The 144,179-nt window shown below is 37.9% G+C and overlaps 1 pseudogene; it reads right to left on the bottom strand.

Moving 5' to 3' along the window:
- Positions 1-44,628: 44,628 nt before the first annotated feature.
- On the bottom strand, positions 44,629-135,390 carry LOC131507997 (tigger transposable element-derived protein 1-like; annotated as a pseudogene).
- Between the last annotated feature and the right edge of the window lie 8,789 nt (positions 135,391-144,179).

The following is a 144,179-nucleotide window of genomic DNA, read 5'->3' as shown; positions in this document are numbered from 1 at the left end:
TTCACAAGATCAGGGCAGGGTCTGGAAGCAACTAGCTTCATTTTTATCATCATATTTTACTATATTTTTTTTATTACATCATATCATCATATTTTATTTTATTATTTACTAGTTGAAGTCCTGAGGGAACTATCAGATATTTTTTCCATAGCAGAAGAGTGCCGTGGGTTTACTCTTCAGGTCTTTACTGGACAAAGTCAGTATCCAGATGGTAGTGGTCCTGTAGGTAATAATCCTTCTCCTCCTCTAAGGGTTCTCTGTTTATCCTTTCATTTCTTACATAGATGGCCTCAGTCCGACTTATAACTATAATAATAGAAATGGATACAATTATGCTCTCTGTAAACAAAAAATCCTTTGGATAAACTGTTATTTAATATATCTTAAAAAGAACTTATTATTTGTTATTTCTACATCTTTTAAATTAATATATATTTATATTTCTAAAAATTCCTGGTTATTAAAGAAAACTTTTACAACAGATAAGTACTAAAGGCAAAATCAAATCTTACTGGATTTGTAAACTAGTTGAGATTAACTGTTTTTTTTTTTTACTGTACATACACATACTTCTCTCTATAAAAATTCTTTTTTGCATACTGCTTTATAGGCTATCCTATTCACACTCAACATGTCCTGTATTGTGAATATTTTTTATCTACTTCTATAACACCATTTTTGGTGACTGTATGATATCCCACTGTGTGGGTAAACAGTTATTTATTTAAGTAATATTCTTGCTAGATACCTAGTTGGCTCCTGATATTTTTGGTATTATCAGTAATCTTCTGATAAACATCCTTGTGGATAACTCTTTAAATGCAATCTCAATTATTTTCTTAGAATAAATACCTCTGATGATCTTGGAATTCTCAGCATTGACAGTCTGAATTTTAATTTATATAGCATTACAGAGATCAAAGTTTCTGGATTCTTGACTATGTAGATTAACATTGGTCAGAACTGCTAGTTAGTGTTATAACTAAATCTCATAGAAGCCTGTCTCATTGTCATATATCTTTTTTTGTTGTTGTTCTGAGAAAGACGGAATAGGGGAAGACTCATTGGCTGCAATTTTATGAAAGTTACATGTATAAAATAACCACTGTGCAAATGTTGTATAACAGAGCAAAAGCACAGTACTTATGCCTTTTGTCACTAACGCAGCATATGATAGAACTCACTGAAGTAAGGTCCGTTTCTCTGATGGTAAATCAGTCTTGAAGAGATGGCTCTTCCTACTGGGTGGACTACATTTTTGTTTGTTTGTTTGTTTGTTTAATTTTTTTAAGTTTATTTACTTTGAGAGGGAGACAGAGAGAGCAAGCAGGGGAGGGGCAGAGAAAGAGCAAGAGAGAGCATCCCAAACAGGCTCCACACTGTCACCATGAAGCCCAATGCAGGGCTAGAACTCATGAACCATGAGATCATGGCCTGGGCTGAAACCAAGAGTCAGACACTTAATCGACTGAGTCACCCAGGTGCCCCTGGGTGGACTAGTTTTTAAGAATTATTCTTAGCATGATATTTAAGCCTACGTTGAGCATATTATCAATAGTGTTTCTTCTTAAAGTTCTCTCTGATATGTTGTCTGACTTTTGTGATCTTGAGTTCTCCCATTTTTAATGAGCTCTCCTGACTCTCTCTTTCTACCTACCTACCACCCAGTATCCTTTCTTTCTGTTTCACAGTTCTTAAAAGTTTATTCTATACTCAAAATTTTCACTTACTTTTCAACTCAAAGCTCCTTGACTACTGCTCCTGCCTCTCAGCTGAAGCTATTTTCTTAATGTCATGATTGACTGCCTTGGGATCATACATCATCATGTATAGGTTTAGTTCTACATAATTTGGAGGTGATTTACAACACTTTGAGTTCTGCGGAGGACAATTTCTACAACTGGACCTCGTTAAATGGTCTACTCAATTGCCAAGGTAGAACAGTCTTTGTAGCCTGGCTCTTACTATCCACTTACTATTTCCATGGCTTTGTTGTTCAACTGTCTCCTTCCATCCATCCCTCATTGTTGGTGCTCTTAGGGATTTTATCCCTGGCCCATTTCTCTTCTCATTCCACCTGTCCTCCCTGGAATAGCTATTTTGTATGCTACCTACACCTTTAGGTACCCTTTTCCTTAGCTACCTATCACTTTAGGAATAGGTGGCATATAGCCTATGGATAAGATGTCCCATGGTACAAAGCTGGAGTGAGAGGTGGGCTGTGTTAGTCAGCTTGGGCTGCCATAATAAAATACCATAGACTTGATGGCTTAAGAAGCAGAAATTTATCTTCTCACAGTTTGGAGGCTGGGTAGTCCAAAGTCAAAGCACTGGCCAATTCAGTTCCTGGTGAAAGCTCTCTTCCTGGTTGTAGATGGCCAACTTCTTGGTGTCCTTGCATTGCAAAGAGAGAGAGCAAAACTTTTGGTGTCTCTTCTTTTTTATTTTTAATTTTTTGTTTAATGTTTATTTATTTTTGAGACACAGAGAGAGTAAGAGCAAATGGGGTAGGGGCAGAGAGAAAGGGAGAAAGAAAATTCAAAGCAGGATCTGCACTGCCAGCACAGACCCCAATGCAGGGTTCGAACTCATGAAATGTGAGATCATGACCTGAGCTGAAATCAAGAGTCTGATGCTCAACTGACTGAGCCATTTGGGTGCCCCCGGGTCTTTTCTTATAAGGACACTAATCTAATCATATCAGGTCCCTACCATGATGGCCTCATTTAACTAACTCCTTATAGGTCCTGTCTCCAAATAAAGACACATAGGGCTTCAACATGTGAATTTTGGGGGGATGCAATTCAGTTCATAGCATGGACCAATGACCAAATTCTGGAGGATACCTTCATGATGCTCCAATTTGAAACTCAACTACCTGCTGGTCACCTACACCTGGAAATCCCACAGGCTTCTCATAGTCAATATATCCTAAACTGAAAACAAGTCCTCATTATTCTTTCAAGGGATAAATACTGGCAGAATCTCTGACCTGTTTGTCTCCCTCAACTTTTCATCAAGGCTTGCTGATTTTGCCTCCTACATTATTTTGGATATGTCTTCTTTGAATATGTCTTTGTTGGTGCCCTTATCATTTTTTCCCTGGCCCAATGAGGAAATTATCTCATTGGTTTTGCTTCCCCCATCTCTCCTCTGCCAGACTGATACATAAAATGGTGATTTTCCCTCACTTATATTATAAAACTCAAACTCTGTCATGTTTCATAAAAGGTTTCCATTATCTTACATCTCCACCCTGTCTGGTCCAATGGTTCTCAAGATTTTATGTGCATAATAAACACTACTTGGAGCTTGTTAAAATACAGACTCTCATTACCAATCCCCCAGATCCTAATGTGATGGGGCTAGATCAGGACCTAAGAGTCTGTAATTTTATCAAGATCCTCCAGTGATTCTGATATATGTGGCTCCTTCACATTTGAAAAAACCATTTAAGCCTCATAGATCACCTCTTTTTTTTTTTCACACTTTTTGTTCTAGGAACACATTCCCCATTACATTTACAACCTTGTAATTATCTCTTATATGTCAATTTCCGTATAATGAGCCATGATGAGACTTGATTTTGTGCCCAAAGACAAAGTGAGAAATGAAATGCAGAGTTGTCTGACTGACATAGCAAGAGTAACCTCCCACAGAAGTGGGTACACCCTTGAATGATGACTAGTATCCCCTCCAGTATAATGGCATAAAGGCCACTGTGCTTCTCAGAGTCCAGTCAGAAAAAATACAAAACATTCTGGGTATTCCAAATACAAGGGGTTCCAGCAGAGAATGGATTATACAGATGTTGAAAGGCTGAAAGAGAAAAAAAAAAAAAGACCCTAGGAAGCAGCTACCAGTCCTAGGATTGAGGTAACCTAGAAATTAGAATGGCAAAAAAAAAAAAAAAAAAAAAAAAAAAGTGGCTACAATCCTTGTATCTGGGGTGGGGGGTGGGGTGGGGGGGGAGACACAAAAGTTAACAGAAACTGAGAAGGAAAGCAGGCAGGAGCAGATAAAAAATGGCCAGCCAGATGTCCGAGGCCAGATACTCCCCTTGCATGTTTTTGGCTTCTGTAATGTTGTTTGCCTCTTGCATCAGCCAACTGCCTGTGTAACATAACTGATAGTGCCCCCCTCCCCCGTGCAGCCAATAGAATGTTTCCAAGTACCTAAGCTAACCAGGTAAAAGAAGGCCCACACCAGGGCTCAGGGCTCAGGCCTTGGAGGGGACTCCGCTGGGCTGGCACCGATGTGAAATAAACAGTCTTTGCTGATTCCCCGAGTGTGTGTCACTTGTCTCTTCCTGGGTGCCGAATATTTGCTGTAACAAAACTATAAGGCTGACAGAGATGCATAGAAGGTACTCAGACTTCCAAGGAGGGCCCTCAGGTGCCCGATGCCAGATGCTGAGGATGTGAAAAGATGCTAGGGTCTGGATTTTATTGCTGAAGTGAAGCTACCAGGAACCGGAACAAAGGAAGCAAGTTTCTTCCTAATCCTTCCCAATAAAACCAACTTCCAAGGGAGTCTAAGAAATGTGGGTGGCAAACCCAAACCCCACATTATAGAGCAGGAGGGGGAGGGGGTTGGGGCTGAGGACCAAACACAGGTAAAAACTAGTGCAGTCAGCTAACCAGTGAGTGTTTTGTCCCCTCATCTAGAGGTTTCTCCATGACAACCAAATGTCAGGAGCATCTCCCTGAGAAACATGGGAGTCTTCTGGGAGCTACAGTCTTTCACGCATGTCCTTGATATCTCCTGGCTTTTGCACTGCATGTTTATTGACCAAGTGGTTCCAAAGTGAAAGCTATCTTAAACCTCATCCTTGTGTCAGTTTTGCCAAGTTTGGCATCTGGGTCACCTTTGTGGTCTGACTAGCTCATTCTCTCACTAAACTCTGAGGACTTTGAGAACAGTCCCTTGGTCCTTATGGTCTTTGTATCCTTTGTATCCTAGCACAGTGCCTGATGCATAGCGGCCCCTTAGGACCCCCTTTTTAAGTATGAAAAAGCTTATTATGTAGAAAAACAAAGTAGATTTATGTGATTTTATGTAATAGCTTTATATCTTATGACTCTGGGAAAGTCATTTGCCTGACCAAAATGTTGTTTGCTCCAGGTAGAACTGGGTGCACCTACCTATATAACTCACAGCAGACAAGATTCAGCAACAAGGAGAAAGGAGGTCAAGGAATGGGGAGGAGAATCAATGAGAGACAGACACCATGACAGTGAGAGACAGGAGTGCTGCCCCCCGACACTGAAATAGACAGGATGTCTAGTAACAGGGACAGGATTCTCTAACTGTATGAAATCCTCTACTCTGTTACTACCCTGCAAATGTCATGTTCAATTACATTTCTCTACTCTATTGCTTCCCTTCCTTGGAATGCCCTTCATCGGAATGCCTAGTTGCATTCTCAGGTGGGGAATTGTGGATGGTAGGTGGAGTGGATGGAGAAGAGGAAGTACATACAAAAGGAGCCATCTTTGACTATCTTCTTTTCTAGTTTCGCGGTTTCCATGTTGCTTCCTCTGATTTAAAGAAAATACACAAGCACACATATGCCATCTTAAAAAAAAAAGTATAATCAGTGGGCACGACCATTTCTGCACTCGTGTGCATGCCTGCCCTCCATCTAGTCATGTTTCTGCTTCAGGGTCCAGCTCAATGCCTGTTTTGTTGAGAGTCTGTATGGAAGTTCTACAAGTGGCACAGCTATCGTATACCCTTGATCAAAGAGGTTCCTCCTCTATCAGGATGGTTGTCTTCTTCCACCAAGGATGCAGCTTCAGTAACAATGAAGAGGATACCAGCCTAGCCACCTCGATTAGCCAACTCAACCCTGACAATGAATTGGGCAACAGCAGTCGCAACTAGATAGCCTTTATATTGCCAGTGCCTGTTTTCTATAAGAACCTTCCATGACTTCTCTGCCTTTTATTAATGACGATGTTTGGCTATAAAAGGGCTGATAGTTTAAGACTCATGGTAATGGTACCCAATATTTACTGAGCAGGTTCATCAACATGAGTCCTGGCAAGAAACAGCACATTTAGCTAGGATTTTTGAAGGCATTTTCTTATTTAAGAACTGTTTACAGCAGTGTGGGCAGAGTAAAAGGAGCCATCAAGAAATAAATACTGGAGGATCCCAGAACCAGCACAATAGAAACTCATTATCAGCCCTCTGATAATGGCAGATTCCTGGCAAATTCAGATCTGGAGATGTTATGAGAGGGTATTGAACGTGAGCTGTAGTGAGGGAAGGTCCCTGCAAGGGGAGAGAATAGGAGAAATAACTTCCCCAAAATTTCACTTCTTTCTTCCTGTCTCCTGACTACCTCCCATTGTCTGGGACCAGACAGAATATAGGCTTACAAGCCTGGGTGATACAGTTCTCACAAGTCAGGAGAGAATGTGCAGAAGTACAGAGAATGAATTGGGACAAAAGGAGATTATGTCAGACACTGTGGGAAGTGGGTATTATTGCCAATTTACAGATTAGGAAACTGAGGCACAGAGAGGTAAAGATCACATGATAGGCTCACTGGTCTTAACTGGGATTCACACCTGGATCTCTAGGCTCCTGAAGACCAAGCATTCCATCTTGGTCAGCTGCCTTGTCTTGCACAAGTTACCTTCCTCCTACAGTGCTTTCCTGCAGGGTAACATTCAGTGAAACACATAGTGGGGTTTTCAACACAGTATAGACTTGCAGTGTCACTTTTTTAATGCCGTAATTCCAAAAAAGAGTCTTTTTTTTAGTACTTGTGTTATTATTATTTCAAAAAAAAATTTATTGAGGTATAACTGACACCCAACATACCAGTTTCAGGTGCACAACGTAATCAATCGATATCTATCTACATCACAGAATGATCACCACTGTAAGTCTAGTCAACATTTATCACCACACAGGGTTATACATTTGTCTTCCTTGTGATGAGGTCTTTTAAAATCTACTCTCTTAGCAACCTTCAAATGTGCACTACAGTATTATTAATTCTAGTCACCATGCTGTATGTTCCATCCCCACGACATTTACTTTATAACTGGAAATGTGTACCCTTTGACTCGTTTCACCTAAACAAGAGTCCTTAATCTAAATGTGTTTAATGCCAAAATAAAAATTTTCCTTTTCGGTCTGAACATTTTTCGCCACACTTCCTTGCCTCATTCCTATAATCATTTGCTATTGGATTTTGGAGCAAGATAGAAGAACAAAGACCTTCCTTTAAAAGAGAACACAAATTTGTTTTCTGTGGGCATACAAAAGTGTAATGTTTTAAGAAAGAATAATGATATTCACAGTTTAGAGGAATAAAATTTTCTAGAAAATTCTGATTTTTAAGAAAATTCTAAGGGAAATATCAAATTTGCTAGGAGGTACCAATGAGTGGAGTGGCAGCATGGTGAGTTTAGAACAAGCACGGGACCAGACCAGATTTCAGAAGCCTGGTATTGGTTCTAAGTCTCTCACTTTTCAACTCTATCTACAAAGTGCGTAAACATCTCCGTGCTCCCCTTCTCAACTACAATATGGAAATCATACTTATATGAAAACTACATAGGATTGTTGTAAGAATCAAAGGAGATTATGAGATTGGTTTAAGTAATTTTTAAGATGCCTTTCCAGCTCTCGGAGTCTCCAAGGTGTACCTAAAGTACTTTCTATTATAATCGTAAAGAACTATTCAAATGTAAAGGCTAGTAGGATGAAATGAGACACTGCAGTATTTAAATAATTACAGTGTTCTGTCTGGGACTTTCTTTTTTTATATTGACATAACATATTAATTTTCAGTTGCATAAGGTAATGATTTGATATTTTTATATACTGCAAAATGTTCTGTCTGGGACTTTTTATGAAGAAAACTTTGTTTTAATTTTAAGACCAAATTATAAGGATTAGGTGCACCAGAGTCAAGTTAGTAACAATTATTTAAGAGGAAGTTGTAACTTATTTGAAAAGGACTTTTGTCATTGCATGCTCCCCACTCCCTCTTATATTAGCTTCATTTGAAATTACTTTTTGGATTTGGTACACTTGACACATTGAATAAAGATGAGAAAGGCAGAAAGAATGCCTTGTCCCCATGGTGCTAATGTGCTTTCAAGCAGGTAATGACTAACTGGCACACGGTGTCTGGAGGAGACCATGCGCTTGTAGCCATATTCCCAAACTCCACTCAGGAAGTGGGCAAGTGGTTCTTCAGTCATCAAAGGATGCACAAAAGATGCTGTTCCTGTTGCATTAGCTAGTAAAAGAAGGGAAGAAAAGGGATTTCAAAGACTGGATTCTAATGTTATGTTTAGAATTTATAAATTAAAATTGTATTTTAAATATATTGCATATATTGCATTTTATTTTATTATTATTTCTTAATTTTTTGTTTATTTTTGAGAGAGACAGAGAGGCAGAGCATGAGCGAGGGAGGGGCAGAGAGAGAGAAAGACACAGAATCTGAAACAGGCTCCAGGCTCTAAGCTGTCAGCACAGAGCTCCCTGCGGGAGTAAACTCGTGAACCACGAGATCATGACTTGAGCTGAAGTTGGAAGTTTAACCAACTGAGCCACCCAGGCGCCCCTATTGTATTTTAAATGTATATATGTATTAAAAAAATATATATATATATATAATATCCCATAGGTTTACCTAAAGTATGAGGCACAGAAGAGTTTGAGTGGATCTGTCAGATGCACAGGAGATGATCTGGGCTCTTGTTCAGCTTTGTCAGATGATTCTGTCATCAGGGAGAAAGCTGGAGATGAAAAGTAAACGGTGGGGACTGGGACCTTCCACAAAACTTTTATGTCACTACCCAGTAAAAAGAATTCTGAAGACTAACCACTTGCAAGTTGGGGGCCTAACCAATAAACAGGTTCACTATTTGACTTTATTTAGGATGTTAAATGTACACAATCCACAAGCCCTGACAGTGGGCATTGGAGCCAGCAGACGTTGACGGAGCATCAGGTATTGAAGCGAGAATGACTACACTGGAGAGAAGAGATGATCCCTGTGTGTGTGAGAAAGAGAGGGCAGGGTAGCCGTGAAGGGAAAAAGATTAGAGGACAATGAGGTGAGGAGGGTCACAGTTGGAACCATTGGTTGGGCTTTAATGAGGAAGAGGAGGCCCACCATAGAGTGAGGAGCACAGGCACCAACGTTTGCATCTGATTTACTGGAGTTCATAGCCAACACCAAGTGGCAGTGTGATGCTGGCACACTTCCTTTTCGATGCTCAACTTCCCCCTTTGTAAATGGGAATCATTAGGAGATGTGTTTAAATGAAATAATGTATGTAAAGCCTTCTTTTAGAACATAGACAACTGTTCATAAAAGATGAAATAGTTTCATTTATTGCTTTTGTTCACAATAAAAGGCAGAATTAGGTCAACAGATTGAATTTACAGGGAGATTTTGGTTCAATATAAAGACTATTGTAATGATTAACTTTATCTAAATAGACCTACCCAACTACATCAACTTCCCAAATGAAACAAACAAGCAAACAAGGTGTGCACGTTTGCTTCTCTCTCTCTGTGTAAATATCCATCAAAAAATATTTTTTGAGGGCCTATTATGTCAAAGAACTATAGGGAATGTAATACCAAGCATTAAAAGTTATGGTTTATGCTATGAAAAATTTACTAATCCCAGAGCATCCCAAACATAGCAGCATCTATACAGACTCAACAAATTAAAATGATTTTATAAAGAACATATCTTTGTGGCACTTGGGTGGCTCAGTTGGTTAAGTATCTGACTTGGGCTTAGGTCATGATATCACGGTTCATGGGTTAGAGCCCCACATTGGGCTTTGTGCTGACAGCTCAGAGCATGGAGTCTGCTTTGGATTCTGGGTCTCCCTCTTTCTCTGTTCCTCCTCCACTCACTCTCTCTCTCTCTCTCTCTCAAAAATAAAATAAAACATTAAACAAATTTTTTAAACAACATATCTTCTAGGACACTGGGGCTTGAGTTGAGCCATCAGGATCAATAACATTTTAATTTACATTTTAAAAACGTAAAGTTCCTATTTCAACCACACAACCTTAAAACCCCTTTCTATATTTTGTATATTTCAGGGTTCTCACCAGCTGGGACTCTGGAATTTGATCCTTTATCTATCTGTTCAAATATTTAAAGATAAAAAGAAACCCATAGAAATTTTTTTTTGCAATTGAAATTATCTTGAATAATCAGTATCAGTGTTATATTATTTATTTTCTTCTTAAATATGTTTTCCTTACGGTGGACTCAAATGTCAATGAACCCTACTCAAAAGGGTAGTTTATAACTTTTTCTAAATTATGTATCTGATACTATCTCTTTTGTTTTTTTGAGATGATTGCATTTTTTTTTTTTTGAAAATGAAAAAGTTCTCTTGCCTTTTTCAAGTCTTTCCTCAAATGTCTCTATCTTCAATGAGGATTACTCTGGCCATGCTATTTAAAGTTACATGTACTCTGCTTCTGCCTTCCTGGTCACTCTCATTTAGCTTTCCTTTTACTTTCCATTTTTATCTTCTCTATGTGGTACAGTTTTCTGGTTTATTATATTTATTGCTTCTTGTTTATCTCCCCTGGAGAAAATAAGTTTCTTGGCATTGATCTGGGCCATGATTTGTTGGATATGACAACAAATACACAGGCCATAAATTAAAAATAAGCAAATGGGATTGCATCAAACTAATAAGCTTCTGCACAGCAAAGAAAGCAATCAACAATCAACAGAGAGAAAAAGCAACTGATGTGATAAGAGAAAATATTTGCAAACCATATATATGATAAGAGGTTAATATCCAAGTTAAATAAGGACCTCCTATAGCTCAGTAGCAAAACAAAAACAAAAACACAAAGCAAAAACATAAAACAAATAAACTAAATGAAAAATGAGCAAAGGACCCGAATGGACATTTTTCCAAAGAATACATACAAATGACCAACAGGTACAGGAAAAGGTGCTCAGCATCACTTACCATCAGGGAAGTGTAAATTAAAACCCTAACAAGATATCACCTCATACTGTTAGCATGGCTTTTATCCTAAAATCAAGAGATTACAAGTATTGGCAAGGCTATGGAGAAAAAGGAACAATTGTGCATCATTGGTGGGAATGTAAATTGGTCCACCTATTATAGAAAAAAAGTAAGGAGATCCTTCAAAAAATTAAAAACCAAAGGATCCAGCAATTCTACTTCTGAGTATATATGCAAAGGAAATGAAATCAGGATCTTGGAGAGATAGCTGCACTCCCATGTTCATTGTAGCATTATTCACAGTATCCAAGACATGGAAACAACCTGTCTGTCAATGGATGAATGGATAAAGAAAATGTGGGATACACACACACACACACACACACACACACACACACACACACTGGAATATTATTCAGCCTTAAAAACAAGGGAATCCTGCCACTTGTGACAACTTGGATGAATCTGGAGGATATTATGCTAAGTAAAATAAGTCAGACACAGAAAGGCAAATACTGCATGATGTCACTTATATGTGACATCTAAAATAATCAAACTCATAGAAGCAGAGAGTAGAATGGTGGTTTTCAGGGGCTGGAGGGAGGGGAAAATGGAGAGAAGCTGGTCAAAGTGTACCAAGTTTTGATTGTACAAGGTGGTAAGTTCTGGAGATTTAATGTATAGCAACATGACTGTAGTTAACAATACTATATTGTATATTTGAAATTTGCTAAGAGAGTAGATCCTTAGTGTTCTCACCACACACACAAAAAGAAAGAAAATGGTAATTTTGAGAGGTGATAAATATGTTAATTTGCTTAATTGTGATGATTATTTTATAATGTATAAATAGACCAAAACATCAAGTTTACACTTTAAATATACAGGTGTTTTTTTTTTGCAAAAAAAGAAAAAATAGAATTAAAAGCCTGATTAAAAGTCTAGTTGGTCCAAATGAGTTTCCATTGTGTAGCCTAACATGATGCTAATCACATAGAATGTTGGTTTAATAGCTAGGGAGGTTCTTGGCTAAACATTTGATCCTTTGGAGATCAGGCTTTTCTAAAGATTTAGGCCAATTAAAAACCAATTCCTGGGAGACAATTAGGAACACTTTCTTAGTGCCCTCATGCTTTCTGATTTTATGTCCTATTATATTGAATTAAAATTTCTGCTCTACGTGTCTGTTTTCTCCACTTCTCTTTAAGCACCTTTAAGAAAGAAACTTTTTTTCTCTATTATATCTGCTGTGGTTTAACACAACTAAGTATTGATAAATATTTTTGTATATGTTAATGTTTTATAGACAGTGCTAATGAAGGGATTAAATTTTTATACTGAGTAATGATTTTTCTTTAAGGCTACCACCAGGGGGGTATTTGTTGGCTAATAACTATTTGAGCAGCACTGGCTTACATCAGTAGCTTTTAAACTCTTCTAACTGTAACTCACAGGAAGAATTACTTTGTATGTTGTATAATCATGCACATGCAAGTTCACACAATCATGGACACACAAATAAAAATTTTTTAAGTTCTATTTAAGACTACAGTTAATAGTACTGTATCGTATATTTAGAAGTTATTGAGAAAGCTGTTCTAAAACGTTCTTATCAGGAGAAGTCAAAATCAAAATGTACTCTGGATAGTGATGGATGTTAACTAGACTTATTGCAGTGATAACTTTGCAATATCTACAGACATGGAATCATTATGTTATACGCTTGAAACTAATGCAATGTTCTATGTCAATTATATCTCAATACAAAACATAAAAAATATAAATTTCCATGAAATAACTCATATACTTACTACCGATTTTGCACTCTGATACTTCCTATTTTATTTAATTTCCTTTAAACAGTCTTGGTTTGCTCCATTAAATTGGTATCATCCCTTACAATGGGCATCATGACCTGCAGCTTGAAAAATGCTGCCCTGGTGGTAGGCATCCCTTGCTATCCTGCGGAACCTGAGGGTTAGACAACAAAACATACCTGTATAAGGTAAAAACATACAGAAAGCAACAGGCTGGTGAAATTTGGAGCAAAAAGGGGGCAAGAAATAGTCTGGGAGAGGTCTATGAAAACACTTGAGGAAGTGAGTTTTAAACTGGATGTGGAGAAGGTAGATCGTAATGAATTGGCAGAAATGAAAGAGAATAGGGCCTCGTCAAAATTTTCGGACTCTGATGTCTCTTGCTATCAAAAAGGTATCTGTGAGCAAGCTACAACATATTTGAGAGCAGAATAATAATAAAAAAGGATTCTCAGATTGTCTCATCTCCATCTTTTAAGTTCTCACTAGTATTTGAAGAAAAATGAAGCTTGACATGGTAGACTAGATGTTATTGGTGTGAAAACAAGAAGAAACTTGGCCTAATGTCAAAAGAGCAGTGAATGAGTATACATTTGTATCTTTAGGGTTTGCATATATAGTCATGCTTAAAAATCATTTTCTGCTTTAACAGACTTTTATGTTACATAAAAAGCTATCTCTGTAATGGTTAAGGGTCCAAGACAGATGAAATAAAAAGAGGTTTCAAAGAGGAACTTTAATTAGAATCACGAGGCTGGCAGGTTTCTGAGTCCCAGACATGTTTGTACAACCGAGTTCCTTTCACATGGGCCACTCTGGATCATTGGGTCCTACTTGTGCACCACTGGGGACTGATTGACTTGTTTAAGGTGGTGAATGATTCTCTCAGGCTCTGCTGGTGATGGTGGAGAGTCTGAGCCACTGTCAGAGACGTCTGTGAACCAGAGGATGGAGGAAAGATAGTTAGTACAAGGTCCTCAGTCTGAGTGTATTAAGAAACAGAAGGAGATAAGAAAAACCTTGCTAAGACAGTGTTTTGTAGAAGGTAGCTTGCCTTCTTCATTCACTTTGGAAAAAACACCTTCACAATTGTCAGTTTTCTTTATCGATGCTTGGAAAGGCTCCTGACTTGGATTTGTATAAAGAAAACCCAAAGGTTAACTTGAAAATAGGAACCCACATTTTCGAATCAGAATTTGGAACAGTTAATGAAACAGCTAAATGCATTATGATGGTTGTATCAATGTTCTATGGTTCTGACATTCATCACCAATTTCATTTTGGTAGAGAATGGTTGAGTCTTTACCAGGTGAAATTGATAGAATCTCTCTTTCCTGGTCTCTCTCTGTTCTAGTCTGCTTTGGCTATTCTGCTTTTCTGATAATTTTCTTCTTTGCCTGTGGTGCTCTGGTTCCATGCCTGTTAGCACTGGGAATGTTTGCTGCCTGGTGTTAGAGCTTGTCGTACCAATTTCAGAGAATTTGAATTCTCAGTACCTATCTGCAACTGTTTAAAGGGTAGGGTTTAGAGTCATTGCAACCACTTGTTCCTATGGAACAGTTTTTGAAGAGTGTAAGAGTTTTTTTTTGTCCATTTGGCTAAAAGATTTCAAACCTTGAAAAATATTTAAGACACTAAGAAAATCATTTTAAAAATAGGAAACAAGAACTGCAGTATCAAAATTGATAGTAATTGAGAAAACAAAATTATAAACATCTTTTCACATTTTAAGGCACATAATTACATTTCATGTGGGATATGGGTATAACACGTCCGATATGATCACGTTAGACAAGATACTCTGGTTCTCTGCCTCAGAGCTTTCTCCAAGCTAAGAGAAATGGATCATTTCTCATCTGCAAACGGGGCAGGAAGTGCAGGGGAGTTGAATTCCTCAGGGCCTTTGACCAATTGGAGTGGTAGCCAAGGCAAGAAGGTCCAGACTCCTGCCCTAGGTGAACAATGCTGAAAACATTCTTATGCTTCTCTGAGGTTTTGTAGAAACAGACCCCATTGCCCACGGCAGCACCTTGATAACGCAGCCTTGTACTGGCTCTTCCTCCTTAACTGTGCCGCTCTTTGCACCCCCTCAGCGCTGCTTCCTCAGACTCCTCCTCAAGTAAATACCTGCATCCAAGTCTTTGCCTCAGGCTTGGCTTCCAGAGGAATCTAAATTGAGACTCCTAGAAATCCATCCTTCTACTTAAAGAATTGTAGCCCTTTTCTTTTTCTTTTCCTGAAGCCTCAAATATCTGTGCAGGGAAAAGTCTAGAACCTGTTTTGACATCTTTTCTGTAAAGAGAAGAATGGTTTTCGTGTTGGTATCCAAATGGAGACCTAAATGTCCATCTGGGCAGAAGTCCTTCAATTCTAAGATCTTTCCTGAAGTCCTTCAATTCTAAGATCTTTTCTGGATGTCACTGTCCTATGTCCCCTTACTGGCTTGACTAATAGACTTTGATGATATATGAAGTTAGGTATTATATATTCTTCAGGCATATTTAAACTAATAACATAGCTGTGGGAAGCAAGGTTTGCTGTATAAAAACTGGAGGTAAGAAGAGTTGTTAAGATACTACTTTCAGAATATATATTATAAATGAGGAAGCTTTGTACCAGGGTGATGATGGCTGGGGAACACTGAACCTGGGGGGCATTGCAGATCAAAATTGTTCAGTATTTAATATATAATGACATATGTAACGCAAACCAGAAAGAAAGAATGCAAAGTAACTAAAGGCTAATGGCAGTGGAGAAGTTGGTAGCAGGAGTGGCACAGACCACATGTGGAAGCTCCAGACTGTGAGACGACATTCACAGTGTGAACTGGTTTTTGCTAGAGTGCAATGTGCAAAAGATTTTGAAACTTTTGTTGTAGCTTCTCCAAAAGATATAAAACTGGATTGGCAGAAACGTAGATCATCATTGTGTTAGACAAGGCTGTGCTAAATCAATTAGGACAACACACTTCTCTTTTTTCACACTATGGATTATTTGCTGTGTATTCATTGGCTATATTCATTAGGTAAAACTACTGATATTAGGGAATTTAACACTGACAGATAATGTAGTTTGGGAAAAGAATGATAAATAAAAGAACACACATTTTTTTTTCACTAAACGTATATTCTAACTTTGGCAAAATATTAGTATTAATGTGCAACTCAATGATTTTTGTAATTTTTGTTTATGAGGTATATTTATATGAAGAGATGTTTGTAAAAATCAAGATACGTAAATTACGCTTTACATGGAGGCAGACAGAATTTATTGACATAGAGAAAGTCAGGATTATAGTGTGATAGCAAAATGGGAAAGAAATGAGCCTTTAACAGAAATAGTACAAAAGTATGTTTTTAATAATTAGAGGAATATGAGATTTATCATCTAAGCAAGACTGTTCAAATAGTAATTTTCTTGATTTAAGTTTAACATTTTATTCTTAGACTATTTAAATTTCAGCTTCACTTTTTGAGAGTAGGGAACTTACTGTTTTCCTTTTTATATATTTAGGTGGTGAATCTAATTTGACTAAAAAAATTTCAGATTTTAGTATATGTAAGATATTATGGGGGTACAGTTATGTACAAGACGTAGGAGCACGTGGAACATCATTGTGTCAAGCTGTGTGTATGTGGCAAAATGTAAACATACAAGGGAAGTAGACACTGAAAAGGCGGAGGGAGAGATTCCTAATGGCTAGACCCTAACCCTGCCAAGCTAAGTGGTGAGTTGATCTTCCAGCAGAGGGCAGTGCAACAAACTTTTTGGTGGAGAGGGACTTGAGTGGAGAGCATAGAGATTTAAAGAAAATTCCTCATCAAGGGAAATTGGTATTACTAATTGAAGGGCACGAAGGGGCTATGGAAAGTTGAGGGACTTGGTGTTACTTCCGCTTTTCTGGGTTGTGTGGAAAGATGAAGTAATTTATCCCCTTTCACCTTTTTGTGTCTTCTCTTCCTCATGGTTGATCGAAAGGGGACACTAAGTATAATTATGTATTGAGGTGATTATGGATGACAGTATCAGTAAAAGGAGCTTTTTTCTTCGCTGACTGAGACTTTGGAACATGGTTCCTTGTGGACTGGAATGTGACCCTGTAAAAACAGTAAAAAATAGTATTTTGCACCCCTCATGTTCATGGTTAGCTACTGTTTTCATCTGATAATGCATTGTACCCGTCCACCATGTTCAGATGTTGCAGTTCGTTAGGGAAACGTTAAAGAATATTCCTTCCCTTCCCTTCCCTTCCCTTCCCTTCCCTTCCCTTCCCTTCCCTTCCCTTCCCTTCCCTTCCCTTCCCTTCCCTTCCCACCTCTGCCACATTGTATTTTGCATTCTAAGGAATGGGTATCTGTGTCCTGGGATATCTAATGGGGGAATTTTTCTGCAGTTGGAAACAGAAATGGTAATAAAAAGAATTGTGATGTTCATGAAAAATTCATGTCTTTTGTGTCATGACTATTTCTGGCATGATGGCTACAGAAATTAAGATATGTTTTAATAATACTGTTTAAACATGAAAAGAAATGCTTTGCAGCACACAAAATGCAGGTACAAAGGCAGTCAGCCCTTGAACAGTGTGGGGGTTAGGCATGCTGACTCCTATGTAGTTGAAAATCCATGTATAACTTTTGTCTCCCCCAAAACTTAACTACTAATAGCCTACTCTTGATAGCCTTACTAATAACATAAACAGATGAGTAACACACATTTTGTATGTTATATGTATTATATACTGTACTACAATAAAATAATCTAGAGAAAAGAAAATGTTATGAAGAAAATCATCAGGAAGAGAATATACATTTACAGTACTCTACAGTATTTCTAAAAAAAAATCTGCATATTAGTGGACTCGTGCAGTTCCAACCCATGTTGTTTAAGGGTCACCTGTGTAGCACATTTCAAGTTAATAACCTCACACTTTCAAAGTCATATTTTAACAAGCCTTTTGCTCAGTTGAAATTTTTACCTATTCCTAGAATTAGGACTGGTCTCACATACATTTTCAAATGTAATCCATTACCCTCCTAGATAAGTCCATTCCCTCCTACTGCACCTAAGAATTATTTTGAGTATCTTCTTCGTGTGTCTGGTTTTAATGAATCATTATGTTATTTACTGTCCATTCTGCTGTGAGAGGGCTCCAGAGAGGAGAAGTACTGAGCACTCCACATGGGCACACAGTGTCTCCACAGAGAAGACTCTGAAATAACATCTGTGATTGTTGACTGGTACTCATTGCTACTTAGCTTTACCCCCCTGCAGTCATTCCCTGGAAACAGAGCCACCTGATGTGTCGTGTTATACATTAGTCTTCGAAGGGTACCTGAAGTGGTTCCATAATACTAGTTGTTTTTTTTTTTTTTAAATAAAGGTCCTTTGACAAATGGGAGCAAAGCTGTACCCTGTTTTCCAGAACTGAGATTTGGAAGAAGTGGCTGATTAGGGGGCCTAATATTTCCTCTCACGTGTCCTTTCCATGATTCTTGAAGATGCTCTGACCTCAGTCTTTCTGTCCACTTCAGGGGAAAAATATGGTGTGGTTTCTTTTGTTCCTCAGGATTACACCAAACAGTGACAGGGATTTGTTTGGCCACTCTGCCCTAATCCGTGGTCCCATGGCTTGGTGGTTAAGCATTCACCAAAGTGGTTATTGAATTCAGGCTGCTTGGGTCTATTTCCTACTTTTACAACTCAAATAACTATATCGCCCTGTGACGTACTGAATATTTCTCATCCCAGAGCTAACATCAGGTTGATGATAATAGACCTCCTCTTTATTGTTGTGAGGATTACATAGAATAAATTTTCTAAGTGTCTGATCCACATAATAAAAAAGTTTCTACTTTTGGGGTTTGGTGTTTTGTTTTTTTTTTTGATACTTCTCATGGGTGTACGTTTTCTTTCTTTCCTCCTCCTCCTTCTTGCAATCTGTTTAAGGTAGTTGTAAGATCATTATAGACAAGGCTCAGACAGCCCTAAACAAAAAGGTACAGACAGGTTGAAGAAGAGTGAAGAAGAGTAATCTGGAGAACTTAAGTTCTCTTTACATAAGATCTGGAATTTCTCTACAGTCCTCCATTATGGTGTGGGCCCTTAGAAAGTACTCCAGGAGGGAAGCTTGCCATATGAATTTCCAAGGCACCAGAGTTAACATGCCACTGCAGTGGTTCCAAGTCTGTGTAAGGATCAGAATCACCTGGGAAACTTTATAAACTGTTCCCTGAGATTGGGTTATTAGATCGGGGATAAACATAGGAATCTCTATTTCTAAAATGTTGATCACGAATCCTGTTTAAAAATCCTTGTCTGGTGGTTTTATTTATTTATTTGTTTGTTTGTTTATTTAACTTGTTTTGTTTTTTATTATTTTTTTTAAATTTACATCCAAATTAGTTAACATATAGTGCAACAATGATTTCAGGAGTAGATTCCTTAGTGCTCCTTACCCATTTAGCCCATCCCCCCTCCCGCAATGCCTCCCGCAACCCTCAGTTTGTTCTCCATATTTATGGGTCTTTTCTGTTTTGTCCCCCTCCCTGTTTTTATATTATTTTTGTTTCCCTTCCCTTATGTTCATCTGTTTTGTCTCTTAAAGTTCTCATATGAGTGAAGTCATATGATTTTTGTCTTTCTGACTAATTTCGCTTAGCATAATACATTCAGTCCCATCCACATAGTTACAAATGGCAAGATTTCATTCCTTTTGATTGCCAAGTAATGTTCCATTGTATATATATACCACATCTTCTTTATCCATTCATCCATCAATGGGCATTTGGGCTCTTTCCATACTTTGGCTATTGTCGATAGTGCTGCTATAAACATGGGGGTGCGTGTGTCCCTTCGAAACACACCTGTATCCCGTGGATAAATACCTAGTAGTGCAATTGCTGGGTCGTAGGGTAGTTCTATTTTTAGTTTTTTGAGGAACCTTAAAAACTCTGTTTTCCAGAGTGGCTGCACCAGCTTGCGTTCCCACCAAAATGCAAAAGAGATCCTCTTTCTCTGCATCCTCACCAACATCTGTTGTTGCCTGAGTTGTTAATGTTAGCCATTCTCACAGGTGTAAGGTGGTATCTCATTGTGGTTTTGATTTATATTTCCCTGATGATGAATGATGTTGAGCATTTTTTCATGTGTCGGTTGGCCATCTAGATGTCTTCTTTGGAGAAGTGTCTATTCATGTCTTTTGCCCATTTCTTCACTGGATGATTTGTTTTTTGGGTGCTGAGTTTGATAAGCTCTTTATAGATTTTGGATACTAACCCTTTATCTGATATGTAATTTGCAAATATCTTCTCCCATTCTTTCGGTTGCCTTTTAGTTTTGCTGATTGTTTCCTTCACTGTGCAGACGCTTTTTATTCTGATGAGGTCTCAGTAGTTCATTTTTGCTTTTGTTTCCCTTGCCTCTGGAGACGTGTTGAGTAAGAAGTTGCTGCGGCAAAGATCAAAGAGGTTTTTGCCTGCTTTCTCTTTGAGGATTTTGATGGCTTCCTGTCTTACATTGAGGTCTTTCATCCATTTTGAGTTTATTTTTGTGTATGGTGTAAGAAAGTGGTCCAAGTTCATTCTTCTTCATGTCGCTGTCCGGTTTTCCCAGCACCACTTGCTGAAGACACTGTCTTTCTTCCATTGGATGTTCTTTCCTGCTTTGTCAAAGATTAGTTGGCCATACGTTTGTGGGTCCCTTTCTGGGTTCTCTGTTCTATTCCATTGATCTGAGTGTCTGTTCTTGTGTCAGTACCATATGGTCCTGATGATTACAGTTTTGTAGTGTAGCTTGAAGTCTGGGATTGTGATGCCTCCTGCTTTGGTTTTCTTTTTCAAGATTGCTTTGGCTATTTGGGGTCTTTTCTGGTTCCATACAAATTTTAGGATTACTTGTTCTAGCTCTGTGAAGAATGGTGGTGTTATTTTGATAGGTATTGCATTGAATATGTAGATTGCTTTGGGTAGTATTGATGTTTTAACAATATTTGTTCTTCTTACCCAGGAGCATGGAATCTCTTTCCATTTTTTTGTGTCTTCTTCAATTTCTTTCACAAGCTTTCTATAGTGTTCAGTGTATAGATTTTTCACTTCTTTGGTTAGATTTATTCGTAGGTATTTTACATTTTTTTTGTGCGACTGTAAATGGGATTGATTCCTTGATTTCTCTTTCTGTTGCTTCATTGTTGGTGTATAGGAATGCAACCGATTTCTGTGGATTGATTTAATATCCTGCAACTTTGCTGAATTCATGGATCAGTTCTAGGAGTTTTTTGGTGGAATCTTTTGGGTTTTCCATGTAGAATATCATGTCATCTGCGAAGAGTGAAAGTTTGACCTCCTCCTGGCCGATTTAGATGCCTTTTATTTCTTTGTGTTGTCTGATTGCAGAGGCTAAGACTTCCAATACTATGTTGAATAACAGTGGCAAGAGTGGATATCCCTATCTTGTTCCTGACCTTAGGGGGAGAGCTCTCAGTTTTTTCCCATTGAGGATGATATTAGCGTTGGGTCGTTCATATTTGGCTTTTATGATCTCGAGGTATGCTCCTTCCATCCCTACCTTCTTGAGAGTTTTTATAAAGAAAGGGTGTTGTATTTTGTCAAATGCTTTCTCCGCATCTATTGAGAGGATCATATGGTTCTTGTCCTTTCTTTTATTGATGTGATGAATCACGTTAATTGTTTTGCAGATATTGAACCAGTCCTGCATCCCAGGTATAAATCCCACTTGGTTGTGGTGAATAATTTTTTTAATGTATTATTGGATCCGTTTGGCTAATATCTTGTTGAGGATTTTTGCATCCATGTTCATCAGGGAAATTGGTCTATAGTTCTCCTTTTTAGTGGAGTCTCTGTCTGGTTTGGAATCAAGGTAATGCTGGCTTCATAGAAAGAATTTGGAAGTTTTCCTTCCATTTCTATTTTTTGGAACAGCTTCAAGAGAATAGGTGTTAACTCTTCCTTGAATGTTTGGTAGAAATCCCCTGGAAAGCCATCTGGCCTTGGACTCTTATTTTTTGGGAGATTTTTGATTACTACTTCGATTTCCTTACTGGTTATGGGTCTGTTAAAATTTTCTATTTTTTCCTGTTTCAGTTTTGGTAGTGTATCTGTTTCTAGGAATTTGTCCATTTCTTCCAGATTGCCCATTTTATTGGCACATAATTGCTCATAATATTCTCTTATTACTGTTTTTATTTCTGCTGTGTTGGTTGTGATCTTTCCTCTTTCATTCTTGATTTTATTTATTCGGGTCCTTTCCTTTTTCTTTTTGATCAAACTGTCTAGTGGTTTATCAATTTTGTTAATTCTTTCAAAGAACCAGCTTCTGGTTTCATTGATCTGTTCTACTGTTTTTTTGGTTTCAATAGCATTAATTTCTGCTCTAATCTTTATTATTTCCTGTCTTCTGCTGGTTTGGGGGTTTGTTTGCTGTTCTTTTTCCAGCTCTTTAAGGTGCAAGGTTAGATTGTATATCTGAGATGTTTCTTCCTTCTTTAGGAAGGCCTGGATTGCTATATACTTTCCTCTTATGACCTTCTTTGTTGTATCCCAGAGGTTTTGGGTTGTGGTGTTATCATTTTCATTGACTTCCATATACTTTTTAATTTCCTCTTTAACTTCTTGGTTAGCCCATTCATTCTTTAGTAGGATGTTCTTCAGTCTCCAAGTATTTGTTACCTTTCCAATTTTTTTCCTGTGGTTGATTTTGAGTTTCATAGCGTTGTGGTCTGAAAATATGCACAGTATGATCTCGATCTTTTTGTACTTACCTAGGGCTGATTTATGTCCCAGTATATGGTCTATTCTGGAGAACATTCCATGTGCACTGGACAAGAATGTATATCCTGCTACTTTAGGATGAAATGTTCTGAATATATCTGTTAAGTCCATCTGGTCCAGTGTGTCATTCAAAGCCATTGTTTCCTTATTGATTTTTTGATTAGATGATCTGCCCATTGCTGTGAGTGGGGTGTTGAAGTCTCCTACTATCATGGTATTACTATCAATGAGTTTCTTTATGTTTGTGATTAATTGATTTATATATTTGTGTGCTTTCACATTTGGCACATAAATGTTTATAATTGTTAAGTCTTCTTGGTGGAGAGACCCCTTGATTATGATATAATGCCCCTCTGCATCTCTTGATACAGTCTATATTGTAACGTCTAGATTGGCTGATATAAGTATGGCTACTCCAGATCTCTTTTGTTGACAATTAGCATGATAGAAGATTCTCCAACTCCTTATTTTCAATCTGAAGGTGCCTTTAGGTGTAAAGTGGGTCTCTTGTAAACAGCATATAGATGGATCTTGTTTTCTTATCCATTCTGTTACCCTATGTCTTTTGATTGGAGCACTGAGTCCATTGACATTTAGTGTGAGTACTGAAAGATATGAATTTATTGCCATTATGATGGCTGTAGAGTTGGAGTTTCTGGTGGTGTTCTCTGGTCCTTTCTAATCTTTGTTGCTTTTGGTATATATATATATATATATATATATATATATATATGTGTGTGTGTGTGTGTGTATCTATATCTATCTATCTCTATCTCTATCTCTATATCTATATCTATATCTATATCTATCTTCATCTTTTCTCCCCTCAGAGAGTCCCCCTTAAAATTTCTTGCAGGGTAGGGTTAGTGGTCACAAACTCCTTTAATTTTTGTTTGTCTGGGTAACTTTTTTATCTCTCCTTCTATGTTTAATGACAGCCTTTCTGGATAAAGAATTCTTGGCTGCATATTTTTCTGATTCAGCACATTGAATATATCCTGTCACTCCTTTCTGGCCTGCTAAGTGGATAGGTCTGGTGCAAACCTGATCTGTCTTCCCTTGTAGGTTAGGGACTTTTTTTCCCTTGCTGCTTTTATGATTCTCTCCTTGCCTGAGAATTTTGTGAATTTGACCATGATATGCCTTGTTGATGGTTGGTTTTTGTTGAATCTAATGGGGGTCTTTTGTACTTCCTGGATTTTGATGTCTGTATCTTTCTTCAGGTTAGGGAAGTTTCCTGCTATGATTTTCTCACATAACCCTGCTACCCCTATTTCTCTCTCTTCCTCTTCTGGGACCCCTATGATTCTGATGCTGTTCCTTTTTAATGAGTCACTGATTTCTCTAATTCTTAAATTTTGCTCTTTTGCCTTAATCTCCCTCTTTTTTTTCCAGTTCATTATTCTCTATAAGTTTATCCTCTATATCGCTGATTCTCTGTTCTGCCTCATCCATCCTTGCCGCTGCTGCATCCTTCCATGATTGCAGCTCAATTATAGCTTTTTAAATTTCATTCTGACTAGTTTTTACTTCTGTTATCTCTGCAGAAAGGGATTCTAATCTATTTTCAACTCCAGCTAGTATTCTTATCCTGATTCTAAATTCTTGTTCAGACATCTTGCTTGTATTTGTGTTGGTTAAATCCCTGGCTGTCGTTTCTTCGTGCTCTTTCTTTTGGGATGAATTCCTTTGTTTTGTCATTTTGAAGGGAGAAAGGAATTAATGAGGTAGAAGAATTAAAATTAAAAAAATTAAAATAAAAAATATTAAATTAAAAAATTAAACACAGACACACACACACACACACACACACACACACACACAAATCTTATAAATGATTCTAGATCCTAGGTGTGTTTTGGTCTGGGTGTTGAAAGTGGTTTGACAGATTAGAGAAAAAAAAGCAGGCGGAAGGAAATCTTTTGAGAATTTGAAAAAATAAATACACTGAAGTAGACTAAAATGACATGATGGGAGTAAAATAGAATTTGAAAAAATTTACAGAAAAGTAAAGGATATAGTAGAAAAAATTGAAGAAAAATATTTTTAATAAAAATGAAAAATAAAAATGAATTTTTCTCTTTCTGTATTCAAGAAAAAGAAAAAAAACAAAAAAGAGAAAAAAGAGAAAAAAAGAAATCATTTGAAAATTTGAAAAAGTGAATACACTGTAGTAGACTAAAATGATGAAAGTAAAATAGAATTTGAAAAAATTTACGTAAAAGCAAAAAATGTAGTAAAAAAATTAAAGAAAAATATTTTTAATAGAAATTTAAAGTAAAAATGAAGTTTTTCTCTTTCTGCATTCAAGAAAAAGAAAAGAAACAAAAAAGAGAAAAAATAAAAACAAAAAAGAAAAAAGAAATCATTTGAAAATTTGAAAAGGTGAAAACACTGTAGTAGACTAAAATAAAATGATGGAAGTAAGATAGAATTTGAAAAAATTTTCACAAAAGGAAAAAATATAGTAAAAAAATTAAAGAATATTTTTAATAAAAATTGAAAATAAAAGTGAATTTTTTCTCTTCCTGTATTCAAGAAAAAGAAAAGTAGTGTAAAAGAGAAAAAAAAATGAAAATTGAATAGATGGTCCTGCTAACAGATTGAAATAGGACTGAAATTACTTCGTTTTCCCCTAGAAGTCTGAGTATGAAGCACTTTATAGTCCATAAACTAAGCAGGCAGTGAGAGTTGTGTTCTTGAAGAGCGAGGTTGGCCCAGTTGGGAGGGTCTTAGTGTAATGGCTCCATTATCCACTAGATGGCGCTGCTAGCCTCCTGGGGTGGAGTGTTGAAGCACTCTAGGTGCGTATGGGCATGCGCGGGAGCAGTGAAAATGGCGCCAGCCAGCTACCCAGTCTCTAGTATCAGAACTCTGTTCTCCCTGATCAGCAAACGCACACCCATCCTCCATCTTCAGCTTTCATCCACTACCCGGTTTTTCACTGCCCGTGACCAGGCCCCAGGCAGTACTTCTCTCCCGAGTTTTGTCTCAGATGCGGCTGTTTTCTCCGGCCCCTTACTTCTGAAGGACTGCAACTTTGACCCATTCAGCCCCTCTGTAGGAGGGTCTCACTGAGCAATGGCTGAATGTCGGCCATACCCAGGAACACTTGCTGGACCCTGCTACTGCCCCGAGACTGTGGCCAGGTGCCAGCCGCCCCAGAAAAAGTTTGCGAGATAGTGTAGCAGCAGTGTTTCAGGGATTATGGAAAATCGCAACACACATCTGGCACCAGGCTTCACCTTCAACAACCTTGCCCCAGCACCAGCAAATGTGGCTGCCTTCCGGGGTCTGCTGGAACCAGGTGGCTTCAACAGTCTCTACCAAATGTCCTTCCAGCAGTGGAACTGCTTTTCCTCGTGTGGCCTGAGGACCCCCCGGACCCCACTCTGTTCCTGGGGATTCGCCCTTCCCACCAGAGCACTGCCAGGTATCGAGCTATGGAGTTGCAGACTGCACTCCCCTTGTTTACAGTCTTAATAGAATTTAAACCCTGTCCTTTCTCCTTTCTCCCTTTTTAGTTTAGTCCCTGCAGCTGTTTCCAATTTTCCACTTTCTCTCCAGCTGCTTTTGGGGAGGGGTGCTTTTCCCGTATTCTCCCCCCTCCCCAGTCTCCATTCTCTCTCTGCTCACAAAAGCACCTCCCTTCCCACTCTCCAAGTTCTCCTCTCTGCGCCATGTACCTGCTGAATTCTGTGGTTCAGTTGTGCAGATTGTTGTGTTAATCCTCCAATCAGTTTTCTAGGTGTGTAGAATGGTTTAGTGTTGGCCTGGCTGTATTTCATGGACGTGAGACACTCAAAAGACTTCTATGCTGTTCCGTCATCTTGGCTCCGTTCTATTGATTTATTTTAATGTTTATTTATTTTTGAAGGAGAAAGAGACAGAGTGTGAGTAAGGGAGGTGCAGAGAGAGAGGGAGACACAGAATCCAAAGCACGCTCCAGGCTCTGAGCTGTCAGCACAGAGTCCGATGTGGGGCTCAAACTTGTGAACCGTGAGTGATATCATGACCTGAGCCACCATCGGATGCTTAACTGACTGAGCCACCCAGGCACCTCCTTGTCTGGTGGTATTAACAACAGATTTTGGGAATGGAAATTAGAATGAAGATAAGTACTACATGAGAATTATGCACAAAAAAGATGCCAATGATATTTCCTATTACTATTCTTTTGCAGAGAAAAGTCTGATCATGATCTTTGTTCAATTCGACTTTGTTCAATTAGCCTATACAGCCATATCTGAGGGAAGTCCCTTGTACGGGGGACTGAAAGGTGGGAAGGGAGGACAAATGTTAGATATAGCATTACCTCTTTAATTTCTGCAATGTTGGTCTCAAATTTACATTATTTTATTGGCTTGATGCACTTTGCAGAAGAAATTACAAATCTGAATGAGCAGTGAGAGGTATGCTTTTTTGGAACATGCTCGATTTCAGTTGAGGCCCTCCGTTATCCACCAGCAATAGTTACTGCTCTGAGAATGTTGTTTCTACCTGCTTGCCTTCTGGCCAAGGGGGAAGGTAGAGGGTTCAAACAGCCAAACCAGACTCAATGTGAACAGGCAGCTTTATTTTCTTTGTTGTCATTGGGCAGGCAAACAGAGCACATTGAAAGTTTGGGGTTATGAAAATTGAAGAGATTTAGGGAAAATTTACCTTCATCCTCCCTTTTACTACATGTTGAAAAAGGTGTCTAAGCTGAGATATTTGGGGAAGTTAGTTAATGGCTCTTTTATGGAGTGAAAAAGACTAATGAGTTGTTTTCATTGATAAGATCCCCAAATAATTGCTCAAGTCTTCTATCAGCCTAGCTAATAATAAAAGGGGCAGTATATAACTCAAATAATTCTTGACTATCTTGAAATCTATTTCCATCTGTCAGCTCATCTCCCAAACATTAGTTTGGTTAGTTTAGTGATGGGGGAACCCGTCTCTGTACCTTCCCTTCCACTGTGGGAGCAGCACAGCAAACCACATGGCTCAGCCTCCACCAATTCTCTTTACACATCTCCCTCCACACAGTCCCCCAGAGTAACTGCTGAAAGCTCTCTTCTTTTCCTCTGTGGACCTTCATTGCCATACTGCCCTTTCTCTCACCTCTTCTTGCTCTTCCTTCCAAAATTCAGATCCCCTGCACATGGCAATTACTTTTGCATAGCTCATTAGTAACTGGTCTCTGCTCTTGACTTGACTGTTCTTCTTTATCCCAGCAAATGAATAAAATGATCTTTACACACTTTAACACAACTGTTATTGCTATTATTACCATTATCACTAATCTTTGCTATTACTCCTCTCATTACCCTCACCAGTGATGAAGATGATAGTGAAACAATTCTGACTTTTTTTCGAGCACTTGTACCAGTATAGAAATACCTTGCACGCAGGTGAGAAAATGAACTCAGTGGTTAGCTGATGGCCACCAGTTACTCAATGGAGGCAGAACTGTAGAGCATATGGGTTTGTAGCTTATACCTTTTGTGTTATAATGACATTTAAACATTTAAATTTATCAATAGAATGCATTGGTTTCAGTTTATCTTCTAGTTTACTAACTTGAGTGAATTTTTAGCCATTTTTGTTGTGTTTTTCGGGGCGACTTCCACTTGAAAGCATGCGCAGGATAACTTATTTCATTGTCTCTGGCAGAAAGAAATGAAATGAGAGCCCAGTAAGAAATTAGAAGGGAATTGAAAGGATGAACCTATGTTTAGGGTCAGTGGGCTGGAACTGAGCTCGTAGTGGCTCAGAGCTATCAACTGCGTGCATCTCTTTCTAACACTGGCCAGTGACTGTAGATTGGTAGCTGAGAATCAGCCATGGTGAGATTATTTACACCAGAGAAGTCACCAAATGCTGCTGTATTTATTTCTTGTGGCTGCTGTGACAGGGTTCTATAGTCAAGGTGTTGGTAGGGTCGTGCTCCCTCTGAAGGCTCTAGGGGAGAATCTGTTGCTTGCCTTTTCCAGCTTCTGGTGGCTCCAGGTGTTCCTTGACCTGTGGCCACAGCATTCTACTCTCTGCCTCTGTGGTCCCATTACCTCCCACTGCCTCTCTCTTATAAGGGTACATGGGACTATGTTTAGGGACAACCCAGCTAACCCAAGGTATATCCAGGACAAGCTCCTCCTCTTAAGATTCTCTTCTTTTTTGAGAGAGAGAGAGAGAGAGAGAGAGAGAGAGAGAGATCACATGCATGTGTGCTCAAGCAGGGGAGAAGCAGAGAGAGAGAGAGAAAGAGAATCTTTAGGAGGCTCTACACCTAGCTCAGAGCCCGGCACAGGGCTTGATCATGACCTGAGACCATGGAATCATGACCTGAGCCGAAATCAACAGTCAGATGCGCAACCTACTGAGCCACCAAGTCAGTGCCCCATTAAGATTCTTAATTACTTCATTTGCCACATATAGTAACATTCATTCTTTTGCAACATAAGGTAATAATACAGGTTCTGGGGATTAGGACATGGGCTTTGGGGGCCCACCATTTAGCCACTACAGATACAAAGCAGTCTCTTCCCCCACTGGACTGCTGCTTTACCTGCATACCACCAGTCCTGTGTTCAATAAAAATGGTTACCTGGTATGACATAGGGCTTCAGAGCAAATGCCACCATGAATTACTGGTGCAGTAAGAGCAGTGTGTCCTAGTTCAGTGTCAGCCCTGTCGAGGAAATACCTTCCTCACTTTGAAGGGTCAGCATGATTGATTAAATTATCAGCACATTAAAGTTAAAATTAAAATCTGCCATTCATTACAATGGATGGCACTGGGGGCACCTGGGGGACTTGGTCGATTAAGCTTCCGACTCTTGGTTTCAGATCAGGTCCTGATCTCATCGTTCGTGAGTTCAAACCCCACGTTGGGCTCTGCACTGACAGTGCAAAGCCTGCTTGGGATTCTCTGTCTCCCTCTCCCTCTGCCCTGTTCTCTCTCTCTCAAATAAATAAATAAATAAATAAACAAACAAACAAAAAAACAATGGATGGCACTGATGTTTTCAAAATTGTAAAATGATATGGAATGGCCATGATACAAACAACTTTATTCAACAAAGTCCTGAGTTCATGACTGGATTGTTTCAGATTTCCTGTGTTTCTAAGCTTCCCCTTACATCACACATATGGTCTTCTGTCTTTCAAAAATATCCCAATGATAACTTTTTGTGACCATAATCACATTATTGGATGAAAAATCTATTTATAGAGCATGGATCAGGGGATGTTTATTGACAGTTTTTGGTAGGTACTTAACTAAAGAAATGAAATTCTGGGGATGACACCCAATCTCTCAGATATTTGATCAAGGATTTGTGATAGCTTACCTTGCACTGCCAAGATAGTCTGGAACTTAAAGTTGTTCTTATTCATTACTTTGGCATATTTAAATGAATTTTTAAAAAGAAAGTGTAACTATACTTATCCATATTATCATCATCAGTAATTTCCAGTAGAACTGGAATGCCACCAAGTTCCATCAGTTTTATGGCTATTCTCCATCAGATAGTTATTTGGCTAACACAAGTTGTTGCCTTGAAGATGGATAGACTCTTAAAAGCAAAATCCTTCTGCATGAAGCCTACATTGATCCAGGAAAGTGATCAAGCTTTAAATTGTTTTTCAGATGTAGTTGGTCCTGAGGCAGGCCATTAAACATCTGCTTCCTCTAGGACAGTGGTTCTCTATCTCGGCTGTACATTAGAATCACCCAGGAGCTGATACAAATCCTAAAGTGCAAGACCAGTTACAGAGGACTCTGTAAAACTGGTGCTTCGTCTTCAGTAGTCTTTAAACTACCCAGGTGATGGTACTGTATTAACAAATTTGGGAACCAAGTCATTGCTCTAGGAAGAAATAATCCTTTCTCTTCTCCCAGGTAAAGTGAATCCTCAGAAATAATCTTTGACCAGAGATGCTAAGTGTCCCCAGTATCATCGTTTTACTATAAGACTGGGATTATAAGCTTTAAAAAAATTAGCTGTTTAGGTGTTTATGGTACTTGTTACTAATAACCAGGTTTTTTGTTCACCCTATGTGGGAAAGAGCATGGTACTTTTGAGAACCATAGAATTTATTGTACTAGGTGCAAGTAATCTGAACTATTAATTACTCAAAAAAGAAAAGTGTATTCATTTTATAAGTTAATCGTGCTCTATTTCCACTCTAACCTCAGATATCTTACTATACCATTTTACTGCTTATTAGCATATGCAGATAATGATGGGGGGTAGATATCAGAGATGTTGAACAAACAGGAGAGGAATAAAGTTAAATGGAATTCCAGATGTAAATTTTTTTAAATGTTAAAAATTTTAAACTATGAATTCTACACATTTTATAGAAATGGCACATGCTCATTGTAAAAAAAATCAAGAAATGTAGAAAATTTGAAAGCAACATATAAAGAAAAAAATCTCATATTTAGAAATAACTAGTATTAATATTTCCTAAAAATAAGCCAAATATGTCTCTGTTTATATAAACTGATAAAAGAGTTATGCAGATAAATAGACATTTTTAAGAGACTGGGATTCTGCTATACATCATGTTTTTAATATTAAAATTATTACATTTAATTTTGCTTGAATTAACAGAAGAAAAACATATTTAAATATAATAAAGAAATTGTTGAACTTCAGAGGTATATTGGACTCAAAAATTCAGAAAATTTAATATGAAAATCATTAAGATCCTGGAGTCATCATATTCCAGTTTTACAGAGTAAGAACTGATGACTTCTTGATATGGAATATGAAGGATTAATAGTTAAAAAATTTCTCCCACTTCCTTGCCACAACCCGCTGATAATTTGTACTTACAGTTTTACATTGTTAGTTTAGAATATTTACATTTATTTTATTTTTAAAAATTTTTTATGTTAAAATTTTTTTTATGTTTATTTATATTCGAGAGAGAGAGAGCATGAGCAGAGGAAGGGCAGAGAGAGAGGGAGACACAGAATCTGAAGGAGGCTCCAGGCTCTGAGCTGTCAGCGCAGAGACTGACCTGGGGCTGGAACCCACAAACTGAGAGATCATGACCTGAACCGAAGTCAGAGGCTTAAACAACCGAGCCACCCAGGCACCCTAAGAGTATTTACACTTCTAATGTGCAACACAATATCTACGGTTGTTTACAATTAGTTCCCCTTTTCCATAGTTTCTTCATCACTTATGACCAAAGTTCCATAGTGTATATATTGTTTACCACTAAATTTTCAACTCCCAAGGATTGTTCTAGCACAGCAGATTTGTTAAATAAATAGCATTCCTGGGGTATTTGTAATGATTAATATCTTAGTTGGTTGGGCTTATAATTGAGTAGTTTTTGTTTTTGTTTTTGTTTTTTATTTTTAAAGAGGGCTATTGGTTCTATATTCTTTGATTCCTTTCAATTTAAAACTCTCATTTTTGTTTATAATTATGATTTTCACTTTCCTTCAAATATAAATATAAATACCATCGCATTTTGCAATGGAGAAGCCTGAGACTCTCTGGCATTTACTCCCCTTACAGATAGTTTGTTTTCTCTCTCTGCAGTATTCTTCATTCTAAAAGTTTAATCACTAGGACTTTTTTTTTCTGGAGAGTTGGTTGTTCTGTATCATAGTTTCATTAAACATAGTTTACTCTTTTGATCTGTAGATTCAGATCTTCCTTGATTTTCTGTGTTGTTTAACTTGTTTTTCTCTTTTGGGGATTCTTTTCTTCAAGGCTCTCATGTTTGCTTATGTTTGATCATTTTGCCTGATCTTAATATGCACATTTTCTTTAACTGCATTTTTATAATTCATTAGGATTATTGTAATTCTTTATTCTATGCTGTTAATATGGTTTTCAGCAATACATTTGTGGTAGCTGTTTTTTTCAAATTAAGTATCTAGCAAACTATAAAAATTTCAGATAATATGAGAATAATATGAAGGAGAACAACAGGGAAATAACAGACAATAGAAACAGATTCATAGGGACTCCAGAAATGGAAATTAAGACACAAGTTCTAAAATTAGCATGTTTATTATGAGGAAATAAAGACAATCTTGAGAAATTTGGCAGATACTAGAAAGTATAAAGAACCACAAAAATATGAAAACAAAACCAATAAAGTGTCTAGAATTTCAAAACATAGTAACTAAAGCTATAAACCCACTGGATTGTATTCTTAGCAGGGATGAGACATAATGAACCAGAAAATACATCGGAAGAAAAGAATCAGAATGAAACACTAATAGACAAAAAGATGGAAAATGCATAAAGAGTAAAAAATGTAGAGGATATAGTGAAAATATCCAAAAAGGGGAAGGCAGCACAAAATGAGGTGGAAGCAATATTTGAAGAGATAAGAGCTGGGAATCTTCTAAAAAGGATGAATGCCTGAAATTGCACATCATGAGGCCCTCCAAAACACCAACCAGGTAATTAAAGCAATTCTACATTTAGCACATGAAAATAGAAGAGCTGGCAGCAGAGGAAAGGAAAATATCAAAAGCAGCCAGGGACTGGGGAGCTGAGGAGGGGATTCATATTTCTTCCACAAAAGTGACAATGTAACTGATAGCTTACTTCTCAAAATCAGAAACAATGAATGCCGTAAGGAAATGCAGTAACATTTTTGTAGTGCAGAAATAAAGTAACCGCTAGTCTAGCATTATCTGCTTTAAGGTGAAGTGAAGACATTTAAAGAAGAACAAAACAGAAACTATGTCATCAATGGATCATTATCAAAGAAAAATCTAAAGAGTGTTTCTTGTGAGATGGGTAGATAATTTAGAGATATGGGGAAAAATGAAAAGCTGTGAAAGTATAAATGTGTAGATAAATTGAAATTAACATTGACTATATAAAATTATATAAGAATAAATAGTAACAAATTATATAATAAATTTTGTTGATATTAAAAATTAAAAATTATTTTTTATGTGTTTACAACACTTGTTATATATATATATATATATATATATATATATATATATATAATTTTTATATATGTAGCAAGTGTATCACAAATATCCAATATGTAGGAATCAATCTAACAGAGGGCTATGAGAGTACTTTACACAGAAAACCAGAAAAAAAAATTGAGAAAAATACGTATGTATAATATTAGACATTTGGAAGTAATCACCAGCAGAACTAAGGACAGAAAGATTAAATGAGCTAAAAATTGTTTTCCTGGAGGAATGAGAAGGGGTACAAAGAATATGATTGGGGACTGCTTCTTTTGGTAAAAGCCCTTCTGTACCATTGGAGTTTCTAAACATGTGAATGTATTTTTTTTTTGTTAAAAATACTTATGTATTTTTTAAACCCCAAATTTAAAGTTTTAAAGTTTAAAGTTCCCCAAGAACTGCATCATTTAACTTATCAACTCAACCTTTGAACTGACCCCTTTCTTCAAAGTCCTTTCTTATTTATAATATTTCTGTTTTATCATTATCTATTTTATTTTCTTTTTTAATTCAAACTCATTGACAGCAGAGATTCTTCCTTATTTTCCTTACATACTCCAAGGGCCCAGTGTGGGTTATAAGTGCATTGTATAAGAGCTGTTTCTAGATCAACACTAGTATAATCTTGAATGCCAAAAATATGAAAGGACAAGGATACCATTATGCCTACACAAAATCTGGACAAAAATAAGCTGTTCTGAGTGAGAATCTTGTCTGGATTTGAGTTTTAGACAGAGAAAATCTGAATTTGAGAGGTTTTCTGGGAATAGGAAAAATACAGTTTTTTGGAAATATTTGGTAGCTTTTCAGGATCCATAAGCTCTATGAACAGTATAATTTTGGTGAAAAAAAAAAAAAGTAAATTCAAACTTCTTCCCTCCATCCCTAAGCTCATTTCTAACCTGTGGTATGAGGACTTCTATTTGGAGAGGGGGCTATTTGGAGGCCTTCTATTGGAGTCCTCTATTTGGAGGACTTCTCAAGTTCTCTCATCTGTCTCTTTCTCCCCCTGTCCCTCTCTTTATTCCCTTTGTTGGTCCTCCAGAGTCAAAGATGAAGAGGGGAGACTAGTGAGGGAAGTGTAAATGTCTCTAACGTAATCAGTGCTGTAGGTAACTGGTTGTTGGTGCCTCTGTGGTACTTATCAATGCTGGCCCTCTCTTCCTTTCTGATACTCTGAGACTTTGTCTTTAATCTTTTCTCTATTTGAAGAAGTTCCTTCACTTAATCTTTAAGGGTTTGTCTGCTAGTGACAGATTATTTTAGATTTTCTCATTTGAGAATGTCTTTATTTTCTCTTCATTTTTAAACTTTATTTTTGAGAGAGAGACAGAGTGTGAGCAGGGGAGGAGCAGAGAGAGAGAGAGAGAGAGAGAGAGAGAGAGAGAGAATCTGAAGCAAGCTCCAGGCCCCAAGCTGTCAGCACAGAGCCTGCCGCAGGGCTTGAACCCATAAACCGCGAGATCATGACCTTAGCCGAAGTTGGACGCTCAACTGACTGAGCCACCCAGGTGCCCCAATTTTCTCTTCATTTTTAAAGGATGCTTTCCCTGTATAGAATTGGCAGTTACCAGATCTTTTCCTTCAGTATTTGGAAAGATAATATACCACTCTGGCCTCCATGGTTTCAAATGAGAAATCTGCTGTCATTTTTTTTCCCCAATTTTTTATTTTTATAAGCAATGTATAGTTTCTCTCTGGATGCTTTTAATGTTTTGTTTTGTTTCTAGTTTCTAGAAATTTAATTATGTCTTTCCTGGCATGGATGTCTTTGGATTTACCCTGTTAATAGATTGTTCAACTTCTTCAATCAGTAGGCTTCTGTCTTTCACCAAATTTGGTAAGTTTTCAGCCACTATTTCTTAGAATACTCTTTCAGTCTTCTTCTCTTTTACTGGGACTGCAATGATGCAAATGTTAGGAATTCGTGTTATTGTTACACAGATACCTGACGCTCAGTTTCTTTTTCTCAGTGTGTTTGCCCTTTGTTGTTGAGATTGAGTGGTCTACTGATCTGTCCTCAAGTTCACTAATTCCATCTTCTGTCATCTCCATTCTACTTTTTAAATTTTTTTAAGGTAATTTATTTATTTTTGAGAGAAAGAGAGAGCATGAACATGAGTGGGAGAGGGGCAGAGAAAGAGAGAGAGAGAGAGAGAGAGAGAGAGAGAATCCCAAGCAGACTCTGCACTCTCAGCACAAAGTCCAATGTGGGGCTCGAACCACATTATGACCTGAGCCGAAGTAGGACGCTTGACTGACTGAGCCACCCAGGTGCCCCAAGCAAGCTTTTATTTCTATTATTTATCTTTCGTATCTACATTTTAAAAAATTCTTTAAAAATAACTTCTATTTTTTTGAGATATTCCAGCTTTTTCAATTTTCTCAAGAGAATTGCTTGTTGAAGTGTTTTTATGACTGCTCCTTTACAGTCCTTGTCAGATAATTCCAACATCTGATTCATGTTGGTGCTGACGTTAAGTGATTGTATCTTCTCATTTAAGTTCTGTTTTTCCTGGTTCTTGGTATAATGGGTGATTTCCAGTTGCATCCTGGACACTTTGTTCATTATGTCAGGAGACCTGGTTTCTATTTCAGTCCTTTATTTTTTGTCAGTCAACCCTATTTAGGTCTTCACTCAAGTTCTGGACTACTATTGTGGACTGTCGTTCCAATGACAGTTTAATTTTCACAGTGTCATTGTTCTTGTCTTTGTCTGGTGATGCAGTGACTCCTACTGGTCCCTGTGAGTGCTGCCTGAGGGGGTGAAAGGAGTTTCTTTAGACTGGGCACTCAGTGTCACTGGGTGGAGGAGAGCATATTTAGCTTCATGAATACAAAAAGGCTTCCTAGGCCAGGAACCTATTGTGGCTAAATTCCTTTTTCCAGAACAAAGAGAAACAGGGAAAGATATTTTCTCACAAGGTGATACGTGCAGAAGAAGCTGTGAGAGCTCTTTATCTCTTGGCAAGGAAATATTCCAGGCCCAAGGACTATTCTTATGTAGTCTAGTGAGGAGCAGAAAACTGCACCTCCCAACAGTAGGAAACACAGCACCACATTAAAATACCATGACTAGTAAGTTCCAGAGAAACTGTACTGAAAGAGTGTGAGGGCTTAAGTCCACCTCATATGGTTATTAAGATTTTAAGGGGCACCTGGGTGGCTCAGTCAGATAAGCATCTGACTCTTGATTTTCACTCAGGTCATGATCTCACAGTTCATGGGATCGAGCCCTATGTTAGGCTCTGCACTGAAAGCATGGGGACTGCTTGGGATTCTCTCCCTCTCTCTCTGCCCCTTACCCACTCATGCTCTCTCTGTCTCTCTCAAATTAAATAAAATTAAAAAAAGATTTTAAGTAGTTGAAAGTTTCCCTAAAGAATGAAGAAGTACTTTCCTTTGGCAACGTTCTTGGATTTTTATTAAGAACATCTTATATTTCATGTTTAATTTTAAAAACTAGTAATAAGAAAAAAATTTCTGAAAATTTTTAAAACAAAAATGAAAAAATTACTTATGGCTGCTTGCAAATATAACTACATTTATATTTGTATATCCTCTGACATTTATTGTTTTCAGAAGAATTTTGAAATCCACAATCATTTTTAAGGTGGATTGTAGATTTATTTATTTTTTTCCAGCTTTATTGAGGTATAATTGACAAATAAAAATTGTATTTGTATTAAGGTATATATTGTATTGTGGTATATATAAGGTGTATATAAGGTATTGTATTAAGGTATATAATGGGATGACTTGATATATGCATACACAGTGAAATAAATACCACAATAAAATTAACACGTCTATCACATAATTATTCTTTGTGTGTGGTGAGAACAGTTAAGATTTACTCTCTTAGGAAATTTCAAGTCTATAATTTGGTATCATTAACTATAGTCATCATGCTGTACATTAGATCCCTAGAACTTATTCATCTTATAACTAAAATGTTTGAACACTTTGGGGACCCTGGGTGACTCAGTCAGTTGAGAATCTGACTTCGGCTCAGGTCATGATGTCACAGTTTGCAAGTTGGAGCCCCGCGTCAGGCTCTGGGCCTGCCAGCTCGGAGCCTGGAGCCTGTTTCGGATTCTGTGTCTTCCTCTCTCTCTCTCTGCCGCTCCTCCACTCGTGCTCTCTCTCTCTCAAAAATAAACATTGAAAAAATTAAAATGTTTGAACACTTTGAACAACATCTCTCCAAATTCCTAAGCCCCTAGCCCCTGGCAACTACCATTTTACTGTCTACTTCTATAGGTTCAACTTTTTTAGATTCCATATATAAGTGAGATCACATAGTGTTTGTCTGTCTGTATATGGTTTATTGCACTTAGCAAAATATCCTCCAGATTTACCTACGTTGTCACAAATGTCAAGATTTCCTTTTTCTATGGCTAATTGCTATACTATTGTGTGTGCATGTGTGTGTGTGTGTGTGTGTGTGTGTGTGTGTGTGTGTGTGTGTTTACCACAGCTTCAGTGTCCATTCACCCGTCCATGGCGAGCCTGTTACCAGGTACTCAGGTGTGTGTAGATTCTATCTGATCCCTGGGCTGACAACACTGCCTCCAGGACCCTTGTCAGTAGGGCTGGTGCTGGGACAAGGGCCCCATTGAGGGCTCACAGTTGGATCTGCACATAGCAGGGATGCTATCAGGTGTGTGGATAATGGGACTCCTGCCAGATCCCTGGGAGAGTTCCTGCCGGGCCACTGGGAGGGTCCCTGGGCAGGTCGGACTAACCTCAGACTGCAGCTGTGAGGAACTAGAACTGAATCAAAGGACTGTTTCAGGGTCTGAAACAGACAGATGGTACTGCTGACGGGATGAAGCCCAAACAGGTCTATTGCCCAGTCTACAGGGGGTTGGGACTGTTTCTGAGTCTGAAATTGGGATCGCAGTTGGTGAGCCCGCCACCGAGACATGGATCTGCCTTCTCAAAATTGTCCTCCTTGGTTGTGTGCTCCTGTGGAGTTTTGTAACCTCTTGTCTGGAAACCAAGGCTCCCATAAATTCACTTTTATCCATGGAGGCCATGGGGGAATATGAGGGAGGGACTTCCTATTCAGCCATCTTGTGGACATCATTCTCAAAGTATATAGTCATTAGCTATAACCTTTTATAGAACTTTGTCCTTGAATTTACATATGCACATGTATTCTTACAAAAACATAAACATGCTTATGCTATGTTTATTATTCAACTACTATGGGGATGGGGTCAAGTGGAAAAGAGAGGTAGACTTCCAAACGTCATTCTTGCTTAGGGGGTCGTAGAAGAAGCAGTGTGTTAGTGGAATTGGCAGTTGTAGCATAGCTTCCAATTCATACAGCTTCTTGGCTGTTGTAGGAGCAGCAACTGTCTTGGTGGTGTGGCTCCCAGAAGCAGTGAGGTTTCATGGACATACCCTGCAGTCCTCCCACCGGTCCTAGAAGTGATTCCATAAACTGTTAATTCCCTGCAACCATTTTCCTTCATTAAACTGATTAGATTGTTTCCTACTCTTCTGTTGTGGTTGAACTCAGACTTATATACTTCTCTTCTTGCTGACATCCCTCATGTCTTTGAGTGATTTTATTTTCTTGGACCCGTCACCTTATTTTGGAGTAGGGCAAGAAGAATCCTTTTTTCTCCTTTGGTAAGGAGGAGGAAAAAGCCACACTACTTCCCCAAAGGTTGCTCTCTATGAAGGGCTCTCTTCTCTTCCTCTTCCCTAGTCTTTTGCTTACAAGGATAAGGATAATGTTTGGGTGTGGCAGAATCAGTTCAGATGTCACTAAATAACTGGAGGGGCTGTCTGGCCCTCAATTATTTGTGGCCCCTTCTATCATAGGAGTACTTTACACCCTCAAGTTTTCATCTTTGGGCCCCCGTTTGCAGTGATAAGGCAATGACGAAACCCATCCACACAACATCTGTTCCAGAGGCTATTGAAGAAATATTGGTCAGGAAGTATTGTTAGCTGGGGCTCCTTTTTTTGCAGTAGAGATGGAGAGACTGCACTGGTTTGAACTAAGTTCACAGGACAAGGTGAGAATTTGAGTGTGGAAGTCTTAAAGAGAGGGCTGTGGCAAACAAACAAACAAACAAAAACAAACAAAAAACCCCACAAAACAAACAAGCTTTTCAGGCCCATAGCTTGAATGTGGCATCATTTCCTGAGATGGCGACTGTGGGAGGAATTGTAGTGGGACAAAGGTCACCATATGGTTTTGGACAAGTGTGAGATGTCTCTTGGGATGTGCAGATAGAGGTAACAATAGGAGAGCTGGTGCAGGAAGAGAGGCTGTGCAGGAAGAGATGTAATGTTGCAGTTGTAGGGTTTGAAACTCGGTAGACAAGATTGTCCAGAGAGAAGAATAGAAGAAAGTGAAGGGAGAAAGTAGTTCCTTTTATTGCTGTTTTTATTTTATTAAATTTTAAAAAAATGTTTATTTATTTTTGAGAGAGAGACAGAGAGACAGAGAGACAGAGACAGCGCATGAGTGGGGAGGGGTAGAGAGAGAGGGAGACACAGAATCTGAGCTGTCAGCACAGAGCCTGATGCAGGGCTCGAACCCATGAACCGTGAGATCATGACCTGAGCCAAAGTTGGACACTTAGCCAACTGAGCCACCCAGGGTCAGTAAAAAAAAAAAAAAAAAAAAAAAAAAAAAAAAAGTTTTTTCCTTTAAATAGTGTAAGTTTATCATGTTAGCATAGTGATGGGAAGCAGTAGTGAGGGAGAGGTCGAAGAAGTGTTGGCCCCTTGATTGGCCAAAGGGCACTTTAAAAAAATTATTTATTTTATTATTATTATTGTTTTATTTTAAGCAGAAGGGAAGAAAGAAGCTTGGCTATAGATGCAGATAAATTTGTAGCCACAATTATAGAAAGTTGAAGGGGTTCCCATCTTAAGACTCAGGAGGAGTCAAATGCCTTTTTGGTGCCTAAGAATAATCAGTGTCACTGGTTTCTGCAGCTATGACACAAGCAAAGTTCATATTTGTATGACTTTATGAGCAGAAATTTTATCAATTGTCCATTTTTTCTTTCTTTTTATTTTTAAAATATTTTTATTTATTTTGAGAAAGAGAGAGACAGACAAGAGAGTGAGCAGGGGAGGGACAGAGAGAGAGAGAGACACAGAATCTGAAGCAGGCTCCAGGCTCTGAGCTGTCAGCACAGAGCTCACAGACTGGGAGATCATGACCTGAACTGAAATTGATGCTTAACTGACTGAGCCACTCAGGCTCCCCAATTGTCCTTTTTTTCCCCCTAAATTATCCCTTAGCTGTCTATATTTCCTGGGGGAGGTGAGGAGGACTAGTATAAGTGAATCAAAGGGAAAAAAAAAATCAAAGGTTGAAAAGCCTTGTAGGACATAACACTTTGAAACTAAACTTTCAGGATCAACAATGTACATTTTCTGAAGGAGACAAAATGATACACCCAATAGTAGTAACCAGCAGGTTTTATTTTAAATAGGACCTAACACTCATTGAAGGAAAACTTAACCTTTCACAACCCTTTATTAATTTTTTTTCTAAAGCCACGCATTCTAAGAATACTTAGAATACTGAGTATAATACTTATAATACTTATATATATATAATATATATATATATATAATACTTATATATATATATAATACTTATATATATATAATACTTATATATATATATAATACTTATATATATATAATACTTATATATATATATAATACTTATATATATATAATACTTATATATATATAATACTTATATATATATAATACTTATATATATATAATACTTATATATATATATATAATACTTATATATATATAATACTTATATATATAATACTTATATATATATTATAATACTTATAATACTAAGAATACTATTGATATTTTCTAGGCAGCTAACTACTGCACTTCTTCTACTGTAGAGCCCACGCCTAAGATTGAGATACAAAAGATCCGCTCCTCTGAAATTGTTAGAAGCCACAGCAAAAGGACTGGGGCACTGACCAAAAGGAGATGAGTCATTCGTAGGAAAGCATTTTTCTCAGTGATGTAGGGCCCAGAGGCCGAAGGCGCACAGGCAAGACTGGCGATGTACTTGCAAATTAACTGCATGAAAGCCTCAGTCACTGTCATCATTCTCTGCACGTTCAGGACCATGAAGTAAAACAGCATTTCAGTACTGATGTATCTGCTGCCATTTGAGCCACTTTGCAATAGATTTAAAAAGATGAGGGATGCAATATTAACGGTAAAGAGAAGGGGAGGGGTGGGCAGGAACAAGGAAGATGACTTCACATTTCGCTGTGTATTTCCAAACCGCATTTCCTCTAAAGAGATTCTTGTTCATATTCTTATCCAGCAGTCAAATGAGCCCCATCCAAACACTCAGGCAGCATCTGGCTATGGGGGTCTAATCCCAACGAGTGTGCAATGCTTTCAAGAAAAGAAGACTTAAATAAGTGAAATGACTCAAGAAAAGTTCCAGGCAATAGCTGAGTAAGTATTAAATTGTGAGGAAGTGACAAATGCTGCTGGAATTCAGTAAAAACAATGAAGCACAGTGGGTTTGGGCAAGAAGGAGAGATTGTGGAAAGGATATGTCTTGAAGAAGGTGGCAGGGGTGAGAGGATTAGAAAGGAGGAGAGAAGCATATAGGAGGAGTGTTGTGACCAGGGTTCCCGGAGCAGGCTTCGGGAAGCATCGATGGTCATGATGCTGATGGAGATGTGATGTGGAGAAAGAGAATGAGGGGTGAGTAGGATCTGAGGCAACACTGAAATGAGCGCCAGCCCAGGGGAGCCAGCTCCCTGGTCTAACCATGCCCTTTATGGTGGATTAGTTCAGTAATTAACAAGTATAATTCAGTTCCTTCTTACTGGTTCGTCGTTACTTTGTTTCCTTTATTAACGAAAAATAGAGAAATTCTAGAATGCTGTCTGGTTCAATGCACCCGCCTGCTAAGGCAGGCTGTTGATCAGGCCCTTTCTCTGAAAGCAGGTAACACAGACAAAGAGGAAAAAAGGTGAGACAAAAGATGTGCCCTTGTGAGCGATGGGGTGGCTGATATGCCCAGGGCTGACTGAGCTGGGGACCTGGGGTCACGGTGGGCGATGCGAGCCTCTCAGTTTACTCATTAGTTCTTAGACCAAACAGGAGAATTATGTCTCAGGGCTTTGATAAGTCATGTTCTTTCGGGGCACTGTAGTTCTGAGGATTTAATCAGCGATAGGTGGGGAGTGAGACAGCGCTCTCCAGAGAGCTGCTGATAGTTTGCCCGCATTTACTAATGTCTCAGGGACACTCCACTGCAATGAACTCAGCACCGCAAATTGATCAGCTCCATCTGCTGGCATGATCTGCCCTCCTAGCAAAGCCAAGCCAACCTATTTCCTTACTTTAAAAAATTTTTTTTTTCCATGCACTTGCTTGAACATTTCTTTCACTATAATTGCTACGTATTCTTATTTTTGTAGTATTATATACATGGCTATAAGTCATCTCAAATCTTTTTTTGAAGGAAATAAAATATAATAATAGTTTTTTCTTTGGCTTACATAAGAAATTATGGGGGGCGAAAACCCCTCAGAGAAGCCATCTAGGATATTTACCTGTTATGAGGTAGGATTAAACTAACCCTTACAGTCTGTTTTTAAAGACTTTCTGAGAGAAGTAACTTGTGATCTTTGTGATCCATTTTAATATTTGCCATGGCTCAATGTCAGGAATTCCTTTATGTTTAACCTAAATTCATAGGTTACATTTTTTTTAAGTTTTTAAAATTTATTTATTGAGAGAGAGAGAGAGAGAGAGAGAGGGAGGGAGTGCAAGTGGGGGAGGGGCAGAGAGAGGGAGAGAGAGAATCCCAAGCAGGCTCCGGCCTGTCAGCATAGAACCTGATGTAGGTCTTGAACCCACAAACCTTGGGATCATGACCTGAACTGCAATCAAGAGTCAGATGCTCAATAGACTGAGATACCCAGGTGCCACCATAGGTTACATTTTAATAAGAGTTTCTCTTTTACTCACCTTAGGGGTGTTCGCTCCTTCTTGTTTCAGCTCTTAGTTGTCCCTTCCAACCTCAAAGTCATGCATGGGAGATGCGCCCACCCCATCTGGTAGGTCCCTGGGGGCCTAGGCCCTGGGTGTGGTAGGCACAAGCCTTCAAGAGAAGGTTCAGTGATTGGTGTGTGTGTGTGTGTGTGTGTGTGTGTGTGTGTGGACTCATACCTGAGGACCAGGAGTTCTGCTCACCAGATGCTTGGCAGCTGGCCAGGAGGGGTCCTGACATTTGGGCGGGTAGGCAGTTTGAGGCCAGTGGGCCTCTGTTGAGGTGTCACCAGGCCACCACAGTACTAGAGTTAGCTCCATAGGACTTTTGGATCTTGGCGGGTTTCCCTTTCAGGGTCATGTGTTCCAGCCCTGGCATCTGCTATGAGATCAGTCAGGGAGGGTGTCAGGACATGCTCCCACCTCCTACTCTTTCCCTCCAGCCCCCTTGGTGTTTTCACACCATTCCCCTCTGGACTTTTATCCTCAATCATGCAAAGCACACAAGACATGGCGACCCTCGTCTACAGTAGAGCAGGACTGCTTCTTAGAAACACAGGACTAATTTCTTAGAAACTCTCCAGTAGGTGAGAAGAACAGCTTTCATTATGTGTTGGTGAGTCACTCCTTCTCAAGGAAGAAGAGAATAATTTTTCCGGAGAAGCAAAATGACAACAGATACCTCCCCCAAATAGGGCTTTTATATTTTGACTCCCAAGGAAAATGAGCGGAACTGAATAGCATTCTGATTTATTTATTTATTTATTTATTTATTTATTTATTTATTTAATAGCATTCTGATTTAGTTGTCACAGCACATCATAAGCTTGGTGATGATTATTAAAATCATAAAATGGCCTCCTTCTATTTTCTGGCCACAATAAGAACAATCCTTTTATTCTTTCAAAAATTAATTATTTTCCAAAGCTTGTCATCTTTATTATTTTTCTTGTGTCTTTCCCCAAATCTTCATATCTTTCTTTAAAATCAGGCCCTACTACTACTCAGTGCTCATGAAGGCTCTGTTTGATGCAAAGTCATATCAGGGTCTTAAGTGACACTTTGGTAGCCACTTGTCCCGTGCAGATTTTAGTTTTGGAATTGTTATAATTGTACTGCTTTGCTAAGGCATGCTCGCTTTGCTCCATGTTATCTGGATAGCCAACCTTTGGCAAAGCAGCTTCTGGCGAACCCTGAGATAGAGGTAGTGGAACAGTTCACGTCTTAGAGAAACTACCTCCCAGATGCCTGGCCTCTATGCTGCTGCCTTGGGTCAGTTTGATGGCTTTTTAGTTTCTATCCTGGGCCTCCACCTGTTTTAGTCCAAATATATATTAGGTGTAAGTTACATTAACTCTGTCTTGAAGATGGCATAGTCAGACAGAGGTTCATCTGTCTCCCATGACAAGAAGTCTGAGGTTGTTGCCTGGTAGCATTGGTTCAGCTGCTCATCAGCATCACCGGGGTCCTAGCTCTGCCCTTCTTACTTCTGCTACCTTTCATTCTCATATTTTTGGTCTCATGATGCCAAATGGGATCTACAGCTCCACACATGGTACCAGTGATATATGTGCGTGGGGTGGAGGAAGAGCTGAAAGCCCTCAGCACCCTCTTCTCTTGCCTAGAAATCTGAAGCTATACTTCATTGGCCACATCTTTGGCCACCCCTACCGGCACAGGAGAGTAGGAAAGAGATGAGGTTTTCTGGCCTTGATGGCAGAGAGGAGCACAAGAGAAAAGGGCTGGAAATGGCTGTTTGATCACCTAACCACCAGTGCTGCAAATCACACAAGAAAGAGGCATTCCAAAGTTGTTATTTAGGGTGGTCCCTGTACAGGAGCTTTGCCAACTTGTTGTTGGGGAATTCCTCAAATTAGGGGAGGTAAGTTCTGTCTTCACTACTGCAAGATGAAAATACCAGAAACCCACTTTCCCAGCCTTCCTTGAACTAAGGTGGGAATCTGAGAGGGAGAGGTGGGGTGGGGGAGAAGCCCATGTCCAGTTGTACTTGAAGCCAGTCTTACCCCCATCCCTCTCCAAAACCATTCAGTTGTATGGGTCGGTATACATAGGTCATCACACTTTTTTCCCGAAGACAATTTGGGTTGAGGTTTCTGTCGCTTGAAAGCAAAAGCATCCGAGTTAACACATACTTAGAGTAAAATTCTTCTGGTATAAAATAATAAAACTACTTTACTGGTATAATTTTTGTTTCTAAAAACTTCATCAGCTTGCTTAGACCAGTTAAAGCCACAAATCCTTGTTCTTTCTTCTTCTCATTACCCCCTCTTCCCACTCCACTGTAGCATGGTGTCTGTGTTGTCTTAAGGATCTTTATTCCATAAGATAAATCATAATGGACATAAATTCCACTTGCAATAAAGCTATTCAAAACTCTTCTTTCCCCATCCCCCATACAACATATATTCCCATGGGAATATATATTCCCATATATTTACATTGTTTCAGAGAATATTTGGAGGTTGTAGTAGCCAGCTTCTAAGACAGCCCCCACTCATCTTACCTCCTGATATTCATACCCTTCTGTGCTTCTGTCTCACATTGAACCAGTTTGGTCTGGTACAGCATATACCCTGGTACGTTGCTAGTGGTGATCCACTGATTTGTCCTAAAGATTTTGGCAGTCAGTTCACAAAGAAGGAGACACAATTAGTATGATCCAGAAAGAGACTACTTCAATAGTCCTTAAAAAGAACATTGTGCAATATCATGAACAGATGTTTCAAAAACAATGTTTTCAGTAGAAATAAATTTGCTCCTATTTAGACTTATAGTGTCTAATAATCATATCAGTTGTAAGAAATAGAATGTTTTCCTTCAAAAATGGAATAGGCTTAATTCTAGACCCAGCAAAGATGGGTTCAAGTATAAAGAACTCACCAGTATGAAGAAATTAATGAGAGTTGGAGCTCACAATTCAGATTCGTCTTCAATGAGCACTTTTTAAAAAATGGATTTTTTAAAGTTTATGTATTTATTTATTTTGAGAGAGACAGAGAGAAAGGAGGGGCCAGGGGAGGGGCAGAGACAGAGGGGGACAGAAGATCCGAAGTGGGCTTTGTGCTGACAGCAGAGAGCCCAACATGGGGTTTGAACTCATGAACTGTGAGATCATGACCTGAGCTGAAGTTAGATGCTTAACTGACTGAACCACCCAGGCTCCCTTAAAAACTGAATTTTTAATTAATTGTTTTACATGAGAGTGCATTTAAAAGACTCACTGAGAAGTAGGATCTATGATCATTAAACAGTTGGATTTGGCTTATAAATCCCTGGAAAATAAACCTCCCAAATGTTCTTGAATCTGCTTTCATTTATATATAAGACAGCTAGAAAAATACAACAATATCATGGTGTAAAAAAGACAACTAACTAATCACATCCTGTGTGGATTTCTTAGATCTAAGTCTTTTTAAGGATAATATACATTAGCACATAACTTTGGGGCACTATAATCAGGAGAATGAACCCACAACAATGTGGATAAATTAATTCAGTGTTGTGCTGCAGTTGGCTTGTACCAGCTACCTTCCCGACTCTGTGATCAGTGACTGCATGCTGGGAGCTTGAAATCAGTCAGTTGTTATAACTTCTCCAGCACACTGCTGGATGAATTTCTCAAATAGAGTGTTGAGCAAATGAAGCAAAACAGTATATATGGTGTGATCCATTTATAAATAAACTACAAAAATTGGCCAAACTAATCTACACTTGTAGCGGCCAGGAGAGAGAAAGGGTGGTGAATGAAAGGGGCATGAGGTGGGCCCTGGAGGTGTTTGTGAGATTTTATTGCTTGATTTGGGTGCTGGGATCATGGATGTATTCACTTTTTGAAAATTCATAAATATGTACCCTTCTGAATTGTACATGTTTCCATATGTACATTATCCTTCAATAAAAAGTTAAAAATAACAAAAAAGTAAGCAAGCCATTAGATTAAAAATGAGTCTTTAAACAAGATAAAGAGTTATAAAACAAAAACAAAAGACAAAGATGTATAATAGAAGGCAACAAAATCTGCAAAAAGCAAAACTCTTCTGTAGGAATTGGGTGTCCTGGTATTTGACACATTGTATGTGTCATTGCATAGGCGTGGAATCAATGAACCAATGGACAGTTCTCTTGAACCAATGGACATTTCTCTTAAAATCCTCCTCCAGTCAACTCTGCAAATACATTATTTCAAACATTGTTATAGAAAATCTTTTTTAATTAAAAAAAATTTTTTTTGATGTTTATTTATTTTTGAAAGAGAGAGGCAGGCAGAGCATAGGCAGGAGAGGGTCAGAGAGAGAGGGAGACACAGAATCCAAAGTGGGCTTCAGGCTCTGAGCTGTCAGCACAGAGCCTGACGTGGGGCTCGAACTCATGAGCTGTGAGATCATGACCTGAGCCGAAGTCAGACGCTTAACTGACTGAGCCACCCAGGAGCCCCATTAATTGTTTTTATCAACATAAAAATGTTTCCTAGTTAAGTATTTAAAAAGTATCAATTCTTGGGATGCCTGGGTGGCTCAGTCAGTTAAGTGTCCGACTTTGGCTCATGTCATGATCTCATGGTTTGTGAGTTTGAGCCCCACATCGGGCTGTGTGCTGAGAGCTCAGAGCCTGGACCCTGCTTCCATTTCTGTGTCTCCCTCTATCTCTGCCCCTCCCTGCTCAAGCTCTGTCTCTCCTTCAAAAATCAATAAACATTAAAAAAATTGTTTTTTAAAGTATCAATTCTCTTTGTGCATACATTTTTTTTGCAATCATACTTAACTTTGCAGCAAATAACATGAGATAGGCAACAGGAATGATGAGATATCTGGAAATAATTTTATACAATGCATCAAGGAATGAAAGAGAAATTCCCTATTTACAAGTGAAAAAGGCTCAAAGAGCCTCTTCTTGTAGATTTACTTAGTCCATAGTGATACTTCTGCAAGTGACTGCTTATAGTGGGTGTTGCTGATGGGCAGATTCGACTTTTTATTCCCACCAAGCATCTCTTATTTGGTTCTATGAAAGTTTGATAATTCAGTTCCATTGCAAGAGTAGCTTTTGTGGTTTACTTGCAGAAAACCCTCTAGAATTCATCTGTTAACATCAGTAGCAGCTCTTCTATTATTAGACAAACAAAACAAAATAAAACTTTTTTATTTATGCCATAAAATATCATGTAATAGCATATTATACAATATGATAAAATATATTCTTTTTCATCTATTTCTCTAAACTTCCTAAGATCTTACTACAATGAAAAAGGTGGTATCAGTAAGGAGTGGGTTGGACTCTATTAAATATCTTCAGGAAACCCTCTGTAAATGTTTCTTTCAACTAAGCTTCTCATAAATACTTGGATAGCAGCTCATGTCTATTGCTCTTTATTTGGATACCATAGGATTTTTTTTTTTTTTTACAATTGTAACTACGTATTAAGGACTTTTAAGTGGATAACTAAAAGGAGTTAATAGCTGAAAATACCTTTGAGGGCATCTGAACCTACTCACTTATTTATTTATTTTATTGAAGTATAAATAGACATAAAAATCCGATTAGATTCAGGTGTACATCACAGTGAGTCAATATTTTTATACATTACAAAATGATCCCCATATTTAGTCGTTATGATCTATTGCTATATGAAATTATTTTAATATTTTTTACTATATTCCCTATGCTGTACATTACATACCTAAGATTTATTTACAGTTGACCCTTGAAAAACACAGGTATGAACTACAGAAGTCCAATAAACACAGCATGGAACTCTAAATGTATTTTCTGTTCCTTATGATTTTCTTAATAAGATTTTCTTTTCTTTAGCTTACTTTATTGTAAGAATAGAATATATAGGGGCACTTAGGTGGCTCAGTTGATTAAACGGCTGACTCTTGATTTCGGCTCAGGTCATGATCTTGTGGTTCATGAGGCTGAGTCCTGCTTTGGGCTCTGCGCTGATGGAACAGAGTTTGCTTAGGATTCTGTCTCCTTCTCTCTGTCTCTCCCTTGCTTGCTCTCTCTCTCTCTCTCTCTCTCTCTCTCTCTCTCTCAAAATAAATAAATAAACATTAAAACAAATGATAGAGTATATAATACATGTAACACATACAAAAATATGTGTTTTTTAATGCTTATTTACTTTTGAGAGAGAGAAAGAGAGAGAGCGAGTGGGGGAGGGACAGAGAGAGACAGAGACACAGAATCCGAAGCAGTCTCCAGGCTCGGACACTTAACCGACGGAGCCACCCAGGCACCCCTACAAAATATGTGTTAATCAACTGTTTATGTTATCAGTAAGCCTTCTGGTTAGCAGTAGGCTGTGAGTAGTTAAATTTTGGGGGACTCAAAAGTTACAAGCAGATTTCTGATTGCATGGAGGGGTCAGAGCTCCTTACTCCCACATTGTTCAAAGGTCAACTATGTTTTATAAGTAGAGGTTTATAGCTCTTAGCCCCATTCACTTATGTCCCCAGCCCCTCTACCCTCTGGCAGCCCCCAGTTTGCTTCCTGTGTCTCTGAGTCTGTTTCTGTTGTGTTTTGTTTGTTCATCTGTTTTGTTTCTATTAGATTCCACATATAAGTGGAATCATATGGCATTTGTCTTTCTCTGTCTGACTTATTTCACTTATCATGATGCCCTCTAGGTTCATCTATGCTGTTGCAAATGACAAGATCTCATTCTTTTTTATGGCTGAGTAGGAAGCCATCTGATTTAACACTGAGAAACACTGGAGGTCAGATTGGCATCTAACTGGGAATGTTAAAGCACATGACAAAGCTCAAAATCTTATCTTAATAGGAAAGTGGCCCCTAAGTGCTGTGATAATAAAGCTAAATTCATGTACTCTCCATTTGAGAGTTCCAATATTTTCTCTATTGCTTGACTGATTTAAGTGATATGTGAGGAATATACAATACAAAAACAACCCTTTATTAGGCAAGATTTAATTTCTTTCTAGGCTCAATATCCGTAAAGTGGAGATAATAATGAAAGCAAAGAAAAATTATGAGCTTAAATTAAAATATATCAGTAATGTGTGTTTGTATCTTGCAAGAGAGAGACTATCACCTCAAGGAAATGTCATTGTATTTTCATTGCTCCTGACTGGCATTTATTTGAATTTCATTCAGTTAAAAAATGTGTACAGAGTCTCTACTCTATTAAGCCCTCACATACTAAGGAGGGTATAAGAATAGTTGAGATATAATTCCTGTGGCCAATAAGTTTCCAACAATTTGTGGGAGACAAGTGCACACATGAGAAATGAACATATATGCCATACAATGGGTCTCCTGGAACAAGTGTACTATTGGAATTTAGCTGGTACAGGCGTACCTCAGAGGTATTGTGGGTTTGGTTCCAGGCAACTGCAATAAATTGAATATCACAATAAAGCAAGTAAAATGAACTTTTTGGTTTTCCAGGGCATATAAAAGTTGTTTACGCTATACCACAGTCTATTAAGTGTACAATAGCATTATATCTAAAAGGTAATAATGTACTTACCTTAATTTAAAAAAATAATTTATTGCTAAAAAATGCCAACCATCATCTGAGCTTTCAAGGAGCCCTAATCTTTTTGCTGGTGAATGATCTAACATTGATGTTGATGGCTGCTGACTGATTAGGGTGGTGGTGGCTGAAATCTGGGGTGGCAATTTCTTAAAATAAGACAATGATAAAGTTTTCCATATCAATTGACTCATCTTTTCATGAACAATTTCTCTGTAGCATGTGACACTATTTGATAGCATTTCACCCACAGGAGAACTTTCAAAATTGGATTCAATCCTCTCACACCCTGCTGCTGCTTTATCAACCAAGCTTATATAATATTCTATATCCTTTGTTGTCATTTCAATAATATTAGCAGTATCTTCACCAGGAATAGATCCCATTTCAAGAAATCACTTTCTTTGCTCATCTGTAAGAAGCAACTCCTCATCTGTTAAAATTTTATCCTGAAATTGTAGCAATTCAATCACATCTCCAGGTTCCACTCCTGATTTTAATTTTCTTGCTATTTTCACCACATTGGCAGCTATTTCCTCCACTGAAGTCTTCAACCCCTCAACGTTATCCGTGAAGGTTGGAATAAACTTTTTCCAAACACCTGTTAATATTGGTATTTTGACTTCTTCCCATGAATCATAAATGTTCTTAATGTGATATAGAATGATGAATTCTTTCCTGAAGGTTTTCAATTTATTTTGCCTAGATCCATCAAAAGAGTCACTGTCTTTGGCAGCTATAGCCTTATGGAATGAATTTCTTAAATAATAAGACCTGAAAGTTGAAATTACTTCTTTTATTTTTTATTTTTTTTTTGAGAGAGAGAGAGAGATAGAGAATGAGTGGGGGAGGGGCAGAGAGAGAGGGAGACAGAATCCCAGGCAGGCTTCCTGCAATCAGCACAGAGCCCAATGCGGGGCTTGAACTCACAAACCGTGAGATCATGACCTGAGCTGAAACCAAGAGTCAGATGCTTAACTGACTGAGCCACCCAGGTACTGCAAAATCTTGATCCATGTGCTGCAGAATGGAGGTTGTGTTAGCAGGTATGAAAACAACATGAATCTCATCCATTTCCACCAGAGCTCTTGGGTGACCAGGTGCATTGTCAATGAGCAGGAATATTTTGAAAGGAATCTTTTTTTCTGAGTAGTAAGTCTCAACAGCTTAGAATATACAATAAACCATGTTGTAAACAGATGGACTGCCATCTGGACTTTGTTGTTCCATTTATAGAGCACAGGCAGAATAGATTTTAGCATAATTCTCAAGCCCCTAGGATTCCTGGAACGGCCAATAAGCAGAGGCTTCAGCTTAAAGTCACCAGCTGTTATTTGCCCCTAACAAGAGAGTCAACCTGTCCTTTGAATCTTTGAAGTCAGGCATTGACTTCTCTGTAGCTATGACAATCCTAGATGACCTTTCCTTCCAGTAGAAGGCTGTTTCATCTACACTGGAAATCTGTTGGTTGGTGTAGCCACCTTCATGAATTATCTCAGCTGGACCTTCTGGAGAACTTGCTGCAGCTTCTCCATCAGCACTTGCTGCTTCCTCTTGAACTTTGATGTGATGGAGACGGCGTCTTTCCTTAAACCTCATGAACCATCCTTTCCTAGCTTCAAACTTTTCTTCTGCAGCTTCTTGTCTCAGCCTTCATAGAAATGGAGAGAATTAGGGCCATGCTCTGGATTAGGCTTTTGTTTAAGGGAATGTTGTGGCTGGTTTGATCTTCTATTCAAACCACTCAAACTTTCTCCATATCAGCGATAAGGCTGATTTGCTTTCTTAGCATTCATGTGCTCACTGGCACAGCCCCTTTAATTTCTTTCAAGAACTTTTCCTTTGCACTGAAAACTTGACTAACTGGTACAAAAGCTTTCCACCTATCTTGGCTTTTGACATGTTTTCCTTGCCAAGCTTAATTATTTTTAGCTTTTGCTTTAAAGTGAGAGGTATACAACTCCTTCTTTTACTTGAACACTGAGAAGGCTTTAAAGAGTTACTAATTGGCCTAACTTCAATATTGTTGTCTCTTGGGGAATAGGGTGGTTCGAAGAGAGAGAGAGAGAGAGAGAGAGAGAGAGAGAGAGAGAGAGATGGGGGAACAGGCAGTTGGCAGAGCAGTTGGAACACATACAACATTTATCAGTTAAGTTCACTGTTTTATATGGGTGTGGTCCCTGGCATCCCCAAAACAATTACAACAGTAACATCAAAGATCACTGATCACAGATCACCATAACACAGATAATAATGATGAAAAAGTTTGAAATATTGTGCGAATTACCAAAATGTGACACAGAGACGCGAAGTGAGCAAATGCTGTTGGAAAAATGGCTCTGATAGTCTTGCTTGACAGAGGGTTGCCACAAACCTTCAATTAGTAAAAACAAAACTAACAAAACAAACAAACACACAAAACCCAGTTTCTGTGAAATGCAGTAAAATGAAGCACAAGCAAACAAGGTATACCTGTACCATAAAAAGATGAGGAAGAGGCTCCTGGTCAGATATTTTTGGAAACACTGCACTGATTAAGTTAAAATTAACTAGATGCTTACATCAAGGATTTTCATAACATATAACATGCTAATGTTAATCATGAATTTCCAAGAAGGAGAGAGGGAATGTTGTATCCCAGACTTTTGTATCTTAGAAACCTTTGGTCAGAGAACATCTTGGTGGAAAATGTCGTTGATAAATGTCACAACTCAGGCTACAGAAGCAAAATGCAGAGAAGATAACATAGAATTTGGATTTAGAAGACCTCTATTGAAATACTGGCTTTTCTGCTTTCTAGCTTTCTGAATTTGAAAAACATTATTGCTGGGATTTAGTAAAAGAATAAAGCTATTTTTGGTTTTATTTTTTCAGTAGTGCATTGGAGCTGGCTCAAAAGTTTTCAAGAATTTTTTACCTAGTTACTCAACATAGACATAATTAAAAGTAGTATATATGATATGTGTGTATATAAACTTAAATTAAATAAATGATATGATTATAAAATGTATATAAAATTATAAAAGGTAATAAATATTCAAAACTCATCACTTTCTGGTTATTTTATTATATCTATTATATTTTACTATTTATTATATTTACATTTATTACCATATTAATGAAATGAAAATCCTATATAATTATGTGCTTCTGTACATCTCTTCCCAGCTCCATGTTCACTGATATCACAGCTTGAAATTAGCCAGGGTGGGCTATTTATACAAAGATACAAATGCTACAAATCGGCCCCCTTTCCTCTCTAGTTGTTAGACAATGGCCAGCCCACCACTAGTTTAGTGACAATTAAATACGATATTGTGTCTTAACCTCCTTAAAAAATGCCTTAGTTGTGGGATAATTGGAAATAGTGTAACAGGATGCTGTGAGGTACCTCGGTATACAGTATAGGGTACGCGGAAAACAGCTAAATTAAGGCCCTGTTGAGAATAAAATTATAAATCTTCAAAGTCAGCTTGGAAAAGAACAAGATCTTGACTGACATGCCAACTCTGCATGAGGTGTTAAAGAGGCTCTGACCCAGGAGGGTGCCTGGGAATTAGGGGAGAGCCCCTTTTGTGAGGAGAGAAGAGCTCTTAAAGAAAAGCTATCTGTCCCTCTTACCACTCTCTGGGGCAAGAAGATACTTGGTCAATAGACACCTTTGGTGGACTTGCAAATTTTGTGCGTGTAGAAAGAAGGTGCTGTTGCTGTCTGTATTAATTTCCTATTGCTGCTGTTACAAATTAAGACACAAATTCTGTGTCTTAAAGCAATACAAATTTATCATCTTACGGTTTTGGAGGTCAGAAGTCCAAATGGATCTTTGAGACTAAAATCAAGAGTTCAACAGAACTATATTCCTTCTTGAGAATTTAGAGGAGAATTCATTTCCTTACCTTTCTCCTTACCATTCCTTACCTCTCCAGAATGTAGAAACTATCTACCTGCCTTGAGTTCTGCTCTTTCTTTCATCCTCAGAGTGTGTAACTCCAGCCCCTGCTTTCATTGTCATACTTCATCTCACAGCTTTGACCCTCTTGCCTCCATCTTATAGGAGTCCTTGTGATTCACTGTATCTACTGCGATAATTCAGGATAAACTTCTCATCTTAAAATCTTTAACTTAATCACATCTGCTAAGTCCCTTTTGCCGTGAAGACTGACATATTCACAGATTCTGAAGGTAAAGATGTGAACATCCTTTGGGGATGCATTATTCTCTCTACAACAAAATTATACTATGAAGTGGATGTTCTCTTAGCCACCAGTCTTGTCTACTTGTTCATGTGGTCTCAGAATTGCAGAAAGGGCAGCATGGTCAGGCAGAGATTACCCTTTCAAATTCCTAGTTCTCAAACAATGCAGATTACAGAGCCTACTTGCTCCAGCAGCTCCAGATTTGGGGTGATAAGGAATGAATGAGACCAAACTGTAGGTTCACTGGAACCAACACATGTGAGGCAATGTAGTTCAAATGCTAGAGGAATGTGGCATGGGGGTGCTGGCAAGGATAGCTTGGAAATGTAGCTGATTCTTGCAAGGGCCCATTGATTCTATGGGATTGCATACCATGTCAGCAAGGTTTTGTTGGGCTTCCACTGATCCACATAAGTCTGGAGATAATAAGCCAGGTCAGTGGTGATTATCAACAGAATGAGAACCCCTAACAACCACTGACATAAAGTTGTTTATGACCCATAAAGAGAAGCATAGTCAATCCAAGAATCAAATGACCATGAAAGGAAAAGGCTTTTCCCACTCCCCTCCCCAAAACCAGAGTAACACACGTGAGAAAGAAAGGAGTATGAAAAAGTAGATCATTTTATACTCCTTCTCACTCTACTCCAAATTTGATCCTCCATAGGTGAGGTGAAGGAGGAGGGGATTTGCAGTCAGATTGACTTAGATATGGGATTAAAGCTTAAAAATGATCAGTACTGAGTCTTAGTAACTAAAATGCAATAGCCAGTACTAAACAGAAAGTGAAAAGTTGTAGAAGCAGGGGCGCCTGTGTGGCTCAGTTGGTTAAGTGTCCGACTTCAGTTTAGGTCATGATCTCACAGTTCATTTCCTTCCTGAGGGAAGGACCCTTCCTCCCCCCCATTAGGTTCTGTGCTGACAGCTCAGAGCCTGGAGCCTGCTTCAGATTCTGTGTCTCTGTCTCTCTCTGCCCCTCCCCCACTCATGCTCTGTCTTCCTCTCTCTCAAAGAATAAATAAACATTAAAGAAAAGTTATAGAGGCCGACTGGGATCTCATAAATAGAGTTCGGTATTTGGCAGAAGTCGAGGGGTAGGCAGAGCACAATTGCTGTCAGTTGTTTGAAAAATAACATCTTAAACATATACCCCAATGTGGTGAGATTCCTCAATTAAACTGGTCACGGAAGAAGTCATTGTTATTGCTGTGCTCAACTGCCAGTGGGGTCATGTAGCTAGTAGACGCCGCTCAGAGTGGAGAAGCAATAAACAGACCGAAAAGCAGAGCAGTATCTGGGGAAATAGCACTGAAAGGAAGAGGCCCAGGGGAATGGGCAGGATTTGGTTGGACAGAGCATTTATCTGCTTTTACTCTCCTAAAATATGAAACATTTGAAAGGATAGAGGAAAATATGAAAATTTTTTGAACTGAGAAAATGAAATGGGTTAGTGTTAGAACTGGGCTAATTGTCCCACAGCCTAGGAATCATACAAGGAACAGCCTTCCAAACGTTCTGTGACCGCTGACAGCTGGGCTGTTCACCCTGGTACTAACTGATGCATCTTGGCACCACGTGAGCCATTAGGCTGTTGATAGTGAGCAGGCTGAGCTCATGCATTCTCATCACTCATGCAACAACCTGTCACAGTGTAGGGATGAACAGATAGTGTGCACAAGAAAATGGCCTTTTTTCTTTCCTAAGATGCGTATTCCAGCCGGAAATGCCAAAATTGAGAATAAGGAATAGCTATGGTTCATAAAGAAAAATAAATGAGTCCTGAAAAAGTCATACTTTAATATTTTACCGGTAGTCGTCTATTTTTCTAAATCGGCTCTGCATAGTATAACTCATCTCAGAGCAAATGACAGGGTGGAGAGATAAGCAGATGTCCACTCTGCAGTACCTTCGCCAGGACGTGGAGGTTTGGTTGGCAGTTTCCTCCTTGTGAGTCCAGGCAGGAATATTCCCTCTACAAACAGGAGACATTTTGAAGCATTTTGATCAATTTCAGTATCTGACCAACTGAAATAGCACTTTGGTGAACTGATGGTATGTAAACGGTGACCGGGAAGAACCCTCAAGAGTGGCAAGGGGCTCTCAGGTTGCTCTAGGGTCATGTGTTGCCCAGAGAAACTCGGGCAATCAGGATGCTGGCCTCTGTAAGCAGTGGAGGATTGTATCATTCAGCTGGTCATGACTGTTACTGGATGGTTTTCAAATTTCAGACACTTCAAAATGGTAAGACAAGGAATTTTAGAATTTACATTTCACATTCTTTTCCTTGGGAAGATGAGGGTAAAATTATAAAAATTAGAGAACACAAATCACTATTTTCATACTGACAAAAAATCCTACTAGCTAAAAATCTCTCATATATGGGAGTGCCTGCGTCTCTCAGGTGGTTAAGCATTGGAATTTGGATTTCGGCTCAGGTCATGATCTCACAGTTCATGAGAACGAACCCTATGCTGGGCTCTGCACTGACAGATCTCTGTTTGGAATCTCTCTCTGCCACTTCCCTGTTCTCTCTCTCAAAATAAATAAATAAACTTTAATAAAATAAAATAAAATTCTCTCATATATGACATTTAACACTAATTTAACAATGCATTTTTAATAAATTCCAGGTCTTAAATTTCCAGCCATCTGTTGTTCATTTCTACCTCCAAAGTCTACAGACACATCAGACTAAATGTATCTAGAATTAAACTAGCTCCCTTCTCAAGACTACTCTTGGCTTTTTATGTTCTGTAGTTCAACTAGAATTAGTCTCTCCTCTCTCTCTCCCCCATGTCTTTCTCTCTCTCCCTCTCTTTCTCTTTCTATGATACACACACATGCACATACATGTACACACCTATTCAAACTCATGCACACACACCAAGGTAGGTTAAATGATGTAATTTCAATAGCTGACCCCAGAATTTATCTTAGGACTGAAACTGTTTCTGTTTATGTTAATGTAATGATAGGCTTCCTCGTGTCTGGGGAAAATTGTTCTTCAAGGGAATGATTCACAAGACCATGAAACAGAAAAGAACTAAACTTCTCTGCACACAAAGTGGAAGGAATTTGGAAATAGTGTATATCAGAGAAGATAGGAAAGCCAAGGAACACAGCAAAACTTTTATCTTTGGAGAAAGTTGGTGAGAAGTTTCTGGTGGTGTGAGTGGTGACTATTAAGAACAGGGATTTTAAAAAGTAAGATCATGTTTCTCATATAAATATATCAGTTTATATGAAGCATTTTATTTTACTTCTTTTTAAACTTGTATGTTATTGTGGAGAGAATATTTAACATGACATTTACCTTCTTAACAAATTTTTAATTGCACAGTAGGTTATTGTTGACTGTAAGTACAAAGTTGTACAGCAGATCTCTAGAGCAAGATTGAAGCTTTATGCCCACTGATTAGTAACTCTCCACGTCCCCTTCCCCCCAGTTCCTGCCAACCACCATTCTGCTCTTTGAATTTATGAATTTGACTATTTTAAATATCTCATGTAAATGGATCATGCAGTGTTTGTCTTTCCGTGATGGGCTTATTTCACTTAGCACAATATCCTCAAGGTTTATCCATGTTGTCATATATCATAGAACTTTCTTTTTTTTTTAATTTTTTTTTAACATTTATTTATTTTTGAGACAGAGAGAGACAGAGCATGAACGGGGGAGGGGCAGAGAGAGAGGGAGACACAGAATCTGAAACAGGCTCCAGGCTCTGAGCGGTCAGCACAGAGCCCGACGCGGGGCTCGAACCCACGGACCGTGAAATCATGACCTGAGCCGAAGTCGGCCGCTTAACTGACTGAGCCACCCAGGCACCCCAGAACTTTCTTTTTAAATGCTGAATAGTATTTATTTATGTTTTTTGTGTGTGTGTGTGGTTCGATACAAATTTTAGGATTGTTTCTTTCTCTTTGTAAAAACATATCATTGGGATTTTGATAAGGATTGTACTGTATCTGTGGATTGCTTAAGTAGTATGGGCATTTTAACAATATTACATCTTCCAATCCTTGAACATGGAATGTCTTTTCATTTATTTATGACTTGTTTAATTTCTTTCATTAATGTTTTGTGGTTTTCAGTATACAAGCCTTTCATCTCTTTAAGTTTATTCCTACATATTTTATTCCTTTTTACTGCTATTGTGAATAAGATTGTGTTCCTAATTTTTATTTTTTTATTTTTTAGATAGTTTGGTGTTAGTGTTTAGAAACTCAGCTGGATTTTTTAATGTTGATTTTGTATCATGCACCTTTACTGAATTAATTTATTCTTTTTTTTTTTTTTAAGAATTAAGTACTCTTTTTTTTTAAATTTTTTTTTTTAACGTTTATTTATTTTTGAGACAGAGACAGAGCATGAACGGGGGAGGGTCAGAGAGAGAGGGAGACACAGAATCTGAAACAGGCTCCAGGCTCTGAGCGGTCAGCACAGAGCCCGACGCGGGGCTCGAACTCACGGACTGTGAGATCGTGACCTGAGCCGAAGTCGGCCGCTCAACCGACTGAGCCACCCAGGCGCCCCTGAATTAATTTATTCTAACTTTTTTTTTAAATGGAGACTTGAGAGTTTTCTATATATGAGATCGTGTCGTCTGTAGACAGGGACAATTTTACTTCCTTTTCAGTTTATGCATTTCTTCCTTCCTTCCATCCTTCCTTCCTTCCCTCCCTCCCTGCCTGCCTGCCTGCCTATTTGCTCTGGCTAGGACTTCCTGTACAGCTGCGAATGGGCACCGTTGTCTTGTTCCTGATCTTAGAGGAAAAGCTTTCAATTTTTCTCCATTGACATGGTGTTATCTGTGGGTTTGTCATATATGGCCTTAATTATGTTTGAGTACACTCCTTTTATATCTAGTTTGTTGAGCATTTTTACCATGAAAGGGTGTTGAATTTTGTCAAATTCTTTTTCTGAATCTATTGAGATAATCACATAGATTTTATCCTTCATTCTGTTAATGTAATGTGTTATATTAATTGATTTTTGTATACTGAATCATCCTTGCATTCCAGGGATGAATCAGACTTGGTCATGGTGTCTGACCTTTTAATCTACTGTTAAATTCAGTTTGCTAATATTTTGTTGAGGGTTTTAGCATATGTGTTCATTAGGGATATTGGACTGTAGTTCCCTTATTTTTGTGATGTCTATGTGTGGCTTTGGTATAGGATAATGATGGTCACATCAAATAAGTTTGGAACTATTCCTTCTCTCCAATATTTTGGAAGAGTTTGAGAATGATTAGCATTAATTTTTCTTTAAACTTTGGTAGAATTTGCCAGTGAAGTGTTCTAGTCCCAAGCTTTTCTTTCTTGGGAGGATTTTCAGTACTGAGTCAATCTCCACGCTGGTTATAGATCTGCTCAGATCTATATTTCTGTTTCCTCAGATGTAAATTAATATGTTACATACTTCTACATATTTACCTATTTCTTACAGTTTGTTAGCGTAAAATTGTTTTTATAGTCTTTTATGATCCTTCTTATTTATGTGTAATCAATTATAATTATATTTATTTCATTTCTGATTTATTTACTTGCGTCTTCTCTTTTTCTTAGTCTTTTCTTTTTCTTAGTCTGGCTTTAATTTGCTATTTTTTCTAGTTCCTTGAAGTGTGAAGTTGTGTTATTTACTTGAGATCTTTCTTCTTTTTTGAATGTACATTTTTATTGCTATGAACTTCCTACTTTCTACAGCTTTTGCTACATTCCATAAGTTTTGGTAAGTTGTGCTATTATTTTTCTTGAGATATTTTTTAATTTTTATTTTGATTTCTTTTAACCCAATGTTTATTCAAATTTATGTCCTTTAATTTTCACATATTTATGAAATTACGTTTTCTTTCTGTTGTTGATTTCTAGTTTCATTCTTGTGAAAAATACTTTTTAATGTTTATTTTTGCGTGCGCGAGAGAAAGAGAGAGACAGAGTGCAAGTGGGGGAGGGGCAGAGAGAGGGAGACACAAGATCTGAAGTAGGCTCCAGGCTCTGAGCTGTCAGCACAGAGCCGGACTCAGGTCTTGAACTCACAAACTGTGAGATCATGACCTGAGCCAAAGTCAGACGCTCAACCGACTGAGCCATCCAGGCACCCTACTAGTTTCATTCTTGTGATCAGAAAATATAGTTAGTATAATATCAGTGTTCTTAAGTTTGTTAAGACTTGTTTCGTGACCTAATTTTTCTACCTTAAGAGTTACCCGGGGTGCCTGGGTGGCTCAGTTGGTTAAGCGTCCAACCTCGGCTCAGGTCATGATATCATGGTGTGTGAGTTTGAGCCTTGCATTGGTCTTCGTGTTGACAGTGCTGAGTCTGCTTGGGATTCTCTCTCTCTCTCTCTCACTCTCTAAAAATAAATAAATAAACTAAAAAAAAAAAAAAAAAAAGAGTTACCAAAAAAAAAAAAAAAAAAGGAGAGAGAGAGTAACAATATCAAAAAATAATTAACCAAAAATTCATCCTTTTTCCTCTTATAAAACAAGAATCTAATTATACCTTTAATTTACTTGCAGTCTTTTATTTTCTGGCATGATTTTTTTTTTTTTGGTAAAAAATTCTTTCTTCATACTATTTTTTTTAATTATTATTATTTTCTTTAACGTTTATTTATTTTTGAGACAGAGACAGAGCATGAACGGGGGAGGGTCAGAGAGAGGGAGACACAGAATCCGAAACAGGCTCCAGGCTCTGAGCTGTCAGCACAGAGCTGGCCGCGGGGCTTGAACTCACTGACTGCGAGATCATGACCTGAGCCAAAGTCGGCCACTTAACCGACTGCGCCACCCAGGTGCACCTCTTCATACTATTATTTTGATCCTTTTTCAGTAACTCTTAAAGTAGAAAAGTCTGTCTGCACAGGTATTTCCCAAGACCAGGGAGCTTCTTCAGCCTCAGCTTCTATCGTCACTCCCAACCACCTATCCCTGCACTTCCACTCTGGCTTCCAGTTATGCAGAGTGACTTTTAGCATACTGAACCCTTCAAAGCTTACTGTCACAGAACTTCTCCAATACCCTCTATCCCTTCATTCTGGCTAAATTTTCTTTCCTTTTATTTCTTTCTTTTTTGGTCTAAATTGCCTTTATGACATTTATGAACCTCTGATATTGAATATATATATATATATATAATATTGATATAATATTGAATATATATAATATAATATATATATAATATTGCACATATTGTGTCTATGTATGTGTATATATATAGTCTTCCTTAACTATAAAGCGGCTCCAAGAGATCAGTGACTTTGTTTTATTTACTGCTGTGTCTTCAGAACATAGAACAGCATCTGATAAATAACAATGCCCAGTTAATATTTATTGAATGAGGGGTGCCTGGGTGGCTCAGTTGGTTGAGCATCTGACTCTTGATTTTGGCTCAGGTTGTGATCCCAGGTTCATGGGATGGAGTCCCACATTTGGCTCTGTGCTGAGTGTGGGGCCTGCTAGAGATTCTCTCTCTCTCTCCCTCTGCCCCTCTCCCTGACTTTATGCTCTCTTTCTCTCTAAAATAAAATAAAATAAAATAAAATAAAATAAAACAATAAATATTTATTGAATGAATGAATAATTGAATGGAACTTTGGAGCTCTCTATGTTTTATTCCATATGTCTGAAATATCCTCCTCAGACCCTCCTTCACCTGGTTTACTACTATGAATCTTTAAGGTGTACTTTTCAACATCACTTATTCATAAATCCTTTTCTGCTTTTTTTCTTCCAGCTTTACCTTTATTCCACAATTGATTGTTTGCTTGTATCTTCTTTTATTCCATGAAGACAGTGATAATGTCAACCCTGTTCACCTTAGTGTCCCCATTGCTAAACAGCATCTGGCACATAGTAGGTATTATATACATCTTTGTTCTTTTTGTTAGTTACTTTCTATTCTTCAAACATCACATGCATTTTTAACCTAAATTTCTATGTATGCTACTTCTTAGGTATAAAATACTGTTTCTTCAATTGATTTCTGTCACGTATTTCTAAGAATAATTTTTTGCCCATGATTCTCAAACTGTGCACCAAGGTACCTCGAGACACCATAGATTGTTCACAGGGAACACTGCAGGATACTTAAATTAAAAAAAAATTAATTTTATTCACTTTTGAGAGAGAGAGAGAGAGTGAGAGAGAGCAAGCATGAGTGGGGGAGGGGTAGAGCAAGAGGGAGACACAGAATCCGAAGCAGGCTCCAGGTTCCCACCTGTTAGCACAGAGCCCAAAACAGAGCTCAACCCCACAGATGATGAGATCATGACCTGAGCCAAAGTCGGACGCTCAACTGACTGAGCCACCCAGGCGCCCAAAGATATTTTAAATTTTTGACGGAAATACAGCAGCATCGGTAGATGCCACATGAACTACTAGCGTAAGGTAGTCCATAGTTCCACGTTACATTGTGCTACATTCCTTTCAGTGACACCATGTCTTTGTGGAGCCATGATTTAGTGGTTTCTGTGATAAAAAGCAAATACCATGTGAAATTTAAGGTGGAACAAAAAACGTGAATGTTAGTGTCTATTGCTATTCCAAGTGTTTTGAGAAGTTGCACAGCACCCATCAGGCTCACTAATCTCCTAATAGGTAATGATGGCTGAGACTGAAACAAAAAAACTACTTTCCCCTTTCAAATTGTACATATTATATTTTACACAGCTGCTAAGCTTTAGGACGCAAAATCTTATTAAGCTGTTTGGATCTAAGTAACTCATATATATATATTTTGGCCTGGGTAGGGAGGGTATAAGAAATTACTGGGATACTAAGGGCACTGTGAACCAAGAAAATTTGAAAACCTCTGTATTATCTGAAATCAGTATTCCAATTTCAACCTTTTAAGACAAACTCACAAAATCGAGTTCATTTGAATCTACAGACATCTGTAGAGTTCATCTTATTTTAAGTCTATAGCAATGCATGATGAGGTCTCTTTTCCTCTCATCCCTTTTCTAGGGCAACCCTGCTCCCCCCAGCTCTATCTCCTGCATTTCCCCTTCTCTCTTTGGTCTACATGAGTTTCCTTCTATACTGATTAGTGTGGCTGAGTAAAACAAATGCCGAGTCTGAGTCATTTCCCATTTACTAGTGAAGGGATTAATTGAGATGCATTTTCCCATGTGTTGATTAGAGCTGAGGCCACTATTAAATTAAGGAAAGGGTGCGTTTATCGCCTCCTCCTGGTGAGCTCTACCCTTTTATCTGCCATATTTCTGATGAATATATAATCACTGAATACTTCATTTTGATACAAAATGAAGAACAGGTCTTCAAATAATTAGCTTGTTAGGGTCAATGAACAGAAATTTTAGTTCTTGCTTGACAGAAATTATTTCATTGAACTTAATCATTTGATCGCAATCATCCTTTTGGCACATTTCCAACTAGAGAACAATCGCCGTGTGTTTTCTTTTCTCTATATTCAAAGTGATACTTAGTTAAGGTAAAGAAAACACTTCCCAGGGCACTCCTTACCATTTTTAGCTGCCTTTTTCCTCAAAGAACTCTAATTTGGATCCCTTTGTTTCTTCTATCCCTTCAAAATCTATAGTAGAAGCATCATCCACAGTCTTTGCCTGAACCCACCGGTCATCTGCACGCTTGTGTTATACCTAAATGCACCACAACACACTCACACATCATTCTCTCTTTGCCCATTGTGGTTGCCACCACATCCTCTAAATCTCTTAGAAAAAGAAAATAAAATAATAGGATACATTGAATAAAAAAGTTTTCTTTTTTCCACAAGACACCAGAGCGTCCTGGTAGACCAGTTTAGGAAGGAATCAAGAAGGGAACATGGGATTGTGTGGGAAACAGTCCAGGGAAGATACAGATAGGAACACTTCATAGGAAGCTAGTTTCACCATCATTCCACTCTGAGATTGGATTGAAAGGGGTTGGTTGTATTGTATGTTTCCAAATGGAAATGGTCTCTGGTTTTGTATAATGGCATCTTTTCTCTAGCTTGCAATGGTCTATTATTCTCCAAAAGTTCAGATTTTCATTGTTCCCTTGTGTTTTTTTTTGGTTTTTTTGTTTTTTTGTTTTTGGCAGCCAGCCATTTGTTTACCTGACATATCTGGTCAGCAACTTATAATGACCATATCATCTTACTCATATTGAGAAACTTAAAAAATCATAAGATTAAGAAATTGTTGCCCTTCCAGGAAAGTTGTATAGTGGATTTCAGAAGAGTTTTTGCAAGTTAACTATTGCTCTTTTGGTCTGCTGAGTATTCATTTCCCCCAATGGCTGAGATGCAAAATGAATTGGCATTACATGTATTTGTTATACAGTTGACCCTTGAATAACACAGGTTTGAACTGCGTGGATCTACTTATACACAGATTTTTTTTTTTTGATGAATACAGTATAGTACTGTAAATGTTTTTTCTATTCCTTATGATTTTCTTTTGTGTGTGTTCCTTATGATTTTCTTAATAACATTTGCTTTTCTTTAGCTTACTTTCTTGTAAGAGTACAGTGTATATATGCATAACATATGAGATATGTGTTAATGTGACTGTTTATGTTACCAGTAAAACTTTCGGTCAGAAGTAGGCTATTAGTTTTGGGGGAGTTAAAAGTTATACACTTAAATGTACATCCTTGACTGTGTGTGTGTGAGGGGGGTGTCAGTGTCCCTAACCCCCTCATTGTTCAAGGTTCAATTGCAATTTTGTTTTAACAAATAACTCGAAATTTACAGTTGGATGAGTAGTCCCAAATGTTAATGTGGTTATGTTTTTGTGGCATATATTGGCTTTTCTTCTTATCTATTTTTTTTTGTCCATAGCATTCATCTTATTCTATGCCCATTATTCAAGAAGACTTTATCTCAACAGACCTGGTGTATAGGTCTTTTGTTTGCCTATCTGTAGAAACACAAGTGAGCAGTATATCTTGAAGAGACACTGATGTGTTGTTGGAGTTTTTCTCCTCTCCCTCTCTCTCAACCTTTTCTTGTCTGTACCTTCGGGCTTATTTGCATCTGGCTCTCTGGTAATGTTAAATAACATTATTCTTATGGCCAATACATGAGAAGAGAATTGATCAGTGTTGACTTCTGTTACTTTCATTTTTTTCCATTCCAAAATAATTATTGGCTCAGTGGTCTCCAAATTTCTTACCTTCTTTCTTTCCTTTCTTTCCTTCTTTCTTCAGGTTTTGCATGCCTTTCTTCTCCTTGATATCCTTTCTTTCCTTCTCCTCTTCTCCCTCCTTCCAGCCCTCCCTCTCCCCTTCTTTCTCTTTTGTTTCTCTTTTTTTTCTTCAGACTTGACTATCACACTGAGCAACATTGTAATATTATTACTTTATAGTCATGATACACTTAAAAGCAATTCTCAGTTCTGTGTAACCAATTACTCAATTCTTCCTAATTGTTAGCCTTTTAATTTCTGGCATGGAATACTAGTAATGTGTTTGGAACTGAGGAAATCAGAGAGATTTTGGAGATTTTAGGTAATCTACACTAACGTATAAACTCATTCTTATGCTGATCCAGAAGTTTGGAGGTAATATATCTTTCATGTCAAACAACAAAGTTAAGAGAATAATACCAACATTGCAATTAAGTTTCACAATAGATTTTGATATAAATTATTTTGTTTTGGTTTAATTATTGTTTAATATTTTATGTAATTATGTGAACTTATTTTAGACTAAGACTTTTCTAGTTTTGTTTCATGAATATGTATCAGGTACCTTTTCTTAGCATTGAACATTTGCAGAAAATAAGTGTGTAATTTGTTCCTGTGCTGCCACAGTTGCAAAATTCCTGTCATAAAAGAGACAATATTAGCACTTTTGCCAAAATCTTAGCCATTTAGAAGTCAAAAGGGTGTGGAAATTGATAGCAGCTGACAGGCATGGTTTATGTAATGGAAGTTTTTACAAATAAGTTTTTTTTTTTTTAACGTTTATTTATTTTTGAAACACAGAGAGACAGAGCATGAACAGGGGAGGGGCAGAGAGAGAGGGAGACACAGAATCTGAAACAGGCTCCAGGCTCTGAGCTGTCAGCACAGAGCCCAACACGGGGCTTGAACTCATGGACCGTGAGATCATGACCTGAGCCGAAGCCGGATGCCCAACCGACTGAGCCACCCAGGCGCCCCAAGTTTTGTTTTTTTAATGACAGTTCTTCACAGAATAGAGACAGTATAAATCTAACTTATTTTTAATTTAAATGTGAGTTATTAAGAAATGGTTGGGATAGAAAGGTGAAAGTGATACTTGTTATTTATGCTTTGAAATTTAGCTTCATTTTTTACTTACTTAATTTTTTCTTTTTAGACTGCATTCTCTCAATAATATCTCAAAATGTCCATGGCCCTTGGACATATACTTTAGGGCAAGCATCATATTTGAGAGCTAGTTAAGAGAGATATATTTAAAAGCAAGACCCAACAAAGGGCACTGTGCCAGATATTGAGGACCTGTAAATCAAGGCTGTGGGGTTTGATGTTGTTAAGATGTGGTCAGGAAAATATGAGAGGTGAAATAGCTCTGGGCGAGGTAAGGTGAGGACATGAGTGTTTATTTCTGTAAGTTTGGGCTACTTTAATATGATATTACCTTGGACTGGATGAAATCTGGTGAACTGCTCCATAAAACACCCTGGTTATGCTCTGCCTGCTTACAACTTTTGATTTTAGCTTTCCCCTTCCTAATCAAGAATCCATTTCCATAGAAACACAAATAGGAAGAGCATCATGAAAGCAATTTGTCTGCTTCTGCTTCCATTTAAATGGAAATGGAATTTGCAGGAGTTAAAAAAAAAGAGCTTTAATAAGTAATATTTTCAAATGCATCCTTCCAACTTAACCCTCTCAACTTATAAGGTAGTTACTGATGGCTGAAAATTTGAAGCATAATAAGGCAATTTTATACCTGGAGGAAATTAAGGCCTGCACTTAAGCTAACAAAGTCTTCTGATCTTGACATGCATGCAGGTGTCAACTGTTACTCCAAAATCTGTGCTACTTTTTCTATCCCAGGAGTATTTCTTATCGCTTCCTTCTTAGAAAGACCATAATGGTGGGAGAGTTACCATGGGAGGAAACAGCTTTGGGTTCTGAGTTTTTGTTGTTTGTTTTTTTAGTTTATTTATTTGTTTTGAAAGAGAATGAGAGAGAGAGTGATAGCATGAACGAGGAGGGGGCAGAGAAAGAAGGAGAGAGAGAGAAATCTCAAGCAGACCCTGTGCTAAGCCTGACTCAGGGCTTGATCCTATGACTGTGAGATTATGACCTGAGCTGAAATGGAGAGTCAGACGCTTAACTGACTGAGCCACCCAGGTGTCCCTGGGTTCTGAGTTTTAATTTTGTCTATTTCTAAGTGTCCATAGAACTTTTCTACTATTTCTGCCCTGGGCAGAAATATATTTTTAAATATTATATTACGGATAATAATTATTGAATTATAAACTATTAGTATAAAATTACTTATTAATAGTAAATACTATATATTTTAAATATTAACTCAGCACAAGCCATAGGCAAGATAGACATAAGGTGAGAATGTAAGAATTTCATATTTTATGAGGAAATTTTCACATTCTGGTTTGCACAGTGCTGAATAAACAAAATATTTGTTGCTAATCCATACGGTAAAAAAAAATGATTTGCAATATGAATTAAGATCAGTTCTTGTTAAAAATCATTTAGTTCATTTTTTGTTTTTAAAAACATACCTTCTAAGCATTTGAAATTATTTCCAAGCTTTTATTTGAAAAGTGCCTGGTGTATATTTTTAAGCTACAGAATTATAAGAAATTAATTTATGGAAAAAATAGGCAAAAATCAATATTGACCATGACTTATCCCAGTAGTTCTTTTGACTTTAGTTGGATGAATCAAATAGATTGCTGACTATAGTCATTTGAAGTGTCAGCATTTCCAAAAAGCCAGAATCCTATTTCATAGATGATGTGGGAGCGGTGGTGTGGGGAGGGAGAGACGACAGGGTTTGGGGGAAAACAAATAGAATTATAGCTTTCTAAGGTAATGGAGAAAGCTATTTGAGGAACAGTCAGTCAAAAAACATTCTTTTCTTCTTAAAAGGCACAGTGAAAGTAAAAGGCCCTGTTCCCCTGTTGCCCACAACACTGAGGTAGAGAGGAGAAAGCATTTGAGAAGAAAACTGCCACCAGGCACTTGGGAGGACACACAGTGAAGGGTGAAGGAGCTGCCTCACCTTGAACCTCACACTGCAGTCACCTGGGCGGTTGCTGGAACAAAGAGCTGAATTCAGTGTAAGGTTGTTGTCGTAAAGTCTCTACGTTATGAAGGTGTAGTCTGAGCCTGCAAGGTGTTTGAGATTTGGATTTCTCTCCTAACCCAAAGGAAGGATCTGATTCTACACACTGAAAAGTACATTGTTTTTTGTGTTTTTTTTTTTCAAAAATTTTAAAATGTTTTCATTTATTTTTGAGGGAGAGACAGAGAGAGTCAGAGAGAGAGAGAGAGAGAGACTGAGCACAAGCAGCGGAGAGGAAGAGAGAGAGGGAGACACAGAATCTGAAGCAGGCTTCAAGCTCTGAGCTGTCAGCACAGAGCCCGACATGGGGCTCGAACTCGTGAACCACGAGATCATGTCCTGAGCCCAAATCAGACGTTAAACCGACTGAGCCATCCAGGTGCCCCTGAAAAGTACATTGTTAAAGGATACAAAGCACAAGAAGCCCAGAGAAGAAAAGGACAATGGCATTTCTATTAACTAAAGGATACATTTTAATAATATCTTAGAAATTTAAATTATTATTTATTACTTCATATATCAATAGCCATGTTTTATTTATGGTTGTCTATATTTATTTATGCTTCTGTTAGCATTTTTACCTCAGGGTAACATGACAAAATTTCAACATAAGTATTTGCACCCCATTCATTAAATTCCATGTCAAGAAATTCTTTCTGGATTTTGCCCCAGTATTCATTTATTCCCCACAAGAAGGTGTATGAAGAGAGCGAGAGAGCACTGCATTGGTCATGGCTCTGTCCCAGAGCATACAGTAGTGCCTGGCACATGACAAGAACCTTTTATCTGTGGAATGAATGAACAGGGTAGGTATTGTTAAGGAGACAATCTCAAACCAGGTATCCAGTATTTATGGACAACATGTTGGTTTCCATAGTGGGCGTAATAGATGAGCATGAATCCCTTAATGCTGTCTGCATAAGCTTTTTTAGATTAGCTCTATAGCACCTAGAAGATTCAGGGTGTAAAAGACATGGGCTTCAATATCACATAGACATGCCCATTAATTGTGTAACTTTGGTAAAATTATTTAATCTCCTTGAGCCACATGTTTTTAATTTGAAAATATGGAACCAACTTCAGTGACTTCCTGTAAGGATTACATGGCATGGTACATTGATTGACCCAGGCCGGCAGCTGATATTCAACACAGACTAGCTGGAGCAAAAAGTTGCTAAATCATTCTCATCTTAAGTTGTGTTAATTTCCAATGTCACCATTTTCACTGATGTTGCTTCATTATCAAGTGATTTAATAATACAGCTCCAGGGGCACCTTGGGTGGCTGTCGGTTAAGCATCCAGATCTTGATTTCAGCTTAGGTCATGATCTCACTGTTCTTGAGTTCGAGCCCACATCAGGCTCTGTACTGACAACGTGGAGCCTGCTTGGGATTCTCTTTCTCCCTCCCTCTCTCTCTCTCTCTCTCTCTGCCCCTCCCCTGCTCTCTCTCTCTCCCTTAAAATAAATAAATAAAATAATACAACTTCATTCTTCCTCTGCCATCTTAGTCCCTAAATTCCCCTTCTGAAGCTTTGTCTGACCAGGCTCATTCCTTCCTTAGACCCACAATGCTTGTTTGTGTTTACTTCCATGCCCTGCTCAAGCTACTTCTCTAGCTGTAATGCATTCCTTCTCTTCTACACCTACTCACTCATTATGTGTGATAGTTCATTTTATGCACCAACGTGACTGGCCACTGAGGCCCAGAGTAGACGTTATTTCTGGGCAGGTCTGTGAGGGTGTTTCTGGATGAGATTACCAATTGAATCAGTGAATTTGGCAAAATAGATTGCTCTGCCCATTGTGGGTGGGCATCATCCAATCCACTGAAGGCCTGAATAGAATAAATGGCAGAAGAAGGAGGTATTAGCCCCTTTTCTCTGATCTCATTGCTTGAGCTGGGACATCTCATCTCATCTTGTCTGACTCTCAGGCTGGGATTTAAACCATCAGCTTCTCTGGTTCTCAGGGCTTTCGGGTTCTGACTGACTTATACCACTGGTTTTCCTGCGTCTCTGGCTTGCAGACAGAAGATCATGGGACTTCTCAGCCTCCATAATTATGTGAGCCAATCCCTCATAACCTCTCTATTTATTAATAAATAAATAGACAAATAAATAAATAAAATTTTATATAAAATATATAAAATACCCCACTGGTTCTGCTTCCTTAGAGAACCCTGATTAATACAGTATCTTTAAGATTTACCTTGTCCATGAAGATTCTTTAACTGCTTGTTTCACAATAATCTCTTCTGACTCTGGCTTCCTATGTAGTCTTTCCTTTGCTCTGACACTTAGCCCTCTGCTCTTTTTCACTGTTCTCTATTTACTGAGTGGGTAAATATCTTGGCTCTGAGGGTGCAAACACTTTGGGTGCGAGGGCCATGACTAACATTCAGCACAGTGTCTGGCACATAGTACGTGCATAATAGATGAATATTTGAATTTATGAGCTTGAATCTATTGGATATTTTTCTCCCTCAATAACAAGAACTGTTCGGGTCACATAGCAGGTGATCAGAGGCTGAAGAGCATACAAGAACCTTACCTTGGTTGGCCTGGTTACATGAGTTGGCTGGAGCAGGTCGTGCATTTATGACCTCTCAAACAACTTCTCTATTTTCCTTTGAACTGGAATTGGAATGCAATGTGATTTTCCTCTACTATTTCCAGCGGACTTTGGAGTGCCTTATTTCAGTGAGTGGATGAATTGCTCCACTCCCAAAGAGAGCCGAAGCCCCCAGGAGCAGCCATTTTTCTTCCAAAGCATTTATCTGCCCTCAGTCATCATGGGATTAACAGAACACAGTGAAAAGATTATTTTTTATTCACACCCTGTGATGTCTCTGTTGAGACTACCACACATAGTTTGATAAATGACAATGGAAAATATGAAATGCTGCCCTTTTGGACAGAGACTTTTTACAGAAAGGCAGTGGGAGGATCTGACATGGTAGGCAGCTATCTGCTGTGGTGACAAGTGTTTGGTCAACCCCCCACAGGAATGCCCCAAAGCATGGAGGCATCCATCCAGAAAAGCTAAAGTCATCATCTTTGGAAAAACATTTTCTTTTTATATGGATAGTTTTTATCTGATTATAGCCTTACAGTTTGATGCCATCATATTTCACTATGTTTTGTGCCTCCCTTTTTTGCCTTCTGTCCTCGTTGGGCCCTATTTCTCCAGCTTTTAACTTAGATACGTTAGTGTTAAGTTGCCATTCAAAGAGAACTGTCAGTGCATTAAATTATCCATTCAGAGGGTGTATATGTTTCGTATCCCAAGTTACCTCCAGTCAATTCGTAAGAACTGCCAGGTATGTTGGGTTGGGAACAGGAAAGGATGTCATGATTAATCAGAAGTATCTGCCTTGAAAGAGGGAGAGGCATCTTGATCCTCTGGAAAAGCATTTTTCTCTCATGCCAAAGACTAGTCACTAACTTTACTGAAACTCTCAAAACCCATTATTTTTCCCTTGCATCTTACAACATAGGTAAATGCACCAAATAAATAGAAACTAAAAGTGAGCATATTGTTCTAAAAACATTTATATATCCTTAACGGCAAAGAACAATTCTAACAGTATTGGAACTATAGAATGAAAAGTGAAATTCTCTCTTCGCTGTCCTTTCACATACTGACTTCTGGAACCTCTCTTTAAAGCACATGTTAACCACTCTTTATATATTCTTCCAGAAAAATGCTGAAGTAAGATTGAACTAGAAAATTATTTTTTAAACCTCTTACAAGTTGCCAGAAGCTATGAAAACAAATAATTTGGTTTCAACCCTCAGGAAGCATACAATCTAGCTGATAAAAACAACATGTTGAATGGGTTTGGAGGGAAACCTATAGAGAGTAGGGAAGCAGCATTTGAACTGACAGGAGTCTGAAGTCACTCCAGTGACCAAATTGCTATGGTAACTCTGCCTTCACCCATGGATGTACTGACTTCCACGAGGAAACTTCCTGGTTTCTACCAGAGGTGAATGAGGAGAAGCCAAGGCCGCCTGGCACAGGAGGCTGGAAGCCTGGGAACACAGGGGCAGCTGGGAGGATGGGAAGCCATGTTACTCTGCTCTTGGACTAAAGGGAAAGACTTGATTCCTCAGAGGTTTCTGAGAAGTCTGTTTGGGAACAATTAGCTGAGATATGAGGCCCTCAGATTTGAAATACATTTGTGGAGCCCCTGGAATATTCATGGAAAACATCCTTTTAACTTTGGCAGGTTAGCAGGCTCTGCAGGAGCCCCCTTCTCCCATCATGTGAAATTGGCACCCTCCTTCCAGAGTCCAGTGGCCAAGATTTCTGCTGGTTTCTGGTGATGGCTGGTAGTTGTGCTCTGATTTTGTATTATTCTGAGAAGCTTTTAGGTGTTGGCATGCCCAACTTTGTTCTGTTTTAGGCCAAGACACCTCCAGTCTTTACTTCCTCAGAGAAGCTACCTTATAGTGGAGGAGACAGTTTGCCCGTTTGACACGCAGTCACCACTAGGATCTTCACTGACTTTGTAAAGCTCAGAGGTATCATCACATATGAATACCAGCAATGATAAGAGCACTGATCTTAGCCCTTTATCAGGGATTTTTCCTCTTTCCTTTTATTTCCACTTAATCACTGGACAGGTCTAAAATTCTACCTCCTAAGAACAGTCTTTTTAGAATTAAGGAAGAGAAAGCACCTTCTGTAAGCACTTGTACAAGCCTGGTGTTGGCACGTCCTCATGTTCTGAGAAGAGCTACCTTTAATGCCAGCTCAGCAAAGCCCACCGGAGGAGTTTAACCTTACCTGGACTGCAGGCAAAATCTTCAGAAGTTCCTCAAGGGTGGTTATGTGGGGGCGACTTGACTTGGTGGAGACCAGGGGTGCAGGCAGTGAAAGGACTCACCTAAGACAGAACACAGGAGATAGAAGCTTGAATACACTACAAGGGAGCAATGGGCAGGACAGTAGAGGAGAGACTGTCTACCAGGAGGTGGTGGGTGGGGGGCTATAGTTAAGGTGGGGAGTGAGGAGGTAGGGGAATGCATGGAATTTTACTTTTTTGGTCCCTGTGCCCAGTTGGAAGTTGCCCATTGGTCAGCTAGGGTCTGTGGCTATTTTGAGGCTGGTGGCTTCATAAGCCTGTTTGCATTTGGCCTGGTGGTCACTCTAGGCCCTTTTACCTTAATCTGGTTTCCATTGCTCAAGCCTTCTGCCTAAAAGTGGCCTCTACAGTTTAGTATAAATAAAATTTACAGTGTCCTCATGTTAAATTCTATTTGCTTAGATATTTTGTTAGCAGAAATGTATGTTGAAGTCCTACTATGAAAATTAGTCAATATTGAAATAGGAACATTTGTTTATCTTATAGATCTCCTACTCTGAAGCACCCTCCTAAAGCCCCATTACTAGGAAGTTCTAGCTCTGCTCAGTAAGGTCCTGTCACCTTCCTAAGTGGATGCTTTGAAAGTAGAATACTTACTATCTCTTCAGAGTGGAGCTGGGATCCAATGGAGGTGAAAAAGAGGGACGCCTAAAAGATCAAATTTTCCTGGGTACCCATTAGAGAACACTCTATGCCTAGAGAGAGGGCCACAGATATAAAAGCTTAAAAAATGTTTTGCACTATCTTCTGGGTCTTTGTGTATTCACAACCATCTAGGGGCAAGTTGGTATTATTTATGTTAGTGTGGCATTCCACAGGTGTTGTACATAAATACAGTTTCAGGATCATGACCTATGTGTATATCTAACCACCTTCTTGTTTTATAGGCATTTCCATTTCATATATTCAAAACTGAACTCAGGATCTTTCCTACGTCCTCAAATACACTGTACTCCTACCTGCCTCTGGGCCTTTGCACATGACATTTTACCTCTTTATTTTGCCCCTAGCCAATTCTGAGAAATTCTTCAGATCTCAGATCAAAGGTCATTTCCTAAGGAAGTCTCTCTCTGACATTGCTGACTAAGCCAGATCATCTTGCTAAAGCTCTCATAGCTCCATGTACATTTCCTACATAGTCCTCATCACAGTTTTTTACATATATTCATAGTGTGATTATTTGATTAATGTCTGCGTGTATCAAGAAAAAAAATATGGTAAATACTTTGGGGGGTAGGATCGTGTCTGCTCTAGTCCAACAAAAAATATTGGCTATACCACTCATTAATTGCTACAGTTCTTTCAGATCATGGCTTCTCTATAGGCTTGATCCTGTGCTATGCCTCTTTCTGCTAGTGCCTAGGTGGATGTTGCTGCATAGGATGATATAAGAAGCTGAATTAAATGAATTTCTATTCAAGTAAATTAATCTTTGTCATTCCTTGCAAATTTATAAAAACAAAAGGGTAAAACTTTGTTTAGATGGATTGAAAACTCTGTTAGTTTTTCTGTGATTTTCCCAATGACCTCCATAGGCTTATAGTCACTTTGTCTGATCTAGACGCATGTAAAATGTCTCATCCCATGATGAACCAAATTGTTCTTTATTATATTCTCCATCCTCTGCCTCACTGAGCCATCCTGCAAGCATGTAACACTGTTCAGAAGTGCAGTTGAGTGGAAATGCTTCTGAAGATCGATAAAAATTTACAACCATGACTATGACATGATTTGAAAAGAGTATATTACTGTTCGAAGGTCACTGTATTATTTTGGTCAATGTCATTTCTATGAAATTCAGGTTTTCACAGCATTACAAATTTCAGAAAACAATAATCTGCTTAGTTTCTTTTGTAAGCTGGGGGCACAAGAAAGTAGTCATGAGCCCTCAGCTTACTCAAATTATTTATTATTACTTCTGAGTCTAGCAAAAAAGACTGTCAATTCTTATATATTTCATTTTGATTAATTATATTAATTATATTGCTGGCGATCACTTACCTAAGGCTATGCCATTTTAAAAAAATTACACTTCGGCTACCTGTGTAATGAGGGAGAAGAACACTTAACATTTTTCAGGCTTGTCTGATTGTTGTTTGTTGAATATATAAATATGTGGTTGGTCTTTCTTTGAGTAGAAAGACTTCTGGTAGGATTATTCACCTAGTTTATGATATCTACTCCCTGATGCTGATAGTAGCTTGATTATCAAGTCAGAGTATAATGCTTAGATTATTTGTGAAATAGTTTTAGAAGGCATTCAGTGGAACAATTCTTGATAAAGAAGGATCTTGACAGAGGCCTGAGTTGTCAGAGAAGGGCAGACATGAAACAGCTCTAATGATTATTCATGTGCATCTTCTGAGCAACATTTATTAAGTTTGGTTTTATGTGGTTCAAAGTAGTTTGACAGTTTGACCTCTCATTATTGTTTTGTTTTCTATTCCCAGAGTATGTCTGTGTGCAGGGAAATCATAATGCTGGGCTGTCTGTCTAAGGGTAATCACATGCACCAGAAGAACAAGAACACTGAATCAATAGAAGTCTTGATAATGGTTTCTCACCATTCCATCTCCTCTGCAGAGCTATGTGATTCTTTTGACGTACTATTCAAGGTATGTGATTTTCTCAGGTCCCTTTAAGATGACTTCATAGTGTGAAGCTATAATGCACTAAGAAGTAAGGGAACAATTGATTTCCATGACTTTAAGAGTTCAACATTGGGAGGAAATAAATGAAATAAAAGATAGTTTGCTTAAACTTTCCCTCCCCAGATTCAATTTTAGCCTCAATCTGAAAATAAAGTCCAGATCAATAAACTTTAGGTCAGTAGCATTCTTGATGGCGTCCTGGGACTATGCTCTGAGTCTTAAAAATCCTGATGAGAATCATTTATTCTCATTAAGGTTCATAATATAACTAAAATATCAGGGTTCTAAAAAATGTGCCAGGATTCTGAGCTTTGGGCTAATGTAGCATTGGTGATCTCTTGTTCATTTCATGTACTTTTATGTATTTTTATTTTATTCTTTGGTCAACAAAAATTGCAAAATGATTTTTTCTTGAAATGTATTTGATGGGCATATATTTCACATATGCAGGGTCCACATGAAGAAATAGGGTCCATATGCAGAAATTTATTTAAAGGAGTCCTTCATCCTTCATGAGTAGTTGTTGAATCTTTGAGATACATTTGCTATAGTGTTGAATGATATGAATTGTTTTTGATATCTGGCCAATCGAAAGGGCCACAGAGTTCTGGGCAGATTCAATTTATTGAGGGTTAGCTGCAGAGAGCTGATTGTATTTCAGGATGGACTTTGAACTTGGCCTGTCAAGAGGAAGCAAACCAGGGTATAGCATCATCACGTCTGCATACCCTGAAAGGATTGAAGAGCAAAACTTAGTGGGAAATGTTGAGAAGCATTTCGGAGCCAGTGTGATGGCTCTAAGGCAGCTTGTCTTCTCTTATCTGGAGCTCCTACAACCACTGCAGGCCTCTCCCAGCTGAGCCCAGCCTCTGCACACACACACACACACACACACACACACACACACACACACACGCACTTCCCCACTCCCATGGGCATTGTTCTGAGAAACCTGCCCAGTGCTTTGTGTGGCCAATTCCTAACCCTCAGACTGCAGCCACAGCCAGAGGTTATCAAAGGTGCCTCTGACATACAGTCAAGCTTACATTTTATTTTAGTTGATTGAAGTAAAGAATACTGTGTCTTAGGTTACATAAAACTAATCCAAGTATTAGACACTTGGTTGTTAAACTGACAGTGATGCCAGTTGGAAGTTCTGTCCTGGTGAAATTACACCGAGAACCATTATATACCACCTGCAGCTTCTGAAATTTGGAGTAGTAAAGCCCACCATATGTAAATGATGACTCAGGATAGCTTTCTCACTTAGGCTCCTTTTATTTTAACTTAAATATACAGAGAAGTAACAGAATTTTAAAAGAAAAATTTTGCAATGTTACTTTTGACTTTTTACATAAAAAAATACCCAGAGATAAACTGAAGTCCTGTTTTCCTTCCCAGACCCATTATAATCATTTTATTCTCAAAGATAATCATTTTCAGGAATTTATAATACGTTCTTCCAGTCCATTTTAAAGTCTTTTAACTATTTTTTATGTAGAAATGTTGCTGGAATTTTTACCTCAATATCCGAGATTTGTTGTCTCACCACTTTAAAGAATAAAAGGTGGACACAAAATGAGCAGCAGGCAAAATTTTATTAGATTCACAGGTGTAGGGCTGTAGTGGGTGCTCTGGTGCGTGGCCCAGAGTCTATTTCAAGCATTGTCTTCTGAAAGCTGGCAACATAGTGTGTCCCTCAAATTAGACAAAGAGACCTGTTTTGTTCAAGATTCAGCTCCCTCTTCAGAGATAGCCCTGTGTTCAATTACAAGTTCCTGCGGAAGGACAAAAGCTGGGCTCCTGGATTCAGTTTGGGACTTCTGTAAAGGGCCAGTCCAACTTGCAGTCTCTCCATGGGATTGATTAAGGTCCCTGTTGCAATGCGTTACCATTTAGCTTCTCTCTCTGCCCAAGTTTGCTTCCTTTCCTCCTTTACCTAAATTACTTACCAATAAAGCAGCTTCATGCCCATCTCCCTCTCAGAGTCTGTTTTCTAGAGACAACCTGGGACAATTGGCCCAAGTAACAGTGCTACAAAACATTCAAAAATGGGTTTTGGAGCTGAATCATCTACCACTTGGCTGGCTATGGCGAATTAGGCCATAGATGAAATAATGATAAACCCTGGCATGTGGTAGCTCAGTGACTTTTAAAACTTTCACTGAGGCTGGAAGAAAATACACTGGTGAGTACAACATCTCAAGTGATTGAGAGGTTCAGGAGAAGCAGTATGGATTTATAAGGATATTGAACTTGGATGGTGTTGAGTTTAGCTAAACTGCTCCATAATGTTGTTGCTCTGGCATCTGTTTCGTGTTAGCCAAGCAGCCTGCAGGGGCCTTGAACTTGAACTGACACCAGCACCTGCTGTGAGCTCATGCTCTAGATAATAGCCACAGAGTCACACATAATGTAAATCTGTGATTTGGCTACATCAGCTGTCCTTTGTGATAAGCATTCTTTCCTCCTGCCTAGGGCTTTTCCCCTTTGTGGCCCTTAGATAAGACCCCTATGAAGCTTACCAAACTCCTGCTCTTTTTGGTTTGAATTAGTGAATCTACCTTTAGCCCAGGAACCCCAAAACACTCCACTAGCAGGCCCTAAGAAAGCCATGTGCCCAGATTCTGCCACCAGGGTCTTTCTGCCTGCCCCCTGTCTTGACCTCCCATATGCTGAGTACCTCCTCTAGGACCTGTGAATAATAAACTTCTCTATTTCATTTTTCTTTGTAGTCTTTTGTTGAAGGGTTGCTCAACATCACACATACCCTCCAGACTCTACTTATCAAATGTTAATTTTAAAAAAATCAGGATAGATGGCTGTTGCTGAGGACTATTGATAAATTAGAAAAAGAAAAGAAAAGCTGAAGACTTTTAATCATCAGTTCAGGCTTTGTGATAACCAGAGGATGTCCTTGGCAGCATATAAGACATTCAGCTTTTGCAGCTGGAGGGCAGAAAATGCTGGTCTTATGCTGCTGGTTTCATGATAGTGGAATTCCAAAGAAACTGAATTCTCAGTGCTGGGAAGTCTACTACACCAAGTTCAGGGTAGCATTTGAAGAGTAAGATTCCAAGATTTGAGTTAATGCATTCAAAAATCTTGAATTCCCATATTCTCTTAAATGTTCTAAGCCTGAATAAGTGACCCACTCCTTGAGTCTAGTGCTCCTTGTTTATATTAAGATTATGCAGAGTCCTCTTCACTGTGTGAGAACAGTTGCCCTCCTTAAAATCTCTCTGGTTCCCCACCCTTTGAACATCCTATCAGTTACTAGGGTTAAGTTGTAGGAGAACCTAGCCAAGGGGAGTACTGAGCCTGCTAAGGGGAGAACAGGGCTACACCTCAGAAGAGCTACAGGATCTACCCAATTTATTCGTTTTCTTTCTTTCTTTCTTTCTTTCTTTCTTTCTTTCTTTCTTTCTTTCTTTCTTTCTTTTTCTTTCTTTTGAAAGAGACAGAGAGTGTGAGCAGGGGAGGGGAAGAGAAAGAGGAGAGATAATCCTAAGCAGGCTCTGCACAGAGCTGACAGCACAGAGCCCAACATGGGGCTCGACCCCACAAACCGTGAGATCATGGCCTGAGCTGAAACCAAGACTTGAACACTTAACTGACGGAGCCACCCAGGCAGCCTCAAACCAATATATTCTTACAGGAGATGGGGAGTGTGTTTTGGACTATAATATCCTGAGAGTTCTAGATTAAAGGAGTTGGAATACAAAGTTGGACAAGGGAGTCTTTAGTGATATGGGACCAGTTATCCATGATAAAACTTTAACACTCTGACAAGGGCGTCAGGAGTCAGTACTAACAGACTGTTTAGGTTAAAAGCAGAAAGAGTTAAGGACCCCCAAAAAAGAAGACAGGCATAGCTTTCTTAACATAAGGAAAGTCATTTTGGGCTCCCAGTCATCTTATGAAAGAGTATAAGAGCAAACAGCTACTATCAGTCCAGGAAATAACCTAATCATATTTAAAAGTGAAGATTGACCTGATGCATATTCATGAATTATCTTTGCAGAATCTAAATCATTTTGAGAACTCAGATACCCTACCAACTGGAGCCAGAGAATTGAGGATGGTGACTTTTGCCAGCCCTCATGACTCTGACCTGGACTCAGCCACCGTAACATGACTTATGTCCCAATTCCCTACTATATTCCCCTATGCACAAACTTCTTCATGAATATGCATGAACCCTTAGCTTAAAACTTGCCCAATTTTGTTGTTTGGGGAGATGCTGCTTTGGGAAAGATACCTGCTGTTCCCCTTTATTTGTTGCAAGTAAAACCCTTCCTTTTCCTGTTCTTTGGCTTGGTTGTGTATTTTGGCTCAGCACCCACCAAGAAGGGAACACAGTTTCAGATACTAGGATGACTTAAAAACTTGGAAAACGTGAGGTACCACATCATGTGAAGCAGAAATGCCAGAGCCGTTGCGGAGAGTGGAAGACCAGATTAAAAGAAAGAGAAGTGAGTGTGCTAGAGAGAATGTACTATACAAGGTTGGAAAAATAATGCATATAGCTGGAAACCTATCAGCAACTATGTTCTATAGTAGGGTCCAGTGTATACTCCTTTATTAAAGCAATAAAGAATAAACTTATAGGAGGGGCCAAAGTAATATTGAGAAGCCCAATGGAAACTGTCCTTTCTAGACCACGGCTGATGGTAAGATTGGGCTCCTTGATAGCAAAGAAGATGATATGATTCTAAAATAATTACAGGTCAGGTGCTCAAGCCTTGGAAGAAAGATGGAAACAATTGTATAACGAATGAGAGTGTTATAATATTTGTATCGTATCATTATGACCACCAAAGAATATCCCTCATGTAATAGTCACTAGACAACCAAGTGGAAAGATGTAGTCAGTTGACATTAACCTTTTTTTTTTGTTGTTGTTAGACCATACCTGAGAGCTAGCACAATGGATACAAAACTGGAGTTATCATTATCATAGGGATAGATAATAACCATAGGCCCAAAAATATGGACTCTCACCTACCCGGGTTGATTTAACTATGGCTGCTTTCAAGTGTCCAACTTGTCAATAGTGGAAATCAACAAAAGATGAGCTCTCAATGTGGTACCATCTTTCTAGGAAACCAAGCAGATTTTGTAATAGGTTGATTATATTAGACCTTTTCCATCCTGAAGGCATAGTGGTTTCTTTTAAAGGGAATTGAGTTGTTTTGCCTTTCTTGCTTATAGCACTTCAGGCACCATTACTGAAAGACTTACAGACTGTCTCAACCACTGCCAGGGATTACAATTGCTTCAAACTAAGGGACTAATTTTATAGCAAAGGAGGTACAGCAGTAGGCATGTAACCATAAGATCCAGTGGTCCTATCACATACTATACTACCCAGAAGCTTACAGCCAGATGAAGGGATAATATAGCTTTTAGAAAGTATAACAGATAAGCCAGCGTAAAGATGTTATCATTTAAGAATGGGCATGATCCTCCGGGACATAGTATATTAACTAAATCAGTGAATAGAATATGGTGCTATATACTTAAAAAAATCTTTTTGATGTTTATTTGTTTTTGAGAGAGAGGGACAGCGTGAGTGGGGGAGGGGCAGAGAGAGAGAGGGAAACACAGAAGCTGAAGCAGGCTCCAGGCAGCAGTCAGCACAGAGCCCGATGCGGGGCGCAAACTCACGAATTGTGAGATCATGACCTGACCTGAAGACAGATGCTTAACTGATGGAGCCACCCAGGTGCCCCTGGTACTATATATTTAATAAAGAAAAATACGCTGTCTAGGAATTAAGGAGTGGAAGTACGAATGGTCCCAATGCCTTTCTTCTGCTAGGCCCACTTGGAAAATTTAGATTTTTGGTTCCTGAAGTTTTAGGCTCTTCATGCTAAAGATCTTATTTTCCAAAAGGATAATACTTCCACCAGAGGATACAGCAAAAGAACATTAAACATTAAGCTATGGCTATGGCTATCACCTAATCATTTTGGGCTCCTTATGCCACAAGATTAGTAGCCAAAGAGAAGAGTCATCATTCTGACAGAGTTTGATTGACCCTAACTATCAGAGTAAGCATGCAAAAGCCATAGTCTGAAGAGGGCATGATCGCCCTTGGCGCAGAACCCTGGGAAATGAAGGTCTAGATTACTCCACCAGGTGATGCTAGCTGAGAGTGAAGGGAATAAAGAATGAGTACTAGAATTAGAGTAGGCAATTAGCTAGGTTCAAAAAGGATACCTGGAAGCCAGCAAGGAGGAGGTCATGGCCAACTATTAGGGAAGTCAGAGACCTATCTGGGCAGCATTCCACAAAAAGCCAGATCAAAGCAGACAGACCCAAGATGGCAGGTGCCATGGCAGGAAACCCCTAACCAAATAAGGAAGGCACAAAACCCTGTTTCCCCACCCCAAGTAGTGAATATTCTATCCCCTACTTAAAAATTATGGACAAAAGATAAAAACCCAAACCCCAGGGTTGTAGCTCTTTTTCTCTCTTGAGCTCACCTGCTCTCGCATCTCAAGAGTGTATTTTTGCCTTAATAAACTTTCATGCTTATGTTGCTTGTCCCCTGTGTTGCCTGTCTTTCCTTAAATTCTTTCTCATGACAAGACCAAGATGGTTTGATGACTCCTTTGGTATAGGCTGGGTCAAGGCCCCAGGGTCCAGGGTCTTCTCAACTCACTCAGCAACAGAAGAGGGAGATAACTGTTTGGCAATTACACTAGTTACAGATAGGAGGGCTGTCTTATCAGTGTCCCCCAAAAAAGAGACCAACAAGAATCCTAAAGGAGTTCTTCCCAACTGGGTGAGTGTGTACAAAGCAATTAGAACTGAGCAGTGCAAGGACTAGACTATAGTGAATGCTACACTTCACTTCTCAGATCTCGCCTTAAAAAACATGACACTTATTTCTCAAGCTACTGGGAGTTTTGCCTGATGAGGTTTCATAGCTGGATCCTTCCATAGGCCAAAGGGTGCTGCGCCTCAGAAGTTTCCTCCTCTTCCTGGGGGCAGACTGCTTTTCAGTTCAGGATGTCTGTGAAGAGCCTTCATATGTCCAAAGCTCCCTATGTGGTCAGCTGAAACCTGTTGCAACTGAATTATAAAGTTTAACTTCTCCTTTTGTCTGATTCTGTTTTTCTCACTCCCATGAACACTCCCCAGTGACCCAGTGGCATATAAATTTTGGAGTTGTTTCCTGGGGAAACTGACCTACAAGAAGATCTTCATTTAGCATTTATTTTTGTGTGACGTGTTATAAGGATCTAATATTTTGTTCCATACAGAACACGTAGTGTTCCCAAGGTATTTGTTGAAAAATTAGTCAAAAGATGGAAAGGCCCATTGATATGTAATACTAGCACTTTACATATCAATTCTATATACATTCCTTTCCCTTGTTTTTTTATTCTATTGATCTATTTGTTTATTCCTGCATTAATACCACATTGCTTTAATTCCTACATAATTATAATAAATATTATCTGTTAGTGCAAATCTTCTGCCTTTGTTCACTTATTTTAGGTTTATTTTGGATATTCTTAAACCATTATTATGCCATATGAAGTTTTAAATCCTAGTTTCAAGTTAATAAACACATTGTTTGTATTTAAATTATGAATGAATGGAATTTGCAAACTAATATGGTAAAAATTGACAGCTTTTAATATTGAGCTCTCATCTATTAACATATTATAAATATATAGATAGAGAGCTTCCTTTCATGTTTTCCCTTTGGTTCTTCATAACGGTTTTGATATTCCTACTTACTTTAGTATTGCTATTAATTATTAGTGCTGTTCCTTTTTTTTTTCTTTCTGGATTTTTCATCCTCCCTTGAGAATTCTGTACAAGATCTTCACCCTGGCTGTTTACCTTCTTAAAGTACGCATATGGACTTACCTGACATTTCTATATTTCCAGATATCCTCTTTCTCGTCCTAGTGAAGAGCAGTCAAATTCTGGAGGACAGTCAGGTTCATCACAGGCTGGCAGAGTGGTGGGATATAAAAGGCACTATGAGTTAGATTCACAGAGCATGAAATGCCACATCACTCAGCATTTTTCAGCAGCTGTACTGAATGTAAAAAGATTACATTACCTTGCATCCATCTTGGTTCTTGAATATTTTGCTGTATTGATTTGATAGTTGCCCATTTTTGATTCTGCAAAAAGAAATTACTGAGCAAAGAAAACTTACATAAAACCAGAGAGGTGTCACCTGCAGTGAAATATAAAAGACTTCTTCAGAGATCCTAGGTTCCATGCAATTTTAGAGAAGCTGACATTGTTTAGAATTGATATGCATGGAGAAAGCCACTCACTACCACTCTTTTTGATTTGGTATTAAAATCCTTCAAAGGAGTGAAGATTAGCATGTAAAACTGCCAGGCCAGGATTTAGTGGTGGATGTTGCAAGAAGTGAAAAGATTTTTTTTTCCTATGCCATTATGGAATTAACACATATGGTGTTTAAATTCAGACCTAAAGTATCATATGTTGAAGTAAATCTTGAGTCATCACTGATGTGCTGACTCAGAAAATATTGTTGTCTTCCTTGAGATGAGGAAAAAGCCTGAGGTTTTGAAATACATACATGGCTATGTGAATCCTGTCTTAAAAGTTATTTGGAGGGGCGCCTGGGTGGCTCAGTCGGTTAAGCATCCGACTTTGGCTCAGGTCATGATCTCGCAGTCTGTGAGTTTGAGCCCCGCGTCAGGCTCTGTGCTGACAGCTCAGAGCCTGGGGTCTGCTTCAGATTCTGTGTCTCCCTCTCTTTCTGACCCTCCCCTGTTCATGCTGTCTCTGTCTCAAAAATAAATAAATATTAAAAAAAAAAGTTATTTGGAATTTTACTTCTTGTTATTATGGAGTATAAGGGTTTGTACTTTTATCAAAAATGACTAAAAAACTGGGCACTATAAGTAACAACTTATTTATATCCAAATAAGCATACAGTGCAATAATGATTTTAAGAGTAGATTCCAGTGATTCATCCCCTATGTATAACACCCAGTGCTCATCCCAACCAGTTTCCTGCTTAATGCCCCTTACCCCTTTAGCCCATCTCCCCACCACGACCCCTCCAGCAACCCTCAGTTTGTTCTCTGTATTTAAGAGTCTCTTATGTTTTGTTCCCCTCCTTGTTTTTATATTATTTTTGCTTCCCTTCCCTTATGCTCATCTATTTCATATCTTAAATTCCACATGAGTAAGGTCTTAAGATATTTATCTTTCGGGGCACCTGGGTGGCTCAGTCGGTTAAGCGTCCGACTTCAGCCCAGGTCACGATCTCACGGTCCGTGAGTTCGAGCCCCGCATCGGGCTCTGGGCTGACGGCTCAGAGCCTGGAGCCTGCTTCCAATTCTGTGTCTCCCGCTCTCTGACCCTCCCCCGTTCATGCTCTGTCTCTGTCTCAAAAGTACAATAAACGTTAAAAAAAAAAAAAGATATTTATCTTTCTCTGACTAATTTTGCTTAGCATAATATCCTCTAGTCCTATCCACTTAGTTGCAAATGACAAGATTTCATTCTTTTTGATTGCCAAGTAATACTCCATTGTATACATACACCACATCTTTATCCATTCATCTGTCGATGGACATTGGAGCTTTTTCTGTATTTTGGCTACTGTCCATAGCATTGCTATAAACATCATAGTGCATGTGCCCCTTCAAAACAACACACCTATATCCCTTGGATAAATACCTAGTAGTGCAATTGCCGGGGTTCCATCCAAATTAGGATTGTTTTCTAGCTCTGTGAAGAATACTGTGTTATTTTGATAGGGATTGCTTTGAAGATGTAGATTGCTTTGGGTAGTATTGACTAAGTAACAACTCTTTTAAGACAGGAGACAAATGCCAGTTCAAGACTGTGCTCTCAGAAAAGGGGAAAAAAAGGTTAACCTTATCATTTTATTTTCCCAGATTTCTTCTTGGAAGTAGCACAAAGAGGAAACCAATAGTCTTGCTGAATTAAATAGACAAGTATAGGAATTAAAGGACTTTGAGGCAGCTAGAATTTTCAGGGATGAGTGCTGTAAAGGAACAAACTATGCAGAGAAATAGCTCCAGAAATGTACAAAGACATCTCATTGAGTCTTTGGATTGATACCATTTTGCACATGCATAGGGCATGAAACCAGGTAAAGCAAAGCTTCTAAAAAAAGAATAATTACTGAGGAAATGTGAGTTAATCTATTTCCAGAGTTTATACATAATTGGAAATTAAATTTCTATTCTGCAGAATAGAGAAACCTGATTGAATATACAAGGAATTCAGTAAACTCCAGATGGTCTTACCTTAGTCATGGGCTAACCTGAATTCTAAAATGTGATTAATAGCAAGCTTCAAAAGACCAAAATGATATTTAAATAACCGCCTTCTAGAACAAAGCCCAACACTTTTTAAGGAAATATGATTTTATCAAGCATTCAACAATGTAAAAAAAAATACAGTGTCTACAATACTAACAAAAATTTCTAGATATGCAAAGAACTAAGAAAATATGATCAGGGGCGCCTGGGTGGCGCAGTCGGTTAAGCGTCCGACTTCAGCCAGGTCACGATCTCGCGGTCCGTGAGTTCGAGCCCCGCATCAGGCTCTGGGCTGATGGCTCGGAGCCTGGAGCCTGTTTCCGATTCTGTGTCTCCCTCTCTCTCTGCCCCTCCCCCGTTCATGCTCTGTCTCTCTCTGTCCCAAAAATAAATAAAAAATGTTGAAAAAAAAATTTAAAAAAAAAAAAGAAAATATGATCAGTAAAAAATGAAAAAAAATCTTTCAATAGGTATGGTATTTAAGTGGCAAAGATGATGGAATTAGCAAATACTTCCAAACAGCAATTATAAATATGTTCTATGTACTTAAGAATTTAAAGGAAAATAATATGATGAAAGGAGATATGAAAGATATATAAAAAATTTCAAATATAGCTCTAGAGATTAAAAAATGCCCTATCTAAAATGAAAATTTTTAGATGGCTTAATCACAGATTTAGAGGTTGTAACAGAAAAGACTACATACTTGAAAACAATAAAAAGAAATATAATGTACAAAACATTATACATTTTGTATTGTAACAAAAGCAATATGATGTATCAACAATGAAAGATGGAGACAAAAAAGATGTAAAAATTAAAAAAAAAATACAGCTTCAGTGATCTGTGGGAAAATATCAAGAAGTCTGAAGAGCAGGAAAAATATATTTGAAAACATAATGGCCTCAATTTTTCAAATTTGATGAAAACTATAACACAAGGACAAAATTCAAAGAATCCCAATGAACCTCAAGTAGGTAAAGCAAAGAAGAATCACAAAAAAGTGCATTGCAATCACATTGTTTAAAATGAATAATAAAGAGAACATCTTAAAACCAGCCAGAGGAAGAAAGAGAAAATTGAAAAGTTACAGAATACAAATAACTGCAGAATTGTCATAGGAAATTACATATCAGAAGACAATGAAATTAATCCTTTGAAATGTTAAAAAGAAATAAAAAGACCTATCTAAAAATTTTATTAATCAAAACTATCATTCAAAAGTCAAGATGACAGGACAACAGGATTAAGTAAGATCATTATGTTGCTATGCTCTGCAAATTTGTTACCCCCCAAATGCAATGGAGAGAAACAGAACCCAGCAACAGTGATTTATATTTGAATTTTGAGCCCTTCTGCAAAATGTATCCCCTTTGGCTTGCATTTGTATACTAATGGCAATAAAAATGTCTGTCTTCCCCATTCTAGTTGACTGTTGAAAAGAGAACATTAGATTATGTATGGTAAAGCATCTCACAAAGATAAGATAATCTGATGTAGTAACAATAATATTAAAAATAACTATAGTAAACACAGAGCACTTGTTATTTGCCAGGCACTGTCCTAAACATTTATATTTATTTTTTCACTTAGTTCGCATGATAATCTTACAGGTAGAATCTGTTCTCTCATTTTATAGATAGGAAAACAGAGTCACAGAGGCCTGGAGTAACTTGCTCAAGGCTAACCAATAAGGCTTGGTGCTAGGATTTGAACCTATGTAGTCTGGCTCCAGAAGTTCATGCTTTTAAACACTAGGGTTAAAAAAAAAAAAAAAAAAGAAAAAAAGAGAAGAGAAGAGAAGAGAAGAGAAGAAGAACGAAAAGAAAAGAAAAAAGGCATAGACTCTTAACTAAATGAGAAGACCAGCATTTGAATCCTGGCTTCATGGGCTGTGTTACTGTGGTCAGGCCTCTTAAGCAGTCTCAACTTCAGTTTGCTCACCATAAAATAATACCTACTTTTAAAGTTTATTCATTTATTTATTTTGAGAAAGAAAGAGGGGGTGAGAGCAGGACAGGGATAGATAAGAGGAGAGCGAGAATCCCAAGCAGGCTCTGGGCTGTCAGTGCAGAACCCGACGCAGGGCTCGAACCCACGGACTGAGATCATAACCTGATCCAAAGTCCGACACTCAACCAACTGAGTCACCCAAGCACCCCAGAAGCAAAGATGTATTTTTAAACATTAAAAAATTAATTTAAAAATTAATAGTTTAAAATATTTTTAAAGAAATAATTACTCAGTGCAAAAATAACATTTTACTGTGGAGTTCATAACAAGCATACATGTATACAAATAAAATATATGGCTATGATAGTGGATGAGGGAAATGAAAGTTTATGACTGTAAAGGCATTACACATTATTAGTTTAAAATTATTATTATTTTTTTTTAATTTCTTAATGTTTATTTATTTTTGAGAGAGAGAGAGTGTGAGTAGGGGAGGGTTAAGAGAGAAAGGGAGACACAGAATCTGAAGTAGGCTCCAGGCTCTGAGCTGTCAGCACAGAGCTTGACGTGGGGCTCGAACTCACAGACTACGAGATCATGACCTGAGCTGAAGTCAGACACTTAACCGACTGAGCCATCCAGGCACCCCAACTTTAAGATTATTTAATGGTAGTCTATGATAAGTTAAGTCTTTGTATTGTAACCCTACACCAAGAATTTAAATAGAAAAAAAAAGAGGGAGAGCACATAAGTTGAAAATTGTAATAAAATGGTAGGAAAGGGGTGCCTGGGTGGATCGGTCAGTTAAGCAACTGACCCTTGGTTTTGGCTCAGGTCATGATCTCAGGGTTCATGAGTTCGATGGAGCCCCACGTTGGGCTCCACACTGCCTGCTTCGGATTCTCTATCTCCTTCTCTCTGTCCCTTGCCCGCTCTCTTTCTCTCTCATTCAAAATAAATAAGTAAATAAATATTCAAAAAATGGTATAGGAAAAAATATGCAATTAATTTTAAAAATACAAAAAAAGAGTAAAGAAGGCACAAAGAAGAGATGAAATAGAGTATGCACATATATGGAGAGAAAGAGGGAGAGAAAAAAGAGGGGGGTGGGAGAGAAAGAGAGAGGTTTGTTTTAAGAAAGTGGCTCACATGACTATAGGGCCTGGGATGTCCAAAGTCTGCACAGCTGGCTGGCAGTCTAGAGACTCAGAGGAGTTGCTATGGCAGCTTGAATCCAAAGGCAGTCTGGGGCACAGTTCCCTCTTCTTCAGGAGACCTCAGTTTTTGTTTTGTTTTGTTTTGTTTTTTTCTCCTAAGGCCTTCAATTGATTGGATGAGGCCCATTCTCATTATAGAAAGTAATCTGCTTTATTCAAAATTTACTGATTTAAATGCTAATCTCATTAAAAAAATACCTCTACGGAGACACCTAGACTGAGGTCTAGTGCTTGTGTTGTCAGTACATATACTAGACTGATGACTAGACTAGTTATCTGGATATCGTGGCCAAGCCAAGGCGACACATACATTAGTTATCCCAGACACATTTATACCCAAACAAAGTGATAATTACATAAAATTTAAATTGGCTAAATACCTCAAGTAAAAAGGAAAACTGTCAGATTGGATAAAAAAAAAGCACAACCCAACTAAATGGTATTTATAAGACACACTTTAAATATAAAGAAACAGTCTAAAAGTAAAAGGATGAAAAAAGGTATGCCATACAAATACTTTTTATAAGAGAGTGCAAGTGACAATAGTAATATCAGATAAAGTCAACATTAGAATAGTAAATGTAAATATTTCCAGGGATAAAGCACATTTTATAATGACACTTTATCAAGAAGACAGAATAATCGCAAGTGCATTTGTACCTAAAACAAAACATCAACATACGTGAGGCAAAAAATTGAAGGGAGAAATAGACAAATGCACAAATATCATTAGAAATATTAATACTTGTTTATCAGTAACTGACAGAGCAAGTGGACGGAAAATCAGATATCTAAGACTCGAATAACACTATAAATCAGCCTAAACTGAAGTATCGATGAACACTTCTGGTAACATACATAATCTTGACCTATTGAACCACAGTGCTTATGCCTTAATCCTATATTTTGTGATTATCAGATGTATGGCATTAGCAGTACCATGATTACAGTACCATGATTACAGGGCAGAGTTGTCTACTAAGAAGTTAGAATTTAAACCAACGAAGTGGGAAGAAATGGGTAAGAAGATTTAAAAAATGCAAAGAAGTGCATCATAGTAAATGGCTCCCACCATTCAGCAGGGGGCGTCTTATTTCAGTGGTCTTGGGCAGAGGTAGTTTTCCCCTGGTATTAGAAATTCAGAGCTAGCCATTTACTAGGTCTTAAATTCTGTGGCCTCTGCTTCTGGAGATTCTCTGAGAATTTCAGCTTATGGCTTTGAATAGTGCCATCTTCCTCGTTTTTAGAGTTGGGAAAAAGATAATGTTTTTCCCGAGAAGCATGATTCCAAGGGTCAATCCCTTGCTAGGTCTTGTCCAACAAACATATGCAGTCTTTCTCCCATGCTGTTTTCAAGATACCCACTCTTTTGGTCAAAAATCATGTAGAAACTAATTAGATGGTTTCTTGGGATGGCAGTTTGCCTGTATGGATAATACCAGATAAGCACTGGCTAATTATTATAACATAATTATGAGAGCAGAGGAGAGTGAGATCCTTTGCTGAGTTATAGCATATAATTAATTTGTTATCAATTAATGACTTTTGTGAGAATAAGAGGATGTTATGAAAACTAAGAGCATTAATAAAACTTTTGGACTTTTAACTGTTTTATGTTAGGTATATTCTGGTTGTCCTTGATTGATTGATTGATTGATTGATAAGAGTATTATACTGGAAAACAAATCTGTTTATAGACAGATATTTCATCATTCTTGAGTATGAGTATGATTTTTTTTTTTAATCTGAAAAGTACACAATCATTGGAACATATTTTATTAACACATTTTATTTATGGCTAAGCTAGGAAGGCTGAACCCTTTTAATTTTTCAGATTAGTATTTTTTAATAAAGTTTATTTATTTATTTTTGAGAGAGAGCACGATCAAAGGAAAGGCAGAGAGACAGGGAGAGAGAGAATCCCAAGGAAGCTCCGCACAGTCAGTGTGGAGCCTAACACAGAGTCTAACTGCGAGATCATGACCTGAGCCAAAATCAAGAGTCAGACACTCAACCAAGCTCCCCAGGAGCCCCCAGATTAATTTTAATCCTAAATTTCATAAATAAAAGAAGACTCACAATAGTGTTTGAAATAAGCAAAATTTGGACAGATCAAGCAAACCTAATTATTCCTTTTGTGTTCTTTTTATAAAATGAAGATGCAAACGTTTTGGTTAATAACAGCCATTTAGGAAAATGAAAGATATTTTGTGTATTAAAAAAATCTTTACTTTTTGCTTTAATTTTAATTTGGGGTCTGAATTAGATAGTGGCAAAACCGATAAGAATTTTTAGAGGCAACCAGGGATGACCACAAGTAACAAGGATCTGAAGGTAAGAAATAGGTCTAAGGGCGCCTGGGTGGCTCAGTCGGTTAAGCGGCCGACTTCGGCTCAGGTCATGATCTCGCGGTCTGTGAGTTCAAGCCCCGCGTCGGGCTCTGTGCTGACAGCTCAGAGCCTGGAGCCTGCTTCAGATTCTGTGTTTCCCTCTCTTTGACCCTCCCCTGTTCATGCTCTGTCTCTCTCTGTCTCAAAAATAAATAAAACGTTATGGGGCGCCTGGGTGGCGCAGTCGGTTGGGCGTCCGACTTCAGCCAGGTCACGATCTCGCGGTCCGTGAGTTCGAGCCCTGCGTCAGGCTCCGGGCTGATGGCTCGGAGCCTGGAGCCTGTTTCCGATTCTGTGTCTCCCTCTCTCTCTGCCCTTCCCCCGTTCATGCTCTGTCTCTCTCTGTCCCAAAAATAAATTAAAAATGTTGAAAAAAAAAAATTTAAAAATAAATAAAACGTTAAAAAAAAAAAAAAAAGAAATAGGTCTAGGAAATACCTTTTAAAAAATAAGTTACAAAGATTAGAAGGAAATTTTATAAAAATTATGCAAGAATATGTCAAAAGCACAGAGCATAACACAATATTTTAATAATAAAAAGAACCTTTGTTCTCTGAGTACAAAAAAACCTACAGTTTTGACAGAAAGAAAGCACAAATTCTAGTTTGGGTCTCTTTGTATATCATCTATGTAACAATTTACAGTAAAAGATCCACAACCCTCTTTGCTTCATGAATAAGCCCATCATATTTATTCACCTTTGCCAAAAATTTCAATACATTTTGTTCATTTAAAAATGATTATCTGTTGGGGTGCCTGGTGGTTCAGTCAAACATCTGACTCTTGATTTTGGCTCAGGTCATGATCTCACCATTCATGAGATCTAACCCCACATTGGGCTCTGAGCTGACAGCAGAGAGCTGGCTTGGGATCCTCTCTCCCTCCCTCTCTCTCTCTGCCCCTTCCTTGTTCATGTGCTCTCTCCCTCTCTCTCAAAATGAATAAGTAAACATGAAAAAATTTATCATTTGTAGGTGTTACATTGCCAGGAAAAATCATGTTTACTTCCCTCCAGACCTTAAGCCATTGAAATCATACAAAAAAAAAAAAAAAAAAAAGTTTTCCAAACACAATGGAATAAAATTAGAAATCGGCAACAGAAGGTAATTTGGAAAATTTACAAGTGTATGGAATTTGAACAACAATTCCAAAATAGTCAGTGGGTCAAAGAAAAAAAATCATAATGGCAATTAAAAAGTACTTTATGATGAATGAAAATGAAAACACACATAGCAAAATTTATTGGATGCAGTTATAGCAGTACTTAGAGCACATTTGTAGCTGCAAATGCCTGTATTAAAAAAAGAATAAAGATCTCAAATCAATAACTTAACTCTCCACCTCAAGAACCTAGAAAAAGGAGAGACAACTAACCCCAAATGTTCATCTACTGATTGATAAACAAAAGGTCGTGTACATCCTTATAATGGAATATTGTTAAGCAATAAAAAGGAATAAACTATTGATACATGAGATAACATGGTTGAATCTTTAGAGCATTACAGTAAGCGAAAGAGGCTAGTCACAAAAAGCCACATATTAGATGTATCCACTTGCAGGAAAGGTTGAGAATTAGATACATCTATAAAGGCAAAAAGTAGATCAGTGAGAGGAGGAGACAACTACTGATGGATATGGAGTTTCCTCCGGGGGTGATGAAATGTTCTGAAATTAGATTATTGTGATGATTACACAATTCACTGGAATAGTGTACTTTAAGAGGGTAAATAGAGAGGTATGTGAATTAGATCTCAACATTATTAAACACTATTAAAAACAACAACAACAACAAAAACCAGACTCTGCCCAAGGAAATTCTGCTTCAGGTTCGGGATAGGCTCAGATGATTCATTTTCTGTGGGAGGTGTGTGAGCTACGAGGTGTGCAGTTGTGCCTTCAGAAGACTGTTGTCAAAATGCGAATATGGTATCTGGGAAAGGTAAGATAATAAACACCTGCTATTCCATAGATACTAGTTCAATTATGAGCTTACTATCTTTCCTGTGGGCTCTGACCCATTGAACCCAACGGTGAGAATTTTAGGGGCAAGAAAATAAAATATGGTTAGGATAAGTGACTAATTATGGGGAGGTGGGTAGGAGGGTCCTAGGAGAGACACTCTGTGGGGAAAAGGATTCTGGGCAGATAGAGGTACCCAGAGCCCACTATTCCTAATCTAACCTGGCTCCATCTACCTCTCAATTTAAGAATTGGAGAAAAATGATATCTAACATGTATTAAGCACTTATTTTGTAACAGGAAATATTCTAATTGGTTTTTGTGTGCTAATTTGACTTCTTACAAAACCCATGAGATTGATACAATTTTTATTCCAGTACTACAAAAGAGAAAACTGAGGCACAGAACGATTATCATGTCCCAAATCACATAGTTAATGCATGAAAGAGCCAGGATCCAGACTTTACAGTTTTGCTCTAGAGCCTTATAACCACCACATTATGTTACTATTTTAATGCTAGCTAGCAATCACCAGACAAGCCAATGGTAGAAGGAGAGGCTGTTAGTTACTTTACCCGTGGCTTCTAGAGGCCTTGACAAAGCTGCAGGTAACTTAGAGAGGTTGGGTAACACAATGTGGCAGTGGAAACAAGCATTAAATTTGATTTGGATCATCTTGAGTTTGAGTTCTAACTCTGCTATTATTGTCTGGGAGATTGGGGGCATTTGACATCTGTAGGTCAGAATTTCTTCATATATGAAAGAGGAAAATAGTATCTTCTCTGCCTTCTCCACAGCCTTGTGGTGAGATTCAAACTCAGACAATGTATCTCAAAAAGCTCTGTGAACTTCAGTGTTGCATATTAAGGTAAGGTGGTGGAATGCCAACAATAACAGACTAAAGCCACAGCAGAGACCCAGCTTCTAGATTATTCCTGGAGTCTCTTGGTTTGATTAGCAATCTAGGAAAGAAATTCTGTCTTTTCAGACCCATTATTTTTTTTTTAATGTTTTATTTTTGTTTTGTTTTGAGAGAGAGAGAGCACACACAAGTTGGGGAGAGGCGGGGGGGGGGGGGGGCGGACAGAGAATCTGAAGCGGGGTCTGCGCTGACAGGCTGACAGCAGCGAAACCAATGTGGGGCTCAAACTCATGAACCACGAGATCATGACCGGAGCCAAAGTTGGATGCTCAATCGACTGAGCCACCCAGGTGCCCCTTTTCAGACCCATTCTTAATGTTGAGAGATCTCCATTGTAGTTTGCGGATTGCTGGGTCTCCTACTGGTGCCTGAGGAGAAGCTAAGCTCAATTTCAAATAATTTCAAATAATTGAGATTAAAAAATTCTATCTAAAATATTAGTATTAGATAATTTGTGAGAAAAGTTGGTTTGAGTCTACTCAGCCAGTGGAGCTCTCCCCTCCATCTCAGGTCAATGGTTCTGCTGAGAATCCTTCAGAAGCCTCCAGATTCTCTTGAACCCTTCAGAAGCCTGGCTCTGGCAGCAGCTGTTGCTTGGGTAAGCAGACTGAAAAACGCACCCAATTTGACAGCTCACTTCAAATTGTAATATCACTCTTTAGTCAGGTGGGGGTCCGTCTATTATGTCTGTTATACACAGTTCAAGAGGGAAGAGGAGAAACGGTTTGATTTTGATTTCAACTTGCACTGATTAGGGGGTGGAGAAGGACTTTTTCTGAATGCACTATCTGAATGCTGGCAGATGTCTTCTTAACATTGGTACTGGAATTGAGAGTATTTGGGAAAGTATTTTCAATGACTTTCTGGTAGTTGTGGGATTTCATAAGTCCTTAATGTGCTAGTTTAACATTTGTTTAGTTTGACTAGTCTTGTGTTAAAATGGTAGCATAGAAAGCTCCAAGGATCATTTTGAAGGAGAGTTGTTTTGAAATGTTGTGACAGGCTCATAAACTAAAGGTCATAACTGTGACCAGTTGATCATTAATTTGTTTTTCTGCCTCTGAGCAGACCAGATCCTGCGTATTCGCAGCAGACCTTAATGCTGATGACTGGAACAATGAAAAATGCCTGTGCTTTTAATGCTGCATTCAGAGGTCATGATGTATAAAGGAAAAAATGCTGAGCTGGAAGCCTGGAACTTGGGGTCTTACCATCTTTCTACTCTAATGGGCCCTGTGACCCCTCTCTGTCTATCTTTTTAACCTTTACAATAGAAACCTCTAGATAGAATTCTGGGGCTAGTTGAGGAAATGTTTTTTCCAGAAGTTTTTTTTTTTTCTTTTTAAATTTACATCCAAGTTAGTTAACATATAGTGTAATAATGATTTCACAAATATAATTTAGTGATTCATCACTTACATATAACACCCAGTGCTCATTCCAACAAAATGTCCCCCTTAATGTCCCTTGTCCATTTAGCCCATCCCCCCACCCAAATCCCCTCCAGCAATCCTCAATTTGTTTTCTGTACTTAAGTCTCTTATGGTTCATCTCCCTCCCTGTTTTTATATTATTTTTGCTTCCCTTCCTCTATGTTCATCTGTTTTATATCTTAAATTCCACATATGAGTGAAGTCATATGATATTTGTCTTTCTCTGACTTACTTTGCTTAGCATAATATATTCTAATTCCAATTCCATCCATGTTGCTGCAAATGGCAAGATTTCATTCTTTTTTGATGGCTGAGTAATATTCCATTGTATGTGTGTGTGTATATATATATATATATATATATATATATATATACATACATATATACCACATCTTCTTTGTCCTTTCATCAGTCAATGGACATTTGGACTCTTTTCATACTTTGGCTATTGTCAATAGCGCTGCTATAAACATTGGAGTGCATGGGCCCCAATATAGTACTCCTGTATCCTTTGGATAAATTCCTGGTAGTGCAATTGATGGATTGTAGAGTAGTTCTATTTTTAATTTTTTGAGGAACCGCCATATTGTTTCCCAGAGTGGCTGCACCAGTTTGCATTCCCACCAGCAGTGCAAAAGGGTTCCTCTTTCTCCAGGATTTTTTTTTTTTTTAATTTAGGTTTTATATTTTCTGCCTTGGCTAGTTTCATTAATCGTTAGGTTGATGTAGTTGAAAATAATTTAAAGAAGTATTGAAAGGAGCTCCTTAACATTAACTCAGATAATGTAATTAAGAGTTTGGTTCAAATCAGTATATCCTTATTTTTGTGAATAATGAGGGCGTTAATCACATTACTGCTTTATAGTAATCCAGTATATTCAGGATTACCTCTTTAAATAAAGATGATGCTTGGCCCCTGTCCTTGGAATCTTGTATCCCACATGTGATTCCAGCCACACTATTGGGAACAGTCTCTTCTGCTATTCCTTCACCCACCCTCTTCTGACGTCTCCCAAGAGAGGGCTAATTATCTATTAAACTAGGCAGATCTGGGAACATGGATTGGGTTCTGTTTTATTGGCTGGGATGGGTGCATTGCTGTGGCTCCATGATTAGTACTTGTGTGTGACTCTCCTGCTCTTTGAGGGATACCCAACAAGGTTGGTCTCTGTCTTTCTCTTTCTTCTGGTTATATAGCTGAGCATCCAAGAGGATCCATGTTCCATTGGTTCCTAGCTCTTCAGGCTGAACTAGCCTAGTCCTAGGCATACTGAAGATTTACTTTTAGAAGAGTGAAGAATGTAAGAGTCCTACTTAGGTTCCTGTCTGAGTCACATACTCCAACTCAGCTTTCACCAAAAGGCCCTACTTTGACAGTCTGTAATACTGGCTCACTTGTAAATAAATACTTGCTTCACCATATGACTAGTCTTACTTTCCCAAGTTCCCTGGGACACATAAGGATGAGTAATAATAGCTCAGCACTCAGATATTCCTGATTCTCTGATAGAACATTCTCAGAATAATATCAAACATTTTTTTTAACTCATAACAGCAAGTGTTCCACACCTTGCTTGTCTGACTGACTTTTGCTTTTGTCTATATTACAATGGAAAGCATATTGACTTGGCTGTCCTTCATTCTATTCTCTTCCAAGCTAAATCTCTTACTCCTTCTGTATCTTTGGCCCTTAATTTCCTTAACTGTAGAATTAAGAGGTTGAGCTGGATCCTTTCAAGGTCATCTTTAATCTTTGACATTCTCTGCTACTGAAAATGTCCCTTTTGTATGTTCAGAGCCCATTTAGAACATTTATTTTTATTTTTAATCTTTCCTCTGAGTTTCCTTTTGAGTCTCAGTCTCTCTTATTCAATCTCACTCTCTCTGTATTTTTCTGACACACACACTCTTAAATATCAGTGAATTAAATACATTTTCTGTGAATGGAGAGCAAATTTTACATGACATGAAATGCTCATGGAGAAATGGAAGAAAACAGCCAGAGTAATGCAGGTCTCACCATATTTAGGAGAGCTTTTAAAGAGCAGCTTCAAGCCAGATCTCCTGGTGCCAGAGGAAGTAGATCAACAGTCTCTAATAGGCCTCATTTATAGCTTTTTCACATAACCCAAGGTATCATATTCTTTAAAAGAATGAGCCATGCTGCACTCTGAAAAGAGCTTAATGTTTCTGTGAATAACATAATTAAAATGAAGATTCACATCAATGACTTAATCTGGGCCATTGCTTTATGAAGAAGTTCAGCAAGAAGGATTTATTCAGAAGGCCTGTGGAGAGGGGAATAAAAATGAAAATATGACTTGGCTCTGGAGCTGGAGGTTACAGGGTTGTGGAAGATAGTTGCTGCATCCAAGCTGGATGAAACACCTCTGCTTGGAAACACAAGCCAAGTGGACAGGAGAAAAATTGGACAAGCAAAGAAGAGCAAAATCTGAGACAGGAAATTGAGTATCTCAGCACCAGTCCATTGGGCTCCACCTCCATACCTGTAGAACCCAAGAGGAGAGCTGGCAGGAGCTCAGCACCTGTGACATAACAGAGAACAGAGAAAAATGAGTGGAAATTCAGCCACTATTCTATGTGGGTCTATGCTATAAAGTCTTCTTCTCCTTTTGTCTTTGCGTCTTTCAGCCAAGTAGTATGAATGCCATCTTTCAGACAAGGGAACCAAGACTTGAGGTACCCCAATGTCACAAAGTATTTAAGGAACAGAAACAAGGTTGAACATTTAGGGTCTGACCTCAAAGGCTCCTCATTTGACATCACTTTCTGTGCATTAGAGGGATGGCCTAGCTAGAGGCGGAAACTGTCCTTCCTACTTGGCCAAGAAGAGTATGAGAATTTGATTCTAGAAGGTCTGCTTTTGGAACACAACACCATTACAAGGGCTAAAAGTAGAGCTACCAGACAACAGGGATTCGTGTGTGTTTAACCCAAGAGCTTTCAAGGGATTAGAAATGGTGGTATTGTTTGTGTAGATATTCAATATTCTCTTCATACCCTGGGGGAAATATCATTTGCTCTGTCAAACCCTTATTTGATTTCACACCACGATGTCTGTTGAGTACCTGGTGCTTTGTGTGTTTTGCTGGATCATCTCATGTGGAGGAGAAAGGTCAATCAGAAGTGATACAAAACGAACCAAAGTTACCACCAACTTTTATCATCCCAGAAGAAGTTCTATTTCATGCACAAATTACTTGGCATACATTATTTATGGAGTTACCCAATGAAAATGACAAACTCAAAAACAAAATAATCACTTCTATTCACACATGGAATTTATCTTCCAATTCTAATTATTATTTGGAGAACTTAAGGGAGTGTTGGCCCAAGTCAGTAGAATGTAGGTTTTTTACTAAATTCTTTTGCATGTTTGGGAGATCATTTTCCATGGATCACTCATATTTCTGTGTCTTATGACAGAGATGCTAAATGCCCTCTCATTGTTAGCTATCTTTTACTGTTTGTATAGCAACAGCCTTGAAAAAAATAGTGTCTTTCTCCAAAGGCATACTGAACTATAGAGGGAAAAATAAAGTCTCTGTAGAGCAAAGGACAAGTATACATACTGCCAATTATATAAGGTGAAGGCTCCTTTTCTTTAATGCAAACCACTCTGGGCACAGCCGTGTATTTGGGCCCAGTCACGTCCCTTCTGGGGGACTTGGAACAAAGGGGGAAATGTAAATATGCTAATACTCATGCTGTCTGCTATGCCATGAGTAAATAGAGTCCTTTGCCTCTGACCCAGAAATCCTATTTCTTCTGCTAGCATCCATGAACTGCTAATAAGTTGTGGCAGCTTTTTTAAAAATGAGCGCTAAAAAAATATAACTTCTCGAAGCAGAAGTTTTAAAGATTTACATTGCCTTCCATTGTGATTATTGAATCTGAAATGAGCTCTGTGCAGATATGAAAGATCAGCTTATTAAAAGTGGAAACAGGTAGAACAACACAAATGCAGAAAACACTGAAGTCCCAGGGAATATCTGAGTGGCAGTGTAAATTATTTAAAGAAATTCTTCAGGGTCAAACCCTTACCTAAAGCTCAGTTTGATCTAATATGTAGTAGAAATATCACTGATGTTTGTTAAACTGAATGAAATAAAAGCCATTTTGCTTACCTCAGTACACACATGATACCCGTGGCCAGCATCTAGTTAAACCTTTACAAAATTTGTCAACTTCATTGATGGAAAAAAACCTAGATTTTAGATATGGAGAGAGAGACGGGGAAAAAACAATATTGCAGAAGGACTTTGAAAGGCTGGGAAAATACAATTCTGAAGAAGGACTTCCAGCACGAATATGATTTAACAATAGAATAATCAATTTTCTCAAAGAACATGAAACTTCTCTGAACTATTCTTAGCATTTAACAACAGGAGGAAGAGGGTGATGCTGTAAATAAACCATATATCTACCTGCATATGCTTCACATTTGCAGAACTAGACTCAGCCGTGTTATCTAGGCCTGGAGTTGAGGCTGATAAGCTAGTGTGCAGGCAGCTGGGCTTGCCAAACCTTTAGGTTAGGGCTTTTTTGCAGAGCCTGTTTTTATTTGTAAATGTGCACCTTTGCTAGGAGTCTGGCTGCTTGTACCCAGAAAAGGTTCCTTCCAGCTCCATTCCCATCACTCAGTCGATGCACCCCAAATTGGTCTCATTCTTCATGCTCCAATAAGGCTATCCGTATAGTTTAGGACTTTTATAGAAAGGGCTTCACCTTATTTCAGCTGCTGTTTATTATTATTTTTATTGTCCTTTATGCTAATGGATTTATTATTTTCTTCATTAACTTTTATGCTTATTAACTGTCCATGTCCCAGGTCTCTACCTTATTTTTTAAACTTTATCTTTTATAAAAATATAATTTCTCACACACTCACACATATGCATATATATATATGTAACATGTTGTATACAGATGCGTGCAATAAAAATGTCTGTGTAGTCATCAAACAGATCAAGAGAATTCTGGAAAATTCTGGAAGCCTCCTTTATACTTCCTTCCAATAAGTACCCCTCCCTCCTCTCAAAAGTAGTCAGTATCTTGAGTTCTTACATCAGAGAGGAGTTGGTCTTTTTTGAACATGATGTAAATGGAATCAGACAGTATGTATTCTTCTATGTCTGGTCTCTGATTTAGAATTATATTTGTGAGATTTATCTGTATATTGCATATAGCCATTGTTCTAGTACACACACACACACACACACACACACACACACACCATGCTTTTTACAGTCTGCTGTTGATAGACTGTTGGGTTGTTTCCAACATTTGGCTAGTATGAATAATACTGCAAGAATAACATTTACACATCTTTTGGGGTACATATGTATATCATTCTGTTGGCAATATAACTAGGAGTGGAACTGGTAGGTAGGGTACATACATGTGATGTTAATTTTATGCGTCAATTTGACTGGCCATGGGGTGCCTATATTAAATATTATTTATGGGTGTGTGTGTGTCAGAGTGTGGATGAGATTAGCATTTGAATCAGTGAACTCAGTAAAGCAGATTGCTCTTCCCATTGTGGATGGGTGTCATCCAATCCACTGAAGGCCTGAATAGAACAAAAAGGGACCTAAGGAGGAATTTGCCTGGCCTTGCTTCCTGCCTGCTTTAGTTGGTCATCTTATTTCATCTTCTCTGGTTCTCAAACTGGGGTTTAAACTGCCAGCCTCCCTGGTTCTCAGGCCTACCTATAAACCTGGACAGAATTAAACAACGGGCTTTCCTGGGTCTCCAGTTTGTAGAAGGTGGATTTGGGAACTTCTCAGTTTCCATAATCATATGAACCAATTCCTTATAAATTTCTCTCTCTCTCTCTCTCTCTCTCTTTCTCTCTCTCTCTCTCTCTCTCTCTCTCTCTCTCTCTCTTTCACACACACACACACACACACACACACACACACACAGAGTTAACTTTGGTCAAGTTTCTCACCTCTGCTAATTCTGGTAATATGTAATTAAATACTGGAAAATTATAGAGATAATTTGAGGTTCTAGAAGATTTTATATTTCTCCAGCAAGAATTTATTTTTCTTTCTAGGAGGCAAGTGTATATTACTTTAATGCATTTAGCATTTGAGCTGATCTGAAGCTCTTTGTGAGGTCTGGCTTGTTTTGCTTCATTACTACTCCTAGAGTATAGATTTTCTGAAGTCTTATCTAAAAACCTTGGCTGCTTAGCATAGTGCTTCCTTTTGGAGCTGCCAGAATTCATAACAACAAACAAAACGATAAATAAACAAACAAAAAAACTGCCCAATTAATTTTGAACTTTGAATTTTTTAAAAAATTTTATTTTTGAAAGAGAGAGAGAGCACACACATGTGAGCAGGAGAGGGGTAGAGAGAGGTGGTGGTGGGGGGCAGAGGATCTGAAGTGGGCTGTGCCCTGACATTAGAGAGCCTGATGTGGGGCTTGAACTCAGGAACTGTGAGATCATGACCTGAACTGAAATCAAGACTCAGATGCTTAACTGACTGAACCATCCAGGTGCCCCTGAACTTTGAATTTTTAATATTATATGAGACATGCTTATACTATCTTATACTTATATTATCTTATGATTTTTTCAATCTAAAATTCAAAGCTAGCTGGTATCTTGTTTTATACACAGCAACCTTACCTCCCCTTTTTCAATTTCCCATTAGCCAATGAGACTTTTGAAGGTTCTGTTCAGCTTCTCTCCTACCAGTTTCTATTTAGTTTCTGAAATAGTGTTGGAAATAGCAACTACCTCAAGGGGAAATGTGGTGCTGAATATTGGACTCATTCATGAGTTTCCCTTCTTTCTTGATCTTAATCTCTAAAGTTCTCACACAAATGTACAAATGTAACTGCCTGATATTTTCTAGAAAATGTGTAAATATTTTATTTTAGATACCAGCAATTGGAATGCAACCCCCAGGTTGTCCACGATTCAAATTTTAAATATATTTACTAAAGTAACTATTTCTGGGGTGCCTAGGTTGCTCAGTCAGCTAAGTGTCTGACTCTTGATTTCAGCTCAGGTCATGATCTCACGTTGTGAGATCAAGCCCTGCACTAAGTGTGGAGCCTGCGTGGGATTCTTTCTCTCCCTCTCTCTGCCCCTCCCCAACTGTCTCTCAAAAATAAATAAGCTTAAAAAATAAAGTTGCTATTTCTGATTTATGGCTATCATTAATAATAGCAATAATAATAATAATAATAACAATAATAACAGAAGATAGCATAGTAAGCACAAAATGTGTGTCTGTCAACATTTTAAGTATTTTACATTAATTGACTAATTTTCATAAAAACTCTTTGAGGCAGGTACTGTCATTGTGTCCATTTTTCAGTTAAAGTTTTTAACAAATCTGCATCTGATGTCTGTTAGGGACCAATAAGCACAGCCACAGAGAATTTATAAAACATTTACTGCTCTCACTTGGAGCTTGGCACAGTGCCTAGTATTCATAATCACCCCATAAGTAAGAAATTATGGTCACTGGACAGTATGCTACTCAGGTGGTACAAATTATGTTAGCTAATTGAATTTAGTTGGCCTTAGGAATGCCCACCTCATGTAGATGCTGGTCTTTCAACATCATCATACTTTTGTTGTGTGTTTCCTCAGACAATTTTGGAACTATGTTTTTCATACCCTGTTTCAGCAACAGTAACCCAATATCCCAAACACGTCAATGTTATCTATTCTGGGTGAAGAAAGTTAGAGTGACAGAACCTACTCAGTTATCTTTCTTTCTCTCCTTTGTGAACTAAAAACTGTCTAGAAATCTCCAGAGCTCTGGGGCAGCATGAGTTTTTAAAAAATGTCCACTCTGACTCCAACCTGATTGTTCTAGAAGTTTCATAATAGTAAAATATGATTCCAGCCCATGGGCATGGTTGATTGATCCAGTAGTGGAAACCTGGCACAAAATGAGTTGATTTGAACTCTTCTCTAACATTTTGGGAAAATCGGTTGAGGAAGAAGCTGAGCTTTAATATATAAAGGAGCCATTTCTTGGTCCCATTGCAGATGGCCTGGAGTTTTCTCTTAAATTTGGGAGTTTCCTGTTTGGAAATATTGAATCTTTATTTATCCTAAGAGAATTTAAGCAGAACTCTGTTATGAAGTATTTTGATGGGTTTTAAGGTTCGTGAGGGCCTTGACCATGACATTTTGTCACTCACACCCTCTGCAGTGATGATCATAATTGCACTCATGTTTGTTGAGGACAGAGCAGGAAGTTGGAAGAGGTGACTTTGTATGGCTTACTTAGGAACAACTGGTTTAAACACATAAATTCTTCTTTACCAGTGCACTGGTTCTTCAGTTAACTTCAGAGGGTGTCATGTAATCTCTTTGGACAAAAAAAAAGAAAACAAAAAGAAAAACAACCCCCCCCCCAAATCCTCTTTTTTCTTTGCATTTATTTACAATGTAGAAGAGAGATGCCACAAAATCAAACAGAAAACAATATAGGTTCACAGCTGCAACGAGTCAAAAAAAATCTCACCAAAACAGTGATATAAACAGGGACGACTGAGGGTTTTTACAAGAACCATAAAAAGAGTGTACATAGAAATCTGAATCTTTCATGAGACCCAGAGCCTCCATCCAATACAATTTTTCTTACCTAAGAAAGTCTGGTCGCTGAAAAGGAAAGAAAGACAGAAGGACAAGAGAAAGAGTGACAGAAAGGGAATGGAGGCAGTGAGGGAAGATATACAAGTCTTATAAAAGTGTCATGCAGAGAACTTGAGAAATCGTCAAAGCAGAGGTGACTTGAAGTAACAGGTGATTCAAGCAGGATGGTTTCAACAAACAGTAATATCATCAAAGTGAGGGACACAAGTAAAAGTCAGAAAGAAGACAGCAATTCTGCTTTCTGTCAGAAAGTCACCTTGGGTACATAGATCCAAAATTGCAGAGGGCAGAGCTGAGGAACATTGCTCATGGATCAATATGACTGCATCATTTAATCAATGACATTTATAGGTGACATTCTGATCGCCATCAACACGAATATGGAGCCAGAGAGACCTGAATTTAAAACCCAACTTTCTGCATGTTTTCTTATCTGCAAAATGTAAATAATAAAGTTTATCTATTTCTCCGTCTCCATCTTCATTTTGTGGTCAGGAACCAGAGTAACCAAAGACATGAACCTGTCTTGAAAACAACATCCTGGGAAGCAAGGGGTGGATCTTTGATGCTGTATGTAGTAGGGTCCCATCTCTCTGCTGGTATTGGGGATATTGAACACAGTGTCCCTTTGTCCTTAAAGACTTCACTTCTAATAGTAATATTATGAGATTCTGACCATACAAAACTTTTCATATATGAAGTATATATGTTCTGAAGCATTCAAAAACTGGATATAAATAAAGATGACGGGATCTATCAAAATGCAACAGTGCAGACACATCTGTGTCCAATGCTACCTTTTTTTCATGCTTTTCTATTTCTAACTCAGTAGAGCATTTTAAAGTCAACTGCATCCAAACAGTACCATTTAATGTCACAGAAGCTAAGTCAACTCTCTAAAATAGAGAGTGCCACCTCAAAAAAAAAAAAAGGCTATTTGGGAGAAAGAATAATTCTACTTGAAGAACAATGGACTAAAAAAATCAGAAACAAGACCAAAAGAAGGTAAATGTATTTCCTCAGGCAGACTCTGTAGTGCATTATTTATTTTACTTCCTCTTTCAATAAATAAGGAACTTGCCAAAGAAGAGATCTTCTTTTTACACTTGACCTTAAGGACTGTGTATACATTTAAAATGAACACACTGCCATCTTCTTGAAGGAATCCTAGTATGATCGTCATTTACAAATGTTTTGCTTATAGAATAAGGCATGGAGTGGTGTTCTGTTCACTGAATAAACCTTTGTTTATTTCTGTTTGGTTGGCTGGTTGGTTTTCCCCCATTGCTTCTTCCACAACCACCTACCAATTGTAGTAGAAATGTTCATGTTGCATTTGCACCTACAGAGACTTCCTGTCATTGGATAGCATGGAAAGTCAAGAATATTAACTCAAAATATTACACTTCTACAGCCTATTCATTTCTCAAATTTGTTTTTGGCAGGAGACAGCAACATTTTCGCCATTGCTTCAGTACGAGACTGAGGAAATTACTGTTGAGTGCATCTCTGTTGTCCAAGGTCATTTCCTAGGTGATGGTATCCAATTTAGATTATGCTGTGAGCAGCACAAATGTTAACCAAGTAATAATTCATACAAAGGCATGTATTAAGATAGACAGATGGAAGAGAAGAAACTCATGCCAAAGAAATAGCTTCGAAGCTGGTTATTGTGGTTCCTTTTTCTAACTCATCCTGGAAACACTGAAATGTGGTTTAAGGCTAATGTCCCAATTAATAGAGGGGCCTTTTTATTGGCATTATTAGCTATCTTGCAATACAGTATCATAGAGCACAAGGATAAGCATAGCTGGGTGAAATTCTACAGTCTATAGCAGGAATAATGGTAAAGGTGTCAATTTGCTGGCAAAAGCAGGATAGTGTGTGCCTGCATCTTTTCTTTATGTGCTTTTTTTTTAAATTAAAAAAAATATTTTTAGTTTTTTTGAGAGAGAGAGAGAAAAAACGTGCATGCGTGTGCATGCATGAGCAAGGGAGAGGCAGAGTGAGGGGGAGAGAGAGAATCTTAAGCAGGCTCACACCCAGGATGGAGCCCAACCCAGGGCTCTATCCAAACACAAGATCATGGCCTGAGCTGAAATCAAGAGTCGGCTGCTTAACCAACTGAGCCACCCAGGTGCCCCTCTTCGTGTCATTTTATGTCCTTTACTTTTTTTCTCCTACTATCTGTATATTGCGAAGTGCTCCCCAAAGAGACCTACGATCAAATCAATTTAGGAAATTGCATATGCCAGGCTCCTCTTGGATATTTGGAATGAGCAGAATGTCAAAGGACTGAGGAGTTCTGTGTAAAGAACATATTTAATCCAGCTTTGTCCTCAGCTGTTTGACCATAAAACAGTTTTGATTGCTTTTTGTCACATGGCATTTACATGAATAGTAGAGTGGGGAACCTTTGGGTTTTTTTGTTTTTTTGTTTTTTTTGTAAACTAAAGTAGCAGTCAAAAGCTATGGATATTTAACTGTTTTTTTTTTCTTCTATTTTGCTGGTTATGTTTTTTTTGTTTTTGCTTTTCTGCTGGTGAGACGAGAGCTCCAGTAGTGGTATTAAACGTCGAGTGAGCCAGTGTCTCTTTCCTGCCAGGTTTCTCCAGGTCTCAGGGTTTGTCCATGACCAAAGCTCTCCTTTTCTCTTCTCATGGTGCAGCCCCCCTGCTCCCATGGGCACCCACTAAGGCAGAAGGTGAGATACTCTATTGTTTTGTGTCTCCTTAGTGCTCTAACCCAGGGATCAGAAGTTGGCTTTGGAGGCCTGAATGTAAATATTATATATTATTCATTTGTTGATGAATACAAAGAAAAATTTTCCAATTTTTTTTTTCTGGTATTTATCTTTGCTCCATCTCCCGTGTTTTTCAAGTCACAATTTAAAAAAAAATTCTGGGGGTGCCTGGGTGGCTTAGTCGGTTGGGCGTCTGACTTCAGCTCAGGTCACGATCTCACGGTCTGTGAGTTCGAGCCCTGTGTTGGGCTCTGGGCTGATGGCTCAGAGCCCAGAGCCTGCTTCCGATTCTGTGTCTCCCTCTCTCTCTGCCCCTCCCCCGTTCATGCTCTGTCTCAAAAATAAATAAACGTTAAAAAAAATTTTTAAAAAATAAAATAAAAAAAATTCTGGATTGCAAGTAACTTGCTCTGTGAGTATTCTTCAAGACAAGCAAACATTTCTACTAAATTTTAACTTGACAAATGAACGATGTCTTGCAATACCAGTAGTATGTGATGCTGAATGTCACATGATCACAACCGAGTCAATGGTTCTTGAAACTCGCTTTGCTATACAAGTGCTTTGGATTGCAAGCATGTTTCTGGAACATATTATGCTCACAAACCAAATTTTTACTGTATTTATAAGTTAAGGTAATGCTCACTGCAGTAATAGGAAAACCACCAAATCTCATCCACTAATCCAATACAAGTTTACTTCTCTATTCATGAAGTTCAAAGTAGGTTTTTCTATGTTGTGGCTCCATGATCCCCTTTGTTTGGCTTCCAAAATCTTTGCAAAGGGAAAAAAGAAAGGAGGGTCACATTTGGAGGTTTTACAGGCCAGGTCTGAAAGAGGCACCAATCACTTTAGCAGTCATTATATTGTCATAGAATATACAGAACACACAACTGTAAGGAAGATCAGGAAAGATAGTCAAGCCATCTGCCTGTGGAAGAGGAGGAATGGGTCCATTTAACAGCAACCTAAACACTGTCATGACATTGAACATCTCTAACCCCTGGGGGAGATTGCATTTCAATTATTTTGGGAGGAATTTCTAGCTGGTAGCAGAATTAAAATGAAAGGCAAAATATTGTATTTCACCAATGCCAATGCCCTTACATGTTTCCATGAGCATAGATCTTCTAACCCAAAAAATTTGCCAAGAAGACAAATGTGATAAGCAGTGCAAAGATTACATTGTGAGCTTGATCCCGGTTCAATAGGAAGATGAATAATGGAGAAAAGACAAATATTCATGAAGTTTATACAATCCTCTGAAAGAGTCATCTTTATGTAAGCAATGGTTGCACTACATTTGTGTTTCATTAAAATTTTAATGGACAGTTTAGGCTTTTAAAGCTTTGTCTTATTATTTTTATTACAAAACCTGTATATCTTACTTCTAAGCCAGTTTCCTGACAGCAATAAACTTTAAAACCTTGCAAACGTTACATTCCATTTGCTATACGTGCCACATTGCATTCTTAGGAGACAATTTTGTAATGAACCTCATAGATTTAATATGCTTATTAAGAGGGAAAAGTTTTCAAAGTCACAACCTTTTCGAGTATCCAAAACTTTCTCTCGATTCAGAGAAATAAAGGAAAGAAATGTTATAAATATCTTCATAAAACAAAATATATACAGGATAATGTGTTCTCTTACTGTAATTGATAGTATTAAGAACAGTAATTAATGAGGAAAATTGGGGTTTTGGTTTTTAAGAAACTTTACTCAAGGTTTAGATTGATTTTTTCTTTTTTTTTCTTTCCAAGTTTTTATTTAAATTCCAATTAGTTAATATATAGTGTAATATTAGTTTCAGATGTATATTTTTGTGATTCATCACATACATACAACACACGGTGCTCCTCACAAGTGCCCTCTTTAATACCCATCACTATTTAACCCATCCCCCTGCTCACCTCCCTTCCCATAACTATCAGTTTGTTTCATATAGTTAAGACTCTGTTTCTTGGTTTTCCTCTCTTTCCCTCACCCCTAGCTTGTGCAATTGTTTTGTTTCTTAAATTCCACATATGAGTGAAATCATATGATACTTGTCTTTCTCCTACTGACTTATTTTGCTTCGTAAATACTCTCTAGGTCCATCCACATCATTGCAAATGGCAAGATTTCATTCTTTTTATGGCTGAGTAATATTCCATTGTGTATATATACCACATCTTTATCCATTCATCAATCGATGGACATTTGGGCTCTTTCCATAATTTGACTGTTGTAGATAATGCTGCTATAAACATTGGGGTGCATGTATCCCTTTGAATTGGTATTTTAATATTCTTTGGGTAAATACCTAGTAGTGCAATTGCTGGATTATAGGGTAGTTCTATTTTTAACTTTCCAAGGAGCCTCCATACTGTTTTCCAGAGTGGCTGCACCAGTTTGCATTGCCACCAACATTGTAAGAGAGTTCCCCTTTCTCTTCCATCCTCGCCAATGCCTGTTGTTTCAGATTGATTTTAATAACTACTGGTTTAGTTGCTTTCAACAGTTTATGGTTCAATTATGGAAATTACTTTTAAAAAATAATGATGCTTACAGGATTTTTGCTTGACATTTTCCTTCCTTGGTTCTTCCTTCTAGATTCTTCTCTTCCTTCCAAATTTCTACCAATTCCTTTCAAAGTTCTTCCAAATTTCCTTTTCCTGACCTCTTAACTAAAAGGTGCTGAATCTTTCTCTAGGAAACATCTTCATATTCTAGGCTCAAGCATAAAGTTAAAAAAACAAAAAAAGCAGAGTATATGTGATTCCTTATGGTATGTTGACTAAATTAAAATTTGCTCATTCCATTTTTTTCTTAGTTTGTTCATACATTGGCCATACAAAGACCAAAACACTTTATTCCCAGGCATCTTGGCTTTTGCAATCATTATGACTATGTTTTGTCTATTTGGATGGATAGTCTTAGAAATGTTATAGCCATTTAAGCCCAAGTTGTAAAGTTGGCCCTTTTTATGCTCCCCCTAGCCACTCTGTGGTTTATGCAGAATACAGACTGGTATTACCAATATGCCATTAGTTGACCAGTGCTATTCACTAAGAAACTTACCTAGAGGCCTGACATTTTACTATTACTTATTATTATTATTAACCAGGATTAATGTCTCTGTATGGTCCATGTTGGGAAAAAAAATCAAATTCCCTTGGGAAGTTAAACTCTTCCAAGAAATGGATAAGGAAGCAGCTTAGATTTATTTTAATCTTCACTTCAACCTCAAAAAGAATGTTTGTTCTATGTGCTTCATTTTAATGTTTCTGCTTCTTCTTGCTAGGTAGAGTGTTCAAGACAAGACTAAAATTTGGTATTTTTTAATAATCAATTCTGAATGCAGGTATAATGCTAATGATCATTTATACAATGATAATTCTCTAAACAGAATTAATTAGGAATTCAATTTTCAGATGATACTTGACCTATCAGAATGTAAGCATGCTATTCTTAATTACCTTATCTCTTAGAATCCAAAAGGAAATGGAATTTACCTATGCAGGAACACCTCTTCACAGATAATTGGTTCAAAATTGAGAAGGGACTAGTGGTTATAGGTGGAGATTTTAGGCAATGTGAATGTTCTAAAAAAATGTTCTAAAAAAATGTTCTAAAAAATGTTCTAAAGATACAGTGTCAAAACATAGCAGAAAAATGATTGAAGGCATTTTGACTGTAAATTATTTTAGAAAATGTGGAATTCTCTTTGTTATGAGTAAAATATTAAATATTCATAGCACAATGCTCATTTATCAACTGTAATCAGCACTCTATAAAAGTGTTGTGAAATGATCAGAACATGTTAATTACCTAATTAAATACAGATTTGACTAAAATGAAGTATAGCATGTTTAATTTAGACCAATTTACATGTAATTATGTTAAGTTTAAGGGCGCTTTCACCAAATACAGATTTCACAACTCATTTATTCACTCATCCATTTATTACACAAGACATTTTTTTTGCATGAGATCAATATGTTAAGTTTTCTTTGATCAATCTGTGAGCACCCATCTATGGCACCAGGCACTGTGCCAGGGGCAGTTGTTATAGAGCAGTTCAGACAAAGGAAAGAAGGAACTAGCCCTTTTTGGACTTTCAGATTTCTGTCCAAATGTTCCCTCTGCGGGCTTCGCCTGACTGCCCATATAAATTAGGTTTTGCAGTAATTGCTACGTCAGTGCTTGTATGATTTTTATGTAGGACTTATCGCTACTTGTTAATTTGTCTACTTACGTATTAGATCTCTGTTCTCTGCAATGTAAGCTTTATGAAGGCAGGCTCTTTACATGTCTTATTTATATCTTCAGTGCGTAAAACATATTAGATGCCCAACAAACAAAATGAATGAAAGAGATGTATTAGTTAAGGTAGCATGAGGTGGCTTAAGGTAGGAGTTTTTTTCTCAGTGGCATAAAGTACAGTTAAAGCAAAAAATCTGCCAGTCTATAAGAACTAAATAATGCAAACCCATCCAAATGCAGGAGTACGTATTCATAAATGTTATAGACATACATTTTAATGCGTGTTATTCATGTCCGCCCCCCATTCATATGTTGAAAGCTAATCTTTTGGGAAGTGCTTAGTTTGTGAGAGTGGAGCCCTCATTAATGGGATTAATGCCCTTATGAAAGAAAACCCATTGAGCTACCCTACTTTTTTTTGCCATGTGAGGCCACAGCAAAAAGATAAGCATCTCTGACCCAGGAAGTGAGCCCTCGCCAGACACCAAATCTGCCAGCACCATCATCGTGGACTACCCAGTACCTTGACCGTGAGAAGTAAATTCATGGTGTTTAGAAACCACCTAGTCTATGTTATTTTTGTTATAGTAGCACAGTGGACTAAAACATTGAGGTACATATTAACACGTTATGGAGGTACACATTAACTCATGCTGTAGAGATACATTCTAACCTACATCATGGACATACATATTCACAATGTCATAGAGGTGCATGTTAACACATGTTATGGAGGTACATGTGAAGAGCTAAGGAAGCACAGGCATGGATCAATTAACTTTACTTAGGAAAAAATAGATGACATTTTATTTGGGTCTTAAATGACAAATTCGAGTTTTTCAGGTGAAAAGCATTAATATAGAGCACAAAGTTGAAAATAATCTAAAGGGCTAAAAGTGTGATAAGAACTAAAAACAAAGGGCTTGTAGACTTTGCATTTCAAGTTTGAAAGAGACACCATCAAAGCCCTGCTGGTGGGTAAGATCATTTCCAAATTGCTGTTATTGAATCAACCAGAAACTATTCTACATTTTGTTTTCCTTAAGAAAAAATTTTTTAAGCTTCTCTGTATAACCATTGCAATTTCTTCTTTTTGTCTATATGTGGCACAAACCTGCAAATCCTGGCTATGGTGAGATTTATCAGAGAGTGGCAGGTTTTGGTCCCCAAAGTTTGAATGGGAAGCTCACTGATGACCAGGGGGAAGAGCAGGGGAGAGAAAGAACATGATGGTCACACTATAAAGAAGGTAGTAGTAGTAATTATGAAGGCAAGAAACAAGGGTACCTTCCTGGAGCCCTGTTTCTTTAAGGGTAACTGCTGATATCACACAGCGGGTAGACAGCAGCTCCGTGGAGGGTATAGTCAAGTCTCTGGGAGGACAACCTGCCCTTGTCCATTTGGGCTATTGGCTATGAGTGAATAAAATGAAGTGAGTAAATGAGTGTTTGGACTTTGAATGATAACTGGGATTTTCTAGAATTTAGATCTCATAGAATCTTCAGATTAAGTATATACAGTTTTTCATAGTGAGTATACTTCAGCCTTTACCAGTATCCTGAGGATGCATTCAGGTGAGGAATATTTGGCTTTCTATGGTAGTTTGTATTGTCTTGATTGAGTTGAGACACATTTAAACAATGACTTCAGGCCTAGTATTAGAAAAGATTTAGGGGTGCCTGGGTGGCTCAGTCTGTTAAGCGTCTGACTCTTGATTCAGGCTCAAGTTATCATCTTGTTGTTTGTGAGACTGAGCCCTGCATTGGGCTCTGTGCTGACAGTGTGGAGCCTGCTTGAGATTTTCTCTCTCTCTCTCTCTGCTCCCCCCCCCCCCCGACAAAAAACCTTAAAAAAAAGAAAAGATTTATTATGAGGTTTACATATGTGTTAAACACAATCCCAAAGACTGAAGTACTGTTAGAGTAAAACAATCGGTCAGTCCATAAGTATTTTTTGAAGGTATGCTCTTCATTCATTTGTTTATTCATTTAATTAATTTTTCAAATTCTAGACACGCCTCTATATTTTTTATGTTCAACACTTTACGGGTTTTTTTCTTAAAGCATAGGAAGTGGCCATTAATAATAGAGGATTTAGTCTAATAATTTTGAGGCAGTTATTGACACATAAAGTTGGTAATTATATATATGTTTTAGCCAGAATGTATTTGTGAGCATGTGTGGAACCAGTGTAGAAGGCATTTCAGCATCTCTCTCAGAGCAAATAATGCACAGAGTTCCTCTAGGACAAAAAGCTTCAAAGAGGGAGAATGTACCAGGAGTGTTTTGGAAGTTAATGACCTATTTGATCTAATAAGTTTTAGATTTTGGTAGAGACCTTTTTTTGAAAAAAGAAACATGCTATTGTGTCTCTCTCTCTCTCTATAGTAATGCTTCATATTGATGTAATGTAAAACTAAGCTCAGAGCAAATTGTTTTGCCATTACAAAGTGTTTCTTAAATTTATTATTAATACACAATGAGTTTATTGAGGCAGATCCTGGTGATACTCCAAACATCACATAAAAAGAAGTGTACGTGGCACTGAAAAATATACCAAAATACTGCAAAACTTGTTTTCTACTCTGAATTAGGTTCATTATAGAATCCTGAAATGTTAATTGACTTCGGTATTTGATGTTCCTTTGACCACATCAGAACACAATTGCATAGTGTGTAGTGACATTTCTTTCATAGCCAGAAAACTCTAATAAAAAGGATTTAAAAAAAGAACTCTTCCGCAACTTAATCTAAATGTTAGAGCAGCTCACTCTTCATTCTTGTCTGATTGTGCAGAGCAGTAACCAGACGCCCTCCTGCCTCATATGACACATCCAGCAACACGTAGACATATTCATCAATAGTTGTTGACCGCACATCATTTCAGTCAAGTACGGTATGCTTCAGGCATTCTTGCTCTCAGCTAATCTCTCTCCTTTTAGTTTTGCCTTTGTTATTGGTCCAAAAACCGTGAACAGTTTACTTGGCCATGCTCTTTGGTTTCTCTTCAAGGTTGTGACTTTTTTTTTTGAGAGAGAGAGCAAGAATGGGTGGTAGCAGGAAAGAGAATCTTAAGCAGGCTCCGTGCCCAGAGCAGAACCCAGTGCAGGGCTCAATCCCACTACCCTGAGATCATGATCTGCACTGAAATCAAGAATTGGACACCTAACTGAGCCACCAGGTGCCTCTTCAAGGTTGTGATTTTAGATTTGCCTGTGGATGTTCAGCTTTTGGCTACCTCAGATAAATATTCCACCTGAACCTCTCTACACCTGACAGAACTCTTTACCTCTTTCTCAAATTTGTCACCTGGTGAGGCTACCTAGGCAAACGCTTCCTCTTTGCAGCGTCTACACATTACCAGTGTGTTGAATATTGGGTGTTTTCAATTTCTTTGGGAATTATAGGTTTTGTAATCATGGAAATAATAAAAGATGAGTTAACTAAGTGATATCTAAAATGTAATTATTTTTAAAAAGGAGCCATACTAGCGTACTTAAAACCTTGAGCTTCGTTAAAAAAAAATATTTGATGAAAATGGAAGATCACCATGATTTTTCAGGATACGGTGTCACTGAGGTTTATGCCTCTTGAAGTTCTCGGGTAACTCCAGTAGAACTCAAAGTATTGCTTCCACATTCTTTCCCAACTAAATTATCACTACAAATAAATGATATACCACATATGAAGTAAAATAGTAAAACTGGGCCCCCTGCTTGCTCATTCTGGGAGACTTCATGTTGCCAAGAAAGTTACTCAAGGTATATATCAGATTTATTGGACTGAGATAAACTGGCATGAAATCTGATCTGAGGACCATGAAGGATTTGCTAATGTCTTTGGGTGACCACAGTCTCTGGGAGAAGCTTTTGCAAGTTCCTGCAAGTCAAGAGCTGGAGGCAGGAGAAATCATAGCTGCGGGGTCACAGATAACCACAAAGCCTTCCTTCCCCTGCATGTCAGCAGTCTCCTTGGCAACACATTTTCTCTCGTGCCTTTGAAAATTGTTTTCAAGTAGAAACAATTTGGGTTGTTTCAGCAATGAAGATGACTAAAACTAAGGACAAGAAATAAGCGTTTTTCTCCCTAGTAGGAAAAGAGCTCTCCAACGAATGTAAGTTAGTCATTAATTAAGCATTTCACTCATACCTAATACATTCTATAGCTTTGTAGGGGCTCTCTTGCTGAAGTCTTATAAGCTAAGCTTGAAAATATTGTGGGGGCACCTGGGTGGCTGAATCGGTTAAGCTTCTGACTCTTGAGTGCAGCTCAGGTCATGATCTAATGGTTTGTGAGATAAAGCCCTGTGTCAGGCTCTACACTGACAGGGAGGATCCTGCTTAGGATTCTCTCTCTCCTTCCCTCTTTGTCCCTCTCCTGCATTCTCTCTCTCTCTCTCTCTCTCTCTCAAAATAAATAAATAAACATTTTTTAAAAAAGAAAGAAAATACTTTGGAAAATCATGCAACTTCTTCCAGGAAAAGGGCAATTCAAGGTTCATTATAAGAACTGATTCTAGGGGTGCTTGGGTAGCTCAGTTGGTTAAGCGTCCGACTTTGGCTCAGGTCATGATCTGGTGGTTCATGAGTTTAAGGCCCATGTCGGGCTCTGTGCTGACAGCTCAGAGCCTGAAGCTTGCTTCGGATTCTGTGACTCCCTCTCTTCCTACTCCCTGCCCACTCACGCTCTGTCTTTCTCTCTCTCTCAAAAATAAATAAACATTAAAAAAATTTTTCAAAAAAGAACTGATTCTAGGGAAAATAAATCAAGAAGTAAGTATGGCCCATTTTCTGCTTCGTTTTCTGTTTAGTGGAAGAAACCATAATCTTGTTAGTTACCCCCTAGAAAATGGAACAGTGTAGCATCACAATTGTTTCATATTTTTAAGAGAACACAAATTTGCTGAGTCTACATTAAATTTGAAATTACTGATATAAAAATACCGTGTCAATCAAACACTTCTCTTGGAGTCTTGAAAGTAAAAGAAGTAAAGTATTCAAGTAGATGATGATTATTTACAAAATACTTGCCAGCCAAGAGTACAAATCAAGTGTCACCAATATTTCCCTGGCTCTTGGACTCACCTGGCAATGCATCATCTTTCACATTACCTAAAATCTCTCATAGAATTACTGCTGAGCATCTCTGGGCACATACATGAATGTACATTTACCCTGAATGTATTGTATACCATGTACTGCTTTTGACTCTTCTCAGATGCTTATTTGTCTTTATGGTCCATGAGAGCACCTCACAACTACATCTGGTAGCATCTTGCCTGGGTGTTGAGAATGTTGTCTGTATCAAGGTTTCTAGTTCTTCGTGTTCCTGATAAACCTCTTCATGTTCCTGATAAACCTGTGTATATTGGGCTCCTCCATGCACAGAAGCATGATGCTTTGTCTTGGGACAGCAAGGCTCCCACATCAAACAGAATCCATATATAAACAGCTATTTCAGATTCTATCTACAGGCTGTCTTGCATAGATTCAGGCATAGTTCCATGAGGACCAATACAACTTTAATTTAATGATGCCATGTTTCAACTCCTGAATCTCATCCCTCTAATCGTGCTTATGCAATAGACTTCCCTCCATTTCCTGTTCCAGCTGTTTGGTTCCATAAGAAATTTCTTTATTCTTTTTTATTAATTTTTTTAACGTTTATTTTTGAGACAGAGACAGACAGAGCATGAATGGGGGAGGGTCAGAGAGAGAGGGAGACACAGAATCTGAAACAGGCTCCAGGCTCTGCACTATCAGCACAGAGCCATACGAGGGACTTGAACTCATGAACCGTGAGATCATGACCTGAGCCGAAGTCGGACGCTTAACCGACTGAGCCACCCAGGCGCCCCGAAATTTCTTTATTCTTAATATATAAACCCTTTGGAAAATTAAATAATATAAATCAGTGGTTCTGAACATGTAGTCTATGTACCTCTTGGGGTCCCTGGGGCCCTTTTAAGGGGGTGCATCAGGTCAAATTAGTTTTACATACGAAAGGCCTCCTTTCATTTACAGTGTTCTGGATCTTTAGGAATTTTAGATTCCCAGCATGAATTGAGCCCTATTTATGTCCTCACCCATACTAATCCCTCTAAAAACTGAAAAAAATGTCAGAGTTTACATGAGCTAAAAAAGATCCTGGTGACCAGATGAGAAACCCAATGTTAATGCTCAAAAGGTTTTCATTTTGTATAGGATGAGGTGACTGCCTGTTTTACAGGGCATGGAAACAGGCCTCCGTGATGAGAGATGGAGCAGTTAGGACTCATTTGTGAGCTACAGTACTCCCTCCTTGTGTGAGGTTTTCCTTTTTGTGGTTCCAGTTACCCGAGGTCAACTGCAGTCTGGAAGCAGATGATCGTCCTTTTGACATGCCTCAAAGGTGAGTCGTAGCTTAACGCGACATCACAATGCCTACCCCATTCACTTCACTTTATCTCATCACAGGGGCATTTTATCATTGCGTAGCATCACAAGAAGAAGGTGAGTATAGGGACAGGAAGATATTTTGAGAGAGAGATCACATTCACTTAACTTTGATTACGGCATATTGTTGTAATTTTTCTATGTTATTATTAGTTATTATTGTTAATCTCTTACTGTCCCTAATTTATAAACATTATCATATGTAAGTATGCATAAGAAAAAACATAGTATATACAGGGTTTAGTACTATCTGTAGTTTCAGACATCCACTGGGGGTCTTGCAATGTATGCCACATGTATAAAGGGGGAAACATTGTATTTGTCTGTGTTGCCCATGGAATGAGACCTCATGGTCCTGGCTGAGTGAGTCCTCCCCACATTGCCCAGGCAGAGCTGGCTGACTTAAGCTGGGCAAGCCAGAGCCTTGGAACTGGGACAAAGAAGACATAACAAGTGTCCACTCGTGACTAAGTTGGCCATAATTGTGTACATACAAGAACAGTAGAGAATGCTTGTCTGCAAAGAGAAAGAGGGTTGAAAGGTATTCAGTGGAACAGACATAATTGACTATGTGACCTTAGAAAGAGAGAGTCCCTGGGCATCTTGATATTTGATTGCCTTTCAGGTCCTAGTTCCAGGCTTTCATGAAGATGGGCTTGATTTCAGTTCTTTCATTCTAAAAAAAAAAAATCCCCTTGTCCTTAAAAAATTTTCCATTTTAACTTAAACTAGTTGAGTAAGTTTTGTTCCTTAAGAAGCAAATAATTCCTGATGAAGACAAAATTTGATGAGTAAAGCTGCTCATCAGCCCACATGACATTTTTGAGTGATTTTTTAAAAAGCACCTGTTCCTCAAATAAAATATATCTTAAGTCAGTATATTACTTACATAATAATTACATAAATTGTGTATGATTGTAGCAATTGTGTAATTATTATACAGCAGTTACAAATGGAAAAGAATTCTGGAAATACAAATACATTTTTTAATGTAAAATTTAATCACAGTAATCAGAAAGTCAAAGTTGTCTAGATATAATAATCATCACCATAAAAGAGTTATACATCTGCTTTTGTAGATAGAAAATTCTTTATGATAGTTTCAATGCTTAATTGCTCCATTATTGGATTTTTGATATAAATGAATCTTAATAGTCTTTCTTGTGATATTGCAGACCTTATGTACCTTTTCAATAATATTTTTGAGAGCTGTGTTCTCTACTGTGGACCAGTTTTGCAACGTTAGGTACAATGAAACCTACATAAATATTTAATAGTTCTAGTGAACTATTGCAGTAAATATGTAAAATACTTCATTGGGGATCCTTACTAAAATTTAAAACAATATTCTTTTAAGTTCATTATACATTGATGTACATCAATAACATATTCTTTACCATGTTCACTAATTTTAACTGTTAATTTTTATATTATTGCACTAGCTTACATTCATTATAATTCTATTATATATCATGTATAAAATGAAAAGACCATGATACCTTTTCAGATCATAAACATAACATTAAAAATGGTATAATTTTGGAAGCATCTGGGTGGCTCAGTTGGTTGCGTGTCTGACTTCAGCTCAGGTCACAGTCTCATGGCTCATGGGTTTGAGCCCAGCATCGGGGTCTGTGCTGACAGCTCAGAGCCGGAGCCTGCTTCAGATTCTGTGTCTTCCTCTCTCTCTGCCCTTCCTCTGTTTGCACTCTGTATCTCTCTCTATCTCAATAATAAAAATAAACATTAAAAAATTATATAATATTATACAACATATAAAAATAAATTGATTTTAAAATTTAGTTTTAGATTAATGATAAACTGATCTTGGGATATGTAGTTGAAGTGAATTTCAACATTTTTTTTCCAGCATTTTCTGTCTGAAAGCTAACTAAACATTTGGCATCAATTTGTTTTAGCCTCAATAATATACTTTCACAATATCACTTAAAATGGTTTCTTATTCCTCTCAATGTTTCAAAGGATAGTATATATATTGGATTTTTTTTCATCATAAATTTGCTTAAAATATTAATTTTACTTAAAATATCATGTCAAATTGGTACTAAGTTAAGAAAGTCACAAGTGGACATTTCCTAAAGTATATCTTATTTGCAGTCTAGAATTGATATCTTACTATCAGCTTCTTTAAAAATAGGACCAAGTATTCAACTAAATTAACTTTTAAGAACTTGATGGTATCATCTTGGTTTTTCTATCGTACATTCTATGGTGGGTTCACATTGCCAAGTAAATGCCTTTCAACAAATACCAACGTTTCACTGGATAGCAATAAAGAATATCAATGATGGGGCGCCTGGATGGCTCAGTCGGTTGAATGTCCGACTTCAGCTCAGGTCACCATCTCACGGTTCTTGAGTTCGAGCCCCGCGTCAGGCTCTGTGCTGACAGCTCAGAGCCTGAAGCCTGCTTCAGAAGCATTTTATAGTAGTCCTCTTATATCTCAGGCTGGCATAGCCTCAATGTTAAAAGGGGCGCCTGAACTGGCATTCTCCCACACCCGCTGATGGATAAGGAGAACAGGAGGATCCCAACAACCTTCATCACTGAGGGCCCCTGTAGGGATGACTATATTAGATAAGACACAAAAGACTTTAAGACAAAAGCTGTCTCTAGAGACAACGAAGGTAACTATATAATGATAAAAGGTCAATTCAATAGAAGAGTATGACAAATATAAATATGTGTACACTCAACATCAAAGCACCTAAATATATAAAGCAGATATTGACATATCTGAAGGGAGAAATTGACAGCAATACAATAACAGTAGGAGACTTCAATGACCCACTTTCAAAAATGTATAGAACATACAGACATAAAGTCAGTAAAGAAACAACTGACTTGACATCATAGACCAAATGCACCTAACAGACACGTACAGAACTTTCCCCTCACAGCAGAAGAATACATTCTTCTCAATTGCACATGGAACATCCTCAAAGGTAGATCACATGTTAGGTCACAGAACATGTATTAAGACATTTAAGAAGATCAAAATTAATCCAACCAGAATGGAATACACCCAAAATCAGTAACAATAAGTAATAGAAAAATTCAGGTAAGTGGAAATTAAATAACTATGTTATACTGGAAATTATAAAACACTAATAAAGAAGATTAAAAAAAACCACAAGTCAAAATGGAAAGACATCCTGTATTCACAGAATGAAATAATTAATGTTGCTACAATATCCGTACTACTCAAAGTGATCTGAAGATTCAATGCAATCCCTATCAAAACCCAATGGTATTCTTTATAGAAATAGAAAAAACAATCATGAAATTCATTTGGAGGTACAAAAGACCCTGAAGAGCCAAAACAGTCTTGAGTAAGAAGAAGAAAGCTGAAAGAATCAAACTTCTTGATTTGAAAATACATTACAAAGCTACAGCAATCAGAACAGTGATATACCAGCATGAAAATAGGCATATATACCAATGGAAAAGAATATAGAACCCAGAAATAAATCCACACATGTATGGTCCACTGATCTTTACCAAGGTGGCAAAAACACACAGCAGAGAAAGGATAGTCTCTTCAATAACTGAGTCTGGGGAAAACTGTTTTTCCATATATATAAGAAGGACATTAGACCCTTGTCCTATACCATATATAAAAGTCAATTCAAAATGGATTAAAAACTTAAACATAAGGTCTACAATTGGAAAACTACTCTAAGAAAACCTAGAAAACTTCTTACCATTGGTCTGGGTGATTTTTATAGATATGACACCAAAAAAAATCAACAAAAGCAGAAATAGACAAATGGGACTATATAAAAATAAAAACTTTTGCACTGCAAAGGAAACAACCAACAGAGTGAAAAGGCAACATATAAAATGGGAGAAAACATTTACAAACCACATATCTGGGACAAGAGGTTAATATCCAAAATATGTAAGGAACTCCTACAACTCAATAGCAAAAAACCCCATACAAATAACCCCCTTAAAAATGGATTAGGATCTAAATAGATATTTCTTTAAAGAAGAGATATAAATGGCCAACAGGTACACAAAAATGTGCTCAACATCACTAATCATTAGGAAAATGAAATCAAAACCACAATGAGATATCACTTCACACCTGTTAGTGGCTATTATCAAAAAGACAACAGATAACATGTACTGATGAAGATATGGAGAAAAGGGAACCATTGTATACTGTTGATGGGAATGTAAATCAGTCATTATGGAAAACAGTATGGAGTTTTCTCAAAAAATTAAGAATAGAACTACCTAATGATCTGGCAATCTTCCTTCTGGCTATGCATCCAAAAAAATGCAATCAGTACCTTGAAGAGATATCTGCACTCCCATGTTCATTGCATTATTCACAATAGCCAAGAGATGGAAACTGCCTACATATCTATTAACAGATGAAATGAATAAAGAAAATGTGCTATGTATGTATATATATATATATATATATATATATATATATATATATATATAATGGAATATTATTCAGCCTTTAAAAAATGAAATTCTACCTTTTGGAAAAACACGGATGGACTTGGAGAACATGATGCTAAGTGAAACAAGCCAGGAACAGAAAGGTAAATACTGTATGATCTTATATGAGGAATCTAAAATAGTCAGACTCATAAAAGTGGAGAGTGGGATGCTGGTTACCAGGATTGGGAGAGGACAAAGCATGCAGATATTGATGAAAGGGCACAAAGTTTTAGTTACACAAGATGAATAAAGTCTGGAGATCTAATGTACAGCAATCTGACTATAGTTAAGAATACATGCAATGTATACTTGAAATTTACTAAGAGTGTAGATCTTAAGTTCTAAGTTTTTGTGTTCTCACCACAGAAAGAAGGAAAGAAAGAAAGAAAGAAAGAAAGAAAGAAAGAAAGAAAGAAAGAAAAAAAAAAGGAAAATGATAACCATGTGAGGTGATGGATATACTACTTAGCTTGGTGGTGGTGATTATTTAACAGTGTATACTTACATAAAAATACCAAGTTGTGCACCCTACGTACATACAATTTTTGTCAATTTTACCTCAATGGGGAAAAATAGCCAAAGTTGTTGTTGTTGTCATTTAAGGTGTCTTAAAACAACACAAATTTCTTATCTCACAAATTTCATATTTGGTCATCTAGACACAGGTTAGTTGTGTCCTCCACTCAGGGTCCCTCGAGGAAAAAATCAAGGTATTAGCTGTGGCTGTGTTCTCATGCAGAGCTCAGGACACTTCCGACCTCACTTGTTGTTGGTTGTTGTCAGTTTCCTACAGTCAAGAGACTGAGGCTCTCAGCTTCTAAAGTCAGCCCCATTCCCTGCCACATGGCTCTTACTTGTCATGATGGTTTGTTTCTTTAGAATCTTTAAGAGTAAGGGCGCCTGGGTGGCTCAGTCAGTTAAGCATTGGACTCTTCATTTCAGCTCAGGTTATGATCTCTCGGTTCATGAGAGCCCCCCCCCCCCCCACTGATGTGTGTGCTCCCTCTCAAAAATAAACAACAACAAAAAGAATCTGTAGGAGTATATCTGCTGTCTCTTCTCTTTCCCTGACTTCTACCATCTCTGACTTCTAAATCCCTTTTTTAAAGAGCTTACTTCATTAAGTCAGCCCTCCTAGGATAATCTTTTTGGATTTTACTTTTTTTAATCTTAAGACTATATATATAATATGTAATATATATATATATATTATATATTATTAGAGAAGTTTTAGGTTCACAGCAAAATTGAGAGGAAGGTACAGAGATTTCCTATATACTCTCTGTCCTCCCACATGCACAGCTTTCCCCATTAACATCCCCCTCCAGAGTAGCACATTTGTTATAGTTGATGAGCCTGGTTGACACATACGTATATCAAAACATTAAGTTGTACAATATACAATTTTGTCAACTAGATCTCAATAAAGCTAGAAACAAAAAAGATATTCTTTCTCCTGGATTTATAAAAAACATTTAAAGGGCGCACTCACCAAGAAATACAAAATGCCATAACGGTTTTTATGATAACTTTTCATTCTATTAATTTTTTACAGTATGTTAACAGCATTGGCATGTTCCTGGTTCCTCAATTTTTTCTTATATTTTTATCTAGATAAGGTTTTTGTAAATGTTTACATAAATGTGTACAATCCTGCTTCTGTTGTGTTATTAGGCAAAATTCTTCACATTATTCTCAGATGGAGCCACTTGTATTTTGGAAGTTATAAGTCTAACTCTAATTATGATCTCTTTCACATTACTTTGCTCAGGGATTGTATCTACAAAATTGAGAAATATTTAGAATCTTTCACATTTTCAAAATAAATTTAATATATCATATCTTCTATTTAAATTATTCATTTTTATAATTTATTGCCTGCAAATATGTTATATTGTTTGTTGTTGATTTTTGTATTCTGCACAACTGTTTTCCTATACCATCATCAAATTTTGATATAGTTTTTGTTTGGTATTGGCTAAGCATTTCTTGAAATAAGCAACCACATAATCTCAGTGTTACACAAAGATAAGCATTTATTTTGCTCTAGTGACTCTGGATTCACAGGGGTGACCCGAACCGAAGTTGGATATTAAACCAACAGAGCCACCGAGGTGCCCCAAGATGTTATTACTTCTAACTTGCGATGGAGAACTTTCAACAAGACTGTCTTTTAGTTGAAAATCCCAGTTACATGGTTATGTATCTGGACAGGAGAAAGTACTTTGGTGTAAATAGGTCACTCATTTTTTTTTTCCTTTCAGTTTTTCTCAAAACTCATTAGATATAGTTGGTATGGAGGTAGTGGGTAAATTTACATTTTACTCTATCAGTGACATAACTGTGCTATAGTTTGCTGAAGATAATAGCTCTGAATTCTATTTTATTTTCCCCTGGCATTTCATCAAATTTCTCCAGAATGTCTTTTAATGACACAGAATAATATTCTTATAATTCTATTCTAACACTTCTGCTTTTCTTTAATCTTGACATCTGCAGTGAAGTGATATTTAACAATGTAGTGTTTTATCTTAAATTTTATAGCGTTTTAAAATAATATGCTTCTAAAGTTATTTAATTTGAAAGCAGTTTTATTTTAAATAGTGAAGTAATCATAATAACAAGCAAATATTGCTATGCTATACTAATCAAACTGTTACAGAGTAATTCCTAATGTATTTACATATAACACTTTAAAAATGAAAAAAAAATATACCTTAGCCACTAAATAATGCTTTGTATTATTAAAGTACTTATATAGTTAATTTTAAAATTCAGCAATGTAATTATAACACAACTAAGGTAGAAGAGTGTATGAGCTACAATATTAAATATCAAATTTTGACACTGTGCTAAGAACAATGGAGGCTTCTAAAATTTTTTTAAGATATGGTAATTAGTATATTAATTTAAAATGCAATTTCTTTGTTTAGAAGCACAGATTGAGATGTTAGATCAACAATGTCTTTTGTTTATCAAATGTGTATATTATAATATTGGAATGTGTACATATATAATATTAGAACAAAGCAGTTTACTTCCTTCTATCTAAAAATTATCATAATATACTAATTTATTAGAAAAAAATTTTGTTGATATAATTTTTAGAGTTAAAAAACTTAATAATAAATCTCTTAACTTGAAAACATTAACAATGTGCACACCGTGAATTGCAACCTCTAACATGGCACTTTGATTTGGGGAATAACTAAAGCTTTCTCAGTAGTTTAATGTTTCACTCACTTCATAAAATATTTCCTGTGTGATTAAAATGAATCAGTGATTTAAAATGATTAAATTGAATGAGAATTTTTTTGTTAGGTGTATATATCTAACAAGGCCAACAATGACAAGTAGTTCAAGTTTACTGATTATAGGTCTGCTATTTTTTGCCTCAGTTTTAGAGTGGAATGGACTGAAATCTCCAGGTACCATTGTTTTATCTATTCTTTTCCTTCAGTTCTGCAGTTGTTGTTTTATATATTTAGGAAGTATATCATTAGGTGCACATATGTTTATGATTGCTATAGCTTCCTTTTCTGTTATTCCTTTACCACAATATAAAATTTTCTGTATTAAGGTAACATAAGCTGAAGTTATAGATAATCCACAAACAGCACTAATTTAACACACAAAAAAAATATTTTCTTCCTCACACAAAGCACATTCAACTCCAGGGGGTATGGTCACTCAGGGACCCAGGGTGACAGAGTCAACATTGCCTCCAATACGTAGAAGCAAATAACAAAATTATAGATCTAAAACTCCAACATTTTCCTTATTTTCAATTAGTGCTTTTATCTACTTTAGGAATTCAGGTTATAGAAGACATAAAATGAGCTGAGAAGTTTTTCTCTTCTACTGTTTACTGAAACACTTGTATTAGAGAGAAATTAACTGTTTCTTGAAAGTTGGTAAACTTATCTCCAGAACTGCCTTAACCTAGAGTTTAGGGAGAAGATAGCATTTGGTGAGTATTTTTAATTTCTTTCAATTATATTGACTGTTCCAATTTTATACTTATTCCTGAGTTTTAACATTAAAAATATTTTTCTGGAAAGCTATTTATTTAAACTAGATTTTTAAATGAATTAGCACATAATTGTCCACAATATGTGTGCATTTATGGTTGTGTGTTTGCTTTTGTTTTGGAACATAATTGTGTGGGATTGAGTTAATCATACTTCCTCGGTTCCAGGTGCCGTGTCAGTTTGTGGCCACACCAGACCACTCTGTTTTACTTCTTTATGTAATCTATTTTACCTTTTTTCCTTAACTATCTACCCTGCTCACTTTGACAACAATTCAAATGTGTTTATTAAGTATATATTTCTTTGTATGTTTTTTGCAAAATATATATTGTGTGCATACATATTTTAGTTTAAATAAACAGTATCATGCCATATAGTTAAAAGTTCTCCCTGAGCTTAGTGTTTTCAAGATACGTCCATATTGCTATGCACACACCTACTCTGATCTGTTTAACTAGTGCACAATAATCCATGATGTATTTCCACTGCATTTTACCTATCTACTGTCTTTTTATGGACACTCTAGATTCTCCTACTCCCTGTCATCTCAAATGGCACTGTGATAACTATACTTACATGTGTCCTCTGAAGGGTCTATGTGAACATTTCTCAGAGTAAATGCCCAGGAGAGGGTGGGATATGGAGAATGTGTGTGCTTAATTTGACTAAGCATTTCCACATTACTCCTACTGTATATGCACGATAGTTGTATCCGCACATCCCACCAACACTTAACATTATCAAGCTTTCTAATTTTTGACAATTCTATAGGTTTAAAGTAATCTCTTATTATAATTTCAGATATCTAATTATTAATGATTTTGGATATGCCAGTCATGTAAGTTTGGCCCTATTTGGGTCTTCATGTGTCATGTGTCAAGATTCAGGATAGATAGCGAAACATCAAGTAGAACAGATTGAAGAACCATCTTTCTTTAAGGAAAAAAGGAAACTCACAAAACCAAGCCCAGCAGAAGATAAGGGAAAGTGTGGATTCCCCACCTGTTCTGCTTGCACAGAAAAAGAATATGCCAAGCCTGGGTATTGCTAGACCCTCTGTAGTTCTGCCTTTCAGGGGAAGTCACTTCCCCTTGTTATAATGCCAGTCTGAAAGCAACCTTGTCAGTGAGGGACAGTGATCTAGACAGTGGTCTGGATTGAGATGGTAACTTTTTACAGTTGTTTGGGAACAACAGCTGTGTAATACTTAGAGGCCTCGTACAAATCCATGGATTTGTACAGTGATACAACTTGGTCAGAGACTTAAGTTAGAAAATTCATGAACATCATTCTGCTGATTCATTTCCTAAGCAGTGAATTGTGTTCTCTCCATTCTGCCCAATGAGTGATCTTTTCTTGACCAGCGTTATTAACATCAACTCTTGAGAAGCTATGTAGCAATCTACTGGTATCCTTTGTACTTGGCCCTGGAATGCTGAAGGGGCCCCTGTTTGCCAGGTATATTCATCAGGGTCCAATCAGGAAAAGAGAAACCAATTAGGTATTTTTTTAAGGTATTTTAACTGAAGGGAATGTGATACAGAAATTTGGCACTTTGAATTCACATTCTAATGTGCCAATACATAGCTCCCAAATTGCTTTGGCCATCAATATTACCAACATATAGGGGATAGAAGGATCACATATTTTATGAGTTAGGCCTGGAAGTGGCATACTTCTTCCCATTTTCCCTTGGCCAAAATATAACCACATACTTACACCCTACCTCAAAGAAAGCTGGGAAAGGTAGTCTTGCTATGTGTTTGCCTCACATTTAAAAGGCAGTCTGGTTGATTTAAAAATTATAGGTTCAGGGGCATGTGGGTGGCTCAGTCGGTTAAGCGTCTGACTTCAGCTCAGGTCATGATCTCATGCTTGTGAGTTCGAGCCCCACGTCGGGCTTGTGCTGACAGCTCAGAGCCTGGAGCCTTCTTCTGATTCTGTCTCCCTATCTCTCTGCTCCTCCTCTGTTCAGTCTCTCTTTCTCTCTCATAATAAACATAAAGAAAAATTATAAAAATTATAGGTTTAAAGTTGATTTATTTAAGCACTTAAAAATATTACTCCATTATCTTCTTGTCATCAAAGTAGTGTTAAGAAGTCTCACATAAGTCTGATTCTTATTTATTTGTGGAAAGCCTTTAGAACTTTCTGATGTCCTTATATATCATTAAAATTCCTATTTTTATTTTATATTTTTATAATATTTCTATTTTCCGTATGTTGGTAGTTTTGTTTCTCTCCTCCATATCTCTTCATTTTTCTTTTATATTTTATTTCCCTTTTGCCTTTCATGCTATCCTCAGGAAGTTTTCTTCAGTAGAATCTACAGGCATGCTAGTTGATTTCTCAGCTATTTCTACACTACTATTTATTTTTCTTAAACCATTGAAACTGTTTTATTTTCCAGACCTAACATTTCTGCTTTCTGTTTATGACTTCATCCCACTAAATATTACTAAACATTCATTTTAATATTTCTGAGAGCATTTATCATGATTGCTTAAAATTGTTTTTCTATTCATTGTTGGTTTTGCTTTATTTGTTGAAAGGATTGCTTTAAGAGTCTAGCCATGTTGGCTTGTATGTTCATGTTCTCTTAAAATGGATTCCTGCTTTGACTTGTAATGTGTAATGGGGAAATACCGAAGCCCTGGAAGAACCTGTTTTCTCTGAGTTTCAGGAAAGGGCAGGAGGGGAAACCAGCACATCCAGGCACTACAGAGCCACTAGGTGGGCCATTATATGTAAAAGATTCACCTTTAAAACCCCCTTAGATGGAGGCAGCTTTAGAAGGGGTCATTTCTTTGGAGTGAGGTGAACCTTACTGTTTGGAGGGAAAGGAGGCAAATAATGAATGCCTGAGGGTAGCCAGTGTGCCTACACCTGTTTCTGCCAGCTCCTGGCCCCAGCGGGATTTTTGTGCTACCATTGAATTCTCTTCCACATTCGTCCCTTTCCTCAAAACCGGGTTGCCTAGACTTCAGGGAATTCCTGTGACTATGGGGCAGGTAATAATTGTCGAAAGCAATGTAAAGAGAAGAAAAAAACTTAATGTATTTCCTCCAGTGTATTCCCTCAAACCTGGATGTTCGTAGCCAGATGCTAAAGCTTCCTTCTTTCCTTCCAAGATGCTATCAGTCTTCCGGGAGGTCTCAAAGGTTTTGAATAATTTTTTCAGCTTGATTCTTGTTTTCTGTGGTTTCTCTAGGGCTGATTCAAGGGAGGGAGTAAGAAGTAATCTAAATCTGATTGTTATTTGATTTAAATTATAATTTTGATATTTTTGCTGAATAAAATTTTTGAATGTTAATGTAATCAAATATTTTGTTCTTTTAATTTAAATTCTCTCATATTTTTTCTTCATTTCACCCCATTCAAGATATATGCCAAGAGCACATTAGTAACCCTTTCAGGTATTGGTTCTCTGTATATGAATAGGACAAAAGATCTGCCTAGGGGCACACACACATCACTCTGTGTGTGTGTGTGTGTGTGTGTGTGTGTGTGTAAAAGGTATTGCCTAATTTTAGTAAAAGGCGAAAGATTTATATGATCTGAAGAGAAACCAGAGTATTGCCTAATTTTAAAATATTCTGTTCTGATTCAGGATGCTGTATACTATCTACCCTACTAGGGAATTTGATAATTGCTAGTGTTGAAAGTCCTTTCCCATACCAAGGCTTGAGTTAAATTTAATATGGCCAAGTGAGTTATCCACACTGAGTATACACAGTTCCTGAGAAAATCACACAGGTAATGAAAAACAAAAAAGTTCATGGAAAGGCGAAAATAAAAGAATTAAGTATTCAATAAGAAGACTGAAAAATGATAATAGTCAAGTGATGTTGAAAGATTACTCCTCAAACCAGCCTATTTTAGTCATTGTGAGTGTGTGTGAGGTGGAGAATGAGGAGAGATGAAGAAAATAGAGGTCCTTTTTTTCAAAAGACATGCCATCTAGTTTGAAGGAGATGTGCATATATAAAATAGTGAGAACGAGTCAACAGTATATAATTATCTGCCCTTCACATAGTATTGACCTCAAGGGCAAGAGAAATCAGAGATGAGAGAAAATAAAGTTATTATGAGTAGTTAGGGAAGTCATAAAGGACGTTCTCAGAATGGATTTTGATATGGGTGTGATAGATGTGGAGTGAGGTGGAGAAATGTTTCAGTTAGGGTTTGTGTGTGTGCATGTGTGTGTTTATTTGTGTGTCTACTGTTGAGGTTGTGAAGAGTAAAAGATTTAAATAATGAGTAACTGAATAATGAGTACCTGAGCAGAAGTATTTGGCATTTATTTTCTGGACAGCAGAGGGCTATTGATATTTTTTGAGTAAGGGACTGATGTGAGAATTGTAGTATTTTTATCAGGTGTCAGAGTGCTGGATAAATTGGACAAAAAGATGGTAGCGGATAGGAAGGCCATGTAAGAAACTATTTTGAAAATCCAGATGTGAGTTAATACAGGTGTAGACAAGGGCAGTAGCAATTCAGTAGAAAAGAAAGAACCGAATGAAATTCAAATACCCCTGACATTAGCACTAGGAGGATTTGTGATTATATGTGAAGAAAAAATAAGAAGCAGTCATCATTTTACCAAAATGATATAAATATTAGGATGAGCGAACAGTTTTTTTTTTGTTTTTTTGTTTTTTTGTTTTTTTGTTTTTGGGACAGAGAGAGACAGAGCTGAACGGGGGAGGGGCAGAGAGAGAGGGAGACACAGAATCGGAAACAGGCTCCAGGCTCCGAGCCATCAGCCCAGAGCCTGACGCGGGGCTCGAACTCACGGACCGCGAGATCGTGACCTGGCTGAAGTCGGACGCTTAACCGACTGCGCCACCCAGGCGCCCCGAGAGAACAGTTTTTGATGAGAAATGGTGAACATAGTATAAAATAGAAGAACAAGTTTTAAACTGTGCTATATGGATTATCATAGTTCCTTAGAAGCATGTCAGGATTTCTGAAAGCCACAGAACATAATTTAAAAATTAGCTATGGACACATTTTAATATAAAACAACACACTCACTTAAATGTGCAATAGATAAATTTTATCTCATTGGTGGACACCGATGGCATAAATAGGAGCCTCTGTGCTGACTCACTCATTGCACAGAACTTGTTTGTCTATGTACTCAAATTCAAAATTCTTACAAAAGAATTGCTGAGAATTTGCTGCTTTTCAATGTCTTTTTCTGAATTTAGACCATGGTACAGAAATGCAACCCAACTGTTAACCACAGCTTTTTATGTATATATGTATGTATGTATGTAACAAAATGACCCAATTGTCACATTTAAGGATAAGTGTTTGCTGCTCTGTTAACTTTAAAGTGATAAAATATTGGGTTCCCATTTAAGACATGTTGTAAAAAGGAGTCTGTTTTTAAAAAGTTTGAAAGCTACTGTTCAGAACATATTAAGTTTGAAATTTTAGTGGAACACAGAGGAAAATAACGTTTAGAAAACCGGGAATGTGGAATTAAAAAATTCTGTTGACAACCTTGAGTCTGGTGGGCAGATCTGAAAATAACTCACATGGTTGAAACTGAGAGGGATTGAATTCTCTCAGTACCAAGAGTGTTTTCAGGAGTTTCCCAGGACGTGGAGTGTGAGAAGGAGCAGTATCCAAGGCTAGAAAAGAAGGGAAATCAGGGGGTTGCAGGTGTACTGGTTCTTAAGCATATTAGATTATTGGATCTTATTCTGAGAAACCAACCAAAAGAGTCTCAATCTCAAGTGAAGGTTCTAAAAACTATATATGTAGACAATAAAAATTAAATTCCATAAGGAGCTGGTGAAGAAGAAATCTCAAATGTCTAGTAGAAGTAGAGGCCTGCCCAAAGGAAAGTAAATGCATCGCATTGCTTCTATGAAGAAACCATGGTCCAAAACAGTGTGGCTAGCTAATATAACATCTTTTCTAATTGATGAGAGGGAAGGAGAAAGACACGTGCACACACACACACACACACACACACACAGCAAGAGAGAGAGAGAGAGAGAGAGAGAGAGAGAGAGTAAAGGAGAAGAGGGAGACACAGAAAGAGAGGGGTAGAGAAGGAGAGACAAGGAGTGGGAAAGAGAGAGGGTGAGAAAGAGAGGGGGAGAGAGGGAAAGAGAGAGAGGAGATAGAGGGGAAAAAATAATGAGTGGTATTCTACTTTACAACAACAAGTTAAAAGCAATAGAAATGATGGAAAGAAAACTGGCAGATCTAAAAAAAGAATAAATGGAAGATAAGTCAAAGGGTAATTGAGCACGTAAGAAATTTATAATAACTATAGTTCTTTTTGTAAAGCATGATGGAAGTGGAAAGATGAACCAGGGGAGAAACAAAAGTGGATGTTCGGTCTCCCACAAGGCATGCAGAAAAGGAAGGGGAATTTCAATGCAATGAGCCTGTTTCCATTTCTCATGCTGTAGAAATGACTTTTATTTCTGCCCCAGATGTTGGGAACACTTACTCTCCATTAAGGATCCCAGGCAGCTCTTGTGAGAGTTTATATTTTTTCGCTCTCAATTTTTCTCCCTGATTGGAGGAAGTGTTTTATCCTCTACTTTAATAAACTGTGTAGAAGACTTGCTATTGAATTCTGGCCTCTTTCCTGTAAAAGGCTAAGAAGGGATTGCTTTGAGCTTTGGACAAAAGTAAACGCTTCTCTTTCTGTTTATTTAATTTTAGGAACTTGTTGCATTTGTCCACATTGCGTGAGAGCTGGCTTTCACGATGTACGTACGCATACAGACTCAATTTAAACAAACATATATTTTTCTGTACAGACAAAGGAGAGTGTGCTTGTGTAGAGCGTGTCTCTGTGTGCTCGTGTGTGTATAAACTAAGGATGGCATATTTCACAATAGCACACACTCACCCACATTGCTTCCAGTTAAGCCTTGTTTAAACCAAGCTTTGACTGTGAGGCTTTCCAATCTAAAAAACAGGTGCAAAACACTCTAGCACCATAATCACATTAAATTCCTTCAACATCCCCCTAAGACATGTGCACAAAAATAATCTCATCTTGAACTGGAAAAATCAAGTCAGAGGTGATGCATAGTTTTTTTTTTTTTTTTCAAGGACCTAATATAAATCTGAAAGTACACACTAAAAATCTCCACTAAGTTCCTGCTTTCTTGAATCCGCTTACAGTTTTAGCGTACCCCCAACTGCTAGAATCATTTCTGATTTCAGGCCAGAAGGATTTACTTAATGCTATGATCTGGCACTAAACACACTGGGAGCCAATCAGGTGCTCACTCTGTGTGCTAGTTCTGATAACATTTCCGAACTGAACTTCCCAGAACCTTCAGACCCCTGCTGTGCCATTCTCTGTTTCCCTCAACGGCTGAGTGGTGGTCTTGCCTTGAATCCCAGCCCCATGTGTGGGTACCCAGCTTCCTGCCGCCAGACCTGTAGCCAGCAGGCTCCACGTTAGCCCCTGTGTTTTGTTCTTCTCTCTCCGGGGGAGGCATGCTGCTGCGTCCATGCATGCTATGTGCCCCCAGTGATTGCCTGTGTGATCCAAAGCCCTCTGTCCATCACCCTAGTCCACCAGAACAGTGGTTTCAGAGCTTTGGCCGCACTATCCAGGCCCACACTTCCACCCAGTTGTGCTGTGGGTTTCTGCATTCTCCTGGGTGCTTCCCCATCCTGCATGGCCTTTCAGTTCACCCAGTATCTCCTGATGTTGATGGAAATTATAACTGAACCAAAACAGTATTCATTTTCTGACTTTCCATTCAATTCTACAGATTTAGAATTCAGGATAATTGGAAGAGAGGTTAGCCTAAACTTTTATATCATGTTAATTAAGGACAAAAATCTGCTAAACAAAATACTAAAGCATCAGGTAGAATACTTAAATTTCATGAGAGAATGAATTTTCCAAACACATTTAAACTCTTTTCTCCTATTTATATAAAATACTAACACATTATTTGGGAATCTCATGTATTCAACAAGGCACTCCCCCTAATGAAGGCTTTGCAAATAAATTTCACTTACTTTATTGATTAATAAGATTCTATGTCACTTAAAATTGTGAGCAAATAACATTTTTATTGATGCTTTTCAAACAACCTATTTCTCTTCACTTAGATAAAATTAGCAAGGCTTGTGGAAATAGTTCAAAAATGTTAATCATGCTAACATTTATATATTTGTGAGTTTATAGAAGCACATGTAATAGAAAATACAGTGGAATTAAAGCCTAAAAATGATGCAGCTGCCAAAACAATATTTTTCCAAGGTCCATTGAAAACTTGTAGTATCTATGCAGTTTTAAAAACATATGTAACCGAACTGTGTGAGGGTTAGAATATGGCCAACTTAGGGGTGCTTGGGTGGCTCAGTTGGTTAAACATCTGACTCTTGATTTCAGTTCAGGTCATGATCTCATGGTTCATGAGTTCGAGCCCCACATCAGGCTCTGCACTGACAGTGCAGAGCCTGCTTGGGATTCCTGCTCTCCCTCTTTATCTGCCCCTCTTCTCTCTCTCCCTCTCTCTCTCAAAAAAATAAATTAAAAAAAAAAAAGAATGTGGCCAACTTAAAATTCAGCTCTCTTTTCTGCATATTCTTCCTGGGCTCTACTTCCTTGCTTTTGAAACTGTGCATTAAGATGGGACATAGGGAAGTAAAGAGCCCAAGGAACTGCATGTGTGTGGATGAAGCAACACACGAATGCCTGGTCTCATGGAGCTCTCCCAGGGACCCCCTGCATTTTATAAATGAGAACCTTTCAAGGAAGGGCCCAGAACTAGACAGAGGAAACCAGACATGGAAGGACCTAGCCTACCTTGAACTCAGGCCATGTGCCAGGTGCTTTACAGACAGGGCTATTTACTCAGCTCGCTAGACTCCGTGTTGGACAATGAGGAAGGAGCTTTAGTATCGTTTTCACCACTGTCCTGAAAACTAGCTCTGTTGTTTTTTTTCATCTCTGAAAGTTAATCTTGCATAAATACCAGAGATTTGGGTTACTCAGATCTCCTTTTCCATTATTACAAGTCTGATGGATATTGAAGTTTCAATCTGTCTTCAAATTAAAATCTTCTCCTCTCCTTGCTCTTAGAATTTCTAGGTGAGGTGTAGGGTGGGGTGGGGGTGGGGGGAAGTTCTGATTTTAACCTATTCTCCCGGGTCTTCACCCCCAGTTCTCCCAATCCGGAGTCATGGCAAATTCACCACGTGCAGACAGCCCTCTTGGAAAGGATATTTTGTGCCTGAATCTGTGTGTAAAGTGTTCTGGATTACAATGCCTTCTTATCAGTTTTATCAATTAGAAAAACATGCCTCACCTTTAATTGTTTTGGATCATATTCAATTTTTCTTTTTAAATAAGGAGGAGAGCATTTCATTAACCGGCCCAAAGCCATAGCAAATGGCTTTCCTGGGATTTGAAACCACATATTTGGAATCTAGAGTCCAAGCTCTTCTCATTGCCTTATAAAGCTTCTCTGTGAGTATAAACACAAATGAACAAATACGTTTCATACCATTAATTTAGCTTTTTCTCTCATCAGAGGTTGAATTATTAGATCAACACCTTTTGGACAACTAATACCATTAAGGAACCAACAACAAAAAAGTGATTTATAAATACATAAATAAATACAATGTCTATTTATGTTTACTAAAAAGCACCCCCACATATTAAATATTATAAATGAAGTAGATTTATATGATACTCTTTATTTAAGGGTAATAAAAATAAAAACTGGTTTTCTACGGATCAGAAAATAGATTGAGAGCTTTTAAAGCTTTGGATGTTTGGACACATTGAGGGCAATCCAATAATTTTCAAACAAAAATGAAAACTTAGGATAATTCCAGGAAGAAATATCAATTACTGAGGTGTTCTTGCAGCTGTTCGGGGCCGTTAGAACATTGCACACATGCAGCTTGGATCTGAAAACTGAAGTGTGGCTGGAGGTGGAGAAAAGCAAAATCAGAGGTGGCTGAGAGAGAAGACTATTGCTGATTTACCCCCTTTCCATACAACCCCCTGGGATTTTATTTGAGCGCTCTGCCTGACCTAAAGAAGACACTGCACTGCCAGTGAAGGAGTGCTTACAAGTAAATCAGGGCTTTTCAAAACCATTTCCTTTGGATTCTTTGAAATCAGAGAAAAGATTTTTGAAAACCTAGGAAAACAAACAAACAAATTTTGAGGGAAATTAATTGCATGTTCAGAAGACAGCTGAGTGTTAGGTTAAGTCAGATGCTTCCTAGCCTTCCCTTACTTCTCTGCTGAAATCCCCAACCTCACCCCTTTTAGTCCAATATTGAAAGCTATTTTATGGGCAAATAATAAGAGGGCGAGGAGGAAGGTGGTAGTGACCTATTAAATTATCATGACCTGTTTTAGAATTTTGGCTGTGAGTAATGGTCCCAAACTCTAAGTGTTCCCTTACCGGTAGTATTTGCATGGGGGTAATCTTCAGATTAGAAATCTTTGCTGGAGCATCAGTTTTCCCTTGGCTAGCTAGGAGGAATTCAACAGCTATGCGATCATTTGTGACCACACTGGGTAATAAATTTAACCTAGTTTGTAGGGCTTCCAGAGCATCAGATATCCTATAAGAAGTACCCTAAAAAGAAACAGATACTATTAGGAATATACATAGTGTTTATATCAACAGTAGTGGGCCAATCATTGTTCCTTTAATGTGAGCAGATTTTGTTTGTTTGTTTGTTTGCTTTGGCTGGAGGGTCCTGAAGAGAATACTGAAGATTTTAGCTATGATAGTGCCAACATTAGTTCCCATACCCTGTGCACTAGATTTTGTTGATGTGGAGTCAAGGTTCCTGTTTTATAAGGCTGAAGTGTGGCATGCATGATGTGACAGAAATTTAACGACCAGAGAAGCCTGTAAGATGAAATCTACCTTCTGAAATGTTGAAAGCAAGAACTATTAATTTTTTTGTAGACAGGATCAGGTGGAGGTACAGATCCAGCAATGAATTAAATTCAGGAGAGTAGTTGTATTAGTCATGTTTCTCCAAAGAAATAGAACCAATAGGATATAAAAGGGGATTTATTATGAGAAATTCAGCATGCAGTTCTGGGGGCTGACAAGTCCCATGATTTGCAAACTAGAGACCTAGGGAAACCAGTGGTGTAATTCAATCTAAGTCTGAAGGTCTGAGAACCAAGGGAGTCAATGATGTACTTCCCAGTCTGAGGGCAAGAAAAGATGAGGTGTCCCAATTCAAACAATGAGACAGAAAAGAGGCACAAATGCCTCCTTCCTCCACCTTTTTGTTCTATTCGGGCCCTTAACAGATTGGATAATGCCCACTCACACTACGGAGGGCAATCTACTTTAGTGAGCCCACCAATTGAAATGCTAGTCTCATCCAGAAACACCATCATAGATACTCAGAAATAATGTTTTACCAGAAACCTGGGCATCCCCTGATCCAATCAAGTTGACACAGAAAAATACCTATCACAGTAGCTAAGAGAAAAATAAGCAAGAGTTTGTTTTTCCTTAAGTGGCAGAAGACAGAAGATCTTAAGGGGAAAAAAACAACAGAACGAAAATAATGGAGAGTATCTTGAAAAACCTTCATTCAGCTAATAGAAAGTGCCAAAGTATAATAATAAGCAATATTAGAAGTGAGCAAAGAAAAGTTATGCCAAGGACTCAGAAAATCTTACACTGTTGCCTTGGACAGAAGTAGTCTATCCCTGCAGCAATCAGAGAGTTTGGGAAGATACTGTTTATCCTCTGTAGCTGTCTGTTTCTGGGCATTTTTTTTATATCAAATATAATTTATTGTCAAATTGGTTTCCATACAACACCCAGTGCTCATCCCAACAGGTGCCCTCCTCAATGCCCATCACCCACTTTTCCCTCTCCCCCACCCCCATCAACGCTCAGTTTGTTCTCAGTATTTAAGAGTCTCTTATGGTTTGCCTCCCTCTCTCTGTGTAACTTTTTTCTCCCCCTCCCCTCCCCCCTGGTCTTCTTTTAAGTTTCTCAGGATCCACATATGAGTGAAAACATATGGTATCAGGGCAATTTTTAAGAATCCTCAGTTTAGGGGCACCTGGGTGGCTTGGTCGGTTAAGTGTCCGACTTCGGCTCAGGTCATGATCTCATGGTCCGTGAGTTTGAGTCCCGCGTCAGGCTCTGTGCTGACCGTTCAGAGCCTGGAGCCTGTTTCAGATTCTGTATCTTCCTCTCTCTCTGACCCTCCCCTGTTCATGCTCTGTCTCTCTCTGTCTCAAAAATAAATAAACGTTAAAAAAAAAAATTAAAAAAAAAAAAAGAATCCTCAGTTTAAGGTCTACTGATGGAATGGGCATCCAGTGATCTAGAGATAATGGTGTATGTATTTTTTTTTAATTAAAAAGAATGTTTATTTATTTTGAGAAGGAGAGACAGTGCGAGGAGGGGAGGGGCAGAGAGAGAAGGAGACACAGAATTTGAAGCAGGCTCCAGTCTCTGATCTGTCTGCACAGAACGCAATGCAGGGCTCCAACTCATGAACTGGGATATCATCACCTGAGCCAGAGTCAGACAGTTAACTGACTAAGCCACCCGGGCGCCCCTGCTGTACCATATTCTTAATAAAGAAACATGAATCGGGGCACCTGGGTGGCTCAGCCATTAACTGTCTGACTTTGGCTCCAGTCATGATCTCCCAGTTTGTGAGTTTGAGCCCCGAGTTGGGCTCTGTGCTGACAGCTGAGCCTGGAGCCTGCTTCGGATTCTCTCTCTCTCTCTCTCTCTCTGCCCCTTCCCCACCTTTTCTCACTTTCCCTCTCTCTAAGATAAACATACGGTAAAAAATTAAATTAAAAAAAAGAAACCTGCATCTAAGGATCCTCTTAGAGTTCTGCTGCCACGTGAATTGTTAACAGTATATGATAATGTTCTTTCCATCATGGTTAAGGGCAGAGTTCGCCGATGTCTGTCCCTGGAGACCAACTTTTCAGGATTCAGATCATGCTGGGGCTGCTGAAGCAGCTGTTCTGATAATGGAGCTTGAACCTGTCGGTGATAAAGCTGGAGGTACTGTATGAGTCCTTTGCAGTATTTAGTCATATTGGTTTGCAACTGGCAGAATGGGAGGCTGGAAGTGAAATTTCTCCACACACGGGATGGCTTGTTACTGACCTTTAGAAATATTTTAGGTCCCTAGAGGGAGTTGGCTTTGGGGCTGTCAAATCTAAATGGCCTAAATTTTAAGGATTTCTGAGAAGTTTTTTTTTTTTTCATAAGAGTTTTAGAATTTCATTGGTTCTCTCTACTTGTTGGTTTTGGAAGAAAGGGACAGTGGAGTTTCAGAATAAAAGGCAAAAATTTACAGTTATGTAATGGCAATGCCAGTGAAATGTGTGCCCCTGTCCCTGGAGAGCTAAATGAATCCCTTGACTCCACCACACCCCAGATCAGGAAAATAAAATCAACCAGCAATTATTATTATTATTATTATTACCGTTAGGATCATAGCTTTCTGGCAAGGAAAGCCCTCAATTCGCTCAGAGTAAGGAAGCAATAACTGGGACATAGTCATAGCTCATTGCTCCTGCTATTTGTATAAAATCCATTTGGGGGTGTTTATAGGGGCCTCAAGGCTTTACTTATTTTTTGGTTCCCACTTTACTAGTTTTTCAAGGATCATGTCATTACCAGGAAGGGCATCTATTAAAGGTATTCTCAGCAGTACCCTTAACATCAGGCACCAATGTTATTTTCGAATGGTTTACTATTTGTCTCTGCCGCTGTGGGGCATTTTTGCTTAACTCAACTTGAAATCCTTTGGTTCAAGAGGTAGCCATATTTTGAGTGCTGAAGTTATCTCCAGGTACTGTGCATCTTAACCTTCGAGCGTTTTTTCTCTGTATCATGGGTTTGTCTCTGATAGTCAAAAATAACCTCTCTGAGTCCCTTTCGTGTGTGTCTTCCTTAAGTGTTAATAGGCGTAATTACTCAGATAAATGGTGCTTGTGAATCACAGTGGTCAGCTGCAGTGTTTAATTGTATTTGTCCAGTCAGAAGGTTCCCAATAGATGACAACTGGATTTTGGCCAACCTGCAGAGACATGAGGTTGTACAAGCACCGCTGAAATTTTCATGTCAGCTGCTGAATTTGAAGCTCTGCCTCCTTCAAGCTGAGCACCTGCTCTGTTTGGGATTTCTCAATTCACAAGAAATCTATTAGCCCTTAGGTCACACATCAGGGGGAAAAATTAAATTTCAACTCACATACACATTTTGTTGTTATGGTGGTCAACAAAACACTTAGAATCATAATAATGTGTTATCTTGAGATAAAACTGTCTGGAGTTAAAGGAATGGAAACACCAGGTCAAGGATTAAAAGGAATGATATGAAATTTCTGACTGTTAAAACAACGTTAATGGATTATTTAAAAGTGTAAATATCACACTGCTGTGTTCTTTAGATTCCTCCAGATACATTTAGAATAATACAATAAAAATGTTTTAAAATATCAATATTTACAGGGTACCAGAGATTACATCTTTTATAAATATTTACATTTCCAATAAAAATTTGTAGGTCAACTTTCAAACGGGTCAGGCAACAGTTGCAAAATTCTTCTAGAGTGTTTAAAACAAAAAACTTTGGAGGCTTCAAAATCTAGAGCACTGATTCTCAATGCTGGCTATGCACTAGAATCATTCAGGGGGTGGTGAGGACATTTACCAAACACTGAAGACTGGATGCATTAATAGCTTCAGGGTAGGGCCTGAAGCCCTGGATCCGAACAAAGGATCTAGAAGCAGCCCTAGTGCTGCTGATATCACTACTGCAGACTGCAGTTAAGATCATTCTCCTGGGGCACCTGCATAGCTCTCTGTAGGTTAAGTGTCCGTTTTCAGCTCGGGTCATGAGTTCGTGAGTTGGAGCCCCACATCGGGCTCTGTGCTGACAGCTTAGAGCCTGGAGACTGCTTTGGATTCTGTGTCTCCCTCTCTTTCTGCCCCTCACCCCGCTTGCATTCCATTTTTCTCAAAAATAAATCAACATTAAAAAGAAATTAAAAAACAAAACCAAGATCATTCTCCATCAGCCACTAAAGCCTCTGCCTGGCTGGTGCAGACGTATATTGCTGCCTACTGTCCAAGAAATTCAGGAAATACTATTAATCGAAAAGTAAGCTAAAATGGTTAGATGATAAAATTTTGACTAGCTAAATGTGTGTTTTGGAAATGCAAGTATTGAAAGGAAATATACTGAAATCTTCACAGCGATAAAATTACCTCTTGGGACTGCAGATAATTTCTTTTCTGTTTCTTAATACTTTCCTAGTTTTTGTAATAAGCATGATTTTTTTCCTAGCCAAAAAAATAAAAAGAATATACTCCAAATTATGAGTGTTCCCTTAAAAATACATTTCCTGCATTTAGTTCCACCCCAAAAGCCCAGTCACAAATAGAAAATCACATTATCAAAACTGTTGCTTGTCTTGCTTTGTGTCTCATACCATATGATCCTACATTAAGCAAGCATATGAAATGAATAACATTAAGAATTTTTAGATATTTTCCTTGGGTTTCTTTGGGATCGTGACTTGATTTACTAATTAAGGATTAAATAATCATATAAGAAAAAATATAATAGGTACCACTTGTGAAATATGAGTCCTTATATTTATCAAGTTGTTACTATTCACTGTGATTATTTCAAAAGAAAATTTCTACCTTTTTTTATCTCCATGTTTTTCTATCAATAAAATTATTTTCCTTTCATCTAATTCCAAAAGGTTGTTTCTTCAAAGGATGAGTTTTCTCTGCTTGCTGCTCATGAGGGCATTATCTCTATGGAGACCCACACTTGGAACCTGGAGGTTACGAAGATAAGGTTGTTTTCCTTGGAAGTGACCTAGTCTCCGCATGGCCCTCTAAAGATATATTGGATTTTGTTTACTGAAACAGAATATAAATCAGGTTCTTTGAAGATTGAGCTCTCTGAAATAAGTCAAAATGCCTATTTGGTGTCCTGATCTTAAATTAATGTGGTTAAATTTCTGATTTTTCATGAAAGTAAATAACAGTGTAGGATATATGTGCATAACATGGACACACACACACACACACACACACACGTAGTAAGACACTGTGAATAAAGGCTACCAGCACTGTCACAGGGATTTTGTGGCTAGTCACTTCTTTTGGTCTCAGTTTCTGGGTTCTGAAACTTTCTTTGTGAGGGCTACTACCTTGAAATTACAGTCTATGTCCTTAACGCATTTTGTTTTCTTGTTCCCCCAATTCTAGCTTCTTCATGACCCTACGTAC

This window comes from Neofelis nebulosa, chromosome 3 (assembly GCF_028018385.1).
Source record: "Neofelis nebulosa isolate mNeoNeb1 chromosome 3, mNeoNeb1.pri, whole genome shotgun sequence".
In the NCBI taxonomy this organism is placed as follows: domain Eukaryota; kingdom Metazoa; phylum Chordata; class Mammalia; order Carnivora; family Felidae; genus Neofelis; species Neofelis nebulosa.
Note: the sequence above shows the minus strand (reverse complement) of the source record. Positions and strands in the feature narration are given on the sequence as shown.